The sequence below is a fragment of the Sphaerodactylus townsendi genome, linkage group LG09 (genome assembly GCF_021028975.2).
Source record: "Sphaerodactylus townsendi isolate TG3544 linkage group LG09, MPM_Stown_v2.3, whole genome shotgun sequence".
Taxonomy (NCBI): Eukaryota; Metazoa; Chordata; class Lepidosauria; order Squamata; family Sphaerodactylidae; genus Sphaerodactylus; species Sphaerodactylus townsendi.
The window spans coordinates 76,718,903-76,860,485 of record NC_059433.1 but is presented as its reverse complement, the minus strand read 5'-3'; the positions used below and the strand labels follow the sequence as shown (position 1 = coordinate 76,860,485).

The 141,583-nt window shown below is 52.6% G+C and overlaps 2 protein-coding genes across 5 annotated transcripts in view; both read left to right on the top strand.

The window, feature by feature from the left end:
- The first annotated feature begins 24,123 nt into the window (after window positions 1-24,123).
- On the top strand, window positions 24,124-96,713 carry DEPTOR (DEP domain containing MTOR interacting protein). Of its 2 annotated transcripts, none has more exons than XM_048508612.1 (10): window positions 24,124-24,376; window positions 24,995-25,093; window positions 43,293-43,471; window positions 45,259-45,382; window positions 59,171-59,349; window positions 72,390-72,575; window positions 74,035-74,169; window positions 80,629-80,699; window positions 82,363-82,467; window positions 94,580-96,713. In XM_048508612.1, the coding sequence occupies exons 2-10, from the start codon at window positions 25,005-25,007 to the stop codon at window positions 94,706-94,708; spliced, it is 1,197 nt and encodes a 398-aa protein (XP_048364569.1). In that variant the 5' UTR covers window positions 24,124-24,376; window positions 24,995-25,004; the 3' UTR covers window positions 94,709-96,713. The 2 variants fall into 2 exon arrangements, with proteins under 2 accessions (XP_048364569.1, XP_048364570.1); XM_048508613.1 differs by lacking the exon at window positions 24,124-24,376 and adding an exon at window positions 24,495-24,822.
- Window positions 96,714-123,772: 27,059 nt separating this feature from the next.
- The window catches only part of LOC125438892 (collagen alpha-1(XIV) chain-like), a 35,108-nt gene continuing 17,297 nt past the window's right edge, over window positions 123,773-141,583 (top strand). Inside the window, exons 1-3 of one of the 3 annotated variants that reach the window (XM_048507558.1) lie at window positions 124,181-124,255; window positions 125,371-125,422; window positions 135,905-136,031. In XM_048507558.1, the coding sequence (XP_048363515.1) occupies window positions 135,938-136,031 (94 nt within the window). In that variant the 5' untranslated portion in view covers window positions 124,181-124,255; window positions 125,371-125,422; window positions 135,905-135,937. Of the gene's footprint in view, window positions 123,994-124,174; window positions 124,256-125,370; window positions 125,423-135,904; window positions 136,032-141,583 lie in introns of those variants that run through there. The other 2 variants (XM_048507557.1, XM_048507559.1) reach the window with 2 other exon arrangements.

The window sequence follows — 141,583 nt, the reverse complement described above, 5'->3', positions numbered from 1 at the left end:
GGGGGGGTGGGGGGGGGGGGGGGTGGGGGGGGGGGGGGGTGGGGGGGGGGGGGGGTGGGGGGGGGGGGGGGTGGGGGGGGGGGGGGGTGGGGGGGGGGGGGGGTGGGGGGGGGGGGGGGTGGGGGGGGGGGGGGGTGGGGGGGGGGGGGGGTGGGGGGGGGGGGGGGTGGGGGGGGGGGGGGGTGGGGGGGGGGGGGGGTGGGGGGGGGGGGGGGTGGGGGGGGGGGGGGGTGGGGGGGGGGGGGGGTGGGGGGGGGGGGGGGTGGGGGGGGGGGGGGGTGGGGGGGGGGGGGGGTGGGGGGGGGGGGGGGTGGGGGGGGGGGGGGGTGGGGGGGGGGGGGGGTGGGGGGGGGGGGGGGTGGGGGGGGGGGGGGGTGGGGGGGGGGGGGGGTGGGGGGGGGGGGGGGTGGGGGGGGGGGGGGGTGGGGGGGGGGGGGGGTGGGGGGGGGGGGGGGTGGGGGGGGGGGGGGGTGGGGGGGGGGGGGGGTGGGGGGGGGGGGGGGTGGGGGGGGGGGGGGGTGGGGGGGGGGGGGGGTGGGGGGGGGGGGGGGTGGGGGGGGGGGGGGGTGGGGGGGGGGGGGGGTGGGGGGGGGGGGGGGTGGGGGGGGGGGGGGGTGGGGGGGGGGGGGGGTGGGGGGGGGGGGGGGTGGGGGGGGGGGGGGGTGGGGGGGGGGGGGGGTGGGGGGGGGGGGGGGTGGGGGGGGGGGGGGGTGGGGGGGGGGGGGGGTGGGGGGGGGGGGGGGTGGGGGGGGGGGGGGGTGGGGGGGGGGGGGGGTGGGGGGGGGGGGGGGTGGGGGGGGGGGGGGGTGGGGGGGGGGGGGGGTGGGGGGGGGGGGGGGTGGGGGGGGGGGGGGGTGGGGGGGGGGGGGGGTGGGGGGGGGGGGGGGTGGGGGGGGGGGGGGGTGGGGGGGGGGGGGGGTGGGGGGGGGGGGGGGTGGGGGGGGGGGGGGGTGGGGGGGGGGGGGGGTGGGGGGGGGGGGGGGTGGGGGGGGGGGGGGGTGGGGGGGGGGGGGGGTGGGGGGGGGGGGGGGTGGGGGGGGGGGGGGGTGGGGGGGGGGGGGGGTGGGGGGGGGGGGGGGTGGGGGGGGGGGGGGGTGGGGGGGGGGGGGGGTGGGGGGGGGGGGGGGTGGGGGGGGGGGGGGGTGGGGGGGGGGGGGGGTGGGGGGGGGGGGGGGTGGGGGGGGGGGGGGGTGGGGGGGGGGGGGGGTGGGGGGGGGGGGGGGTGGGGGGGGGGGGGGGTGGGGGGGGGGGGGGGTGGGGGGGGGGGGGGGTGGGGGGGGGGGGGGGTGGGGGGGGGGGGGGGTGGGGGGGGGGGGGGGTGGGGGGGGGGGGGGGTGGGGGGGGGGGGGGGTGGGGGGGGGGGGGGGTGGGGGGGGGGGGGGGTGGGGGGGGGGGGGGGTGGGGGGGGGGGGGGGTGGGGGGGGGGGGGGGTGGGGGGGGGGGGGGGTGGGGGGGGGGGGGGGTGGGGGGGGGGGGGGGTGGGGGGGGGGGGGGGTGGGGGGGGGGGGGGGTGGGGGGGGGGGGGGGTGGGGGGGGGGGGGGGTGGGGGGGGGGGGGGGTGGGGGGGGGGGGGGGTGGGGGGGGGGGGGGGTGGGGGGGGGGGGGGGTGGGGGGGGGGGGGGGTGGGGGGGGGGGGGGGTGGGGGGGGGGGGGGGTGGGGGGGGGGGGGGGTGGGGGGGGGGGGGGGTGGGGGGGGGGGGGGGTGGGGGGGGGGGGGGGTGGGGGGGGGGGGGGGTGGGGGGGGGGGGGGGTGGGGGGGGGGGGGGGTGGGGGGGGGGGGGGGTGGGGGGGGGGGGGGGTGGGGGGGGGGGGGGGTGGGGGGGGGGGGGGGTGGGGGGGGGGGGGGGTGGGGGGGGGGGGGGGTGGGGGGGGGGGGGGGTGGGGGGGGGGGGGGGTGGGGGGGGGGGGGGGTGGGGGGGGGGGGGGGTGGGGGGGGGGGGGGGTGGGGGGGGGGGGGGGTGGGGGGGGGGGGGGGTGGGGGGGGGGGGGGGTGGGGGGGGGGGGGGGTGGGGGGGGGGGGGGGTGGGGGGGGGGGGGGGTGGGGGGGGGGGGGGGTGGGGGGGGGGGGGGGTGGGGGGGGGGGGGGGTGGGGGGGGGGGGGGGTGGGGGGGGGGGGGGGTGGGGGGGGGGGGGGGTGGGGGGGGGGGGGGGTGGGGGGGGGGGGGGGTGGGGGGGGGGGGGGGTGGGGGGGGGGGGGGGTGGGGGGGGGGGGGGGTGGGGGGGGGGGGGGGTGGGGGGGGGGGGGGGTGGGGGGGGGGGGGGGTGGGGGGGGGGGGGGGTGGGGGGGGGGGGGGGTGGGGGGGGGGGGGGGTGGGGGGGGGGGGGGGTGGGGGGGGGGGGGGGTGGGGGGGGGGGGGGGTGGGGGGGGGGGGGGGTGGGGGGGGGGGGGGGTGGGGGGGGGGGGGGGTGGGGGGGGGGGGGGGTGGGGGGGGGGGGGGGTGGGGGGGGGGGGGGGTGGGGGGGGGGGGGGGTGGGGGGGGGGGGGGGTGGGGGGGGGGGGGGGTGGGGGGGGGGGGGGGTGGGGGGGGGGGGGGGTGGGGGGGGGGGGGGGTGGGGGGGGGGGGGGGTGGGGGGGGGGGGGGGTGGGGGGGGGGGGGGGTGGGGGGGGGGGGGGGTGGGGGGGGGGGGGGGTGGGGGGGGGGGGGGGTGGGGGGGGGGGGGGGTGGGGGGGGGGGGGGGTGGGGGGGGGGGGGGGTGGGGGGGGGGGGGGGTGGGGGGGGGGGGGGGTGGGGGGGGGGGGGGGTGGGGGGGGGGGGGGGTGGGGGGGGGGGGGGGTGGGGGGGGGGGGGGGTGGGGGGGGGGGGGGGTGGGGGGGGGGGGGGGTGGGGGGGGGGGGGGGTGGGGGGGGGGGGGGGTGGGGGGGGGGGGGGGTGGGGGGGGGGGGGGGTGGGGGGGGGGGGGGGTGGGGGGGGGGGGGGGTGGGGGGGGGGGGGGGTGGGGGGGGGGGGGGGTGGGGGGGGGGGGGGGTGGGGGGGGGGGGGGGTGGGGGGGGGGGGGGGTGGGGGGGGGGGGGGGTGGGGGGGGGGGGGGGTGGGGGGGGGGGGGGGTGGGGGGGGGGGGGGGTGGGGGGGGGGGGGGGTGGGGGGGGGGGGGGGTGGGGGGGGGGGGGGGTGGGGGGGGGGGGGGGTGGGGGGGGGGGGGGGTGGGGGGGGGGGGGGGTGGGGGGGGGGGGGGGTGGGGGGGGGGGGGGGTGGGGGGGGGGGGGGGTGGGGGGGGGGGGGGGTGGGGGGGGGGGGGGGTGGGGGGGGGGGGGGGTGGGGGGGGGGGGGGGTGGGGGGGGGGGGGGGTGGGGGGGGGGGGGGGTGGGGGGGGGGGGGGGTGGGGGGGGGGGGGGGTGGGGGGGGGGGGGGGTGGGGGGGGGGGGGGGTGGGGGGGGGGGGGGGTGGGGGGGGGGGGGGGTGGGGGGGGGGGGGGGTGGGGGGGGGGGGGGGTGGGGGGGGGGGGGGGTGGGGGGGGGGGGGGGTGGGGGGGGGGGGGGGTGGGGGGGGGGGGGGGTGGGGGGGGGGGGGGGTGGGGGGGGGGGGGGGTGGGGGGGGGGGGGGGTGGGGGGGGGGGGGGGTGGGGGGGGGGGGGGGTGGGGGGGGGGGGGGGTGGGGGGGGGGGGGGGTGGGGGGGGGGGGGGGTGGGGGGGGGGGGGGGTGGGGGGGGGGGGGGGTGGGGGGGGGGGGGGGTGGGGGGGGGGGGGGGTGGGGGGGGGGGGGGGTGGGGGGGGGGGGGGGTGGGGGGGGGGGGGGGTGGGGGGGGGGGGGGGTGGGGGGGGGGGGGGGTGGGGGGGGGGGGGGGTGGGGGGGGGGGGGGGTGGGGGGGGGGGGGGGTGGGGGGGGGGGGGGGTGGGGGGGGGGGGGGGTGGGGGGGGGGGGGGGTGGGGGGGGGGGGGGGTGGGGGGGGGGGGGGGTGGGGGGGGGGGGGGGTGGGGGGGGGGGGGGGTGGGGGGGGGGGGGGGTGGGGGGGGGGGGGGGTGGGGGGGGGGGGGGGTGGGGGGGGGGGGGGGTGGGGGGGGGGGGGGGTGGGGGGGGGGGGGGGTGGGGGGGGGGGGGGGTGGGGGGGGGGGGGGGTGGGGGGGGGGGGGGGTGGGGGGGGGGGGGGGTGGGGGGGGGGGGGGGTGGGGGGGGGGGGGGGTGGGGGGGGGGGGGGGTGGGGGGGGGGGGGGGTGGGGGGGGGGGGGGGTGGGGGGGGGGGGGGGTGGGGGGGGGGGGGGGTGGGGGGGGGGGGGGGTGGGGGGGGGGGGGGGTGGGGGGGGGGGGGGGTGGGGGGGGGGGGGGGTGGGGGGGGGGGGGGGTGGGGGGGGGGGGGGGTGGGGGGGGGGGGGGGTGGGGGGGGGGGGGGGTGGGGGGGGGGGGGGGTGGGGGGGGGGGGGGGTGGGGGGGGGGGGGGGTGGGGGGGGGGGGGGGTGGGGGGGGGGGGGGGTGGGGGGGGGGGGGGGTGGGGGGGGGGGGGGGTGGGGGGGGGGGGGGGTGGGGGGGGGGGGGGGTGGGGGGGGGGGGGGGTGGGGGGGGGGGGGGGTGGGGGGGGGGGGGGGTGGGGGGGGGGGGGGGTGGGGGGGGGGGGGGGTGGGGGGGGGGGGGGGTGGGGGGGGGGGGGGGTGGGGGGGGGGGGGGGTGGGGGGGGGGGGGGGTGGGGGGGGGGGGGGGTGGGGGGGGGGGGGGGTGGGGGGGGGGGGGGGTGGGGGGGGGGGGGGGTGGGGGGGGGGGGGGGTGGGGGGGGGGGGGGGTGGGGGGGGGGGGGGGTGGGGGGGGGGGGGGGTGGGGGGGGGGGGGGGTGGGGGGGGGGGGGGGTGGGGGGGGGGGGGGGTGGGGGGGGGGGGGGGTGGGGGGGGGGGGGGGTGGGGGGGGGGGGGGGTGGGGGGGGGGGGGGGTGGGGGGGGGGGGGGGTGGGGGGGGGGGGGGGTGGGGGGGGGGGGGGGTGGGGGGGGGGGGGGGTGGGGGGGGGGGGGGGTGGGGGGGGGGGGGGGTGGGGGGGGGGGGGGGTGGGGGGGGGGGGGGGTGGGGGGGGGGGGGGGTGGGGGGGGGGGGGGGTGGGGGGGGGGGGGGGTGGGGGGGGGGGGGGGTGGGGGGGGGGGGGGGTGGGGGGGGGGGGGGGTGGGGGGGGGGGGGGGTGGGGGGGGGGGGGGGTGGGGGGGGGGGGGGGTGGGGGGGGGGGGGGGTGGGGGGGGGGGGGGGTGGGGGGGGGGGGGGGTGGGGGGGGGGGGGGGTGGGGGGGGGGGGGGGTGGGGGGGGGGGGGGGTGGGGGGGGGGGGGGGTGGGGGGGGGGGGGGGTGGGGGGGGGGGGGGGTGGGGGGGGGGGGGGGTGGGGGGGGGGGGGGGTGGGGGGGGGGGGGGGTGGGGGGGGGGGGGGGTGGGGGGGGGGGGGGGTGGGGGGGGGGGGGGGTGGGGGGGGGGGGGGGTGGGGGGGGGGGGGGGTGGGGGGGGGGGGGGGTGGGGGGGGGGGGGGGTGGGGGGGGGGGGGGGTGGGGGGGGGGGGGGGTGGGGGGGGGGGGGGGTGGGGGGGGGGGGGGGTGGGGGGGGGGGGGGGTGGGGGGGGGGGGGGGTGGGGGGGGGGGGGGGTGGGGGGGGGGGGGGGTGGGGGGGGGGGGGGGTGGGGGGGGGGGGGGGTGGGGGGGGGGGGGGGTGGGGGGGGGGGGGGGTGGGGGGGGGGGGGGGTGGGGGGGGGGGGGGGTGGGGGGGGGGGGGGGTGGGGGGGGGGGGGGGTGGGGGGGGGGGGGGGTGGGGGGGGGGGGGGGTGGGGGGGGGGGGGGGTGGGGGGGGGGGGGGGTGGGGGGGGGGGGGGGTGGGGGGGGGGGGGGGTGGGGGGGGGGGGGGGTGGGGGGGGGGGGGGGTGGGGGGGGGGGGGGGTGGGGGGGGGGGGGGGTGGGGGGGGGGGGGGGTGGGGGGGGGGGGGGGTGGGGGGGGGGGGGGGTGGGGGGGGGGGGGGGTGGGGGGGGGGGGGGGTGGGGGGGGGGGGGGGTGGGGGGGGGGGGGGGTGGGGGGGGGGGGGGGTGGGGGGGGGGGGGGGTGGGGGGGGGGGGGGGTGGGGGGGGGGGGGGGTGGGGGGGGGGGGGGGTGGGGGGGGGGGGGGGTGGGGGGGGGGGGGGGTGGGGGGGGGGGGGGGTGGGGGGGGGGGGGGGTGGGGGGGGGGGGGGGTGGGGGGGGGGGGGGGTGGGGGGGGGGGGGGGTGGGGGGGGGGGGGGGTGGGGGGGGGGGGGGGTGGGGGGGGGGGGGGGTGGGGGGGGGGGGGGGTGGGGGGGGGGGGGGGTGGGGGGGGGGGGGGGTGGGGGGGGGGGGGGGTGGGGGGGGGGGGGGGTGGGGGGGGGGGGGGGTGGGGGGGGGGGGGGGTGGGGGGGGGGGGGGGTGGGGGGGGGGGGGGGTGGGGGGGGGGGGGGGTGGGGGGGGGGGGGGGTGGGGGGGGGGGGGGGTGGGGGGGGGGGGGGGTGGGGGGGGGGGGGGGTGGGGGGGGGGGGGGGTGGGGGGGGGGGGGGGTGGGGGGGGGGGGGGGTGGGGGGGGGGGGGGGTGGGGGGGGGGGGGGGTGGGGGGGGGGGGGGGTGGGGGGGGGGGGGGGTGGGGGGGGGGGGGGGTGGGGGGGGGGGGGGGTGGGGGGGGGGGGGGGTGGGGGGGGGGGGGGGTGGGGGGGGGGGGGGGTGGGGGGGGGGGGGGGTGGGGGGGGGGGGGGGTGGGGGGGGGGGGGGGTGGGGGGGGGGGGGGGTGGGGGGGGGGGGGGGTGGGGGGGGGGGGGGGTGGGGGGGGGGGGGGGTGGGGGGGGGGGGGGGTGGGGGGGGGGGGGGGTGGGGGGGGGGGGGGGTGGGGGGGGGGGGGGGTGGGGGGGGGGGGGGGTGGGGGGGGGGGGGGGTGGGGGGGGGGGGGGGTGGGGGGGGGGGGGGGTGGGGGGGGGGGGGGGTGGGGGGGGGGGGGGGTGGGGGGGGGGGGGGGTGGGGGGGGGGGGGGGTGGGGGGGGGGGGGGGTGGGGGGGGGGGGGGGTGGGGGGGGGGGGGGGTGGGGGGGGGGGGGGGTGGGGGGGGGGGGGGGTGGGGGGGGGGGGGGGTGGGGGGGGGGGGGGGTGGGGGGGGGGGGGGGTGGGGGGGGGGGGGGGTGGGGGGGGGGGGGGGTGGGGGGGGGGGGGGGTGGGGGGGGGGGGGGGTGGGGGGGGGGGGGGGTGGGGGGGGGGGGGGGTGGGGGGGGGGGGGGGTGGGGGGGGGGGGGGGTGGGGGGGGGGGGGGGTGGGGGGGGGGGGGGGTGGGGGGGGGGGGGGGTGGGGGGGGGGGGGGGTGGGGGGGGGGGGGGGTGGGGGGGGGGGGGGGTGGGGGGGGGGGGGGGTGGGGGGGGGGGGGGGTGGGGGGGGGGGGGGGTGGGGGGGGGGGGGGGTGGGGGGGGGGGGGGGTGGGGGGGGGGGGGGGTGGGGGGGGGGGGGGGTGGGGGGGGGGGGGGGTGGGGGGGGGGGGGGGTGGGGGGGGGGGGGGGTGGGGGGGGGGGGGGGTGGGGGGGGGGGGGGGTGGGGGGGGGGGGGGGTGGGGGGGGGGGGGGGTGGGGGGGGGGGGGGGTGGGGGGGGGGGGGGGTGGGGGGGGGGGGGGGTGGGGGGGGGGGGGGGTGGGGGGGGGGGGGGGTGGGGGGGGGGGGGGGTGGGGGGGGGGGGGGGTGGGGGGGGGGGGGGGTGGGGGGGGGGGGGGGTGGGGGGGGGGGGGGGTGGGGGGGGGGGGGGGTGGGGGGGGGGGGGGGTGGGGGGGGGGGGGGGTGGGGGGGGGGGGGGGTGGGGGGGGGGGGGGGTGGGGGGGGGGGGGGGTGGGGGGGGGGGGGGGTGGGGGGGGGGGGGGGTGGGGGGGGGGGGGGGTGGGGGGGGGGGGGGGTGGGGGGGGGGGGGGGTGGGGGGGGGGGGGGGTGGGGGGGGGGGGGGGTGGGGGGGGGGGGGGGTGGGGGGGGGGGGGGGTGGGGGGGGGGGGGGGTGGGGGGGGGGGGGGGTGGGGGGGGGGGGGGGTGGGGGGGGGGGGGGGTGGGGGGGGGGGGGGGTGGGGGGGGGGGGGGGTGGGGGGGGGGGGGGGTGGGGGGGGGGGGGGGTGGGGGGGGGGGGGGGTGGGGGGGGGGGGGGGTGGGGGGGGGGGGGGGTGGGGGGGGGGGGGGGTGGGGGGGGGGGGGGGTGGGGGGGGGGGGGGGTGGGGGGGGGGGGGGGTGGGGGGGGGGGGGGGTGGGGGGGGGGGGGGGTGGGGGGGGGGGGGGGTGGGGGGGGGGGGGGGTGGGGGGGGGGGGGGGTGGGGGGGGGGGGGGGTGGGGGGGGGGGGGGGTGGGGGGGGGGGGGGGTGGGGGGGGGGGGGGGTGGGGGGGGGGGGGGGTGGGGGGGGGGGGGGGTGGGGGGGGGGGGGGGTGGGGGGGGGGGGGGGTGGGGGGGGGGGGGGGTGGGGGGGGGGGGGGGTGGGGGGGGGGGGGGGTGGGGGGGGGGGGGGGTGGGGGGGGGGGGGGGTGGGGGGGGGGGGGGGTGGGGGGGGGGGGGGGTGGGGGGGGGGGGGGGTGGGGGGGGGGGGGGGTGGGGGGGGGGGGGGGTGGGGGGGGGGGGGGGTGGGGGGGGGGGGGGGTGGGGGGGGGGGGGGGTGGGGGGGGGGGGGGGTGGGGGGGGGGGGGGGTGGGGGGGGGGGGGGGTGGGGGGGGGGGGGGGTGGGGGGGGGGGGGGGTGGGGGGGGGGGGGGGTGGGGGGGGGGGGGGGTGGGGGGGGGGGGGGGTGGGGGGGGGGGGGGGTGGGGGGGGGGGGGGGTGGGGGGGGGGGGGGGTGGGGGGGGGGGGGGGTGGGGGGGGGGGGGGGTGGGGGGGGGGGGGGGTGGGGGGGGGGGGGGGTGGGGGGGGGGGGGGGTGGGGGGGGGGGGGGGTGGGGGGGGGGGGGGGTGGGGGGGGGGGGGGGTGGGGGGGGGGGGGGGTGGGGGGGGGGGGGGGTGGGGGGGGGGGGGGGTGGGGGGGGGGGGGGGTGGGGGGGGGGGGGGGTGGGGGGGGGGGGGGGTGGGGGGGGGGGGGGGTGGGGGGGGGGGGGGGTGGGGGGGGGGGGGGGTGGGGGGGGGGGGGGGTGGGGGGGGGGGGGGGTGGGGGGGGGGGGGGGTGGGGGGGGGGGGGGGTGGGGGGGGGGGGGGGTGGGGGGGGGGGGGGGTGGGGGGGGGGGGGGGTGGGGGGGGGGGGGGGTGGGGGGGGGGGGGGGTGGGGGGGGGGGGGGGTGGGGGGGGGGGGGGGTGGGGGGGGGGGGGGGTGGGGGGGGGGGGGGGTGGGGGGGGGGGGGGGTGGGGGGGGGGGGGGGTGGGGGGGGGGGGGGGTGGGGGGGGGGGGGGGTGGGGGGGGGGGGGGGTGGGGGGGGGGGGGGGTGGGGGGGGGGGGGGGTGGGGGGGGGGGGGGGTGGGGGGGGGGGGGGGTGGGGGGGGGGGGGGGTGGGGGGGGGGGGGGGTGGGGGGGGGGGGGGGTGGGGGGGGGGGGGGGTGGGGGGGGGGGGGGGTGGGGGGGGGGGGGGGTGGGGGGGGGGGGGGGTGGGGGGGGGGGGGGGTGGGGGGGGGGGGGGGTGGGGGGGGGGGGGGGTGGGGGGGGGGGGGGGTGGGGGGGGGGGGGGGTGGGGGGGGGGGGGGGTGGGGGGGGGGGGGGGTGGGGGGGGGGGGGGGTGGGGGGGGGGGGGGGTGGGGGGGGGGGGGGGTGGGGGGGGGGGGGGGTGGGGGGGGGGGGGGGTGGGGGGGGGGGGGGGTGGGGGGGGGGGGGGGTGGGGGGGGGGGGGGGTGGGGGGGGGGGGGGGTGGGGGGGGGGGGGGGTGGGGGGGGGGGGGGGTGGGGGGGGGGGGGGGTGGGGGGGGGGGGGGGTGGGGGGGGGGGGGGGTGGGGGGGGGGGGGGGTGGGGGGGGGGGGGGGTGGGGGGGGGGGGGGGTGGGGGGGGGGGGGGGTGGGGGGGGGGGGGGGTGGGGGGGGGGGGGGGTGGGGGGGGGGGGGGGTGGGGGGGGGGGGGGGTGGGGGGGGGGGGGGGTGGGGGGGGGGGGGGGTGGGGGGGGGGGGGGGTGGGGGGGGGGGGGGGTGGGGGGGGGGGGGGGTGGGGGGGGGGGGGGGTGGGGGGGGGGGGGGGTGGGGGGGGGGGGGGGTGGGGGGGGGGGGGGGTGGGGGGGGGGGGGGGTGGGGGGGGGGGGGGGTGGGGGGGGGGGGGGGTGGGGGGGGGGGGGGGTGGGGGGGGGGGGGGGTGGGGGGGGGGGGGGGTGGGGGGGGGGGGGGGTGGGGGGGGGGGGGGGTGGGGGGGGGGGGGGGTGGGGGGGGGGGGGGGTGGGGGGGGGGGGGGGTGGGGGGGGGGGGGGGTGGGGGGGGGGGGGGGTGGGGGGGGGGGGGGGTGGGGGGGGGGGGGGGTGGGGGGGGGGGGGGGTGGGGGGGGGGGGGGGTGGGGGGGGGGGGGGGTGGGGGGGGGGGGGGGTGGGGGGGGGGGGGGGTGGGGGGGGGGGGGGGTGGGGGGGGGGGGGGGTGGGGGGGGGGGGGGGTGGGGGGGGGGGGGGGTGGGGGGGGGGGGGGGTGGGGGGGGGGGGGGGTGGGGGGGGGGGGGGGTGGGGGGGGGGGGGGGTGGGGGGGGGGGGGGGTGGGGGGGGGGGGGGGTGGGGGGGGGGGGGGGTGGGGGGGGGGGGGGGTGGGGGGGGGGGGGGGTGGGGGGGGGGGGGGGTGGGGGGGGGGGGGGGTGGGGGGGGGGGGGGGTGGGGGGGGGGGGGGGTGGGGGGGGGGGGGGGTGGGGGGGGGGGGGGGTGGGGGGGGGGGGGGGTGGGGGGGGGGGGGGGTGGGGGGGGGGGGGGGTGGGGGGGGGGGGGGGTGGGGGGGGGGGGGGGTGGGGGGGGGGGGGGGTGGGGGGGGGGGGGGGTGGGGGGGGGGGGGGGTGGGGGGGGGGGGGGGTGGGGGGGGGGGGGGGTGGGGGGGGGGGGGGGTGGGGGGGGGGGGGGGTGGGGGGGGGGGGGGGTGGGGGGGGGGGGGGGTGGGGGGGGGGGGGGGTGGGGGGGGGGGGGGGTGGGGGGGGGGGGGGGTGGGGGGGGGGGGGGGTGGGGGGGGGGGGGGGTGGGGGGGGGGGGGGGTGGGGGGGGGGGGGGGTGGGGGGGGGGGGGGGTGGGGGGGGGGGGGGGTGGGGGGGGGGGGGGGTGGGGGGGGGGGGGGGTGGGGGGGGGGGGGGGTGGGGGGGGGGGGGGGTGGGGGGGGGGGGGGGTGGGGGGGGGGGGGGGTGGGGGGGGGGGGGGGTGGGGGGGGGGGGGGGTGGGGGGGGGGGGGGGTGGGGGGGGGGGGGGGTGGGGGGGGGGGGGGGTGGGGGGGGGGGGGGGTGGGGGGGGGGGGGGGTGGGGGGGGGGGGGGGTGGGGGGGGGGGGGGGTGGGGGGGGGGGGGGGTGGGGGGGGGGGGGGGTGGGGGGGGGGGGGGGTGGGGGGGGGGGGGGGTGGGGGGGGGGGGGGGTGGGGGGGGGGGGGGGTGGGGGGGGGGGGGGGTGGGGGGGGGGGGGGGTGGGGGGGGGGGGGGGTGGGGGGGGGGGGGGGTGGGGGGGGGGGGGGGTGGGGGGGGGGGGGGGTGGGGGGGGGGGGGGGTGGGGGGGGGGGGGGGTGGGGGGGGGGGGGGGTGGGGGGGGGGGGGGGTGGGGGGGGGGGGGGGTGGGGGGGGGGGGGGGTGGGGGGGGGGGGGGGTGGGGGGGGGGGGGGGTGGGGGGGGGGGGGGGTGGGGGGGGGGGGGGGTGGGGGGGGGGGGGGGTGGGGGGGGGGGGGGGTGGGGGGGGGGGGGGGTGGGGGGGGGGGGGGGTGGGGGGGGGGGGGGGTGGGGGGGGGGGGGGGTGGGGGGGGGGGGGGGTGGGGGGGGGGGGGGGTGGGGGGGGGGGGGGGTGGGGGGGGGGGGGGGTGGGGGGGGGGGGGGGTGGGGGGGGGGGGGGGTGGGGGGGGGGGGGGGTGGGGGGGGGGGGGGGTGGGGGGGGGGGGGGGTGGGGGGGGGGGGGGGTGGGGGGGGGGGGGGGTGGGGGGGGGGGGGGGTGGGGGGGGGGGGGGGTGGGGGGGGGGGGGGGTGGGGGGGGGGGGGGGTGGGGGGGGGGGGGGGTGGGGGGGGGGGGGGGTGGGGGGGGGGGGGGGTGGGGGGGGGGGGGGGTGGGGGGGGGGGGGGGTGGGGGGGGGGGGGGGTGGGGGGGGGGGGGGGTGGGGGGGGGGGGGGGTGGGGGGGGGGGGGGGTGGGGGGGGGGGGGGGTGGGGGGGGGGGGGGGTGGGGGGGGGGGGGGGTGGGGGGGGGGGGGGGTGGGGGGGGGGGGGGGTGGGGGGGGGGGGGGGTGGGGGGGGGGGGGGGTGGGGGGGGGGGGGGGTGGGGGGGGGGGGGGGTGGGGGGGGGGGGGGGTGGGGGGGGGGGGGGGTGGGGGGGGGGGGGGGTGGGGGGGGGGGGGGGTGGGGGGGGGGGGGGGTGGGGGGGGGGGGGGGTGGGGGGGGGGGGGGGTGGGGGGGGGGGGGGGTGGGGGGGGGGGGGGGTGGGGGGGGGGGGGGGTGGGGGGGGGGGGGGGTGGGGGGGGGGGGGGGTGGGGGGGGGGGGGGGTGGGGGGGGGGGGGGGTGGGGGGGGGGGGGGGTGGGGGGGGGGGGGGGTGGGGGGGGGGGGGGGTGGGGGGGGGGGGGGGTGGGGGGGGGGGGGGGTGGGGGGGGGGGGGGGTGGGGGGGGGGGGGGGTGGGGGGGGGGGGGGGTGGGGGGGGGGGGGGGTGGGGGGGGGGGGGGGTGGGGGGGGGGGGGGGTGGGGGGGGGGGGGGGTGGGGGGGGGGGGGGGTGGGGGGGGGGGGGGGTGGGGGGGGGGGGGGGTGGGGGGGGGGGGGGGTGGGGGGGGGGGGGGGTGGGGGGGGGGGGGGGTGGGGGGGGGGGGGGGTGGGGGGGGGGGGGGGTGGGGGGGGGGGGGGGTGGGGGGGGGGGGGGGTGGGGGGGGGGGGGGGTGGGGGGGGGGGGGGGTGGGGGGGGGGGGGGGTGGGGGGGGGGGGGGGTGGGGGGGGGGGGGGGTGGGGGGGGGGGGGGGTGGGGGGGGGGGGGGGTGGGGGGGGGGGGGGGTGGGGGGGGGGGGGGGTGGGGGGGGGGGGGGGTGGGGGGGGGGGGGGGTGGGGGGGGGGGGGGGTGGGGGGGGGGGGGGGTGGGGGGGGGGGGGGGTGGGGGGGGGGGGGGGTGGGGGGGGGGGGGGGTGGGGGGGGGGGGGGGTGGGGGGGGGGGGGGGTGGGGGGGGGGGGGGGTGGGGGGGGGGGGGGGTGGGGGGGGGGGGGGGTGGGGGGGGGGGGGGGTGGGGGGGGGGGGGGGTGGGGGGGGGGGGGGGTGGGGGGGGGGGGGGGTGGGGGGGGGGGGGGGTGGGGGGGGGGGGGGGTGGGGGGGGGGGGGGGTGGGGGGGGGGGGGGGTGGGGGGGGGGGGGGGTGGGGGGGGGGGGGGGTGGGGGGGGGGGGGGGTGGGGGGGGGGGGGGGTGGGGGGGGGGGGGGGTGGGGGGGGGGGGGGGTGGGGGGGGGGGGGGGTGGGGGGGGGGGGGGGTGGGGGGGGGGGGGGGTGGGGGGGGGGGGGGGTGGGGGGGGGGGGGGGTGGGGGGGGGGGGGGGTGGGGGGGGGGGGGGGTGGGGGGGGGGGGGGGTGGGGGGGGGGGGGGGTGGGGGGGGGGGGGGGTGGGGGGGGGGGGGGGTGGGGGGGGGGGGGGGTGGGGGGGGGGGGGGGTGGGGGGGGGGGGGGGTGGGGGGGGGGGGGGGTGGGGGGGGGGGGGGGTGGGGGGGGGGGGGGGTGGGGGGGGGGGGGGGTGGGGGGGGGGGGGGGTGGGGGGGGGGGGGGGTGGGGGGGGGGGGGGGTGGGGGGGGGGGGGGGTGGGGGGGGGGGGGGGTGGGGGGGGGGGGGGGTGGGGGGGGGGGGGGGTGGGGGGGGGGGGGGGTGGGGGGGGGGGGGGGTGGGGGGGGGGGGGGGTGGGGGGGGGGGGGGGTGGGGGGGGGGGGGGGTGGGGGGGGGGGGGGGTGGGGGGGGGGGGGGGTGGGGGGGGGGGGGGGTGGGGGGGGGGGGGGGTGGGGGGGGGGGGGGGTGGGGGGGGGGGGGGGTGGGGGGGGGGGGGGGTGGGGGGGGGGGGGGGTGGGGGGGGGGGGGGGTGGGGGGGGGGGGGGGTGGGGGGGGGGGGGGGTGGGGGGGGGGGGGGGTGGGGGGGGGGGGGGGTGGGGGGGGGGGGGGGTGGGGGGGGGGGGGGGTGGGGGGGGGGGGGGGTGGGGGGGGGGGGGGGTGGGGGGGGGGGGGGGTGGGGGGGGGGGGGGGTGGGGGGGGGGGGGGGTGGGGGGGGGGGGGGGTGGGGGGGGGGGGGGGTGGGGGGGGGGGGGGGTGGGGGGGGGGGGGGGTGGGGGGGGGGGGGGGTGGGGGGGGGGGGGGGTGGGGGGGGGGGGGGGTGGGGGGGGGGGGGGGTGGGGGGGGGGGGGGGTGGGGGGGGGGGGGGGTGGGGGGGGGGGGGGGTGGGGGGGGGGGGGGGTGGGGGGGGGGGGGGGTGGGGGGGGGGGGGGGTGGGGGGGGGGGGGGGTGGGGGGGGGGGGGGGTGGGGGGGGGGGGGGGTGGGGGGGGGGGGGGGTGGGGGGGGGGGGGGGTGGGGGGGGGGGGGGGTGGGGGGGGGGGGGGGTGGGGGGGGGGGGGGGTGGGGGGGGGGGGGGGTGGGGGGGGGGGGGGGTGGGGGGGGGGGGGGGTGGGGGGGGGGGGGGGTGGGGGGGGGGGGGGGTGGGGGGGGGGGGGGGTGGGGGGGGGGGGGGGTGGGGGGGGGGGGGGGTGGGGGGGGGGGGGGGTGGGGGGGGGGGGGGGTGGGGGGGGGGGGGGGTGGGGGGGGGGGGGGGTGGGGGGGGGGGGGGGTGGGGGGGGGGGGGGGTGGGGGGGGGGGGGGGTGGGGGGGGGGGGGGGTGGGGGGGGGGGGGGGTGGGGGGGGGGGGGGGTGGGGGGGGGGGGGGGTGGGGGGGGGGGGGGGTGGGGGGGGGGGGGGGTGGGGGGGGGGGGGGGTGGGGGGGGGGGGGGGTGGGGGGGGGGGGGGGTGGGGGGGGGGGGGGGTGGGGGGGGGGGGGGGTGGGGGGGGGGGGGGGTGGGGGGGGGGGGGGGTGGGGGGGGGGGGGGGTGGGGGGGGGGGGGGGTGGGGGGGGGGGGGGGTGGGGGGGGGGGGGGGTGGGGGGGGGGGGGGGTGGGGGGGGGGGGGGGTGGGGGGGGGGGGGGGTGGGGGGGGGGGGGGGTGGGGGGGGGGGGGGGTGGGGGGGGGGGGGGGTGGGGGGGGGGGGGGGTGGGGGGGGGGGGGGGTGGGGGGGGGGGGGGGTGGGGGGGGGGGGGGGTGGGGGGGGGGGGGGGTGGGGGGGGGGGGGGGTGGGGGGGGGGGGGGGTGGGGGGGGGGGGGGGTGGGGGGGGGGGGGGGTGGGGGGGGGGGGGGGTGGGGGGGGGGGGGGGTGGGGGGGGGGGGGGGTGGGGGGGGGGGGGGGTGGGGGGGGGGGGGGGTGGGGGGGGGGGGGGGTGGGGGGGGGGGGGGGTGGGGGGGGGGGGGGGTGGGGGGGGGGGGGGGTGGGGGGGGGGGGGGGTGGGGGGGGGGGGGGGTGGGGGGGGGGGGGGGTGGGGGGGGGGGGGGGTGGGGGGGGGGGGGGGTGGGGGGGGGGGGGGGTGGGGGGGGGGGGGGGTGGGGGGGGGGGGGGGTGGGGGGGGGGGGGGGTGGGGGGGGGGGGGGGTGGGGGGGGGGGGGGGTGGGGGGGGGGGGGGGTGGGGGGGGGGGGGGGTGGGGGGGGGGGGGGGTGGGGGGGGGGGGGGGTGGGGGGGGGGGGGGGTGGGGGGGGGGGGGGGTGGGGGGGGGGGGGGGTGGGGGGGGGGGGGGGTGGGGGGGGGGGGGGGTGGGGGGGGGGGGGGGTGGGGGGGGGGGGGGGTGGGGGGGGGGGGGGGTGGGGGGGGGGGGGGGTGGGGGGGGGGGGGGGTGGGGGGGGGGGGGGGTGGGGGGGGGGGGGGGTGGGGGGGGGGGGGGGTGGGGGGGGGGGGGGGTGGGGGGGGGGGGGGGTGGGGGGGGGGGGGGGTGGGGGGGGGGGGGGGTGGGGGGGGGGGGGGGTGGGGGGGGGGGGGGGTGGGGGGGGGGGGGGGTGGGGGGGGGGGGGGGTGGGGGGGGGGGGGGGTGGGGGGGGGGGGGGGTGGGGGGGGGGGGGGGTGGGGGGGGGGGGGGGTGGGGGGGGGGGGGGGTGGGGGGGGGGGGGGGTGGGGGGGGGGGGGGGTGGGGGGGGGGGGGGGTGGGGGGGGGGGGGGGTGGGGGGGGGGGGGGGTGGGGGGGGGGGGGGGTGGGGGGGGGGGGGGGTGGGGGGGGGGGGGGGTGGGGGGGGGGGGGGGTGGGGGGGGGGGGGGGTGGGGGGGGGGGGGGGTGGGGGGGGGGGGGGGTGGGGGGGGGGGGGGGTGGGGGGGGGGGGGGGTGGGGGGGGGGGGGGGTGGGGGGGGGGGGGGGTGGGGGGGGGGGGGGGTGGGGGGGGGGGGGGGTGGGGGGGGGGGGGGGTGGGGGGGGGGGGGGGTGGGGGGGGGGGGGGGTGGGGGGGGGGGGGGGTGGGGGGGGGGGGGGGTGGGGGGGGGGGGGGGTGGGGGGGGGGGGGGGTGGGGGGGGGGGGGGGTGGGGGGGGGGGGGGGTGGGGGGGGGGGGGGGTGGGGGGGGGGGGGGGTGGGGGGGGGGGGGGGTGGGGGGGGGGGGGGGTGGGGGGGGGGGGGGGTGGGGGGGGGGGGGGGTGGGGGGGGGGGGGGGTGGGGGGGGGGGGGGGTGGGGGGGGGGGGGGGTGGGGGGGGGGGGGGGTGGGGGGGGGGGGGGGTGGGGGGGGGGGGGGGTGGGGGGGGGGGGGGGTGGGGGGGGGGGGGGGTGGGGGGGGGGGGGGGTGGGGGGGGGGGGGGGTGGGGGGGGGGGGGGGTGGGGGGGGGGGGGGGTGGGGGGGGGGGGGGGTGGGGGGGGGGGGGGGTGGGGGGGGGGGGGGGTGGGGGGGGGGGGGGGTGGGGGGGGGGGGGGGTGGGGGGGGGGGGGGGTGGGGGGGGGGGGGGGTGGGGGGGGGGGGGGGTGGGGGGGGGGGGGGGTGGGGGGGGGGGGGGGTGGGGGGGGGGGGGGGTGGGGGGGGGGGGGGGTGGGGGGGGGGGGGGGTGGGGGGGGGGGGGGGTGGGGGGGGGGGGGGGTGGGGGGGGGGGGGGGTGGGGGGGGGGGGGGGTGGGGGGGGGGGGGGGTGGGGGGGGGGGGGGGTGGGGGGGGGGGGGGGTGGGGGGGGGGGGGGGTGGGGGGGGGGGGGGGTGGGGGGGGGGGGGGGTGGGGGGGGGGGGGGGTGGGGGGGGGGGGGGGTGGGGGGGGGGGGGGGTGGGGGGGGGGGGGGGTGGGGGGGGGGGGGGGTGGGGGGGGGGGGGGGTGGGGGGGGGGGGGGGTGGGGGGGGGGGGGGGTGGGGGGGGGGGGGGGTGGGGGGGGGGGGGGGTGGGGGGGGGGGGGGGTGGGGGGGGGGGGGGGTGGGGGGGGGGGGGGGTGGGGGGGGGGGGGGGTGGGGGGGGGGGGGGGTGGGGGGGGGGGGGGGTGGGGGGGGGGGGGGGTGGGGGGGGGGGGGGGTGGGGGGGGGGGGGGGTGGGGGGGGGGGGGGGTGGGGGGGGGGGGGGGTGGGGGGGGGGGGGGGTGGGGGGGGGGGGGGGTGGGGGGGGGGGGGGGTGGGGGGGGGGGGGGGTGGGGGGGGGGGGGGGTGGGGGGGGGGGGGGGTGGGGGGGGGGGGGGGTGGGGGGGGGGGGGGGTGGGGGGGGGGGGGGGTGGGGGGGGGGGGGGGTGGGGGGGGGGGGGGGTGGGGGGGGGGGGGGGTGGGGGGGGGGGGGGGTGGGGGGGGGGGGGGGTGGGGGGGGGGGGGGGTGGGGGGGGGGGGGGGTGGGGGGGGGGGGGGGTGGGGGGGGGGGGGGGTGGGGGGGGGGGGGGGTGGGGGGGGGGGGGGGTGGGGGGGGGGGGGGGTGGGGGGGGGGGGGGGTGGGGGGGGGGGGGGGTGGGGGGGGGGGGGGGTGGGGGGGGGGGGGGGTGGGGGGGGGGGGGGGTGGGGGGGGGGGGGGGTGGGGGGGGGGGGGGGTGGGGGGGGGGGGGGGTGGGGGGGGGGGGGGGTGGGGGGGGGGGGGGGTGGGGGGGGGGGGGGGTGGGGGGGGGGGGGGGTGGGGGGGGGGGGGGGTGGGGGGGGGGGGGGGTGGGGGGGGGGGGGGGTGGGGGGGGGGGGGGGTGGGGGGGGGGGGGGGTGGGGGGGGGGGGGGGTGGGGGGGGGGGGGGGTGGGGGGGGGGGGGGGTGGGGGGGGGGGGGGGTGGGGGGGGGGGGGGGTGGGGGGGGGGGGGGGTGGGGGGGGGGGGGGGTGGGGGGGGGGGGGGGTGGGGGGGGGGGGGGGTGGGGGGGGGGGGGGGTGGGGGGGGGGGGGGGTGGGGGGGGGGGGGGGTGGGGGGGGGGGGGGGTGGGGGGGGGGGGGGGTGGGGGGGGGGGGGGGTGGGGGGGGGGGGGGGTGGGGGGGGGGGGGGGTGGGGGGGGGGGGGGGTGGGGGGGGGGGGGGGTGGGGGGGGGGGGGGGTGGGGGGGGGGGGGGGTGGGGGGGGGGGGGGGTGGGGGGGGGGGGGGGTGGGGGGGGGGGGGGGTGGGGGGGGGGGGGGGTGGGGGGGGGGGGGGGTGGGGGGGGGGGGGGGTGGGGGGGGGGGGGGGTGGGGGGGGGGGGGGGTGGGGGGGGGGGGGGGTGGGGGGGGGGGGGGGTGGGGGGGGGGGGGGGTGGGGGGGGGGGGGGGTGGGGGGGGGGGGGGGTGGGGGGGGGGGGGGGTGGGGGGGGGGGGGGGTGGGGGGGGGGGGGGGTGGGGGGGGGGGGGGGTGGGGGGGGGGGGGGGTGGGGGGGGGGGGGGGTGGGGGGGGGGGGGGGTGGGGGGGGGGGGGGGTGGGGGGGGGGGGGGGTGGGGGGGGGGGGGGGTGGGGGGGGGGGGGGGTGGGGGGGGGGGGGGGTGGGGGGGGGGGGGGGTGGGGGGGGGGGGGGGTGGGGGGGGGGGGGGGTGGGGGGGGGGGGGGGTGGGGGGGGGGGGGGGTGGGGGGGGGGGGGGGTGGGGGGGGGGGGGGGTGGGGGGGGGGGGGGGTGGGGGGGGGGGGGGGTGGGGGGGGGGGGGGGTGGGGGGGGGGGGGGGTGGGGGGGGGGGGGGGTGGGGGGGGGGGGGGGTGGGGGGGGGGGGGGGTGGGGGGGGGGGGGGGTGGGGGGGGGGGGGGGTGGGGGGGGGGGGGGGTGGGGGGGGGGGGGGGTGGGGGGGGGGGGGGGTGGGGGGGGGGGGGGGTGGGGGGGGGGGGGGGTGGGGGGGGGGGGGGGTGGGGGGGGGGGGGGGTGGGGGGGGGGGGGGGTGGGGGGGGGGGGGGGTGGGGGGGGGGGGGGGTGGGGGGGGGGGGGGGTGGGGGGGGGGGGGGGTGGGGGGGGGGGGGGGTGGGGGGGGGGGGGGGTGGGGGGGGGGGGGGGTGGGGGGGGGGGGGGGTGGGGGGGGGGGGGGGTGGGGGGGGGGGGGGGTGGGGGGGGGGGGGGGTGGGGGGGGGGGGGGGTGGGGGGGGGGGGGGGTGGGGGGGGGGGGGGGTGGGGGGGGGGGGGGGTGGGGGGGGGGGGGGGTGGGGGGGGGGGGGGGTGGGGGGGGGGGGGGGTGGGGGGGGGGGGGGGTGGGGGGGGGGGGGGGTGGGGGGGGGGGGGGGTGGGGGGGGGGGGGGGTGGGGGGGGGGGGGGGTGGGGGGGGGGGGGGGTGGGGGGGGGGGGGGGTGGGGGGGGGGGGGGGTGGGGGGGGGGGGGGGTGGGGGGGGGGGGGGGTGGGGGGGGGGGGGGGTGGGGGGGGGGGGGGGTGGGGGGGGGGGGGGGTGGGGGGGGGGGGGGGTGGGGGGGGGGGGGGGTGGGGGGGGGGGGGGGTGGGGGGGGGGGGGGGTGGGGGGGGGGGGGGGTGGGGGGGGGGGGGGGTGGGGGGGGGGGGGGGTGGGGGGGGGGGGGGGTGGGGGGGGGGGGGGGTGGGGGGGGGGGGGGGTGGGGGGGGGGGGGGGTGGGGGGGGGGGGGGGTGGGGGGGGGGGGGGGTGGGGGGGGGGGGGGGTGGGGGGGGGGGGGGGTGGGGGGGGGGGGGGGTGGGGGGGGGGGGGGGTGGGGGGGGGGGGGGGTGGGGGGGGGGGGGGGTGGGGGGGGGGGGGGGTGGGGGGGGGGGGGGGTGGGGGGGGGGGGGGGTGGGGGGGGGGGGGGGTGGGGGGGGGGGGGGGTGGGGGGGGGGGGGGGTGGGGGGGGGGGGGGGTGGGGGGGGGGGGGGGTGGGGGGGGGGGGGGGTGGGGGGGGGGGGGGGTGGGGGGGGGGGGGGGTGGGGGGGGGGGGGGGTGGGGGGGGGGGGGGGTGGGGGGGGGGGGGGGTGGGGGGGGGGGGGGGTGGGGGGGGGGGGGGGTGGGGGGGGGGGGGGGTGGGGGGGGGGGGGGGTGGGGGGGGGGGGGGGTGGGGGGGGGGGGGGGTGGGGGGGGGGGGGGGTGGGGGGGGGGGGGGGTGGGGGGGGGGGGGGGTGGGGGGGGGGGGGGGTGGGGGGGGGGGGGGGTGGGGGGGGGGGGGGGTGGGGGGGGGGGGGGGTGGGGGGGGGGGGGGGTGGGGGGGGGGGGGGGTGGGGGGGGGGGGGGGTGGGGGGGGGGGGGGGTGGGGGGGGGGGGGGGTGGGGGGGGGGGGGGGTGGGGGGGGGGGGGGGTGGGGGGGGGGGGGGGTGGGGGGGGGGGGGGGTGGGGGGGGGGGGGGGTGGGGGGGGGGGGGGGTGGGGGGGGGGGGGGGTGGGGGGGGGGGGGGGTGGGGGGGGGGGGGGGTGGGGGGGGGGGGGGGTGGGGGGGGGGGGGGGTGGGGGGGGGGGGGGGTGGGGGGGGGGGGGGGTGGGGGGGGGGGGGGGTGGGGGGGGGGGGGGGTGGGGGGGGGGGGGGGTGGGGGGGGGGGGGGGTGGGGGGGGGGGGGGGTGGGGGAGACCAGGAATGGATTATCAAGACAGGCTTCTGCTGATTTCTTTTTTTTGTTTGGAAGTCTGATAAACAGTCTAAAGAAAATGACCAAACTACCATAACATCACTGGACAGCACACCTCTTGAAATCATTCCTGCTGGGAGGGACGACCACTTACAAGTCCAAGTAGCAATGTGGCAATTTCAAACAGACTAAAACCCCAGATAATGTCCCCTCCAGCAGCGAGAACATACCTCTCCTGTAGGAGAAAACACATCCATATAAAGACTATCTGTACAGGGCCGGTATATATTGGAGAAAAGGAGGTAAGAGAAAAACATTAAATGTCACTAGGACCAGAGGCAAGGAAGTGTGTGGTGGGGTGTGTATTTTGTCCACCTCACATAGGGGGGGGTGAGGCACATTTACATGAGTCTGAGTGGAGTTCATTTACAGTTGCATTTGCTGTTTCGTAAATGTTAGGAGCAAAAACTACAAGGCCACGGCCACACGGCCCAGAAAGCCCACAACAGCCAGTTGAAGACCACTTTTATAATCTATCTTGCCCATCTATTTATTCATTCCAAACCGCAATTTAAAAGATGATAAAATTTGCCTGCTACATGTGTAAACATAGTATGCAAGGGCCAACGTAGTGATCTGATGTAGCCCCACGGGTCAGTAATGACTTGGTGCTCGCACAGGGTGCTCACCTGTACCTTTGCATGTGTACAGCAAGAAGGGTTTATGGTTGCTTTGATTTTAAAATAGAACAAAATTTGAGTCCAGCAGTGGCTTAAAGATCAAGAGAAGTTTCCAGGGTGATAAACTTTTGTGATTCAAAGCTCACTTGGTCAGATGTTGTGACTTGGCTATCTGACCAACTGAGCTTGGAGTCATGAAAGTTTATACTCTGGAAAATTTTTGTTGGTCTTTAAGGCCCTACTAGACTCAGATATGTCGTGCTTCTACAGACTACCCTGTTTCCCTGAAAATAAGACATCCTCTGAAAATAAGATGTAGTCGAGGTTTTGCTGAAGTGCTAAATATAAAGCATCCCCCGAAAGTAAGACATAGCAAAGTTTTTGTTTGAAAGCATGCCCGTCGAACAGAACACCAGAGCATGCAGCTGTGGAGTGGAAAAATGAGACATCCCCTGAAAATAAGACATAGCGCATCTTTGGGAGCAAAAATTAATATAAGACGCTGTCCTATTTTCGGGGAAACACGGTGGCACCTGACAGCAGCTTTAAAGTATTTTAGCATGCTGTTGCCTTGATTTTATTTGTAAAGCACTTCTCGGTTTCAGGGAAAGCGGCATGAAATGCCTTGCGTAGAGCATTTTCCAGCGCCTCTCTCATTTGTTAAGCTTCAATCAGTACTTATTCTCTCTGACGAAAATGCCCTAAATTTCAAACACAATCAACACCAGGTGAGAGCTGTTGCACCCCCCCCCCACCATATCTCAATCAAAAAATATGTGCTAATGAAAGCTAATGTAACCCCTGTGTCAGAATGGGATGACCCAGAAAGGGGTGGAGTCTGAAAAGAAGCAGAATGCTGCAGAACTCATGAGGTTGGAGGAAGCAAGGCTACCTGGCTGGGACCTTGATTGATTTTCTTAAGCCCTTACCACCTTGTTTAAGGTAACTGCAATGTTAGTAGGGAACTGATGGGAAGGGAGTTTATTTATTTTGCTATATTTTTAAATGTTAGAATTTATTGTTTCAGGGTTTTATTATTAATGCAAATGGTGAGGATTTTCTAGAACCTTCATCATCTTGAGATCCGTTCACCAAGCCTTCGAAGTCTTCAAAACCAACCACCGAAAAGCAAGAAAATTGGACTTGGCAATATCAGTAGACTGTAAAATATAAGGACTTGAAATGCAAACCTGAACAGGACCTTGAATTGTAAATGTTAAATGTTGATGTTTAATGTTATTTGTAAAGAGAAGTAAACTGTTTTGTTTAAATTTGGTTCTTTGCAACTCCTTCCAAGTACTGCCCCACAGAACCCACAAGCTGAGGTTACACTAACACATTTATTTTCTTTATAACATACTAATTTTGAGTGAAATGGGGTGGGTGGGGAAGAGGCAGTAATAATAAATACAAGAATGCCTCTGACCCTTTTCCTTACCAGGGAATGACCTTAGCATATCCATAGTCATCTAAACTTAGGGGGAACAAAGTGTTATGTGGTGGCGAACCTTTGGTACTCCAGATGTTATGGACTACAATTCCCATCAGCCCCTGCCAGCATGGCCAATTGGCTATGCTGGCAGGGGCTGATAGGAATTGTAGTCCATAACATCTGGAGTGCCAAAGGTTCACCACCACAGGCCGACGTAAGATTTGGCTTTCAGGGAGGGTGGAGCCCCAGTAAATTTAGAAACTAAATTTGGTTTTGGTGGGTTTTCCGGGCTGTGTGGCCGTGGTCTGGTGGATTTTGTTCCTAATGCTTCACCTGCATCTGTGGCCAGCATCTTCAGAGGTGCATCACAGAGGGAAGTCTGTTTCGCACTGTGTCTAAGTGAGAAGGGAAAGTTTAGTGTGATATATTGTCCATGTCCCCAGGTGGGGAACCAATCATTAATTTTTTAAGTGGAACTTGCTATGCAGAGGTGTGGTTGAGTGCATTGTATTCATCGTGGTTGAGTGCATTGTATTAATAAGAAATGAACCTTATTGAACCTACGCAGTAGCATAGGAGGTTAAGAGCTCGTGTATCTAATCTGGAGGAACCGGGTTTGATTCCCAGCTCTGCCGCCTGAGCTGTGGAGGCTTGTCTGGGGAATTCAGATTAGCCTGTGCACTCCCACACACGCCAGCTGGGTGACCTTGGGATAGTCACAGCTTTTCGGAGCTCTCTCAGCCCCACCCACCTCGCAGAGTGTTTGTTGTGAGGGGGGAAGGGCAAGGAGATTGTAAGCCCCTTTGAGTCTCCTGCAGGAGAGAAAGGGGGGATATAAATCCAAACTCTTCTTCAAACTCTTTATCTAAGAATGACACCGTTTGGCTGTTTGTTGAAGAAGGAGAACAGCAGGAAGGTTTCAGGGTAGAAGAAGGGAAGACTCTGTGTGAGTGAGTGAGAGAGAGAGAGAGAGACAGAGAGAGAAACAGCTGGAATTTCCCCTACCCAAGAGAAGACAGCTGTATCCTGAATTGCAGAAGCCCCTCCCTCTTGCCTTCCCTCCAGCTCAGCTGCTTGCTTTTGGCTCTTCAGTCATTAAAAAAAAAGGTTGGAGAGGAGGGCGGGGGGGCTTTGGGGCAGCCTTGGACTGAACTAGATCCTGCTGCAAGGAATTCGCCTCCAAAGGCACGTTTCGCCCCAACACTGCCCTTCCAGCTCTGCCAGGCGGAGAAGGAGGCGGCTGCTGCTGCTGGCTTGGCAGCCTGTGTTGTTGCTCTGCGACCACGTGTGCCTCGCTCGGGCTGCCTGTCACACAACAACAAGGAAGCCCGCGGTGGGATCTGGGATCTCCAGGAGGGCTGGGGGTTCGGGCTGCACGCCATCCAGGTGAGTGGAAGCCAGCTGGGGGGAGGGGAGGAGAGACGGCAGGGGGGGCATCTCAGGCACAGATGCGAGTCCCTTTTGCCGAAGGAGCGGATTGAAAGGCATGGCCCTCGAGGCATTTTGTGCGCGGCTGTGCTGCGCCAAGAGCTGAACTGCCTCTGACTTGTGTCCGACAGTGCTGAACTGCTTGAAGGCGTTTTATGGGCTGCAGAGGAGTCTTGAGGGCAGCCTGGCGAGCAAACAGCGGGCAGGGGAAGAGGCACATAGAAATGCAGGCATGCTCACAAAAGGGAACCCAGTGGGGAAAACTTGGGGAGCTGCAAGAGAAAGCCACCGAGGGGCTGGCCCCTGGTGCATAGGATGCTAGCAAGAGCATAAGAAATCAAGGATCAATTGCATTTGACATTAAACCTGGGCATCGTCGACCTCCAGAGAGGACAAGATTCCAGGTGCCAGTGGGGAGGCGGGTGTCGAGAATGTGGAAGGGGCGTGGAAGGGTTATGGGGTGGGGGTTATTGCTAAGTTGCAACGGGGGTGGGGGTGGGTTTGCAATGCTGTGGCAGAGGGAGTCTGCCTGTCCCCTTAAAGGTTTGGCCTGTTGTGTTGTGTGCCCCTGGCCAGGTTGGCAGCAATGGAAGAAGGTAGCTTGGGCACCCTGCAGCAGAGGGCAGCTGAGCTGGAGCACATGGCCGAAGTCCTGCTGACCGGGGAGCAGCTACGGTAAGAGATCTTGGTCTTTTCCATTGCATTTCTCAAAGGAAAATTCTTTGCTCTTGTGCAATCAACGCCAAGCCCCTCTCTTTCTGTTCCGGCTGACCTAAATCAGGTGCTCCCCTTCCAAAGTTAACAGTGTGAGGTTAGGATCGCTCCTCCCACGGTGTCACCCATTTACACAAAAGTCAGGGGGCTTCTCTTAGCCGCCTTGCAATTAGTGCTGGCCGCTTGCCAAGAAGGAAAGGTCTCCCAGACTTTTAATAGCTGGGTATGTGAGAGGGACTTTTGGCAGGTGTCGCTGGCTGCATGAAAAAAGCTGCACCTGCCATCTCCCTCCCCTCCCCCCCTTCCATACCCCTGCTATGAAAGGCTCTGGATCCCTGCAAGGCTTTGAATCAAGTTACGCTCATTGCACCCTGACCTAAATGGCTCAGGCTGGCTGGATCTCAGGCACTACACAGGGCAGGCCCTGGTTTGTACTCGGATGGGAGGCTATCGAGGAAGTCCCGGGTTCCTACGCAGAGGCAGGCAATGGCGAAGCCCCTCAGAACGTCTCTTGCCCTGGGCTTGCCGCTTGACAGCACGTTGCACAAAAACACACACGCACAATGCAACAAGCAGGAGGTGTGTACTTTGTTAACATGAAAACCTCAACCCTGCAAGCCAAGATAAATCATGCAAAACTAGCATGTTTTCACAGGGTGGTGGATTGAGTTTGGTTTTCAAAGGGCTTGGGTGTTTTTCTCCCCCCAGGCTTGAGGGAACAGGTAGAGGTGCCAAGAAAACAGAGCAAAGGGATGGGGCATGAAGCTGATGCCCCACCTACACACGGGCACTGAAAACTGAGCCCAGCCCCTTCAGAAGATTTGACATGTTCCTTTAGCTGTATTTTACCAGCTTCCCTCTGCAGCCTTAGAACTAGCTATTCCTAGACAATGGCATTTGTTTATTGCATTTCATATTGGCTTCCTTTCCCCTTTCCAACCTTACTTATTCTCTCACAAGTACACAGAATAGGTTAAGTTGGGCTTTTGTGCACTTACTGCTTGTCGCTGTGTCCTTTGCAGTGGGGTTTTCCCACAGTTTTCTATTTAAAAGGGAGGTCTCCTGCTGCAAAATATCCTCAGCCTTGCTGATCCAATTCACCATTTGGCCCACCCTGCCGCTTCCTTTCCTTTCCATGCAACCTCCTTCTGGGGAGGTTTCCTGCTACCTTTTTTTTTGGGGGGGGGGTGCCATCTTTGGTCTATTGATAATTCAGTAAACCATGTCAATTTTATTGGTCTGTTGAATTATTGGCAGACCAGCAGCATGAAAATAAACAGAACAGCGTGGCCAGAAGAGCTCTTGGATGGGCAGGGGAAGACAAGGAGGAGCAAGAAAACCTGAAGATAGAGTAACACATAGCCATCTCCTTCACTTCCCCTGGAAAGGCAGGGGGAAAGTCACACTTTATCCACTTTCAGAAATTGTGGTGATTCTCTGATCTGTGGCGCGGTGAGTTGGGGAGTGGGGAAAACATGTGCACAAACAAGAATCTGACCTGAAGGGAATGTAGACTCGCTCTGTAGGGCAGACCACTAGTGCATAAATGGCTAATGAGTAACTGTGAGCCACTGACCCAAGTTCACTTAGCTGCACTTTGTAGCAGATTTGAACCCTGGACTAGTCTGATGCTGTTTTTCCTCTACTAGTAATTCTCAGACTGTGAGTTGGGACATGATTCTCTCACAGGAGTGTTGCAAGGACAGGAAGTGGGAAGTGGGAACTGAGTTGGGAGAGGAGGCTTGGCGCACGTCCTGGATTTGCCTTTGTATGATGGGTGAAATGACCACAAAATACAGCCTGTTGCCCAGTAATTCTATCCGTGCGTGCATACTAAAAATGCAAACCAAAATCTAAACTGTTCGGCATTGGCTGATGTGAGAGTCTCATGTTTTTCTTGGGCAGGAGGAAAGCAGTATTGGAGTTACTTCCAAAAAGAAGAATCAGGCTAGAAGTGGGCCCCACTTCAAGAGTAGGAGAACCATTCATGCCTTGCTGGTTTCTACCCTAGTTTTCTCCTCAGTGGGGACATGAAGGGCCTACAAAATTCTCCTCTTATCCATGTTATCTTCACAACAATTCATGAGGTAGGTTAGGCTGAAACTGTGGCCCTTTCCGCACACGCAAAATAATGCATTTTCAAACCACTTTTCACAACTGTTTGCAAGTGGATTTTGCTATTCCGCACAGCTTCAAAGAGCACTGAAAGCAGTTTGAAAGTGCATTATTCTGCATGTGCGGAATGAGCCTCAGCTGGGTCTTCCAGATCTTCATCTGACATGCAAGCCACAGGAACAAGCTGGCTGCCTTTTGTGTATCGTTAAAAACAATTGTGTGTTTTGTGTTAAAAAACAATTCACATGTGTTATCTCCAGTATAGTTCTTAGAAAAGCTGTGTAACAAGTGCCAGCGTTTTATTGCAGGTGGGGCTGGAGTTGAGTGCACTTTGCATAAGATTGTCTTGATCCAGTGCAAATATAAGCCTTCTGAAGGCTGCTGAAATGAATGCAAGCATATTTCATTGTTCATAGGATCGGGATGTAGGTGAATCTGACCAGAGTGAGATTTGATCTGAGAGCTGTTTCAAAACACTGGATCCCCTACGCTGCAGCACCCCGAGCTATTAAGATATTTCATATTTCAGCTTGTGGGAAGCATCTGAGGATAGCATCTGGGGATACATCTGGGGAGCAGCAGTGGCGTAGTGGTTAAGAGCAGGCCCACTCTAATCTGGAGAACCAGGTTTGATTCTCCACTCTGCCACTTGAGCTGTGGAGGCTTATCTGGGGAACTAGATCAGCCTGTGCACTCCAACACAAGCCAGCTGGGTCACCTTGGGCGAGTCACAGTTCTTCAGAGCTCTCTCAGCCCCACCAACATCACAGGGTGTTTGTTGTGGGGTTGGGAGGGAAAGGAGATTGTAAGCCCCTTTGAGTCTCCTTACAGGAGGGAAAAGGGGGGGATGTAAGTCCAAACACTTCTTCTTCAAAATTGCAAACACCTTAATGGATAAGCCCCAGTGTCTTTTAGGAGCTGACAGAGCCCTGACGTGTAAACTTTTGCCTTGAACAAGGCAGGAGAACATGGCAAAGCAATCATAGTTATGTCTAACATGTTGATAAGGATTGGGTTCTCAATCAGCTAAGTGCCACCCCTGTTACTTGCAGAGCAAGCAAATATTTATAGAGTGGGGAAAAACTTGCTTGGGAAAAGAGGTGGAAGGTAAATACCGGCCTGGCTCTGAGTGAAGCCTTGAAAATGAAGGCTGAGAGTGGGAGAGAGATCTTCCTCCATAGGACAGAACTTGTCTTATTTATTTCAATCTGCTTCCCCTGTTTCCTCTGAAGGTACCATTATGCAGTGTACTAGCTTTTCCCCTCAGCTGTGTGATATCTTTGGCAGACCTAGGCCTCATACTTAGCTGGAGGGGGGTTGTACTAAGTGGCCACTGGATTTGTGAATTATGTACTCTGTTAGTATCTGTTTGGAAACAAAGAGGCGTATGGGCCTTACGGAACTATCCATGCCTGCTTCACGTGTCAAAGGACAGCTCAGTACAAGTTTTCCATTTCTTGCTGGCCAGACTGTTAACCTGGGTTGAAAACCAGGATTTCCAACTTCCAGGGGTGGCCTGGAGATTCCTTTTAATTACAACTGATATCCACACTACACAGATTAGTTTCCCTGGATCTCCACTCTCAAATCTCCAAGAATTTCCCAAACTGGAGCTGGAAACTCTTGTTGAAAATATGCCTGAGTACTTATTTGTTGTGCATTTTGATCTAACTTTAATTTGGTACATTTTTTTTAATCCCACCCTTCCCTGGAGGGAACTTTTATCCTCACAACAAAAACAGCCTGTGATTAGGTTGGTCTGTGAGAGAGTAAGCAAGCTTCCGGGCAGAGTGGAGACTTGAATCTGGGGCTGCTCCAAGAATCGTCATGCCATATTGCAAATATCACCTCCCGCCCTCCAAAATAAATACTCTCCCTCAAATGAATTTGTTCGATTTTTTTTGAGTCTCCCCCTTTTTGTATTAGATTTGCTCAGCAGCATTACAGGAGCTAAAAAAGGAGCAGCAGTGGCATAGGAGGTTAAGAGTATTAATCTGGAGGAACCGGGTTTGATTCTCCACTTTGCTGCCTGAGCTGTGGAGGCTTATCTGGGGAATTCAGATTAGCCTGTGCACTCCCACACATGCCAGCTGGGTGACCTTGTGCTAGTCACAGCTTCTCAGAGCACTCTCAGCCCCACCTACCTCACAGGGTATTTGTTGTGAGGGGGGAGGGTGAGGAGATTGTAAGCCCCTTTGAGTCTCCTACAGGAGAGAAAGGGGGGATATAAATCCAAACTCCTCCTCCTCTTCTTCCTCCTCTTCTTCTTCTTCTGGGGTGGCGAAACGGGTCCCCGTGCAGTTGTGGACCACTTGCTGTTCATTTCAGCACTTGATTTCATGGGCTGCTTGACGGCACGTCTGCAAAAGAGGTGAAGAAGGCAAAGAGGGTGGAGCCATAATAAAGAGAGAGAGAGAGACAGGCTGCATTCCATATATACCATGCATAGTTAGCATGGGCAGATTTTTATATTAGACAAAACCTGTTGGCCTTGTTAAGCTTTGGCCATACATAGTCCAGGTCATGAGACAAGGATGAAAAAAAAATTAAAGTAAATTCAGAGTCCGGGGTCTAATATCTCTGAATTCATTCAGCCATGTTAACTTTTTTAAATGTTATTTTTTTATTTTAGCAAAAACACAGAATGTAAACATCACAGATACAATCCATAACAGAAGCACAAGCTTCCTATACAAAATTAAGAATGACTATTTCTTTACAACCAAGTATAATTAGTTTTTACCACTATATCGTAAAATACTACTTCACCTCTAAGTACAAACCATAAGAAAACAAAGGGGTGTCAAACTTGCGGCCCTCCAGATGTTCATGAACTACAATTCCCATCAGTCCCTCCCAACATGAGCATTGGCTATACTGGCAAGGGCTGATGGGAATTGTAGTTCATGAACATCTGGAGGGCTGTGAGTTTGACACCTGTGCAACCATTCTATTAGCCTAAACTTGTCTTGCATCGTTACATGACTACTATGTTACCTCTGCAACAGTAACATCTGCCTTGCCAAATAATATTGTATCGCACTTTTTATCCAATTATGTAATCACATAAACTTTTTAAATAATTTTTATTTTCTCAACATAAAAAACATATACCACTACACTCCCATATCTATCATTACATTAATACAAAATAAAAGCAGAGGTGGGATCCAGCAGGTTCTCACAGGTTCGCGAGAGTAGGTTACTAATTATTTGTGTGTGCCGAGAGAGGGTTACTCATTGGTGATTTTGCCACGTGATTTTTGCCTTAGTTACACCCCTCCTCTCAGCAGTAGCGCGCAGAACTTGAAGCAGTCTAGCAGGAGGTGCAATTCAAGCGTCGTGGCAGGCCCTACGTCTGCGTGCCATTCACGTTTCCGCTTAAGGGACCGAGACAGCAGCTGAGTCCTTGCCACAGCCCCCCTCGCCCCAGGAATGCCCCGCCCCTGGAGTGCCGGCCACGCCCCTGTCGTGCCCCGCCCCAGCCCCATTGGTGCTACGCCACAGTTTGAATCCCACCACCATGGGAACCTGTTACTAAAATTTTTGGATCCCACCTCTGTAAAAGTAAAAAAAATACAAAAAAGAACACAAGAAAAATTAAAACATGAATTTTATCATAATTAAACACAACCCATTATAACTAACCAAACACCATAAAACCATACAATGACTTCTTGCTATCTCATTGTTGAATTCTCATCCATTCTGGATTCATGCATATATTTAATTCATAAAAGGTTTCCTGTTTTCTGCAAATTTCTCTGTATAACTGGCTCTTTAAAAAAAATTGAGTGGTTAAGAGCAGTGGACTGTAATCTGGAGAACCAGGTTTCATTCTTCCCTCCTCCACTTGAGCAACAGACTCTTATCTGGAGAACCAGGTTTGTTTCCCCGTTCTTCCACATGAAGCCTCCTGGGTGACCTTAAGCTAGTCACTGTTTTCTCAGAACTCTCTCAGCCTCACCTACCTCATAAGGTGTCTGTTGTGGGGAGAGGAAGGGAAAGGAGTTTGTAAGCCACCATGAGCCTCCTTTCAGGAGAGAAAGGTGGGATATAAATCCAAACCCTTCTTCTTCTTAATTTTGCTATTTCTGAGTATTCTGTGATTTTCCATTCTGCCATATTAACTTGATAGGCAGTGGACTCCAATGCCACGTTGGGGCGCCAGTGAGGGTTAATGGCTGCCTTGCCTCTTAGCCTTAAGTGGCCCGTTTCTTCAAAGTAAATCCTATTGCTTTCACTAAGATTTACTTACTAAGATGGAGAGGTTTTTCAACAATGCTGTTGGTTCCTGTTTCCTTCCCCTTTTATTACCACAACATGACCAAGGAATTATGCAGGTGTAGAAGCCGTTAGAAAAAAACATTTCACAACTTATTACTGTTTGGTCACATGATATGGGAACTTGCTAACAGTAGCCGAGTATTAGGAGAACCTTAGACTTTTCTGATTCTCGTTGTTTATTTAACATACAACTTTCAGCTTCTCCAGGTTTTTAAAAAAAAACGTACATATATTCACATTCCTGCCATAACTTTTCAAAAAACAAAAACTCAAAGCAAACTAATATTTTGCTGAGTAGGTTCACGTACGTATTGCACAGGATTGAAATTAGGTTTTCCAGCTTTAAAAAAATGCCCTGTCCCTTTAAACCAGTGATGGTGAACCTATGGAACGGGTGCCAGAGGTGGCACTCAGAGCCCTCTCTGTGGGCACGCGTGCACAGAGTTCGTCATGTGCGGGGGGACGTGAAAATCGCCTCCCCACACACACATCTAGGCTGGCCTGGGCCGCTGGGCACGACATGTAGGTAACCCTGTTAAGTGCTGTTAAACCCCACTGATTTTCATGGGAAGAACGAAAGCACAATCCTTTACCTGGGAGCAAGCTCGGTTGCTGGCAATGGGGCTTGCTTCTAAACTCTCCTAGGGTCGTGATTCACCCATTCGAAGTGTTGCCCGATTGCTTCAAAGCAAAGCCGCCGATTACCACCAAGCTTACTCCCAAGTAATGCGTGCCTTGGAGCCAACCATTTTTTCTAAACTAAAACCTCAGTATTCAGGTTAAATTGCCATGTTGGCACTTTGCAATAAATAAGTGGGTTTTGGGTTGCAGTTTGGGCACTCAGTCTCGAAAAGGTTCACCATCACTGCTTTAACCTTTAAGCCTTAGTTGGATGTTGTTTATCAGGTGATGGTATGGAATTCCATCATGGTGTAGCGGTTTTGTTCTCCAACTCCTCTACATGAAGCCTGCTGGATGACCTGAGGCTAGTCACAATTCTCTCAGAACTCTGTCAGCCCCACCTACCTCACAAGGTGCCTGTTGTGGAAAGGAAGGAGTTTGTAAGCTGCTTATGGTTGAGAAAAGCAGGGTATACATCCAGTCTCTTCTTCTCTGCCATGGATCTTTGGTGTCATTGACAATTCTGTGTATGTTCTCACCAGCTACTAGGTTTTGCTGAGTGAGAACATGTGTGATCCAGATCTGTTCCTCTTTAAATTAATTACTCACTCCCTTCCTTGCAGGACTTGTTCTGTGATCTTATTGTTTTGGAAAAGCAGCATAAACATTAAGATTCCTTTTTTAAAAAAATGGAAAATCTGTAACTTAACAAAGAGGGATGTGAAAGAAGAGGACTGGAAGAAATATTAAACTTTCAAAAGACCAGCCACTCAAAGTAATTAATCATTTATGCAGATTTAACATTACAAAAACCATCTGCTTTCAGGATTCTGAAACAGTCCTGCAAATTTCAGCAGGGTTTAACTGTCATAAATCTCAGTCCTGAGATTTGCTTGGAAATAAACCTACCCAAAAGCTTGGAAACACTCTTAGCAGGTTGGCAAGAATAGCTGTTGTCACTGGAACCGCCTGAGAAATTCATGCGGTACATCAGTGGATTGCATCCTGTTTCTGTATGAAGAATACAGTAATGAGAAAGTGATAATTTATCATTGTCCTAAAGCAGTTTTCAGGTGTTCAAAGCAGGTCATGTTCACACATGCCGAATATCATGGTGGTAGAATTACCCTTTACGTAATTCCATCTTTGAATAGACCTCTGCATACAAATCTCCAGGCAAATAGAAAACTAGGAGAGCAGATAGAAAGTTTTTGGTGGTGGTGGAAACTGGAGTCAGGTTGCAGCCAACTTATGATGACCCCTGTAGGGTTTCCAGGGCAAGAAACAAGCAGAGGTGGATTGCCAGTGCCTGCCTCAACGTAACAGCCCTGCATTTCCTTTGTGGTCTCCCATCTAAGTACTAACCAGGGCCAGCTCTGCTTGGCTTCTGAGATCCAATGAGATCAGGCTAGACAGAGCCATCCAAGTGAGGATGCTCTAGACCAGTGATGGCGAACCTTTTCGAGACCGAGTGCCCAAATTGCAACCCAAAACCCATTTATTTATTGCCAAAGTGCCAAACACGGCAATTTAACCCTGAATACTGAGGTTTCAGTTTTTAAAAAGCGGTCGGCTCCTCGAGCAAGCAGCCGCCGGTTACTCAGGAGTAAGCTTGAGTTGATGAAGCTAAATCATTTTAGCAGCTTCAAATGGGTGAATCACGATCCTAGGAGGGTTGGTTGCTCAAGAAGCAATCCCTCTATTCCCAGCAACCGAGCTTACTCCCAGATAAAGGATCATGCCCAGGCCAGCCTAATGTGTGTGTGGGGGGTGATTTTCCACACCCCTCCCACATGATGAACTCTGTGCATGAGTGCCCACAGAGAAGGCTCTGAGTGCCACCTCTGGCACTCGTGTCATAGGTTCGCCACCACTGCTCCAGACTGTTCTTTGCTTATGTGGTGAATATTTTTTTAGCATAGGGCATCATTCCAAACTGTGACCCTCCACCTACAGTCCGAAGTGGTACATTCTAGTCCACCACCTTATTCTCCTGTATATGTGAACCACTTCATATGCTATGTTTATTACTCTTTACAAGTTACTCAAGGAAGGTCAGTATAATTTTTACCATATTTTGAAGCTTCAGGTAAGTGCACAGGTTCACAGGACAGGGTGGGTCTCTTCCAAGTGTCCATTGTTCATTTTTGGAAAATTTCCAAGGAGAGGGTAACTTCCTTCACAGTTAATCTAGATTTTCTAGGCAGTCTTTACTGACCTGGTCGCTTTTGAAATCTTAGTGTAGAGATGTATTAAAAATAAAAATATGCTGCTGTTTTATCTCAGGACCCGCTCATCTGTAACGCAAGATACTGAAAGTCTTTAAAGACCTAATAAATAAAATATTTATGGCTTCATCTTAGAGTGTTTATTGCAAGAAATAGTCATGTGCTCTCAGCTTTCCCTATGCTTGCCAAGAGAACAGAGAATAATTGACAAAGTTCTTCACTGAGGTTGACAAATAATTAACTAGCAAAATAAGGCTGTTAGAAGCTGGGTCATTCGCTTATAATTTTGGAATCCAGTCAGAATATGGGAGTTCAGTCATAGTAACTACACTCTGGTGTTTAAGTGGAGGAATTGTGCAAGTCAGATTATAAACCTATAGTATGTTGGCAAACCACATTCCACACAACATTTGCAATCAACCGTTGACATGCTTTCAGCCTTCATCTAGATTTGTATGTTGTAAATATGCTTCGCCTTAAAACAATATTTCTGTTTATTTGTTGTATTGTACTTTTACAGTACAATCTTAAACAGGTCTGCTTAGAATACTACTGAGGTCTGTTCGGTAGGGCTTACTCCCAGGACAATATGCCTAGGATTGCAATGTTACATAATAATAAAAAAAAAATGTGTAGAATTAGAGAGCTTTTTTAAAAAAAATCAGAAGCAGTGAATAGATGAGAATTTTGCTGGTCCCCTTCTTAATTTCACTAGTTTCTTGAAACTCCTTCTCTTCATACCTTTTTCATATTCCTGAGGACCATGCATGCTTTACCTCATGCCAGTATTCCTTGGCTGAGTAAGTCCCTATCTCCTCCTTTCCCCAGGCTTTCTCTTTCCTTTTTCTCTTGTTTCCTAATCCTAGAAAGCTGTCCAGTCTACCTCCACACAACACTGCGGTAATTGAAAAGTAATTCTTAAACAATGAATGGACTGTGTGGTCCCCCTACTCCAGTGATGGAGAACCTTTTCGAGACCGAGTGCCCAAATTGCAACCCAAAACCCACTTATTTATCGCAAAGTGCCAACCCTGCAATTTAACCTGAATGCTGAGGTTTTAGTTTAGAAAAAATGGTTGGCTCCAAGGCGCGCGTTACTCAGGAGTAAGCTTGGTGAAGCAACCGTGCAATGCTTCGAATGGGTGAATCACGACCCTAGGAGGGTTTACTCAGAAGCAAGCCCCATTGCAGCAACCAAGCTTACTCCCAGGTAAAGGATCGTGCGCAGGCCAGCCTATATGTGTGTGTGGGGGTGTGTGTGTGTGATTTTCTGCCCCCCCCCCCCAATGATGAACTCTGGGTGCGTGTGCCCATAGAGAGGGCTCAGAGTGCCACCTCTGGCAGCCGTGCCATAGGTTCGCCATCACTGCCCTACTCCTACCCTATAATCCGCTCCCATGTTAAGTCTTGTTTCCAGAGCCCCAGGAGCAACACAGGAGGTGACTACATGCTAGTTTACAGGAGAAGAGATGCAGCAGCACGTTGGCAGCTATGGAGTGAGCTAGAGTAGATGCAGAGTCTTTTCAGGAGCCAGACTAGAGTAACCCAGCTGCAAGAGGTTATTTGCACAAGGGAATGAGAGGCTGCAGCTAAGCCAGCTTGTGGCAGCAACGTTGTGGTTTAGCTTGCAGGTACTGTTTGTTGTCTGGATTCCTTGCCCTGTGTACAATAAACATCTGAACCTGATGAGATCTGTGTGGGGGCTATCCTTGGTTCCTGAGGGCCCGTCTACGACATATATGCATGCTACCTGATGGGAAAGAGACCTGGTGATGTGGGTGAGAGCAATTGCTGGGATAGCAACTGTTGTTGGGACAGTGACCACTGGTGGAAGTGGAACGGGGGCACCCAGATAGGAAGAGAAGAAACTGGGGAAACCATGAGAATGGGTGGGCAAATGGAGTCGTAGTGGGTAAGTGGAGAGAATGGTGCTGCTGCAAGCATAAATGGAAGATGAAGCCATTCTGCTGTGTAGAAAACTACAGTCCATCCTCAGACCAATGGAAAACTTGCTCAGCCTCACACCTAGAGTTTCCAACCCCCTGGCGGGGACTGGAGATCTGCCAGAATTTCAGCTGATCTCCAAATATCAGGTTCCCCTTGAGAAAATGGCTGCCTAGGAGGGCGGACTCTATGATATTACACTCCACTGAAGTCCCTCCCCTCTCTGATTCCTGCCTGCCCCAGTTTCCACTCTCCAAATCTCCAGTCATTTCCCAAGCAGGAGGGCAACCCTACTCACACCCCACCTTTTGATCTCCTGCCCATTGATTGTGCTCCAATTTTCAAGTCAACCATTGGAGAAGGAGGAGGAGGAGTTTGGATTTATATCCCCCTTTCTCTCCTGTAGGAAACTCAAAGGGGCTTACAATCTCCTTGCACTTCCCCCCTCACAACAAACACCCTGTGAGGTAGGTGGGGCTGAGAGAGCTCCGAGAAGCTGTGACTAGCCCAAGGTCACCCAGCTGGCGTGTGTGGGAGTGAACAGGCTAATCTGAATTCCCCAGATAAGCCTCCACAGCTCAGGCGGCAGAGCGGGGAATCAAACCCGGTTCCTCCAGATTACACGAGCTCTTAACCTCCTACGCCACTGCTTCTCCATTGAAGAGACTCCTAGGTTTCTAAGTAGTATGTCCAGTACCATTACATGCTGCTTATGTCGTTGTATAATTATAAAAGACAAAGAGCCTCAAGTGTAAATATTTTGCTCACTTAGCTGTGCTAACAGATTGCCTCCTTGGCTTTGAATCCCCAAGCAGACAGCATGCTTAAAGTTTGTCCAGGGCTGCCCCTCTCGTTGGCACCTTCCATTAGCACTACAGAAACGATCATGCCAAATAGTTTTGAGACCAACCATGATTACAGGAGCCAGCTGTGATGTAAATGTGGTTCGCAGCTCCCGTTTCAGAGTGTAGAATTTCCACCTGAATCCTACTGACTTAGAAGTATCCTCATCTCTTCTTTTCCTCCTGAGCGTTAGCCTCTGCTTTGTAGAGCATTTTCTTTCATACCGCAGTCAAATGACAATTATGTTTTCATGTGGCTGAGATGTAAATAGAAAGAGGAACGTAACTTTGGTACATGTCAACTGCTAGCTGCGGAGAGTTGGCAAATCTGTGGGAAACAGCCTGTCCTAGGCCAGGAGCGTCACATTGGCCAAAGTCTCCTCCTGGGCCTCTCAGGTCACATAATTTCAGTGACGTACTTTTGGTATTCTTGTACCTTGGGATGAGTTGTACGGTAGCTGTATGCCATATGCACAAGAACAGAGTAACGAGAGCTCTGTATTAATCTGAAGATACCCCTTCCCATTCTTGAGCCACCATGGTTGCAAATATGGCAGAGATTTTAGATGTTAAAAGCAAAGCGATCTGTGATAATCACTGCAAGTGATATCCATGGGAATACTGGCCACAAGTGAACAGGAGCCGTCCATATATGTTACCATATTCTGGAGATTATTTTTGTTTCAGCTGGATACAACATGAACCTTACTGTCACCACTGGCTGAAATGTATTGACATATAAGAAAAAGAGTTTGGATTTATATCTCTCCTTTCTCTCCTGTAGGAGACTCAAAGGGGCTTACAATCTCCTTGCCCTTCCCCCCTCACAACAAACACCCTGTGAGGTGGGTGGGGCTGAGAGAGCCCCGAGAACCTGTGACTAGCCCAAGGTCACCCAGCTGGCGTGTGTTGGAGTGTACAGGCTAATCTGAATTCCCCAGATAAGCTTCTACAACTCAAACATCAGAGCAAGGAATCAAACCCGGTTCCTCCAGATTAGAATGCACCTGCTCTTAACCACGACGCCACTGCTGCTCCAAAGTGTTACTTTGTTCACATATATGGACAGACAGACACACATATACTTTTCTCTTAGTATAAGTAAAGTTCTCTTGTTTATGATTTCTGAGGTAAAAAGGTTGGTCTTTACCAAGATAACAGTTCTTATTTAAAGTGGCACACAAGCTACATTATGCTCGTTATTCTGCTGACAGGATATATGTGTGTGTATACACATCCTGTAATATACAGGATTTATAAATATATAAATATACCTGTTGACCTTCAGATACAACAGGGACCATACCATTGCCACTGGCTGAAATTCTGGTACCTCCTGTAGTCTAGGATGCCTCCCTATAAGACCACGCAGATTTGATGTTGCAGATTGACACCGGAGATAGCATCTTTATTGAAGCTTTGGATGAAATGATTCAGTGACCATCTGATATTCACAAAGCACAGGCACTGTCAAAAAATTTGTTTTGAGTTGACTCATTGTTATAATTTCTAAGCGTTTTTTAAGTTGTATGATGAAACTTTAGTGTTTATTTTTTATATTTATGAAGTACTTTCCAAAGTGCTCTTGAATAATTATAATTTATTTCCATGCCTGTTTTCTTTCCTAACACTGTGAAACATATTCCAAAGAACCAAACAAATCTTTGCCTTTTGTATACAAAAATAATGGCAATGTTTACATGGTGTATGTGTATCCTGCTTAGCCTGACTGTGGGATAGTTGCCTATGCAAGCGCCAGTCATTACTGACACATGGCGTGATGAGACATCACAACATTTACTAGGAAGACTATGGTTGAATCCGCACTTGAAATTTGCATGCAGATCCAAACCTGTTCGTTGTGAAACCCGTGTCCTCTTCATCGGAGTTTCTCCCTCCCCACCGCAGCGAGCACACAGCAGACACACCCGGTTGCAGAACTCTTAGCAATCCCCACTACCAGGCAAGCTCGCTACCTGAAACTGACTCCATCGTGATCAAACTCAGGTTGTGAGCATGCCTTGATGGGGCGGGACCTTTTCCCACTGCAGCTTGTGAAACATACATTGTAGGGCATATCTACCAAAAAAAGTACCATGTTGAAAGTTTAACGACTTAACTGTGCAAACAGTTAATCAGGTTACCTGTGTAGAAGCCATTATCGCATTCCAAAGTGGGTTACACGTTTTAACTATTTGGCGTCCCCTTCTGCTGGGCCGATCGCATAAAGCCGGAAATGGGAAACCAAGGGGTCTGCTTTCGTGCAGTCGCCAGCCGGGATAAAGTCCTGTTGTAATTCCTGTGTCACACCTCCAGAGGCGGGAAACGAGTCAGGGTTTCAACCCTCATTCCTCCCCTTGGATCAGCTCTGAACCGTCTTAATGGGGTCTATGCCACTTGCAACCAGGTTCTGCCGGAATGCGGATTAATGGGGAGAATGAGCGCCAGAAACGGAATCTGCCACGCAAGCAATGGGGAGGTCGTCCCTCAAACCTGGTTAGTTTGAGTTCTGAAACCTGGCTAAGACAGTAGTGGGGATTCGACCTATGTTTACAGGGTCGTTTGCCATTGCCTTCCCCAGTCATCTACATTTTTCCTCCAGCGAACTAGCCACTCATTTTATTGACCTTAGAAGAGTGGAAGGCTGAGTCCACAAACTGGCTACCTGAAACTGACTTCCTTCGGGATCAAACTCAGGTTGTGAGCAGAGCTTGGGCTGCAGTACTGCCGCTTACCAATCTGCACCGTGGGGCATATCTACCACAATAAGTACCATGAGTATAATCTCTGACCAGTACCACTGAAAAATGTGGGGGGAGCTGGCAGGAGAGGATCCAGATCTTACATTCTCTTAAGGGTTGATAGCTCTCCAGGTGGTGATGTAATGTGCTTAGAAAGCAGGCAGCCTATGTAAAAAATACTCCCTGTTGGAGTCAATGGAGATCTCAACACAAATGTCCTCTTGTATTTTTCCCCTCTGCTCTTACTACCATGGGGGAGGTGAGAATTCCAATTAGTTCAGCCAACTGTAATACTCCGCTGGCATAAAATAAGACTTGGCAAGGGAGTCCACATTTCATGACGTACAGTGATGGGGGATTTTGGTGAAAGGGCACTATGTACAGAGGGAACATTTTGTAGGAACGACAGCCAAGGCCAATGACCAAGGGGCAGGGGGCAGATGCAGAGGTGGGATCCAGCAGGTTCTCATCAGTTCCCGAGAGTGGGTTACTAATTATTTGTGTGTGCCGAGAGGGGGTTACTAGTGGGTCGCTTTTCATCTCCGCCCTACTCGCCTCGAAGTGTATACTGCCTTTGAACGTGAAGGTTCCATATAGCAATTGTGACTAATAATGTAACTCCCTGAACTGGGTTAATCCCTTTCAGATACTGCAATTCATTGATTCTCAGCCTTTCGTACCTTTTATCTCACCAGTCTCTATCAAAGAACCTGTGTGTTTCACCATTGCTCTGTTCAGATTTGTGAGTTGGGGCATTTTCTATAATGTGATGATGATTTAGAAATGACCTGGAGCAAAAAAAATTTTTGCGGTTGTGGTGGGGTGGCTGCCCATTGGGGGGGCATCCAACTCAGGTTTTGCCCAGGGCTCAGGTTTGCCTCTGCCCCCTTTGCTGAAGGGGGGCTGGCGAGGGAACCTGTTACTAAAATTTTTGGATCCCACCACTGGGCAAATGGTTAACAATTGTCTCCTGAAAACCCCTACCATTGTTTGTTCATGTCACATAAGTTACAGAGCTACCATTATTCTCATTAAATTGATGTGGTACCTTTTCCTCGAACAATGGCTGACCTTATGTATATCCATCTTTCACTGGGAACTTTAAAACAGAATCCCCCTCTGCCAGTCTTCCCATTTAATTCCCAGTTAACCTCTAGACCAGTGGTTCTCAACCTTCCTAATGCCGCGACCCTTTAATACAGTTCCTCATGTTGTGGTGACCCCCAACCATAAAATTATTTGTGTCTCAGTTCCTAAGACCATCAGAAATATGTGTTTTCCGATGGTCTTAGGCGACCCCTGTGAAAGGGTTGTTCGACCCCCAAAGGGGTTGTGACCCACAGGTTGAGAACCGCTGCTCTAGAACCAGCTTAGAAACATGCAAGAAAGGGAAGAAAATCTTGGAATTCTGTCAGCTTTTTAACACAACAAAAACAAGAGACGCAAATCATGATGTTGCAAATTTGTAAGAGTTCCAGACGTTAAGTTCTCAGCCTGGAATATTAAGTTCTCACTGCGTTCTCAGCCTGAAATACTTACTTTCTGTACAGAGTCTAGATTATGTGTCGTACTCGTGTTTTTAACTCTGGATGTGGTTCCTGCAACTTTGGGCTGCAATATTGCCCAAATAATGTGATAATGAGAAGCTTGTTAAAGCAAAGCTTGTTAATGCTTCCATGGAGAAATGACTCCTGGCTTCCACCAATATTCAAATGCTTATTTAGTACACACACTCAAGCATGTTTATATGTTTTAACATACGGCACAAAAAGCTGCCGCTGGTCCTCCTCCTGTTCTTATCTTCTGTTGGGCCAACAACCAGTTCCTCCATCTGTCAGGCCAAAAGCTGACTTTGTATTCTTGGGGTTTTTCCGTTCTGCAAACATTTCCCCAGCATAGGTAAAAGCATGGGGTGCTTTGGGGGAGAGGGGTGCAGGAAAACAGGTACAAAAACCTCTTTCCGCACCACTAATCTTCCTATTTAAACCAGAGCCTCACTGACTGCATTCCGTTAGGGTTTTTTTTGGTCTGTAGTTTTCTGTATAACAGGGAAGAGCACTCATGAAAAACAAGGCTGTGTGCAAAATCTGAGGAGTGATTTGGACCAGATTTTTTTCCACCTTATTGTGCCACTTTTAGTGGGATTTTTTTTTAAAAAAAACATTGGATATTAAAAACATTGCCTTAGAAGTAGTAGAGCAGTGGTGGAGAACCTGGCTTGGTGCACAAGGAGTTCGCATTCAGAAACCCTCTCTGTGGGCAGCGGCACTGGGGATTAGAAAATGTGGTGTCGCCTCCCCACACACACATCTAGGCTGGCCTGGGCCGCTGGGCACGACATGTAGGCAACCCTGTTAAGTGCTGTTAAACCCCACTGATTTTCATGGGAAGAACGAAAGCACAATCCTTTACCTGGGAGTAAGCTCGGTTGCTGGCAATGGGGCTTGCTTCTAAACTCTCCTAGGGTCGTGATTCACCCATTCGAAGCGTTGCCCGATTGCTTCAAAGCAAAGCCGCCGATTACCACCAAGCTTACTCCCAAGTAATGCGTGCCTTGGAGCCAACCATTGTTTCTAAACTAAAACCTCAGTATTCAGGTTAAATTGCCATGTTGGCACTTTGCAATAAATAAGTGGGTTTTGGGTTGCAGTTTGGGCACTCGGTCTCGAAAAGGTTCACCATCACTGTATCCAAACATACGGCATCTGGCCCACTTGACAGGCCCAGGGAAACCAGAACTACCACTGCTCAGGACTGTACGACTAATCAGGACAGAGAAAATAAATATTTTTTTTTCACACCAGTGATTAAAATGTGGAATTCGCTGCCAGAGGATATAATGATGGCCACAGATGTGGACAGCTTTAAAAAGGGCTTAGACAGATTGTTTGGAGGATAAGTTTATCAGTGGCTACTAGCCATGGTGACTAACAGCCCAATCCAGATGGAGATGAGGGAGCACAGCAGTCAGCAGAAAGGGCATCCCTGTCAGCACTGCATCCAGTCCCACCTCCACACACTCTAAATGGAACCTCCATGTTCAGAGGCAGTAAACTTCGGATTACCAATGCCAGGAGGCAACCTTGAGGAAGTTCTTGGCTTCTATGCCCTGTTTTTGGGCCTCCAGAGGAAGTGGTTGGCCACTGTGTGACACAGGGTGCTGGACTAGATGGGCCACTGGTCTAATCCAGTAGGTTTCTTACGTTCTTACATTCTTATATGGTGTGGTGGTGGATTGTATGTTCCAATGTTTCCCCCACTAATGTCCTTGTAGATGGAAAGCCCATCTGTCAAGGAGAAGTGGTCAGCTAGCCTTCTTCCAAATATTTTGGGGAGAATATGTGAGACATTGCAGTCAATGTCATTCTACCCCCTACCCCAGGCTCCGACTGCATGAAGAAAAGGTAATTAAAGATCGAAGGCATCACCTCAAGACATATCCAAACTGCTTTGTTGCCAAAGAGCTGGTCGACTGGCTGATTGATCACAAGGAGGCCATGGAGAGGGAGACGGCCATTAAAGTTGTACAGAAATTACTGGACCGTAGCATCATCCACCATGGTGAGTGAAAAGAATTTGACTTTATTAGATGGTTTAGCATTAAATTTGTATTAACCCCAATTTTCTTTCAAGGAGCTGTCCAAAGTCATCTAACAAATTTAGCAGTAGAGTGGATATTTGGATTCAGGCCTAGCCAGTTCATACATTATGGAGTACATACCCTGTTTCCCCGAATATAAGACATCCCCTGAAAACAAGACGTAGTAGAGGTTTTGCTGATGTGCAAAATATAAGGCATCCCTCGAAAGTAAGATATAGCAAAGGTTTTGTTTGGAAGCATGCCCGACGAACAGAACACAGAAAAATAAGACATCTCCTGAAAATAAGACATAGCGCATCTTTGGGAGCAAAAATTAATATAAGACACTGTCTTATTTTCGGGGAAACACGGTAGTTCAGGGCTGGGCAGACCCTGTGTAGTAAAGAGACTTGTGTCAGTTCCTACATGTGAGTAGTCCAATTCTGTCAATAAGAGATAATATGTACCATCCAGACTGAAACAACTGCTTCAAAAGCAAATACCTCCCATTGGAGTGAAATAGTTTTTACTTGTAACAATGATAATTATTACATTGAGAGTCCTTATCTCTGTTCTGCTTAGCAGCCTTGAAGTTTTTTAACGAGGTCGGCACTTATCTAGATTCCGACTAGCTTTGCTTTATTGCTCGTGTTGTATATTTAACTGTACTGTTGTGCATTTATCATTGTTACTTACAAGTAAAAACTATTTCACTCCAGTGGGAGGTATTTGGTTTTGAAGCAGTCGTTTCAGCCTGGATGGTACATATTATCTCTTATTGACCTTGTGATCAATTGACCTTCCAATTATCTCCTATTGACCTTCCTTTTTGCTCACTATGGCTAGTCCAATTCTGGCATGTGTGGAGAACAGCCTTCAGCCTTCCCTCAAAAGGGCTATTTGGACCACTCCTCTGGACCATTTCAGATCCAGAAAAAGGCATAGAAGAATGTTGAAGGCCCTTCTGCATAGATGATGTGTTTTTCATCTGATTTGGACACCCGTGCTGGACTTCAAAAGAACCCACAACTCATGTCTGACAGTTATAAAGGGTGCATGTACTGTCCTCCATTACATTGGACTATGTTACTTGTGCAGTCTTGTAAAAAGAAATTCATAAGTAAGAAAGGATGAAGGAAGTAAATTTTATTTATTCTCTGCCATCCCCTGGAGAAACAGGCTTGAAGCAGCTAAATTGTCTTCTGGTGACCAGCCTCGTTTTATTATTGCTAATTAGTTGTTTTACGTTATGTTTTTAAGCTGTTTTTGTCACTGTTGTCCACCACCCTGAGCCCCTAGGGGGAGGGCGGTTTAGAAATTCAATTGGATGGATGGATGGATGGATGGATGGATGGATGGATGGATGGATGGATGGATGGATGGATGGATGGATGGATGGATGGATGGATGGATGGATGGATGGATGGATGGATGGATGGATGGATGGATGGATGGATGGATGGATGGATGGATGGATGGATGGATGGATAGATGGATAGATGGATAGATAGATAGATAGTTATTTATTTAAACTGGAAAGTACTGTTCCCTTTCTTCCTCTCTTTCAGGCCGTTGGTGCGGAGGTATCACATATGACTAGTAAACAGAATGTAATTTTAGGCCAAAACAACTTTTTGTAGATATAATTTGCAAATATTTTTGAGTTACTTTGCCTTTGTTTTCAAGTTTGAAACTGTGGGCTATGACTGGGTAATTGGCAGCAATTTGGTTACATTTCATTCCTATTTTCATGCATTTTACATTATAGTGTGTGATGAACACAAGGAATTCAAGGACCTCAAACTTTTCTACCGCTTCAGGAAAGACGATGGAACGTTCCCGCTCGACAATGAAGTGAAGGTGTTCATGAGGGGACAGAGGATCTATGAAAAGTATGTTGTGCTCAGTTGGGAGACAGAGTTCTTGTTGCTGGCTTGCATGTATGAATACCCAGAAAAATTACGCAGTCAAAAATGCTTATTTAACTGCATGACTTTTCATCCTGTAAATTCTGACAGGAAATGTTCAACTAACATGGAGGGAGTGGAAAAGATCAGACCAGAGCGTATAAATAAGGTTTGAAACAGATGTTTGCATGGAGGCATCAAATATACTTTCTGATTACACAAGTCCAAAAAAAGCCCCAAGGTGTTAAACTAGATTGTACATCCGCCACAAAATGCCCGCTCCTCCCCACCCACATACACACTGGTCCAAGCAACAGGGTTTGATTACAAACATGGGTGCTGCCGTCACATAGAAATAAATAAAAACATGTGAGTTGACATTTACGGGCAGCGGAAAGTACAAAAGGTGAACAGATGTTTTGTGGAGTGAGTCTTGCGGGAGACGCTGGGACAATGCCACCGATTCGGAGAAGCACACGTGACTCTCTAGGGTTCCAGTAACTGGGCGAAGTGTTGTGTTTTGATTGTCTGCAGATGATATTGTTTCCGTGTCAGTTTAAGGTTCACGCAGAAAGGAGGAATAGGAAAAGGACTGGAAAAAAGCAACTCTTCTGAACATAAGTACAGAAATCATGGCCCCTGCTTATATTAGTTTCAGAATGAAGCTGTGTTGATCTGCAGTAGAACAACTACATTTGAGACCAGCAACACCTTGGAGATCAACAACAATTTTTGGGTATAAGCTTTGGGAGCTCTGACCATAGGGTTTTCAAGGCAAGAGACATTCAGAGGTGGTTTGCCATTCCCTGCTTCTGTGTAGCAACTCTGTGATCTCTTGGTGGTCTCTCATCCAAACGGTGAACCCTGCTTAGCTTCCAAGGTCTAGCCTGGGCCATCCAGGGAAGAATTCATAGATTTGGTGGTGGAGTAAATTTCCCACATCAGTTTTAGAAATCATAATCAAGATTTTTTTTCTACTGATACTTTCTGGTACTTTCTGTGTGAGGTTTCATGGAAGAGGAAGCCGCCACTTGGGACATCTTTCCATTTTTAAAAACATTGGAGGAACCAGAGGCGTAGCTGGGCCAAACTGCGCCTGGTGCGCATTTTACATTTTACTTGTGAGCCCCAATGTCTCCTGGGAACTGTAGTTCCTCAGGCCGTTTTTACTGAGAACAAGGTCTCTTGCAGGCTGAAAAAGGAACTAAAGTAAGTGTGGGAAGGGGGTGGGGGCGCCATGGAGGGAAGGGGGAGGGGCCTGGGGCGATTTTGCACCCCCAGGCGTGCACCTGGTGCACAACGAACCCCCCCACCCCCTTGTGGCTTTGCCACTGGAAGGAACCGTGATGGATCGGATCAATGGTCCATGTAGTCCTGCATCACATTTCCTGTGGTTTCCATCCAAATGTCTGAAGAAGGCCTATAGGAAGGGCGTTCAGGCCTTTCCTGTGGTGAAGAACCGCCAGCATAAGACAAGACAGCCATGACCTGTCCCTAGCAACTGACTGAAGGAAAGTCCTGATTGGTTATAGCGACTAAGAATGAGTAGGGGTGGGGAGATGAAGGTGACAAGATGCGACTATTCCCCTGACGGAAGAAGAAGACCGGTATTTTGACAGTTGATCGATAGTTGTCACCTGTGGCAAATAAGCATTCCTTCCAGACAACCCACTGAGGGAAGCTCTGTTAAATGGGAAGATAGTTGGCTCTATTCTTTCAGGCTTTTGAGGTGCTCCGTGATTATCCAGTGAACAGGCTAGTGATTTTAGTTGTCCGTCTGAAGTTGTCAGAGGACAAAGGAGAAGGAGTCTGCTGTAATGATAGTGGTGTAGGTCCAAATACGTGTCACTTTTTCTATTTCTTGTCAAATTCTTTTACTTCTTTGTCAGGGCTTTGTGTGCAGTAGACAGTTAAACAAATACCCTTCACATTGAAATGACAGAGTGCAGGCAGCAAACCAGATTGCAAGCTGTGTTTTCAGCATGTTGTAATGCCATAGGAGAATGGTTTTTTTTAGAAACAGCAAGGGATTGCAGGCCTGTGTTCAAAGCTACATGTTCCAACTTGGAACTGGTGGCTATGTTCAGGGTGAGAAGTTCCAATATTAGATTCAGCCCCCCTTAAGTAATTGGGGAAATGTTGCTGGCCTCAGTGCTGAAGTTCAGAGCAGTACAACAGATGAAAGGTACAACAGAGAGGCAGCAGGTGTAGTGGATAACGCCCCTTCCACACGGGTCAATAAATGCAGGAAAATGACAGGGAAAAAACCATTGGGGGGAGGGGGACTTCGCATGGTTCCCGCCCCTGACACGAGTCTGCCCTGTGTTTTCCCTTCCAAAGTGGGTTTTACAAGAAACGCGCTATCCACAATTCTGTTTTACCGCAGGTTTGTTTCCCTGCTCCTCCATCTGCTGGGTAACCGTGGGCTAGTCACAGTTCTCTCAGAACTCTCTCAGCCCCACCTACCTCACAAGGTGTCTGTTGTAGGGAGAGGAAAGGATAGGCATTGTAAGCTGATTTGATACTCTTTATGGTAGAGAAAAGTGGGGTATAAAAACCAAATCTTCTTCTACTCAGAAAGAGTGGTTCAACAGAGGAATCAGCTACCTAGGGTGGTGATGAGTTCCTCCTCACTGGCAGCCTATAAGCAGCAGCTGGACAAACCCTTGTCAGGGATGCTTTTAGGCTGATCCCTTTTCAGCTGATCCTTCACTGAGCCGGGGATTGGACTAGATGGTCTGTATGGCCCCTTCTAACTCTATGTTTCTGTGAGGTTGGAGTGCCAAAATTGTGATCCCCAAACACGGATACTGTGGTGGAAGGGAAAATTGGTGCTTTTAACCATTATACTTCCCATCAGCCCCTGCTTTTGAGACTCAGAGGTTCAACTTAAGCCAGAAAGCTGCCCAGAACAGCAATAATATGAGACCTCATTATTGGAAAAATCCAATTACTTGCTCCCGTATTAGGTTGCTTATCCGTTTAATTCATGATCCTCAAAAATAGACCTCTGGAGCAACACATCTGCATGCGATGACAGCTAATGTATTCTTGATTTTTTTTGGCAGGAACAACATGTTCTGGATTTGAAATGTTAAACGGCTGCCTGATCTTAGCGGGGAAGGGAAAGCCACATGGATAGTACATCATAAAATTACAGAGTGTTATCTAAAACCAACAGAAGCTGTGATATATAGATCTCGTGGCTTATCTGATCAGGGATGCATCCACACAGTGAACACCTCCATACTGGGGTGGGGGAGCTGCAGACGGTTTAATATTGAGCGGTCTAAATATGCCCAAGCTTACCATGGCAATAGAAAGTCCAAGCAAAGCGCAGCTGTGGGATTTCCTGTCTGTGTACAAGCTCAGCGCTCAAATCAGCTCTGTTATTAAAACGGCTAGCCGACCACTCTTCACTATGAAGAGGATGACACAGGCGTTGTGTATTTGTGTGTACAGTAAGGGTTTGTTTTTACAAGAAGCTTTGCATGTGGAAAGAGAGAGTACAGATAAATTGCCTCTCCCCCATGGGATTGCTGGCCCACCCGCTCTTTCTCTTGCTATAACAGCGGTCCGCAATAGCTCTGTACTTCTCTCTCCAGAGGAATGAGTGATAATCATTTGTTTATATAGGGAAAATGCTGGGGGGAGGGGGGCACTTGGATACTACCTTCTTCCTTGAGTGGCTTCCCCCCTGCCTGCAGTTAGTTCCAATAGGAAAATAAGAAATATAGACATGGAATGTCTTTCCTGCATACATTTGAAGTTAACTACAACTGGGTGGCACCTCTTTTAACCAGAAACTGATGCTAGAGTGAGGGTTAAACCCTTGCTTAGAGCAGTTTAAATCAATTTGGGGGGGGGGGGGTTGGCTGCTTTTGAGATCAAGAAAACAATATTTGTTTTCTTGGAGTGACCATTTCCTTGGTAATGGAACAGAATTCTTCTTTAAACTATTGCTGCTTTAAACTCTGCTCTGATTGGCTCCAAACTAGTTTTGAGTTGCTGTTTAACTCTTTGCAGACAAAAGCAAACTAATCAAATTTTATTCAAATTGTCAATACGTCAAGAGTTCATCTCACCTTAGGTGGCACACATGGTGTACTACATGAGAGCCAGGTATAGTGGTTAAGCATGGTGGATTCTAATCTGAAGTACTGGGTTTGATTCCCCTCTCCTCCACATGAAGTGATGGACTCTAATCTGTTGAACCTGGTTTGTTCTCCCCACTCCTACACATGAAACCTGCTATGTGACCTTCAGTTAGTCACAGACCTCTCTTAGCCCCACCTACCTCACAAGATGTCTGTTGTAGGAAGAGGAAGGGAAGGAGTTTGTAAGCTGCTTTGAGACTCCTTACGGTTGAGAAAAGCAGAGTATAAATGCAAGCTCCTTTTCTATTTCTTTCTTTTCTACCACACCAACCCCATGAGGTAGGTTAGGCTGAAAATTTATGACTAGTCCAAGATCATCTGGCAAGTTCCATGGCCACGAGGAACTGGAACCTGAGTTTCCTAGTTCCTAGTCTGACACAATATATCCACCCCTATCACACTGACTCGTGTCAAGCCTACACAGAAAAGACTAGGTTGGGCCTCAAGACAACCCAGCTTCTTATTACAAAGAAGCCAGCTTCATTGTACAAAGAGGCTCTACCAATAGCTCTCCAACAGATGTTGATAAGTGTAGAATCTCCTTTAGAAAGATATGTTCACATGGGTAGCCCTGTTGGGCTCCAGTAGAAGAGCAAGATTTGTGTCCAGTAGTCAGAGGCGTATCTAAGGAAAATGTAGCCCGGTGCAAAATCTGAGTTTTCTGTGCCCCCCACCCCGTATGGACGGTTGCCCTCCCCCACCACGACCAAACAACTTTTTTATGAAGCCAGGGGGGAGGAGGAGGGGTGTGGGGGCGATTTTCCACCCACACCCCTGTGACTAAATGGCCACAGCCTGAGGACATTTGACCCCATATGTTTCTCTGGGCGGTACCCCCCCCCTGTCAGTAGTACCTTAAAGAATAACAAGATTTCCAGGGTACAAGTTTCATGTCAAGGGAGTTTTAACTCTTGAAAGCTTATACTCTGAAACTCATGTTGGTCTTTAAGGAGCTACTGGATTAAAAATGTCCTCCTTTAAGAAGAAGTACTCTTTGCAGCATCCAGCACTCATCACAATCCTGGCTTAATATTCCATCAGTTTTTTGGTTGTGTTTGATTATCCCTTTTCCGTTCTGTTCAACTTGCACATCCTCTGTAGACTACATTAAAGGAAACCCGCAGTCTCCAAGCTAATAAAAAAGCATTATCGAGAAGAATAAACATATATTTTTATTGGAAGGAATGGTGGGAATTTTTTTTTTTGCGTCCCCAGATGGATCTGAGGTTCAATTTCAGATCAATGATTTTCTCCTTGCTTCAGCACGGTTTCGAATCACACAAGCGGCATGTTTTTGAAATACAACTTCCTGGACTTGAGGAATAAGCCAGGGTTTTTTTTACTGTTTTTACTCAAATCCGCACATAGTCAGCAATTTTACATCAGTAGGGATTGTTCAGGCGCTTTCTTCAGTTTTAGTTTTCCTAGTATTGGAAAAGCTTATATGCAGACATCAATACTTGAATAAAATTATAGTCAAAACAGCCAGCATTGTTTCATTTCCCCTGCAAAACAAAGCCTTTCAAATTAGCCATAAATGTCTTGCTGTTTAAAAGTGATGTAGACCAAACACTCTGTAAACGTGCTACCTTTTTGCAGCCAAAAACAAAATTTCTGATGGATCTTTGTCAGTCAGCCCCTACTGTGTGTTTTGCTGAGAGCTGCAGTTATTCAAATGTGCATGAGGTAATCGGAATAATCGCCAAGTGTGCATAATAAGTTCTTGGTATCTGAAATGCCAAGCGAGAACTTGTTCTTAGGGCATTTTCACAAGTAATGCTGATAGCTCGATTGCATGTGAGTACGGAATTAGATCACAGATCTGCCAATATATTTCTGACATTAAAAAACCAGCTAGAGGGAGCGTAATTTAGATGGAGGAGATGGGGTCTTATCCTTTCCTCTGCTCCACTTTCTTGGCAAAAATCCCACCCACCCCCAGGTACTATTAGCCTTTCTATAGAAAAATATAAGCATGATATGGGTGACTTTCTGGGGATTCCTACTAAAGAAATGGTGAGGGCCAACGCTTAACACCCTTACTCCCAGTGGTGTAGCACCAAGGGGACAGGGGGGTTCCCTGATGCATTGGGTGTGTGCCATGGCAAGGGCGTGGCATGGCAAGGGCGCAGGACGCACACGTGGCAGGGGTGCAGTTCCCTTCCCGCCCTCCCCTTCCCTTGCATGCCACTCTGACCCTCCTTACTCCCCATATGTAGCTTCATCCAAATTGCCACCCCCAGCAACTTATTTTTTAACATTCATATATGTTGTGATTTCTGCTCATGGATTCTCCGTGTAACCTAGCTCTAAAAATGCGTCCCATGTGCCTACTGGAAAAGATCATTTCTGAATGCTATCCAAAGCTTTTTGTAGCCAATGGAGCTTTTATATACAAATTGCAAGTTGCAGGAAAGAAAAATAATGAAAAAGTCCCACCAAGTTAGAAGCAAAATTTGGCTGTCCCGTGTAATGCTGTTTTTCTGCATAAAGAGAGGATTTTTCTAACATGGAAGTATTCAAAACTACTATTTCCCGCAGTTCAGGAGATACTTGGCCTCTTAATTATACTGAATGTTTAAACTGAGCCTCTGCAGAGAATGTTGCATCATATAACTCTCCTGGTTTCAGTGGTATAACATTTTGAATCCTAATGCAATTCTTGGGTTACATCCAGCAGTAATTTTCCACTGATGCAAAGTACTTCCATCAATGGAATGCCTTCTCCTTCCAATGCAGCCCACGAAACTCCCCAAAAGCCACTCCCAGGAAACAAGGGACCTTCAGAAACAATATGAAGGTGATTTTTTACAGCTATACAGTCAGACACATAAATATTGAATTAAGAGGAAGTCCGGAGTAAGGACATTTCTGCGTCATTAGTGAGACAGTGTGGTGTAATGGTCAGAATGTAGGCCTTGGATCTGGGAGACCCATGTTTGATTTCCCGCTACCAGAGGTCTGCAACCTGCGGCTCTCCAGATGTTCCTGGACTACAAATCCCATCAATGGCAGGGGCTGATGGGAATTGTAGTCCATAAACATCTGGAGAGCTGCAGGTTGCAGACCCCTGATGCCATGGAAACTAGCTGGGTGATCAGTCACACATGCTCAATTTAACCTACCTCACAAAGTTGTTGTGAGGAGACAATGGAGTAGAAGAGAAAAATGTAGGCAACTTTGGGTCTCCCTTGGGGAGAAAATAAAGGTATAAATTAAGTTTGATAAATTATTCTATTGAAGTTTTGGGGTTTATTTTGATGGTAATTATCTCTGGTAAGAGATACCTTCGCATTACCAGCAGAGTGCACGGAGGCAAAGCACATCAGAGCTTACCCAGGCATGCATGTGTGGGCTGGCAAGAAAGAAAACTCGGAGTCAATTCGTAGTTTCTAACTAATAAGAGGAGTCTTTATTAGCGAACTCCATTCTGGATAGAAAAGTGAAGTGTTAGGTTCTCTATTCTAATCTATCTGGCTGGATGGTGGGATATGCTGTCTGCCTCTCTCTGCACACATGGTGCAAGATGGAAGGTGTGTAAGAAAGGTGAAGAAGCAGGAAGGAAGGAAGTTCCCTGAGAGTAGCAATCTACACATCAAAGGGATAGTGTCAGAGTGGTAGAGAACTGTGCCCAGAATCTTTTTTTTAACAGGTTTTAGTTTTTATTTGTGTATTCCACTGTTGTGCTGTAACAAATCACACCTGTGTACCAGAGCATACATCAACGACCAGATGTAAACCTGATGTACACCACTGCTATAATATTTAGCTGTTTGAAAGAGACATAAGCATACACTATGGCCACAAATAATTTTCTGGGATTTTGTCTGGGAACCTTCAGTTTGCCAGAAATATAGTTATCTATATCCAGAATCTTGACCTTCTCTGGCTATCTGACTCACGGAGAAGTCCTCCTCTGTCCCTGAGGCAGGATACAGCGTAAAGTTCTTAATTTCCAACACATTTGAGTGTTTAGAAGAGAAGATTTGCAATTTGAGTTTGATTTGTTTCTACCCTGCTTCTCTTGAAAATAAGACATCCCCCCGAGAATAAGACGTAGTAGAGTGGGCTTCGCTGAAGTGCTAAATATAAAGCATCCTCTAAAGTAAGATCGAAAGCAAAGTTTTTGCTTGGAAGCATGCCCGTCGAACAGAACACCAGAGCATGCAGCTGTGGAGCGGAAAAATAAGACATCCCCTAAAAATAAGACATAGCGCATCTTTGGGAGCAAAAATTAATATAAGACACTGTCTTATTTTCGGAGAAACACGGTAACCACCCTTTAAAAAAATGTTATCCTATGACAGTGATGGCGAACCTTTTCGAGACCGAGTGCCGAAACTGCAACCCAAGACCCACTTATTTATCGCAAAGTGCCAACACGGCAATTTAACCTGAATACTGAGGTTTCAGTTTAGAAAAAACTCCGAGGCGTGTGTTACTGAGGAGTAAACTTGGTGTTAGTCGGTGGCTTTGCTTTGAAGCAACTGTGCAATTCTTCCAACGGGTGAATCATGACCCTAGGAGGGTTTACTCAAAAGCCAGCCCCATTGCCAGCAACCGAGCTTACTCCCAGGTAAAGGATCACACTTTAGTTCTTCCCATGAAAATCAGTAGGGTTTAACAGCGCTTAACAGGGTTACCTACCCTTCTTCCCCAAAACTAGGTCTTAGGTTTAATGCTAATAATCGAGCCTGGCAGCCCAGGCCAGCCTAGATGTGTGTGTGGGGGGGGTGGGACTCTGTTTGTGCGTGCCCACAGAGAGGGCTCTGAGTGCCACCTCTGGCACCCGTGCCATAGGTTCGCCACCACTGTCCTATGAGCATTAGCACCGGACCAGTTTGTGCCGGGCAGCTTAAAGTGGATTTATTGTAATGATCATAAAAGTGGTCTGCAGAAAGTGTTCAAAGCCCCACTTCCTGCTCATATGTATCATCTTCATCTGTGCTAGGGGCATGTCATTATTAGGTATGATCTTTATTAGTGATTGTCTCTGTACACCCCTGCCGCAGAGGTAGACGCCATCAAAGGCAGCATCTTTTCTGCTGCAGCTGATCAATTATAGAATCTGACTCTCTGCGAATGTAATGATTCTCCTGTGTCTGATGAAGATTTTTCTGTTTACCAAGATATTTTTGGCTTGCTACTTGTTCTGTTGTTTGCGATGCCCTTTTTCTGCATCCTTTTCTGTAGGAGTTTTTTACACTCTTGGTGGTTCTCACCACTACCATTTTTAAGTATGCTAACTATTCGTTCCTTCTTCAGTCTTTTATTATGACTGTCAGCTCAGGATTGTTCTTTTATTGCATTTGACTTTATTGTAGGTGTTACTGCCTCTTTTGTTTGCTTTTTCAATTATGATGTTTGCAAACTGCTTTTCGGGTGTTTTCATAGAGCATGCTGCACGTAAATGAATTCGGCAAATAAAAAACGAGTGGCCGTGTTACAGGCTGAAACTGATTTCATAGTCACTCTAGTTTTGAAAGAGAATCTCCTAAGGGGACTCTCAGAACTATAGGTCTTCAGGAGGAGCCATGACATTTGCGGTGGTACAAAGGCAAGCCAAGTTTGTAGCGCAGGTGGGTCCACGTGTTTGTGCACCTCCAGTGTGGCTGAATTTAGATGAAGAGAGGCCCCAGGTTATTCCACTTATGAGGCACCCTCCCAATCCCCCACCCTCTTGACTAGAAAAACATGGAAGAGTGTTTTAAAGCTGAGAAATTTTATCCTGGTTACTGCCTCCACACGGTTCCCTGCTTCTTCCCAGGAGCTGAGGCAGGACCAGGAGGTAATACTCCATTTTGTTCCACATGAGCACAGGACCTCGTGCCTGGCGGCCTTCAGTACGGTTTCTCCCAGGCTGGCCCTGGCTCTCCTGTGCCAAGAGGGAGGTTCACCACCCTTCTCCTCCACCTCCCCCCAGGGCTGCTGCCCAGCCACGCAGCGCCTTTCTTGGGGCAGCCTGGAAGGGGCACCACAGGCGGGGAGGCTCCCTGTCCCCAGGCCAGGGGGAGTGGTTGAAGGAGGGGCATGAGCCTTTCAGGCGAGGGGAGAGCTGGGTTCGAGCCTCCCCCACCACGACCTTGTCTTATGGACCGGGGGGGGGAAGGAGGAGGGGTGTGTGAGTTGCTGACTGGTTACGGGGACACAGAGGGAGTGGGAAGAAGTGACAAGGCAGGAAAAGTATACCGAGTCTGCTCCCATGGTGTTTGCATGGCAGCAGGGTCATGCCGGGATTTTTTAAAAGAACTGCCAAACTGGCAATTTTTGAATATCCCAGGGTAAGGGAAATATCACGGGGGCAGCACCGGGGCAGGCCTGCGTTAGCATTGGGAGCCATGCGGAATTCATGGCTGCGCTGGGATATTTTTCTCGCTTACCCCGGGATATTTTGATTGTGCAGAAATGGCCTGAGTGTCAAAAATATTATACACCTTTGCCAGAGGCCCCCTAGATTTTGAGACCCTAGGCTTCAGCCTGCCTTGCCTATAGTTAAATCCAGCTCTGGCGTCCTGTGAAGGTATGGCATGCTCTGCATCCAGGTCCTGTTGCCCACTACTGCTGGAAGCAGTGGCAGGAGAAAAAATTAATTTAATTAAATTAAACAAATTAAATTTACAGGAGTTCCTGATCATTCCTACAGCCAGAGGTGGGATCCAGCAGGTTCTCACAGGTTCCCGAGAGTAGGTTACCAATTATTTGTGTGTGCCGAGAGGGGGTTACTAATGGGTGATTTTGCCACGTGATTTTTGCCTTAGTTACGCCCCTCCTCTCAGCAGTAGCGCGCAGAACTTGAAGCAGTCTAGCAGGAGGTGCACCGGCGTGCGTGGCAGCCTGCGCCTGTGTGCATTTGTTTCCCGCCCAAGGACCAGCGCAGCGGCTGCGTCCTTGCCACAGCCCCACCCAGGAATGCCCCACCCCCGGAATGCCCGCCCACGCCCCGTTGTGTCCCACCCAGCCCCACTGGCCCTACGCCACAGTTTGAATCCCACCACCATGGGAACCTGTTACTAAAATTTTTGGATCCCACCACTGCCTACAGCTATGCAGAAATGGCAAAGGGCTACTTCAGGAATTACCAGAAACTGTATTGTAAGAACTCTTTGTAAGTAAACAAGGCCTTATTTTTATTATCTTTCTGTGATGCTGCCCCTTCTCTCTCTCTGCCCTAGCAGTTGTCAGGCACTGTCTGGCAATCCTATGTTCTACTCTCCATGATATGAAAAATCAGGTTGCAAACTCCTGCCACTACCTCCACTTGACAGTGGTCCAGATTCCTTTCGTGTTTCTATCCCTTTCATTCATTAGCATCTCTTTTGCAGACATAGATCTCTCTCTGCCACTCCAGTCCAACAGGCAAGTTATTTATAGACTCATCAAGGAACAATTAACAAAGAATTCCCACTCAGCGTCTGCAGATCCGGGGCAACCAATTTTTCACACCACAGCTGGTTTGAAAGGACTTAGCTAATGTTTTGGAGCTTTTTAATCTCTAGTCTAGAGAGAAAAGAGCATAAGCGAAACGGTCCCGAACACAATGCTGTCCCTGCCAGTGCAGTAGTCGAACGCCAGATCTTTTCATCTTTACAATTTAAATTCAACAGGAGGATCAGAAGCCGTACCATTGATCGGGTGGTGGTCTTTGTTATCTTCCCTTTTTAAATCATTTCTGTTTGCCATTGTCTTTGTAGCGAGCTTCGTTTTGTCCTGAGCAATTCTAAAGTACCACCACCATTAGAGTAGAGTTTGGATTTATATCCCCCCTTTCTCTCCTGCAGGAGACTCAAAGGGGCTTACAATCTCCTTGCACTTCCCCCCTCACAACAAACACCTTGTGAGGTAGGTGGGGCTGAGAGAGCTCCGAGAAGCTGTGACTAGCCCAAGGTCACCCAGCTGGTGCGTGTGGGAGTGCACAGGCTAATCTGAATTCCCCAGATAAGCCTCTACAGCTCAGGTGGCAGAGCTGGGAATCAAACCCAGTTCCTTCAGATTATATACACGAGCTCTTAACCTCCTACGCCACCGCTGCTCCTAATTGAATTGAATCCTTTGATTTGAATCGAATTAATTGAATCGATCCTTTGATTTGGTGCAAAGTAACATAGATGGAGTTTTTGACCAGTCAGTGAACTACTGTTTGCCTAGCAGCTTATTAACCAGACCAACTAGGTGCAGGGGCTTACCGCCTAGGGGGACAAATGGGGTCAAATGTCCCCAGGGCTGCGGCCATTTAGTCATGTGGGGGCCCCCACACCCCTTCTCCTCCCCCCGGGTCCATAAGCTGACTTCAAGATCTGGTGCAAAAAAAGTTGTTTGGTTGTGGTGGGGGAGGGTGGCTGCCCATATGGGGGGTGGGGGCACTCAGATTTTGCATCAGGCTACATTTTCTCTAGATACACCTCTGACTAAGTGTAAAGTTATTTCTCACTGGTAAGACGCCCACATTTATACTTTAACTATGGCTTTAATCATCATATATCTATCAGAGGTGGGATCCAGCAGGTTCTCACAGGTTCCCGAGAGTAGGTTACTAATTATTTGTGTGTGCCGAGAGGGGGTTACTAATAGGTGATTTTGCCACGTGATTTTTGCCTTAGTTACGCCCCTCCTCTCAGCAGTAGCGCGCAGAACTTGAAGCCGTCTAGCAGGAGGTGCGTGGCGGCAGCCTCGGCGCTCGCGTGCGCACCGTTTCCTTACCAGTGACCGAAGCGCAGCGGCTGCGTCCTGCCACAGCCCCACTCAGGAATGCCCTGCCCCTCGGACAAATGCCCGGCCACACCCCGTCATGCCCCACTTGCAGCCCCATTGGCGCTACGCCACAGTTTTCTGAATCCCACCACGATGGAAACTTGTTTACTAAAATTTTTGGATCCTACCACTCGATCTAATTCCAAACCATACACAAAGGCCAATTACCCACTACCGGCTGTTCCCCACCCTCATCCCGTTCTGGCATGAGACGTCACACCAGAAGTGCCTCACTTTTCCCAAGGAAAGTGAGAAGCCTGCATCAGAGGGCAAGAGGAAGCGCCATTCGAGACAAGAAATCTTGCCCCAAGACACCGCTAAGAGGAAGCGCGTCAGATCAAGATTTTTTGCCCCAACATGTTTCCAGTCCCACCGTGCTCCAGGGCACTGGTGGGTAATTGGTCAGAGAATATCATCAATAGAGGAGATAAAACAAAATAAGAGAGCTAAAAACAATTCAGGGGACTTTCTCTACAAACGTGAAAGATGTCTGAGGGTTAAGTCTTCCTCCCCATTCTGGGAACCCAGCTGATTATTATTATTATTATTATTATTATTATTATTATTATTATTATTATTATTATTATTATTATTATTATTATTATTATTATTATTATTATTATTATTATTATTATTATTATTATTATTATTATTTAGTGTACCGCCCTATCCCTGAAGGGCTCAGTTAAGTAACATACTACTTTATGTTTCTCACACCAGTGTCCCCCAAAGTAAGAATTCAGGTTGCTTAGGCACCTGGCCCATCCCTGGCTGAAATTAGGAGGAATACAGAGTTAGAAGCTTAAGTTTTTGCAGCTCAACTTAACATCTGTGTGGGTTCCCTCCCTGCCCCCCTCTCTCACTGCAGACTGATGAATACTGAAAATGCTCTTTTACAAACCAGAGAAGAGGAAGGTGTAAAGTATGACCGTACTTTCGTGGCATCTCAGCTTATTGATTGGCTGATCCAGGAAGGAGAGACCACCACAAGGTCTGAAGCTGAACAACTCGGCCGCCGGCTGCTGGAGCATGGGATCATACAACACGGTGAGGACTTTGCTTTGCCGTGTACAGTTCTGCCGTGTATGGGAATGAACTTGTAACAAGGCCGCATATTTTAATTTAGACCGCTTAACTGTTCAGTTAAATGGAAACCGAGAGGGGAAAAAAGGACATGGATGCTGGTTAGGGTTGCCAGGTAGTGACTGGAGATGTTATACTGTTACAACTGATCTCCAGGGCACAAAGATAGCTCAGCAGGAGAAAATGGCTGCTTTGGAAGGTAGATGACATAATACCACGGGCATAGCTAGGGAAAATAAAGCCCAGGGCAGACTCCAAGTCTTCCGCCCCCCCCCCCATGGGCCCCCGCGCCACCCCCACACCCCACTTACCTTAACTGGCAGTGGGAATTGGTGGGGCGGGGCAAGGGGGAAGAGAGGAGGGGTATGGGACGATTTTCCACCCCCATGTGACCCTGACGATGTCCGCCCGGGGCGCCCGTCCTCACCTCGCCCTGTGGTAGCTATGCCACTGCATTATACTCTACTCCAGTGATGGCGAACCTTTTTGAAACCAAGTGCCCAAACTGCAACCCAAAACCCACTTATTTATTGCAAAGTGCCAACATGGCAATTCAACCTGAATACTGAGGTTTTAGTTTAGAAAAAACAGTTGGCTCTGAGGTGTGCGTTACTCAGGAGAAAGCTTGGTGGTAGTCGGTGGCTTTGCTTTGAAGCAACCTTGCATCTCTTCCAACGGGTGAATCATGACCTTAGGAGGGTTTACTCAGAAGCAAGCTCCATTGCCAGCAACCGAGCTTACTCCCAGGTAAAGGATTGCACTTTTGTTCTTTGCATGAAAATCAGTGGGGTTTAACAGAGCTTAACAGGGTTGCCTACACTGTTTACCCAAAACCTGGTCTTAGGTTTAATGCTGATAATCGAACTCAGTGGCCCAGGCCAGCCTAGATGTGGGGGGGCACTCTGTTTGCATGTGCCCACAGAAAGGGCTCTGAGTGCCACCTCTGGCACCCGTGCCATAGGTTCGCCACCACTGCTCTACTCAAATCCCTTCCCTCCCCAAACCTTCCCTTCTTTAGACTCCACCCCCAAAATCTCCAATTAATTCCCAACCCAGAGCTGACAACCCTAATGCCAGTGCTAGGAAGCAACATCAGGGAAAGGCCTCATCCTCTTGGCTGTATTTGTTGGCTTTCCAGGGCAGCTGGTTGGCCACTGTTTGAGGCAGTGTGCTGAATTAGATGTTGGCTCTCGTGGTTTCCTTTAATGTTGAGGTTCTCGCTTATTATTGCAGGAAATAGGGAAAAGATACAATCCCACAAAAACAAACACAGGTTGAAATATAGTTTCTAATTGGTAGGCTAGTGTGGTACGAGTGAAGTCTGGAATCCACAGCCCCCCAAAGTGTTTTAGAGGAAGAGAGAAAAGAAATGAAGAGTTTTTAATTGGTAGGACAGTGTGGTATGGGTGAAGTCTGGAATTCACAGCCCCCCTGCCCAAAGTGTTTAAGAGGAAGAGAGAAAAGAAATCAAGATGTCTGCAAGTTAATAGAGTGGATGAGATTTGCTCTGCTTTCAAAGCACAGGAAGGCTTCACGGCATGCTCTGTGTCCTCTCACAAGCATGGGAAAGTACTTCATGGGCCATTATAGAACCTTTCTGTCTTCTGCACTGGCCAGGTGCACAAGATGTTGAGCAATAAACCCATCCATTGTATTGAATAGAAAGCCCACATGCACTTCCCATGAAAGGTATTCAGCAACCCTGTTCATCCCCATTCATACTCAAATGAAAGTAATCTGAGTGTGGGACCATGGATGAGTGTGGGACCTGTTTGCTCACCAGGGCTGGAGCAAGGAGAGCCCTGGAATGTCTTTTGGAGTCCTTTCCCATACATTTGTTTCACAAAGGGATTCTGGAGTGTGCCTCTTGAACTCATTTGGGACAGTAAAATGACTTGGAATGGTCCTTTCAGAAATCACTTATTAGTTTCAAGGGGTACATGGTTTGGCGTACTTCAAGGGCCTGGGGAGGGCAGGAAGCAGCCTGCAGGGAGCCCTGGGGGGGGGGGGCCCTCCAATGGAGCTGGCTTGCTTCCAAGTCGGGTTGGCGGGGGACAGGAGGGGGTGATGTTGTGGGGGCCCTCCCTGCCATTGCTGCCAGGGACATTTGACTCACCCCACTCCCCGTCCACATTGCAGACATGCCACTGCTTAATGCACAGACTCTTGGAAAGCACCAAGAAGTATTTGGCCACTATGGTTATCAGAGGGATCCGGGCAGTGGTGGAATCCAAGAATTTTAGTAACAGGTTCCCTTGCCTGCCCACCCCACCCCCCTCAGCAAAGGGGCAGAGGCGTACCTAGGCAAACCTGAGCCCTGGGCAAAACCTGAGTTGGATGCCCCCCTCATGGGCAGCTACCCCACCACGACCCCAAATTTTTTTTTGCACCAGATCATTTCTAAATCATCATCACATTATAGAAAATGCCCCAACTCACAAATCTGAACACAGCAATGGTGAAACACACAGGTTCTTTGATAGAGACTGGTGAGATAAAAGGTATGAAAGGCTGAGAATCAATGAATTGCAGTACCTGAAAGGGATTAACCCAGTTCAGGGAGTGACATTATTAGTCGCAATTGCAATATGGAACCTTAACGTTCAAAGGCAGTATGCCTCTCAGGGAGGCGAGGGCGTGGAGATGGGAAAGCGGACCCAATTAGTAACCCACTCTTGGGAACTGGTGAGAACTGGATCCCACCTCTAGATCCGGGCAGGTAGCATCAGCATCTCTATGCACACACACAGTACTTTCAGAAATTTACTGAAGGCACTTTCAAAAATGCCTTTAAAAATAACGTGCTGATGTGCTTACAAAAGAGCCTCTCTCTAGCCATCACAGAAGGAAGGGTGGTGCCAGCACATCCCAGCCAAAGCTAGAGCATCTGTGCTTTTCATTATGTCCAAGACAAATCCCAAGATTGTGATTCACTTCCACAAAAGAAAATGCAGAAAGAGGAGGTAACTTTTCTCTGTTGGATGGCAGCTGTCTTTTGGGTAACAAATGTTCCAGTCCAGTCAAGCAAGATTACTCCTGGAAATGCAATAAGGAGAAACACACTGGATTAGTGTCAATTACAGATGTGTGCAAGTCCCTGCTTTCAGTTTAATGCTTGTGATGGAGGGCACTTGGTGACTTCTCACAAAGGAAGTCAATTCAATTGCAAATACAAAGGAATTGAACGCCACCCGGACACATGCAAATACACCTCACACCTCCTCTCACCTATGAAGTAGACAAAACGTATACCCTACCATACAATCACTCCATACTGTGCCACAGATAGAAACATTTCTTACTGTGACATGCCTCTGAAGATCCCAGCCATAGATGTAGGCAAGATGTTAGGGCCATACAGTCCAGAAAACCCTCAACAGCTAGTTCTCATAGGGGCTTAGAATTACCAAGGTTGGTATAATGCCTGATGACAGACTATAAAGTAAGAATTTTATTTGTAGTACTTTGCCAATAGGAGATTTGGTTTAAATGTTACAATGGCTCATTATGCATGGAACACTTACCCCATATATACTCGTGTATAAATCGACCCGCATATAAGTCGAGGCACCTAATTCTACCACAAAAAAACTGGGAAAACTTATTGACTCGTGTATAAGTCGAGGGTGGGAAATGCAGCAGGTACTGGTAAATTTCAAAAATAAAAATAGATACCAATAAAATTACATTAATTGAGGCATCAGTAAGTTAAATGTTTTTGAATATTTATTTCAAAGAAAAACAGTAAGCTAGCTCTGTGAGTGGAAAAGAGGGTAAACAAGAACAATATGGTCTCAACAATAATTTTAAAAGTACAAAAACCTTAGCTCAATCAGCAACCAAGCTAAAACACAAGAGTTAAAACCCTTCAAAACTGGATTCATCCTCCTCATCTCTATGTCCAAATGTAACCCAACTTAGATTTTAAGAGGGATATTATCAGAAATGGAAAATTTACTATTAGCTTCCATTGTAAACAATGGGGGATGGAGCACCCCTTTTGGGGGTCAATAACTTTGGATCCCCTGACCCAAACTTCACCAAACCTGGCTGGTATCATAAGGAGACTCTCCTGATGATACTAGCCAGGTTTGGTGAAGTTTGCATCAGAGGGTCCAAAGTTATGGACCCTCAAAAGGGTAGCCCCATCTACTATTAGATCCCATTGAAAACAATGGGGAATCGGGGCACCTCCTTTGGGGGTCCATAACTTTGGAACCCCTAAACCAAACTTTACCGAACTTGGCTGGTATCATCAGGAGTGTCTTCTGAGGGTACCCTGAAAATTTGGTGCTGCTAGCATAAAAACTGCGCCCCCTGCTGGCTGGCAAAGTAAAAACACACAAAAATTATAATGACCCACATATAAGTCGAGGGGAGCTTTTTCAGCATTAAAATGTGCTGAAAAATTCGACTTATATATGAGTACATACGGTACCTTAGGGCTCTTTGCTGCACAGTGGGACTGTAGTGTGGTCTCCTTGGGTTTCTCCGTCTACACACAAGGAACCATTCACTGCCCGCCCCACAGTTTGCTTTCTGAAGTCTCAACGGACCTCTGCTTTTCCTGGGTCTCTTAACTACACCCATCAACTCCCTCTTAAAGGCACAGATCTCATCACACCCAATATTTGCAAGATAAAGAGCTTTGTTAAAGCCCTTTAAAATGCAATTATATCAATATATTTGTGATTCTGTTATATTGTAACCTCTTAATAAAAATAATAAAAAATAAATAAAGAAGAGGAAGAAGAAGAGTTTGAATTTATATCCCCGCTTTCTCTCCTGTAGGAGACTCAAAGGACAATCTTCTTGCCCTTCCCCCCTCACAACAAACACCCTGTGAGGTGGGTGGGGCTGAGAGAGCTCCGAGAAGCTGTGACTAGCCCAAGGTCACACAGCTGGCGTTTGTGGGAGTGTACAGGTTAATCTGAATTCCCCAGATAAGCCTTCACAGCTCAGGCGGCAGAGCGGGAATCAAACCCGGTTCTTCCAGATTGGAATGCACCTGCTCTTAACCACTACACCACTGCTGCTCCTTGCTTGCCGCAGGGATACCAGAAAGTGAAAGTGGGGCTCGGAGAAATGCATCCTTACAAGAAATCTTGCTGCAACTGACATTAGCCAATGTAATCCTAAAATCACTTTCCTAGTGGTAAGCCCCAGTAAATGGATTGCAGTAGGATTCTGAGTAGACACGTTAAGGATTGCTGTCTTAGTTTGTCCTGTGGATTTCATTGCCATTTTGTTAAGAGTTAGAAAGCATATTGATTACAGACAGTGGAGATAGAATGATTATGAGTTTATCCTTAGCAAATGAACATAACCTCTGATTTAATTACTGTATGCATAGACTTAGTAAGACTAATGCAGCTAGACAATTAGAACACCGCCCCTCCACCCCCAACTCACACATGTACCGTTTCCAAATTGCCGGCTTAATTTGAAACAACAGCTGTCTGGTATTCATTGCGTTGCCTATTTACTGGGGTCTTTTTGAAAGTCCACTTTATTTGCAAGTAAATACCGTGTATCCGCTGGCGAGTTTATTCTGCTGTCGAAGGGCCAAATGGTTTCCTGTGTCTTGTATGTCAGCATTGTCAATATAGATTCAATTAACACTAATTGGCACTTGGGCCTGGGCTTGGCAAGATCTGAATGAAGCCTTTGGCTGGTGACCGAGTGGGAAATAAAACACCTTTTGTGCCCCGTAGTTGTCTTTATAAACTGCGCTAACCTTTTATAATAAAACTTGGCCACTGTTGTTGTGGAATAAGCACAAAAAATGACAAAGTAAAGCTTCCTGGTATACTTAGTTTTATTATAGAATTAGAAGGGACCAGTGGTGGGATCCAAAAATTTTAGTAACAGGTTCCCATGGTGGTGGGATTCAAACTGTGGCGTAGCGCCAATGGGGCGGGGCGGGGCACGACGGGGGCGTGGCCGGGCATTCCGGGGGCGCGGCATTCCTGGGCGGGGCTGTGGCAAGGACGCAGCCGCTGTGCCGGTCCTTGGGTGCGAAACGAATGCACGCAGGCGCAGGCTGCCACGCATTCCGGTGCACCTCCTGCTAGACTGCTTCAAGTTCTGCGCGCTACTGCTGAGAGGAGGGGCGGAACGAAGGCAAAAATCACATGGCAAAATCACTAGTTAGTAACCCCCTCTTGGCACACACAAATAATTAGCAAACTACTCTTGGGAACCTGAGAGAACCTGCTGGATCCTCTGGAAGGGACCAGAATATCATCTCTAGCCCCCAAGTCTGGATAATCAAGCAAAAACGATTGTCTCTAAACCAGTCCTCTGCGCTTTGAACTCTTCCCTGAGGACTTCCTCTTTTCCCTGGCCACGCTGCCTGCTTTCTGAAGACTTACAACATTCCTGCCTTCTCCATTTTATCCTCACAACAAACCTTTGAGGTAGGTGAGGATGAGAACATGTGACTGGCCCAAGGATGACCAAGCATGGCTTCCAGTCAGAATGGTGACCAGAACCTGGGATTCCCAGAGAGCCAGCATGGTGTAGTTGTTAAGAATGGTGGACTCTGATCTGGAGAACTGGGTTTGATTTCCCCACTCCTCCATATTATGCTTGCTGGGTGACCTTGGGCTATTCACAGTTCTCTCAGAACTCTCTCAGCCCCACCCACCTCACAAGAAGAAGAAGAAGAGTTGGATTTATATACCCCTTTCTCTCCTGAAGGAGACTCCAAGGGGCTTACAAACTCCTTTCCCTTCTCCCCCCCCTCACAATAAATGCCCTGTGAGGTGTGTGGGGCTGAGAAAGCTCCGAAGAACTGTGACTAGCCCAAGGTTCACCCAGCTGGCATGTGTTGGAGTGCACAAGCTAATCTAGTTCACCGGATAAACCTCCAAGCTCAAGCGGCAGAGTGGGGAATCAAACCATGTTCTCCAGATTAGAGTGCAGCTGCTCTTAACCACTATACCACACAAGGTGTCTGTTGTAGGGAGAGGAAGGGAAAAGGAGTTTGTGAACTGCTTTGAGACTCCTCACGATTGAGAGAAGCTGGATATAAATCCAAACTCCTCTTCATCATCCTAGTCTGACCAGTGACCACTGCCTCACACTGGATTTGATCTTGCTATTAAGCATGTATGTTTGCCCTGTGCCTGCCGGGCAAATCCTGCTATGATTGATTGATTTATCTATTTGTATTTAAAACACTTATTAGCCGCCTTTCTTTCTTATGGAGCTGAAGACTGCTCACAATATGAAATTACATAAAACAGATCAAACAAAAAAATACATAAAACCAAAACTGAAAATCACAACGTAGGTCTGCTTTAATCAAATGCAGCCCTAAATAAAACCATCTTCAGCTGCCTCCTAAAAGCTGAAAGGGGCGGGGGGGAGGTCCCGTTCCCTGAAGGAGCTTTGTACATACAAAACTAGCACAGGAAGGAAAAGGCTAGGCCTGAAGCCTTATGAAGAGAGTCCTCCATCCTACCGCCGCATGATACATTGCATGAATGTATGGAACTCTAAGAGTGGAACTAAATTTTATCCTGTGTGTGCTTTGAAAAAAGGTTTAGCTAGATTCCAGGCAGCTCTGTACGCCCACCAGAACTATGGTGCCAACTTTTCCCATTAGTTGCTGACTCTTGCGCTGTGTCAAATGCCATTAACGTGAAGGGTGTTCTCCAAAACCTCAGGGTATGTGGACCCTCTGCTACCAACGAACAGAATCCCCCACAGGCGCTGCTATGTTTGCCCTAAGATGGGTGCCAGAGACCTGAGTGAAATATTCTGTTCAATATCAAATTGAGGTCCTTGGATCTAAGTAGAGATTGCCCCAGGGCCTTTCTGGCTGGGAGCAGCACCTCCCTGAAAGGTTCATGGAAATGTAATCAAAGCCCTATTCAGACTCTGGTGCTGCCCATAAGAAAAGACCCAGAGGGACAGGACAAAAAGTCAGCCTTCCAACTTGGTCATATCTCCTCCACTCCCCCAACATAATTGAATCAAGAGCCTGAGAGTGCTATCAAGTCCTTTATGTTAAATCAGCCCAGACTGGTCCTCTGGGCCGTTCACCTAATCACCCCACCCCGGGTTGGCTTTTCCACATAGGACATGATTGGCCCTGCCCATAGGTAGAATTCTTTTCACCTTTCATTCCCTGAAATTCAAAAATCTGCCCATGAGAACCAAGACTCCCATTCTTCTACTGTGCTTGGTGCTGAGCAGTTGAGCACTCTTCCTGGACTCTTTGGGATTTTTCTTCTGGGGAATTTTGGCCACCCCAGACTGAACTTCTCCTGGCTGCCCGTCCCTTCCCTTTGGAACAGGTTCCCCTTTCTCCAGGATCAGGTATAGTATAACTTGTTTGCCCCTTTTCTGTTTTTCTACTAGCTTCTTTCCCCCTCAAAACTCCCTCCAATGGACAGAAGCCCACAGGCTTATGAAGGTTTATTGGTGTGCTTCCATACTCATTGTCTATTTTATTGCTTGCAATTGATTGACTGTTCAACATTTGCCATTTCCTTTGCAGATTTGATTTGGTGGGGCTGAGAGAGTTCCGAAAAACTGTGACTAGCCCAGTGGTGGGATCCAAAAATTTTAGTAACAGGTTCCCATGGTGGTGGGATTCAAACACTGGTGTAGCGTCAATGGGGCTGGGCGGGGCACGGCAGGGGCGTGGCCGGGCATTCCTGGGGCAAGGCATTCCTGGGCGGGGCTGTGGCAAGGACGCAGCCACTGCGCCAGTCCTTGGGCGGGAAACGAATGCACGCAGGCACAGGCTGCCACGCACACTGGTGCACCTCCTGCTAGACTGCTTCAAGTTCTGCGCACTACTGCTGAGAGGAGGGGTGTAACTAAGGCAAAAATCATGTGGCAAAATCACCAATTAGTAACCCCTTCTCGGCACACACAAATAATTAGTAACCTACTCTCGGGAACCTGTGAGAACCTGCTGGATCCCACCTCTGGACTAGCCCGAGGTCACCCAGCAGGAATGTAGGAGTGGGGAAACACATCTGGTTAACCAGATAAGCCTCCACCACTGAGGAGCAGCAGTAGCGTAGGAGGTTAAGAGCTCGTGTATCTAATCTGGAGGAACCGGGTTTGATTCCCAGCTCTGCCACCTGAGCTGTGGAGGCTTATCTGGGGAATTCGGATTAGCCTGTGCACTCCCACACACGCCAGCTGGGTGACCTTGGGCTAGTCACAGCTTTTCAGAGCTCTTTCAGCCCCACCCACCTCACAGGGTGTTTGTTGTGAGGGGGGAAGGGCAAGGAGATTGTAAGCCCCTTTGAGTCTCCAACAGGAGAGAAAGGGGGGATATAAATCCAAACTCTTCTTCTTCTTCAGGTGTGGTGGAGACCATTGTGTAGGTGACCCACTATGAATCGAATCCACTCCTGTCTGCATAATCCAGTTCTAGGTTTTGTTCCTCAAACCTGCTAAAGTACAGTGGAAGGTTGAAAAGTCAGCTGCTGCACTGGGAACATTTTAGATGTATAGCTAAAAAATACAAATGAGCATTGGAAATAACATCTACATTTTTAACATCATTGTCAAGATTCGGAATAGATGCCACTGCCTAAAGCATATCTGCAGATGCTGCATTGAATCAAAGGCCTTTTAGAGGAAGGGATGTGGCAGACAGCACTCTGCCTCAATTGTACATTTAATGTAAAAGCCAGAAAATGTTTTTTTTAAAAGTGTGGGCACAAGTGCCATTATTCTTCCAGGACTTTTGCGCGCTCCAAAAAAGGAATATCGTTTTAGAGAAATTGGCTCCTCTAGAAATTGGCTCCTCTAATAACATTCCTAGGAAATTCACTGTCATTATGGACAAAAGATAAAGATTCAGAAAACTCTGCCATTCTCCAAAGCGATGACCTTTTAATGGGGTTGATTTATTTTGAAATGTAGCTTTTTTTTCTGTTTTTTTTTTAAAATAACTTCTTGGAGGCTTTTCTGAAAGTGAGAAAGAATGGCAAATAAAAGTCATGTTTAGATGCTTGGTATGTGTGTCAGGCCAAATTTACTGAAAGAAAATGAAGACATAGAAGGTGGATATTCAGTGGTTTGGACTGACATGAGCCAGAAGCCTGATAGTCTTGCTTATAGGAATGTTGGCGAGGGAAGTAAGGTTGCCAATTCTGGGTTAGAAAATTCTGGAGATCTGGAAGTGAACCTGAAGAAAATGGTATTTGGAGAGGGGCCGAACCTCAGGCCCCTTCTGCACACGCAAAATAATGCGTTTTCAAACCACTTTCACAACTGTTTGCAAGTGGATTTTGCCATTCCGCACAGCTTCAAAGAGCATTGAAAGCAGTTTGAAAGTGCATTATTCTGCATGTGCAGAATGAGCCTCAGTGGGATATAATGCCATGGATTCCACCTTCCACAGCATCCGTTTTCCCCAGGGAAACTGATCTCTGTCTTGAGATTGTTTGAAACTCCAGGAGATCTCCAGACCCCACCTGGAGGTTGGCACCCATTCAAGATTAGATCAAAACCTTCCAATTGGTCTGATCTTTAAATTCCCCCCTCCCCTCAAAATCTGTAGCACTTCAATGATAGGAGCCCTGGGGACTGTGGGTTGATGTTTTCTCCTGCACTGTTTTCCTATTTTGGACCTAGCCCCAAGCCATAGCTGCTTTTATCCCCATGGGGAAAAATTACATGGACAAAGTTTGCCTTACCCAGTAGAGGTAGAAACAGGGAATAGCCACTTAAGTGGGAAAATGAAACCAGGAGGAAAAGATGTGAGTGAAATCGCCACTCCTTTCTCCACTAGTTTAAATTGCAATCCCCGCAGCTGAGCTTTGTAATAAATTTAAGAACAATTATAGAACACTTAACATGTTGCCCATGGGCAGAAAGCAAAAGGAAGTTCTCTGCACAGAGGGGGAAGTGAGGCAGCTAATGGGGAATTTAGGCTGGGGGCTGTCTGGGTACATGCTGAAACTTTGTCAAATGCACTCACGCACACACCCCTGTAGTTAAACTGCGTCTGTTGAAAGCAATGAGATCATCTGCACGCTCTGTAATGAAGTCAGATACCATCTATGGTGTAATTAGAAGCTTGGAACTAGGAAATGAATTGCTACAAAATGTAACATCCTCTGCGATTTCAATTTTAAAACTGTTCAGCTGTAACGAAGGCCTGGGGGCGAGTGGAAAACACACCTGGTGTGCAGAGCCAAGAAGCTGGCAAGGAAATGAACTGGGGAACTGGAAAAGATGGAAGCCATTCCGGCTCCTCTGATGCACATTAATAATGATAACTGGATGTGATGGGTTCCAGAGACAAATGGCAGAGGTTGTAGCTGTTGACCTGCTCATTATCTACTGGTGGTCCCTGCCCCAAAAGATATCCGGCTGGCCTCCACAAGGGCCAGGACATTTACAGTGGAACAGGCTCCTCAGGGAGATCAGGGCCCTTTGGGTTTTGAAGGGTTTCCACAGGGGCTGTAAAACAGAGCTGTTCCACTAGGCTTTTACATATGGCTAACTGAGTTAACTTCATAACTTCCTATTAGTGGCCTCCCTGGGACGTGTAAGGGGTTGGGTGTCACCATCTATTGTTTGTATTTTTAAAGCTTTATGCGGTTTTACGTGGTTACGTTTTTATGATTGTTGTTATATTGTTTTACTTTGCTTGCTCACCGCCCTGAGCCCTGTGGAGGAGGGCGGTTTATAAATCAAACAAACAAATAAATAAATAAGCAAGCACTTGGAATAAGGCAAATCTGGCAGCCACAATTCCCCCCCCCATTATCATAACCTCCCTGTAATCAGTTTTCCTCCACTTTTATCCCTGATAGTCTAAACAGGGGGTATTAAATATGCTGCCTGGGGGACCCCTCCAGGGTTGGTGGGCCTTGACCAGATATGGTGGCCCCTCTCCCTCCTCCCTCTCCCCCTGGCCCCTTGAGGGGGATTATCAGGCTTGTGAGCCAGCTGAACCCACCCTCCCAGTTTCCCCCCAGAAAAGCACAGAGGTTTGCCTCACCTGGCTCATGGTCCTGATAAGCCCTCTTTGCAGAGCACTTCGGGGACCGCTGCTTTAATGAATGGAAGTTTCTCCTTACCTGTTGCCCAAAGATGCTCAGTCCTGTATTTTGTTTTCTAAACTGGCAGTTTGTAGAACAATGACAGAATGAGTGTATTTTTATTTGTAGGGCCCTGCCCTCTCAGGGAACCATTGGCACCAGGCAGAATATGTTCTATAAAGCTGGCTGTTGAAAGCTGAGGGATAATTATTCTTGGCCACAATTAATTACTCAATCCGGCCAGGGGGTCTTTCTAGGAATTACCACAGCAGGGAGATCAGGCACACACCTGGCTAGAAAAAGGTGTTACTGCCTTGAGGGAGAAGGAATGGGGAATAACTGAAGGAGGAGCCCCAAAAATATCATCTCAAAGTCGGTCTTTAACACCTGTCATTCGGGATTTTGTCCTGGATGAACAAAATTACCTGGCAGGCCGTACTAAGACTGAACACGATAAGGGGGTTGGGTGAAGTTGGCACAAGGATGCCCATCTCAGAACAACTGAACAACCTGGAAGTGTGTGTCAGGACATGGAGTGGCCAAAGTCTATTAGGATTCCCTCTGCCAGGCCATGCATTTCAGCCCCACTGATTTTCAAGTGTTTATTCTTGATTTTGAGCTCATGAGGCAAAGAAGGGATCCTGTTGGGTACACTGCCCATTCTACCATCTAATAGTCTTTCTGCCTGAACAAACCAAGATGGCCGGTTAGACCCTTCCCCAAATAAAGCATGTGCTCTACCCACTGGACCATAGCTCCTCCCCACTTCTCCACCCTTGACTCAATCCTGCTTCCCTTACTCTTTCTCTCTCTCACACACACAAATGAGAATTTGGGAATAAATGACTGTAAACAAGTTCCATTTCTGTAAACAAGTCCCATTTTGTCACCCCCCAGCCCAAAGTTTACTAGTTCCATTCTGATTTTGCTAACCTGCCATAAGAGATGTATTCGTTTTTCTCTTTCCTTCCTTCTCAGTGTCCAACAAAAATCATTTCATAGACAGCAACCTGCTCTTCCAGTTTCGCATGAACTTCCGTCGGAGGAGAAGGTTGATGGAACTGCTTTCCGAGAAGTCCCGCTTGATGCCGGAGAGTCACGACAGTCCCTTCTGCCTGCGCAAACAGAATCACGACAACAAAAAACACACCAGTTTCCTTTCTGGTATGTGTTTGTTTAGAGCTAAAGAATCCCTCACTTTCAGGAGCAGGAAAAGTGTCAATAGTGATTGTCAGAGTGAACTGATGATGTCCCTATACACTCAGCCAAGACTCAGGCCCCGTTGACGCATGCAGTAGAACGAGATGACAGAGCTATAAGGAAATGGAATTGCCTGTACCAATTCAGGCGAGAGAAGGGGATGCTAGTTTTGAATGTTCTCTGTATTAAAACTCCCTGAAAATCCGGCACAGTGGGCATTAAGCTGACATTAAATTTCTATTTGCAGAGGGATTTTTATGTATCGACATTGGGATGCCCCACCTGCCATCTGAAGCAGTTGAGCCTGTTTTCATCACCTGGCGTTGCTTCATGTGTAGACTAGACCTCAGTCATAGATTAGCGCTGCTCAGTTCCAAAAAGACTGCTCAGTTCCAAAAAGACTGCTCCGTTCCAAAAAGTCATGGAATACCGCTGCTCAGTTCCACACCGTGTTTTTATATATAATAGATCTGGAAAGAATTTTAATTAGAGAATTTTGGTCTTGGGTTTGGTTCCTGTTCTTTTTTAAAATATCAAAAATTACGTATATGATTGGCATTACGTATGCGATTGGCATTACATATAGAAGAAGAAGAGAAGAAGAGTTTGGATTTATATCCCCCCTTTCTCTCCTGCAGGAGACTCAAAGGGGCTTACAATCTCCTTGCCCTTCCCCCCTCACAACAAACACCCTGTGAGGTAGGTGGGGCTGAGAGAGCTCCAAGAAGCTGTGACTAGCCCAAGGTCACCATGCTGCCGTGTGTGGGAGTGTACAGGCTAATCTGAATTCCCCAGATAAGCCTCCACAGCTCAAGCGGCAGAGCTGGGAATCAAACCCGGTTCCTCCAGATTAGATACACGAGCTCTTAACCTCCTACGCCACTGCTGCTCATATGTTCTGGGCACCGCAATTCAAGAAGGATATTGACATGTTCCTGCATGGCAGTGTGTTGGACTTGATGGCCCTTGAGGTCTCTTCCAACTCCATGATTGTTCGCAAGCAGCAGGATATCTCTCTTCTGAAATTGAGTCCCATGGGTATTTTCATAAGCAAAGGCCCCAATTTCTCTGCCCTAATCAAGCTGATAACGTTTGGCATTATGCCTTCCCATCCTGACTCCCTTCTTGGCAACATCTCTCTCACCTCTGACCAGGTTCAAGCATTTCCATTCTTGCTCATATTTGAAGAAGGCAGCTTTGGCTCTCAAAAACTTTTACCCTGGAAGTCTTTAAGATGCTCCTGGACTCAATTTCTGCTGTTGTCCTTCTCTTGTAGGCTAGCAGTCAATTTGTCTGTTAAGGGTAGATGGTGATGTTCTGGTAATGATCTCGTGAATGGAGGTAGGTTTTTCAGGGAAATGTGAACGTTAAGAGGCAAGAATAATTTCCTTCTTCCTCCGTATCTTTTTTTTCTCTTGGGAAGTGAGCCCCAGCAAGGAGATAAAAATCATCTCTGCAGTCCGGCGGAGCAGCATGAGCAGTTGCGGGAGCAGCGGATATTTCAGCAGCAGCCCGACTCTCAGCAGCAGTCCTCCAGTCCTGTGCAATCCCAAATCCGGTAAGGGTTGCAACATAGGCAGCTGTCTTTTATGCCAAGAACAGTGAAAACAGATCACTGGCTCATTCCGCACATGCAGAAAAATGCACTTTCAAACTGCTTTCAGTGCTCTTTGAAGCTGTGCGGAATGGCAAAATCCACTTACCTGACAGTTGGCGAAGTGGCAGCATTGGCCTAGTGTGCGGAGGAGCCACTAGTTTCTATGTCTGTCTGCTGCGCCTAGAGAACTTTGGAGGAGGCTGGTGGAGTTTGTGGTGCTAGGACAGTGATAACATTAATCTATACCACTAATTCAAAGTTGCTCTCTATGATCAGCAGTCTCCCATGATGTTACTGTTACTGGCCTGTTGGCACTTTCACTTATGTTGAATAATGTACTATTAATGCACTTTGTAGGTGGGTTTTCCTGTTTCATGCAGTAAAAGCCAGTTGCAAACTAGACCGGAGTCTTTTCCACATTCTCATTTTTCCTCCTGTTTCACTGGGAGGGGGGTTGTGTTCTGCATGTGTTTTGCTCCCTCTAGTGGTCGATTAGATGTCATGCCGGTTTATGTCCAACATAAAACCCTGCCGTTTAAATCTGCAGGGAAATAAGCTGGACATAGATTGGCATAATACCAAATTGACCATAGCAGCGACCGTAACACATGCAAAACAGAAAAAGACCTCAAAGAAACAGGAACTTACAAGCAAGGAAAATGAAAATGAGGGAAAGCGCTGGAACTGCAATATTTAGCACGTGTAAAAGCACCCTAAATCACATTAGAATGGAGACAAAATGGTTCTGGTGGGTTTTCCGAGCTGTGAGGCCGTGGTCTGGTGGATCTTGTTCCTAACATTTTGCCTGGATCTGTGGCTGACATGTTCAGAGGTGTATCACAGAGAGAAGTCTGTTACACCTCTGCGATACACCTCTGAAGATGCCAGCCACAGATGCAGGCGAAAACGTTAGGAACAAAATCCACCAGACCACGGCCACACAGCCCAGAAAACCCACCAGAACCTGTTGAATCCAGCCGTGAAAGCCTTCGACAATACATTGGAGACAAAATGTTTGCCTCTCAGGTTAAAAAAAGAGAAGCTCCATGCATGTCCAGACTAACTTGCTAGGACAAAAGGCTAAGTTAGGATCTGGTTAGATGGTACGTCAAACTTGAGTTTGGTTGTGAGAAACCCCAACGCAACTTGCTGCTAACATATGGCATCTTTAAAATAGGGGGATGCTCACGAAGGTAGGAGGAGGCTCACTATCTCTGTCCAGGAGATACATAGAACTGACAGCACAACAAATATCTCAACCCTACATTACTTTTCTGCTACTGAAAGTGCATGGGGTAGAAGGGAGTGAAAGATGATGCCCATCCTGCCTCTGCGCATGCACAGGAGCTGGTTTACACCCTCCCACACACAGCAGTATCTCAAAGCATCAGGTCTCGTGTTTAACACATTGTCTAATCAGACCTTTAGAGCACTTCTCTCTGATATGCTTGGTTGGAGACGTAGAGCATTTGAGCAGAGGAGCCTTCAAACTTTCACTTCTTCCACGCTGTCTGGAATGGTGTGCTTCAGCCACAAACACATCATAGGAGGACAGAGGTGGGATCCAGCAGGTTCTCACCAGTTCCCGAGAGTAGGTTACTAATTATTTGTGTGTGCCGAGAGGGGGTTACTAATTGGGTCTGCTTTTCCATTAGAAATTCCATTAGGTCCAAATATCATAAAGTCCTGTTGTTTCCTATGTGGCTGGCTAGCGAAGGTAGAAAACGGGATAATTCTCCCTGTTGGGCTATTTTAAAAACATGTTTTAGAAATATGGTAAAGTTCCTTGTTTAAGGAAAGTATCCTTCTTTTGATTTCTAGAAACAAAATTAAGTATTTGAAAGTATTAAGTATTTGACAGGCAGTCAGTTAGAGGAGAAGTAGTTGTTTCTGTTGGCAGTAGACGATAGGACTTGCTATAATGAGTTTAAATTATGGACAGAAAGATACCAGCTGGAAATTAGGAACTTTTTTTTCAGTAAGAGTTTTTTACAGTAACAGAGAAATTATTAATGCCCCGCCCCTGGAATGCCAGACCACGCCCCCGTCGTGCCCTGCCCAGCCCCATTGGCGCTACGCCACTGTTTGAATCCCACCACCGTGGGAACCTGTTACTAAAATTTTTGGATCCTACCACTGTATGTGCGGCGTTATTTTTCCCTGCCGGTTCAGACTAGCTGTGTCAACTTGCAAATGTTTTCCTTGTATGCTCAAATCCAGCCTGCTAACCAAGGACTACTATTTCAGTGTGCTTGTAAGGCATCTTGAGGCATTACGGTTGCCAGTTCTGAGTTGGGAAATACCCAGAGATTTGGTGGGGGGAGCCTGGGGAGGATTTGGGAAGGGAGGGACCCCAACAAGGTGCAAAACCATAGAATCTACCCTCCAAAACAGCTGTCTTCCCCAGCAAAATTGATCTCTGTTGTCTGGAGATCAGGTGTAATAGTGGGAGATCTCCAGGTAGCCAGCAGGAGGTTGGCACCCCTAGGAATGGTTCTTCTGGCTGCTTGTTGAACAGTTGTGGAGGATTGCGCTGTCTAGCACTGGTAAAACTGAAAAACCAAAGAGAGGTACAGTACAAAATGTGAATACAGAAAAAAACCGAATAAAGCACCTCCAGGCGATATATCAGAGGACACGCCATCCGCATGTGGCTGTTCGCTGAATCTTAACGAGCCGTCTGCATCGTGCCTGTTTTGCTGAATCTTCTTCCGTTTCATGCCATAACAGCACTGTCTCTGCGAGACTATATGAATGTAATAAAGCTTGTAAATTGTGGACTGTAAAATATTATAGCATCCTTCTATATATACATTGTGAACTACTTACAAAAGCTGCATACCAACGCGTAGCCACCATAATAATCAAGGCAGGTGTACAACAAGTACTGTCACAAATATTACACCCATGCGTACTCCAACTCACTAGGTGAGTATCATTTAAACATTATCTTACTATCACAAATATACAAAAAATGTTTAGAAAGTACACCGTCAGCCATACCTGGAGTACGCATGGGTGTAATATTTGTGACAGTACCGACGTGTAGCAGCAATGGGGATATCCAGGGCGACTTGTCCCGGGTGACCCGATTGCCGTCACGTGGCGTGGGCGTGTCAGGGGCGGGGTGTTTTGAGGGTGGAGGGGGGGCGGGAGGAGGCACGTGGGCAGCTCATGCCCCAGGCGCAGTTCTCCCTCCCTTTGTCACTGGCTGCATGTCTCATATCAAGACCTCAGTGTTGGAAAAGATAATCCCTGTGAGTTAAATATATTACAAGCTGCTAATTACATACAGCTGTGGTCTTCACTGTGTTACTGAGAAGCAGCAGTTAATATAACGGTTCAAGGTGAATGCCTTATGTCAGTGGTGGCGAACCTATGGCACGGGTGCCAGAGGTGGCACTCAGAGCCTTCTCTGTGGGCACGCACAAACAGAGTCCCCCCACACACACATCTAGGCTGGCCTGGGCTGCTGGCCTCGATTATTAGCATTAAACGTAAGACTTAGTTTTGGGAAAGCAGGGTAGGTAACCCTGTTAAGCGCTGTTAAACCCCGGTGATTTTCATGCAAAGAACTAAAGTGCGATCCTTTACCTGGGAGTAAGCTCGGTTGCTGGCAATGAAGCTGGCTTTTGAGTAAACCCTCCTAGGGTCATGATTCACCCGTTGGAAGAATTGCACAGTTGCTTCAAAGCAAAGCCACCGACTACTACCAAGTTTACTCCTGAGTAACGCACGCCTCGGGAGTTTTTTCTAATCTAAAACCTGAGTATTCAGGTTAAATTGCCATGCTGGCACTTTGCGATAAATAAGCGGGTCTTGGGTTGCCATTTGGGCACTCGGTCTCGAAAAGGTTCGCCATCACTGCCTTATGTGAAAGAGGAATCAAACTTACTACACAAACATAAGGGGAACAAAGCTGGATAGATGGGATTGTGCCTAAAGGTATTAAGGCAGCGCACTGGTGACCTGTTCAAAAGCAGTCATGGGCAGAGAGCGCCGTGTTTAGCCTTAACTGTAATCCTGTCCCCTCCAAGAACTTCACACTGCCCGGATTCAACAATGCATCCTGCTGACCTATCTACTCACACCTTTTGCGAGTAGCCACCATCATGTTGGTGCGACAGCGGCAACTCAGGTTTCCATATCTATCAACTGGGAGAATTGGCATCTAATTAGGGAAAAATTCCAGCTTGTAGCTGGTTTAACTGGTTTGTCGATCGCTGTAATGTTCTGCGTTACTCAGATGAAACACAATACTGTGACGGCAAGGGAGCATATGATTTATTACGGCGGTTAATTAAACAGGCGGCACATGAAAGGGGAAAGCGGCGAAGTGATAAAGCTGTGAGTGCAGGGAATTAGGAATATTTCCAGTCGTCGCTCTCTATGGTATATGACAACAAGTCCCTCTTTAGCAAGATGAAAGCAGCCCATATTGGATCTTGTTTTCTTTCTAAATAATCCTGTGTCTCCAGAAAGAGGAAGGATAACCAACTCCTACTGCTCTTCCTGAGACAAAAAAACTAGGACGATCAAGAAACATATTACCCCCAGTCCCTCTTCATTCATTCCAAAGGGGATTTAAATATCAAAGAACAATTTTGTCGCTTCCTTCCTCACATCTTCTGTTCTGCATTAATGCACTCTGGCTTCAGCAACCAGACATCAGAATTAACCTTTGAACGTGAAACCAGGTTCCCTTCCTCGTGAAGGGCACTTGTACAGTTTTACCTTCTTGGGTTCAGTTAATGGCTCACGAAGGGCGCGCAGTCCATAAAGATGCCCGCTTTTGCCTGCACAAAAGACAGGTAACAAGATTTTAACGTAACTGAAGGAAAGCTTCAGAGAAAGGAAGGGGGAGGGAATTGCGAGGAGAAGGAAAGAGAAGCACAAAAGGAAAATACAAGCATCAGAGTGCTGATTTGCCAGCATAATACGTAGTTCAGCCCCCAGTGGGACCTACATCTAGCTAAACATGTGTAGGGCTAGACTAAATGAGTAGAAAAATCCTGCATTTTTATAAAGCTTACTTTCGACACTGAAATATGAGCTGTCAAGAGACATGGACCTCCAATTCTTTTAATCCTCGATTGCTTGGCCATTGTGCTTAACTGAAATCATGGTTTAAACCCATACGGTGTCTTTTTTCACTAACACCCTGCCCAAACAGGTCGGCTGGATTTTTATCAAATGACGTCTACATAGCTTATTTGCATGTCTGTGAACTGGCAGGTGTTCCCCGGACTTTGTAGAAGTCTCAGTTCATCTTATTACTTTGGTTTTTATGCTGGTAAGGCCACCGCATGGGCCACGAAAGTTCTGTGTCCCTCAAAAGTCAATGCACACTTTACAGAGTATGTAAGTTGGGCATAGAATCCCCATCTTGTGTTTTCTATAAGGGTCATGCGCAGTGGTGGGATCCAAAAATTTTAGCAACAGGTTCTCATGGTGGTGGGATTCAAACTGTGGCGGTGGCAATGGGGATGGGAGCACACGGCCAGTGGCGGGGCATTTCCAGGGAGTGAGGCTTTCCTGGGCGGGGCTGTGTCAAAGGAGCGCTTGGCAGCTGCGCTAGATCGCTGCGGCGAGGAAGCGAGATGCCCGCACGCAGGCATAGGCTGCCACGCATGCCAGTGCACCTCCTGCTAGACTGCTTCAAGTTCTGCGCGCTACTGCTGAGAGGAGGGGCGTAACTAAGGCAAAAATCACGTGGCAAAATCACCAGTTAGTAACCCCCTCTCGGCACGCACAAATAATTAGTAACCTACTCTCGGGAACCTGTGAGAACCTGCTGGATCCCACCTCTGGTCATGCGTCAGTCGCAGGCTTTCATTTCCTACTTGCACAATCCCTGGTTCAGATCATACCATTTCCCAGACCTGAAGCAGTCTATTTGTGGCGGGGGGAGGGGAGTGTACACATGAATTTCCCCAATTGACCAAACAATGCATCCCTGAGACCTCTGCAGGTCAGAACCGTGGTGCAATGGAGAAAGGACAGGACTGGATTCCCTTCAGTGTATGTACCACAGCTGTGATTGGAATCAAGCACTATGCAAGCAGGAAACTGAGGAAAACGCACAATTCTTGTATGACTGTTACATGGGTGGGGACCCGGGTTCATTTTTACTTTTCCTCTTGGTGCTCAGGGCACGTAACTTTTATAGCTGGGTGTCTCCCTTCCCACAAAGATGGAGGAGACAAATATGAATCTTGCTCCTGCATCATGTTTGTTCTTTAGGAGATCAAGCCCCTGAAGTCCTCTGAGGACTTGTTTGCCTTTCCTCTTTCCTTCCCTCACGTATGAAGCACGGAGGGAAAACTACCTGGTTTGATAAAAACCACAGTTTGCTACGAAAGCTCCACTCATTGATTCAGTCCCAGCCTCCATAAAGAGCATTTCCATGTTTCTTCACAGTGTTAAAGAGACCAGTGACTGCTGAGGAACTTCTGATGCCCAGTGCGCGATACTCCAGGAAAACCTTCACAGTATGTCTCTGCTTTGCATTCTTCTCTTCTGTTGGGCCATTTTGTTCTTGTGTGACATTTGGTTCAGCGGTTAACACACACAGGGATGTTTCTAACCAGTGGGCAACAGGGCAGCTGCCCCAGACTTCACACTCCTTGGGGCGGGCATACATCTGTGGCCATATCCCAGTGGTGGGATCCAAAAATTTTAGTAACACGTTGCCATGGGGGTGGGATTCAAACTGTGGCGTAGCACCAATGGGGCTGGGTAGGGACGCACGATAGAGGCGTGGACCCAGCAGGCATTCTGGGGAAGCAGGGCACGCATTCCTGGGGGGGGGGCTGTGGCAAAGGACCGCCCAGCCGCTCTGCGCCGATCCCTTGGGCAGGGGAAGCTTGAATGCTGCGCAGGCACAGGCTGCCACGCATGCCGGTGCACCCCTCCCCTGCTAGACTGCTTCAAAGTTCTCTTGGCCTTTTTTACTGCTGAGAGGAGGGGCGTAACTAAGGCAAAAATCACATGGCAAAATCACCAGTTAGTAACCCCCTCTCGGCACACACAAATAATTAGTAACCTACTCTCAGGAACCTGTGAGAACCTGCTGGATCCCACCTCTGGCTTGGGGGTAGCAGCCACTTGAGACCACTACATCTCAGTCTGAGGCGGGTAGATTCTAGCTGCCACCCCCCCCCCCCCACACACAGGGTGAAGAAAAGAAAAAGAAACAATTAACCAGCTGCCTCTAGAAAGTTCACAAGAAGGATCCTTCCTACTGTGGTCCCCATTAATTGATATAAAGAGGCATGCTTCCTCCGGTACCGGAAAGAGTTGATATCTATCATGACAAGTAGCTGTTGATAGACCATGAATTTGTCCACTTCCCTTTTAAAGCCTTCCAAGTAGGAGGCCATCACCACTTCCTGTGGCCATGAGTTCCACAATCTTGCTATATGCTATGTGAAGAAGTATGTCCTTTTAATAATAGTTACATAGTTAATATAATATTAATAGGCATAATTCCTGCTTTTCAACTATGAAGTCCTCAGACCTGCTTCCAATGCTTTAAAATGCATAATTAATTGTTTCTTTCATTTCCCCCCATTTCCTGATCTATTTATTTATATATTATATACATTCTAAATATTATTTTTGTTACATCCTTGTTCCATTGATAGCACAGGATGTGCTGTATGTATGATGAAGCTCCTATATCAGAGTCACTTGGGTTACCAACCAGTTTGAGCCTCTTTGAGCAGCAGTGGTGTGGTGGTTAAGAGCAGGTGCACTCTAATCTGGAGAACCCGGTTTGATTCCTTGCTCTGCCACTTGAGCTGTGGAGGCTTATCTGGGGAACTAGATTAGCCTGTGCACTCCAACACACGCCAGCTGGGTGACCTTGGGCTTGTCACAGTCCTTCAGAGGTCTCTCAGCCCCACCCACCTCACAGGGTGTTTGTCGTGAGGGTGAGAAGGGAAAGGAGATTGTAAGCCCCTTTGAGTCTCCTTACAAGAGAAAAAGGAGGGGTATAAATCCAAACTCTTCTTCTTCTCTTCTTTGGTGGGAATCAGTTGAAACTGTGGGTTTTTGGAGAACCAAGTTACGTTTGATTGCTCTGATTTCTTTTGTTTTGCTCTTCAACCTGGAGACAAGAGAGTTAAAGCACGATTCTCTCTCTCTTTCAAGATCATAGGTGATGCTGTTGGGTGGGGGTTTGTTGTGCGAGGGAGCAAGCCCTGCCATGTTCAAGCTGTGGATCCCAGTGGCCCAGCAGCTGCTGCAGGAATGAAGGTAGGTCTGTCTGACACTGCAAGTAAAAACAGTCGGGCCATCATTCTTTCAGGGCTGTTTCCGATGCAACAGGAATTGTACACAGGAAGCACTTCCAAGTAGGCAGCAATCCCAACCCTGTGAATATTATAGCAGGCGATAGTTGTAAAAACTATTGCAGATAATTAAGCAGACCCTATCATCCTGTAGTTCTGTTTGCTTTCACATGGAGATTTTCCTCTGTGCTTCCCACTTAAAGAACTACTTGGGGGCTTTCACGCGCCACTGTCATACAGTCACCCACCTTTTCCTTACCTTCACTGGATTCTCATCTTAACTTGCTTTATTATTATTATTATTATTATTATTATTATTATTATTATTATTATTATTATTATTATTATTATTATTATTATTATTATTATTAATTCGATTTGATAAACCGCCCTACCCCCAAAGGGATCAGGGCGGTGTACAACAGCAACATAACAAGACAATAAAACAAATCGAATAGCCCCAATTAAAACAATACCAAACCTTAAAACTATTAAAACTATAGCAGCAATAACCTACAAAAATGAATAATAAAAAAAGCCGTCTGGGATCAAACCCCAGTGGACAAACCCTGGGCGGGAGGGGGTAGGCAGATGGTCAGATATATAGCCAGTGCGTGGGCAGCAAAAGAGGGGCTTAGTAGATCTTTCCTGGAAGATTTTACTTCAAGCAGGTTTAGAGAAAGTGTGGATGGGAAGAAGTAAATTTCCTAACCTCCTCGTTCACATCTAGCAACACTTAATTTCTCCTTGCACCTGCCATCTCCCCAGCAAGCTTGCTGCCTTTAAAAAAATTGGCCTTGGGCATATCGCTAGAGCAGCATTACACTATAGCCACTATTGGCTGTAGGCATATCGCTAGAGCAGCATTATTCTGCTGCCACTTTGGCCCCTTCCGCACATGCAGAATAATGCACTTTCAATCCACTTTGCAGCTGTGTGGAATAGCAAAATCTACTTGCAAACAATTATGAAAGTGGATTGAAAGTGCATTATTCTGCATGTGCGGAAGGGACCTGAAACACACATTTTTGAAGCTAGCTAAAAGGACTTCAGAAACGGGTGCAGGAAAGAACGGAGAATCCCTCCTTCCCGCTTGGAGAATCCTATTGCTATAGAATCGCAGTGCGGAATTGCTCCAGCATGGCAACCTCCTGTGCCTGTGTAGGGTTTGTGTGCCCCTTCCTTCCAGAAGTCCTTCCATGTCAGAATTCAAATCTGCCCTAGGTGGGACATGAGTTTGGCCCTCATCCTTCCTCTGCCGACGTGAATCGCCTTTAGAAGTATGTGCGTAGCTTCTTCAAACTCAGCATAGTTGTAAAAGCTGACGAGTGAAGAGGCCTGTGTCCTCTTCTAAGAAATACTCTCCGCCAGAGTTGCTTGGAACACTCGAGCAAAGAAACCGGACCAAGAAATCTTGGCGAGGATGAAAAGGGCAAGAATCTGAAGAGAAGCCAAGGTTCAGCTTCATGCCTTTGAGCAGAGCCTTCGGCGCCAAGGCCGGCCCCTTTTCTTTCCTTCTTTCTGGACTTCTGCCAGAGGCCGTATTTGTTTAGAAAGACCCAAGATCCTGATTCGCATGTTATACTTCCCTTCCTGGCACCGTGAGGAGCAAATTCCTCCGAGTAGGACTTCTGCCCTGCAGCTCAGCATGTGCCCTTGATAGCCTCTTCCTATAAAATGCTGGTTAGATTACATACTGCAAAACCAGCAAAGTTGCTTATATTTTTTAAGGCTGGGACAGGAAGAGAGAATTATCTGAAACGAATCAATCTCATTGGGTTCAGAGCAAAGCCTGAAGCTGTCCTTTATGGCAATGATGGCGAACCTTTTCAAGATCGAGTGCCCAAATTGCTACCCAAAACCCACTTATTTATCACGAAGTGCCAACACGGCAATTTAACCAGAATACTGAGGTTTTCGTTGGCTTCGAGGCGTGCGTTACTTAGGAGTAAGCTTGGTGGTAAGCTTGGAGGTCAGTGGCTTTGCTTTGAAGCAATCGAGAAACGTTTCCAACGGGTGAATCATGACCCTAGGAGGGTTTACTCAGAAGCAAGCCCCATTGCCAGCAACCAAGCTTACTCCCAGGTAAAGGATCACGCTTTAGTTCTTCACATGAAAATCAGTGGAGTTTAACAGCACTTAACAGGGTTACCTACACTGCTTCCCCAGTGTCTTAGTTTTAATGCTAATAATCAAGCCCAGCGGCCCAGGCCAGCCTAGATGTGAGTGGGGGGGCACTCTGTGTGTGCCCACAGAGAGGGTTCTGAGTTCCACCTCTGGCACCCGTGCCATAGGTTCGCCACCACTGCTTTATGGAAAAGCGGAGGGGGGAGGGAGGGGAAATGGTTGGGACTGAAAGTCCATTTGGACCACCACCATTTTGATTCCTATTCCTTCCTTCAGTTCCTTATGTGGGTACTGGCTGTAACAGGGGCCCCAACCTGGAGCCCATCAACAGCTTTCCTGTTGTCTGCCAAATGCTTTCAGAAAGTGGGCAGAGCCAGGTGAGGTTTTTGCCATACAGGGCTTGATTGACTGTGAACATTGAAAGGTGTCCTGTTAAATGGAGCTTCTGCCTGAAATTTTGAAGAGTCACTGTTAGAGCCAGTGTGGCGTAGTGGTTAAGAGTGGTGGACTCTAATCTGGAGGACTGGGAGTTGATTCCTCACTCCTCCACATGAGCAGTAGATTTTGATCTGAAAAACTGGGTTCGTTTCCCTGCTCCTGCACGTGAAGCCTGCCGGGTGACCTTGGGCTAGGCACAGTTCTCTCAGAACTCTCACATGGTGACTTTTGTGTCTCACCACCACCCTCACATGGTGTCTTTTGTGGGAAGAGAAAGAGAAGGCGTTTCTAAGCCTCTTTGAGACGCCGTAAAAGAAAAGCAGTGTAAAAATCCAAACTCTTTTCTTATCGTTCTTCCCTGAAATTTGTGGTTCATTCTGCCTCCTCCACTTCCTGCAGCCACCATGTTGTGATTGTGCTCACGGCTGTGTGTCAGACTTCCAAAGATGCCCGCGGGCTCAAAAACGTGGGGACTTCCTACTCTGTAGTTAGTGGTGAGGTCAGTGCGTACTCTGCCGTCGCTAAGGGGCCCTGCCGTCTATCCTTGCTTTGTATCTTCTGCGGTGGAATCTCAGCACTGGAAAGGGATGCTGCAGCACCAGGAAAGTGCGGCACTGGTGATGTGTGTGCCATATGCATTACTCCAGCCTGGCCCCTCCTTATTCCCTTCTTAGGAAATTACCATTTACGCTTGAGAAATTCCTGGAAATTTGTGGGGGGGGGGCAGATTCCTGGAGAAGGCAGAATTTGGGGAGCTCAGCTGGGATGCAGTTCCTAGAATTCAGCCCCCAAAGTTGCCATTTCCTCCAGGGGAAAGTAGGTAGTATGAAGGTTAGTCATAATTCTGAGAGAACCCGCCTGCACCTGGTGATAGGCAACCCTGCTTTCTTAGAACTAGTAATGGATTTCACTTCCAGAATGGTGGAAATAATAGTAGAAGAAGGAGAAGGAGAAGAAGAGGAGGAGGAGGAGGAGTTTGGATTTATATCCCCCCTTTCTCTCCTGCAGGAGACTCAAAGGGGCTTACAATCTCCTTGCCCTTTCCCCCTCACAACAAACACCCTGTGAGGTAGGTGGGGCTGAGAGAGCTCCGAGAAACTGTGACTAGCCCAAGGTCACCCAGCTGGCGTGTGTGGGAGTGCACAGCCTAATCTGAATTCCCCAGATAAGCCTCCACAGCTCAGGCGGCAGAGCGGGGAATCAAACCCGGTTCCTCCAGATTAGATACACGAGCTCTTAACCTCCTACGCCACTGGTATTTGCTGTCTCCAGTAGGCTCCGCCATGGGCTAGCACTATTTTTGGCAGCTTTTGATAAAATTATAGGCTCAGACAGGCCCTTTGGGCCGTGCTCCTGCCAGGTACCGGACAGCTTTTTGGCAGTCAGTTTGGTGAGAACGAACAACCTTTCTTTGTCGCTTCAGCCACCTTGCAGGGCTGGGCTCGGTATCCCATGACTGAAGGTGAAGTGAGGTAAATATTGACACAGCGATAACACCGATTGCAGCATGCTCTGGCACTCTCCCTGTTCAAGATATGAAAGGGCACAGAAATGGACAAGATGAGGCCTGTTGTCTGTTTCCGGGGTGGGGGGGGGGGAGAACTATGAAGCTGTCTGCTCACTTTCCTTTTTTTGGCAAAATCTTGACACATGGCCAAATACGATCAGGGCATTATGTACACCATGAAAAACAGGGCTGGCTTTTAACTCGGAAAAGCAGTTAGAGCTAGGGACTGCCATCTCGTCTTTCCTGTTGTCTGGACTCCGAACAGACCTTTCCCTAAAATCTGAGGTGATTTTTCTTATAATTGATTACAATCTGACAGCCTGCAAGGATCATAAGAGCAAGGAGACTTGGAAATCCCTACTCAGAATATCCCATTCGAGTGGGGTTGTCAGCCTCCAGGCGATGGCTGGAGATCTCCTGGGGTTACGAGGAGGAGGAGAGGAGGAAGAGGAGGAGAGGAGGAGGAGGAGGAGGAGGAGGAGGAGGAGTTTGGATTTATATCCCCCCTTTCTCTCCTGCAGGAGACTCAAAGGGGCTTACAATCTCCTTGCCCTTTCCCCCTCACAACAAACACCCTGTGAGGTAGGTGGGGCTGAGAGAGCTCCGAGAAGTTGTGACTAGCCCAAGGTCGCCCAGCTGGCATGTGTGGGAGTGCACAGGCTAATCTGAATTCCCCAGATAAGCCTCTACAGCTCAGGCGGCAGAGCTGGGAATCAAACCCGGCTCCTCCAGATTAGATACACAAGCTCTTAACCTCCTACGCCACTGCTACAAGTGATCTAGGCAACAGAGATCAGTTCACCAGGAGAAAATGGCTGCTTTGGAAGGGGACCCTCTATTCTACCCCCACTGAAGTCCCTCCTGTTCCCCAACCCCACCCCCCTCAAACTCCATCCCTAAAACCTCCAGGTGTTTTCCAACCCAGAACTGGCAACCCTACCTTTGAGGACTCTTAATGCTCTCAAGGGCTTGAGAAAGCCAATTTGTCCTCCCCTGGCCCCCCTTTTTCCTTCAGCAGAAAGCCAAATTATATTCTGTATATGCACTTCTGCATATATTGCTCCCAGTGGTTCTTTTTCTTTTAAATAGCCAGCGTAGTGGGCTGTGATTCGAATTGTGATGTGGGGTTTGTGCCTCTTTTCAATTCCATTTCCCCAAATTGCAAGCCGTTGTTGTTATAGACAAAGGGTCTTCATAACCTCATGGGCACTAGCCAGTTAGTGCTGTAACGAGCCTGCTGTGGCTGCAAACTTTTTTGTTTCAGAGATCGATTCTGGAGATCGAAAACAAAACAAAAGCAGATTTGGATTTGATACGACTAGGGAGTTGCCAAAAGTACTCAATAAATATTACCCTTGTCTTCGTTCATGAGCTCCCAAAGCCTTGTGAGGCTCACGGTTGGCATATTGTTGACTTGTTAGCAAGAAATCCTAAAACGTTATTCATACTGCAGCACAGAATCTACTACTAATCACAGCAAAAATCCCTCTCTTCCTCTCCTCCTTTTATGTCTGTACACCTCTGGAAATGCACTTGAGGCATAGCCGTACTTTTTTGCTTTTGTTTTACGGGAGAGAGGATAAAACTGACAACTAGCAGAAGGCTGCTTAACGTGCATCTAGAGCTGAAATGCAGAGCGGACGAGGGTGTGGAGGTCCTGTTTGCCTGGGGAGCGGCAACAGCTGCGCCCATTCACACGAGCGCCACCGGCCTTGATGTGAGTTGCCAGCGTAAAACAGAGCTCCGCTTGTGCATTCCTTCAGCCTGTAAATTCCAACCTGGGCTGCAACCCAATTACGACAACGGCAGTGCCCAGCCAGACAGCACAGCTGTGACCTTTTCCCCTTTGGGGAACATTTGCTGGCGACTGGAATAAGACATCCGTTCTCGCATAAATAATCGGGATGGGAATGCTGACGTTTCAGAAATAGGCTTTTAAAAATCTAGACATTAATGAAGTTGGGAATGCTTCCCCCCACCATTAAATCTGCCAGTGGCCATTTTTTAAAATTAATAATACTGCTGTGCTGTTAATTGCTAGCGAGCACCATTTCTTCAGGGGCAGCCTTTCATTTGATAAACATTATACCTGTTGAATTTCTGTACAGTATGTTGATATTCTCAGCTGTCATACAAAACAGGAAACTGCACTTTGAGCTGTTATTTCAGTGCTCAGACCTCTGGGATCAATTGAAGGGCCATTTAATAAAAACCTACAGAGTCCAAACAGGGAGGAGCAGCCATTGAGCCCTTCTGTGATCTCTGAGGGCGATATCACCAGTGCTGAACAAGCCTTTTAGACTAAACGTATTACTTAGAAGTATTACTAACATGCAGTGGCGTACCTAGGCAAACTGGAGCCCTGTGCAAAACTTAAGTTTGATGCCCCCCCATGGGCAGCCACCCTCCCCTACCATGACCAAACAATGATTTTTTATACCAAGTCGTTTCAAAGTCACCATCACATTACAGAACATGCCCCAAACTCACAAATCTGAACACAGCAATAGGCCAAGCCACACAGCAGAAATATTTTTTAAAAACAATTTCAAAATGCTTTCGAAATGTTTTATTACTGCTATGAAAACATTTTATGGTGTGGTATCCAGTCCCCCCAATTGGGGGAAGCAGCCTCACTTTCAATTATTTAAACTGGGGACCCCAGATTCTCCCTTTAAAGTGGATTTAAAAGGAGAATCTGAGCTCCCTAGTTTAAGCAAGTGATGCTGGAATCCCCAAACAGCATAATTTTCAATGGTGTTTAAACTAGGGAGCCCAGATTCTCCTTTTAAATCCACCTTAAAGGAAGAATCTTGGGTCCCCAGTTTAAACAACATTGAAAGTGATGCTATTTTGGGGTGGATTCTCCCCCACCCTGAAACAGCATCATTTTCAATGTTTAAACAGGGGACCTCAGTTTCTCCCTTTAAATCCATGCTGAAGGGGGTGGATTTAATAATAATAATAACCTTTATTAGGCATTGAGAGAATAAAAGAAAGAAAGAAAACAAGCATTGGCAGGAAGGGGGTGGATTTAAAAGGAGAATCTGGGGAAATCTAGAGGTTGCCTGCTGTCAGGGGTGCAACTATTAAGATAGCAGCATCAAAATTTCAGAGTATCTTCTAGAGTCCCTATTGATGATACCACCCAGGTTTGGTGAAGTTTGGTTCCGGGAGTCCAAAGTTATGGACCCTCAAAGGTGTAGCCCCTACCTCCTATTAGCTCCCATTGGAAACAATGGGGGATGGGGCACTCCCTTTGGGAGTCCATAACTTTGGACTCCCTAAACCAAACCTCACCAAACCTGGGTGATATCATCAGGAGAGTGTCCCAAAAAATCCCTGAAATTTTGGTGCTGCTAGCCTAAAATCTGCGCTTCCTGCAGACCAAAAACAGAAATAACACTGAAAATACAAAAAAATCCCACAAACAAACCTGCATTTTTGGTGCCCACCTCAAGGGGGCGCCCTGGGCAACTGCCCACTTTGCCCAATGGGAGGAACCCCTCTGCTAACATGCAGTAGTAAGAACCATTTAAAAACCTTTATTGAATGTGTGTTGTGACTAGCGGGACCCTATGGGCACTAGCCAGTGAGTGCTGTGTGGAAGACAAACACACACGCAAACACATCAAGCGGCCTTCTTCTGAATCGGACCACTGGGCCATTGAGACCCATATTGTCTACTCAGATGAACAATGGCACTCTGAGGTCTCAGAGAGAGGTCTCTCATCACCTACTGCCTGATCCTTTTAACTGGAGATGCTACCACTGAGCCACAGCCCTAAAGGTGTCTCTCGTGGGAATACAGCCTTAAAGTAGTCAGGATCATGACTGTGTGCTCAGTAAGAGCATGGCTGACATTCTACTCAAGTGACATGTTTGACTCCCAGCCCTAAGCTCATTAACTAGAAGTATCAGTGAACATTAATAAAGTTTCAAGGAATGGTTTAAGCCTTGTTGAACTCTGACAGGCTCTGTCATGACATCTCTCAGTCACATAGAAGTTATTAACCAACAAAAAATGCTAAAATGGAATATGAAACCTACATGGAAATAGTTTCATCTGACCAGAAAACACAGACGTGTGAGGCCCTATTGAGGTACCATATAAACTCGTGTATAAGCCGACTCGCGTATAAGCCAAGGCACCTAATTTTACTAGCAAAACCTGGGGAAACGTATTGACTCACGTATAAGCCGAAGGTGGGAAGCTGAGAGGCAGAGGGAGCTCCTTATTTGGGCAGTGACTCTCCCAATGTCAATGCCCAAATAGGAGCTCCCTCCACCTCCCCGCTGGGTTTGAGGAAGTCCAGGCAACCAGGAGGTGGAGGGAGCTCCTTATTTGGGCAATGACATCAGGGGGAGTCACTGCCCAAATAAGGAGCTCCCTCCACCTCCCCACAGACTGGGCTTCCTCAAATCCAGCCAGGAGGTGGAGTGAGCTCCTTATTTGGGCAATGACATCTGGGGAGGTGGAGGGAGCAACAAGGGACTTGTGCAGCCACAGGGAGGTCGTCCCGGCCACGCCCCCAGCCTCGGCAGAGGCCTGAAGAGCCGGCTGGTAAGCAGGACTTGTGTATAAGCCGAGGGGGCATTTTTCAGCCTTAAAACAGGGCTGAAAAACTCTGCTTATACGCGAGTATATACGATAACTTTCCTAATGAGAGCCAGCGTGATGTTGTGGTTAAGAGCAGGTGCACTCTAATCTGGAGAACTGGGTTTGATTCCCCGCTCTGCCACTTGAGCTGTGGAGGCTTTTCTGGTGAACCAAGATTAGCTTGTGCACTCCAACACATGCCAGCTGAGTGACCTTGGGCTAGTCACAGTTCTTCTGAGCTCTCTCAGCCCCACCTACCTCACAGGGTGTTTGTTATGAGGGATGAAGGGCAAGGAGATTGTAAGCCCCTTTGAGTCTCCTGCAGGAGAGAAAGGAGGGATAGAAATCCAAACCCTTCTTCTTTTTCTTCTAAAAATGGGGAATATTATGTCAGCGAGCATTGTACGTGTAAGCAGAGGCTTTTCTGGTTTTGCTATCAATCATAAGATCATAAGAGAAGCACTGCTGGAACAGAGCCATGGTCCATCTATTCCGGCCTTCTGTTTCACATAGTGGCTGACCAGAGGCCCCAGGAAGGCTTACAAGCACTCGCATTCATAAGACTGCTGCCTTTCAACTTTTAGTTGTCGCAGCTAATAGCTGTGAATGCATGAAGAATTAGTCTAATCCTCTGTTAATGCCATCTAAAACGATGGCCCATCGCTACTTCCTGAGACAGAGAATTCCACACATTAGTCACTCAACAAATGAAGAAGTACTTCCTTTTGTCTGTCATCAATTTAGTTGGATGTTCCATTCTACTTTTATGAGAGGGAAGAAGGGTTCTCTCTCTCTCTCTCTCTTTCTCGTTTGCTCATTCTTCACCTCATGTGTCATTTAGAAAGTTTCTACCATGACCGCTGCTGAAGAGATAGTGTCCATTCAGTTTAAACTGTGGCTTATCTCTTTGGCTGTGTAATACTTGTACAACAAGGAGGAATACGAGCTTGGATTTATACCCCCTTTCTCTTCCGTAAGGAGATTCAAAGGGGCTTCCAAACTCCTTTCCCTTCCTCTCCCCACAACAGACACCTTATGAGGTAGGTGGGGCTGAGAGAGTTCTGAGAGAACTGTGACTGTCCCAAGGTCACCCAGCAGGCTTTGTTTGTAGGAGTGGAGAAACAAATCCAGTTCACCAGATCAGCTCATGTGGAGGAATGGGGAATCAAACCTGGTTCTCCAGATTAGAGTCCACCTGCTCTTAACCACTACGCCACACTGGCTCTCAGAAACCCAGAAAGGCACTCTATTAGTGCCTGCCTGTTTCTCCTTTATGCATACATCTTGCATTTGTGGGATCCAAATTGTTGGCTAACTGTCAGCTGTACTAGCTTGCTTAAGTTCAACAGTCGGGACTTCAGTGCAGTATTTTAGTACTAAATGCTGCCTTCATACATACAAACAAGCGATCCCCCCCCCCTTCTCTCTCTCTCTCTTCTCTAAGCAGTTGCCTCTTGGTGGCGGTTTTATCTGAACAAGGCTAGCATCACCAGACATCAGAAGTAATTACTCCAGGAATTCTTGTTATTCCGTAAACAACGTTGTTTTGCTTGCCTGTGCAAATTGAACTCCAGTGCCTAGTAAACATTTTCTTTGAAATCTCCAATACGACACCAGGCAGGCTTTCAAATTGTAAAGATTGAAAGAGAACATGTAATTCTCTGGGGGTGTAATGTTCATGCAAGAGCTGGATCGTTGCTTACCCCCCAAACCGCCCCCTCTTTATCCAATTACACGTCAGCTAGAGACATTTACAGAGTTCTGCGCACAATGAACAGCGAGATTATAAGCAGAAGAGAGATACCCTTCTAAGTCAATTGACTAAAATGGATTTGCGGTACATTCCTAATCAGGATCGTACTTCAGACATTGCTGTGCTGAAAATAATTCTTCCTTGAGTTTGGATGCTCAATAACAAACTGTGTAGTGGCAGGACAAGATTGACAAATTGAAACCCGGAGCTGCTGCATGTTCCTTTAGAAGTTACAAGGCTTTGGGATTGCTCTCCAAGCAACAGCAAATCCCACTGCACAAACAACATCTAAGAAAGCTGTTCCTTCAGAGATTTGTTATGCTCAGTTTTTTGTTAGGGAATTGTGACTTTGTTGTTGTTGTTGTTGTTTTTCCCCTGCTGTACAATATAACTTTAAATGTCCTCTGATTCGTCAGTACTGACGTCGATAGTTTTTGTTAGGCTTTGCTCAAAAGCTCCATAAAATTAAGAAGTGCTTTGGGACTGTTCCACTTGAACGTTGCAGCCTTTCCTTCTCCTTGCCAAGAGCTGCCAAGACCTGAGCCTTTTTTTGAAGAAATTTTTTTTACTATCATCATAAAACCTGCCTTGAGTTTAGCACACAGTGCTTGTTAAATTCAAAGAATCCTCATTGGAGCAGTTCTTTTTATTTGTTTTTAAGAGACGTTGCTCAAACGCTAGCAGATAGCTCTAAAGGTGCAAACAAACTAGGGATTTTACCATTGAAATGGCACCTTGTTGGCACAGTTTTGTCCTGGGACAGAGCTGGGGACTCAGATGGTGGTGCCTGAGCTCACAGCGGGATGTTATGCCCTCCCAAGTCTGTGGCTGATTTTGCACATTAAAAGCGCCCTGTTGGCACGGGGAATGCCCCGGCGCATTGGGGAGTTCCCCACAGCACCTGGCGCTGCAGCGTGTCTGGCATGCTGTTGCCCCCGGCGGCGCCCCGCAGCAGTGGCTTTGCTACAGGACTTTATTGATTGATTGATTGATTGATTGATTGATTGATTGATTGATTGATTGATTATTCCACTTATATACCGCCCTCCCCCGAACCGCAAAGGTTGGGGACCTATTGGAATGCTCCAGTGGCTTCTGCTGCCGAGAAACATCCTTGGCAGCAGGACGAGGCCATTTTTCCCTCCTGGCCACTCTGGCCTGCCCCTCCAATGAATGGGCACCTCCCCCCCGCCCCGCCCCCCGCAGTGGTATTAAAAACACAGAGGGAGAAACCTTGCAAAAACATGAGAAACCTTGCAGACAAGCGGCGTGTGAAGGCACTGTGAACGGGAGGGTGGCGATTCCCTTGAACGTGCAAGGAGTTTAGATGGGGGGGGGGGGGTTGGAGTACTGTGATTCCCTTGCACATGCAGGGATTTTAGATGGGGGTGGGGGAGGCCGCCAATTCCCAGCGCCTGTTTTGTGCAGAGTCAACTAAATTTGTGAAAGTGAGTGGGGGGAGTACGGGTGGGAGGATTCATAGAAGACATTGCCGAAGACCTTGCGGTGCAGGTGGAGTAGAGTCGGGGAGCAGTGCGAAGTCAACAGTAGGGTAAAGAGCGCCTCGGCAGCTGCGCTCCCGGATATAGTCCGGGGGATTTTGAAAGTGGAAAAACAGCGTGTGATTCTTTTCTGCTTTCTCTCCTCCTCAGGTCTGCCAGTTTGTGGTTTCAGTGAACGGGCTCAACGTCCTCCACGCAGACTACAGGACGGTGAGCAATCTCATCCTGACCGGTCCTCGAACCATCGTCATGGAAGTGATGGAGGAAATAGCGCCCTGAGAAAGATGCTTCCACTTCTGTTCTTGCTCTGCACTCGGACGCTACACAAACAAGCAGTGGAGCTATACACGGGGATAAGTTTGTGCCTTTCCTAAGTAAACTGTTTTTCTTCTAGACTCCTTTCTCCTTTTTCAACAGCGATAGCTGTTTTGGGTGAATACGCTAAAGACACGAGCAAATCAAAAAGGTCTGATGCCCAAACTGATTTGCTCTGTCCATGCTGCATAATTGATTCTGCTAACCCCATGGAGAGGCCAGAAGTTCTTCAGAGTACTGAAGCCCAACCGCTTGGTTGTTTTGTTTTTGAGTTCTTATTTGATCTTTCTCCAGTTTCTGAGACCTCATGGGGTATTGACTTGCATTTTTTCAGCTTATCTGCAGTCCATAAGAATTAGAGATGTCCCTTCAAAACTGGTGAACTCTTCACAGAACTATCCTTAGGACTTGGGGAGGTGTGGACAACCGAGATGTCAGATTGCAAGCTGGAAATCATAGGATCATAGAGTTGGAAGAGATCCCCAAGGGCCATCCAGTCCAACCCCCTACAATGCAGGAATACACAATCAAAGCACGCCTGACAAATGGCCATCGAGCCTCTCTTTAAAAACCTCCAAAGAAGGAGACTCCACCATCATCATGCTTTGGAAATGGACTGAGGTCCTGTGATCTTTTGGAGTCTCATAAGTCTCAATGTTTGTAAGGCTGGACAACTCAGACAAAGCTAACTTGAACAGAAAAACTTTATTGAATTGTGTCGCCCTAGCTACAGGGTGCTGGAACTGAGGATCTCACCTCAGTTCCAGCATTTAAGGCTGATTCAAACCATTGTGCTGCAGTCCCTTCTCCTGCCCTGGGTTTCCATTCGAGGCAGTTTCCTGCTTCGCCGGCCACCCATGGGAACTGGTGCATGTTGGGACTTGTAGTCCTGACAATGTAGATTCCTTGAAACTTCCCAGAGTCCTCTACAAAAAGTAGTAACCACCCCCAGACCAAACCTTTGCTTTCGGGACAGTTTAGGAAGCTTCTGGCCTTAGCATAGTGCAGAGATTTTGAACCGGAGAGAGAGCAAGCTTCATACTTATTGTCAACTCCACAGAAGGTTATCTGTTTTGCTACAACCTCGGCAGCATTTTTAGAGGACCTTTTCATAAATAAAGAAGAAAGTTACTGTGCCATGCTGTGAGATATTTTAACTGTTTCAGAGATTCGAAAATATACCTTTTGCAGATATCTGGGGAAATAATCAGTTGCTATGGCAGTCTAAAGCAGTATTTCATGCCGTTGTAAGCAAATGTGGCCGGCTGATCCAAAGGCATTTGTTTATTACTGCAAGTCCGTCTTCTTATCCATTACAATCAATCCTCCGAGGGGTTTATGGTATCTTTGGTAGCCCTTCTGTATATTGCACAAGGTGAAATTGATGGCGTTGCTTTTTAGGTCTCTGTTGCAGACCGCCTTTGCATTTCTCAGTTGACTGCCATGTGGAATAGGTAGAGTGCCTCTGCTTGACGGATTGAACTGATTGGATGTTTGCTGTTGCTTCCCCTTTGGGATAGAGCTAGGGAGGACTTAACTGTTGGGAGTAGCTTGTGGTCGAGTCCTTCATAGGACTGTACCATTTCAGTGTTATGAGAGGGGATCGCTCAATGCGTATTAGCTTTTAACAATAACAGCTTTCATATTTTGGTGGAATTCCACCTGAATCACTGTTTTGATGTTAAAATACCTGGGAGTCAGAACTAGAAAGCTGGGCGATAGATTGCCCTTCACCTCAATTTGAATGCATTTTGAAATATCAGTTGTTGTTTGTGAATTCACTGTTCCCATTTTTGCATATAGTGAACAGGTATTGGAGGGTTTTTTTATTGGTCCAAAACCCTACCAGAAATATGTATTGTCAAAGGTTTTCATGGCCAGAATCAACTGGTTGCTGTGGATTTTCCAGGCTGAGTGGCTGTGGTCTGGTAGTTTTTGCTGCTAACGTTTTGCCCCCATCTATGGCTGGCATCTTCAGAGGCATGTAGTGATACATTGGCATGCTTCTGAAGTTGCCAGCCATAGATGCAGGCAAGCATCAGGAACAAAAACTACCAGACTATGGTCAGGGACCTTAGTGGGGTACAATGTCATAAGTCGTAACATCCAAAACATCCATTTTCTTCAGAGGAACTGAGCCAGTGTGGTGTAGTGGTTAAGAGCAGGTACACTCTAATCTGGAGAACCAGGTTTGATTCCCCACTCTGCCACTTGAGCTGTGGAGGCTTACCTGGGGAACCAGATTAGCTTGTGTACTCCAGCACATGGCAGCTGGGTGACCTTGGGCTAGTCACAGTTCTTTGGAACTCTCTCAGCCTCACCCACCTCACAGGGTGTTTGTTGTGGGGGGGGGAAGAAGATTGTAAGCCCCTTTAAATCTCCTTACAGGAGAGAAAGGGGGGATATGAATCCAAATCCTCCTCCTCCTTCTTCTATAGTCTGAAGATGAAGTGTGATTCCAGGGGATCGCCAGGTCCCTCCTGGAAGCAAGCATCCCTAAATTCTAAATTCAGATTTGCAGACCATGAAGTTCTGAGATTGAGATTTTAAAATCCCCCTAGCTTTGGGGAAGACATCCCCTGCAATGTGATATATTTCAATATTTTTAGAAACAAAAATTCAAACTTTCTGCCATCTGTGCTCAACCCTTGATTTGGGATTGAAATTTATGCTATGAAAAATTCAGGTTTGGATTGTATCATGTAGAGCTATAGGTAAATATGGCACAGTTTGAATGCCGCAGAATATTTGCCTAAATGTTGTTAAGCTACTTGTCACTTCCTTGTTAGGTGTGCCATAAATCTGTTGAATGTATATGCGTTGATGTGTTTTCCACTACACTGTGTAATCAGAAGTAATTCTGGAACTGTTCGATTTATACATGTTGATAATTTTTGAAATAAACTTTTAAAAAAAACAGTGGAGGTCTACGTGGTATGGAGAACAATTACCATTTGAAATAATAAAGAATGCATGAAAAGCAACAGATATACACATATGCCCTCTGCACAATTGGCCCTGTAAAGGCATTCACCCTTCAACAATTCAATAATGACTTTTAGAAGAATACATCTTTTCTTATTGATATATGATATTTTGAGAGAATCAAAATTAACATTCATGTCTTCCTTGCTCCTGTAAAAATTACAAAAGATCCTTGCTGTATTTTCACATTAGTACACTTTATGTCAAGCTTAAAAGCAGGGGTGTACCACCCAGGGAGACATATGGGGTCAAATGTAAAATTTAGTCACTGGGGGGGGGTAATCACCCCCCACATGCCTCCCCCGCCCCCCGGGTCCATATACTGACTTCAAGACCTGCTGCAAAAAAAGTTGTGGTGGGGGAGGGCAGCCGCCCATATGGGGGTGGGGGCGGAAAACTCAGATTTTGCACTGGGCTACATTTTCCCTAGATACACCTCTGTTTAAAAGCAGTTCTTAGAGCCAGCTTCTGAGATTTGAAGTCTATGCAAGGTGACGTTTTTACAAAATGTTCAGGACTTGCTATGATCCCCAACAATTCCCATTAAAGGACACAGCAAGGTGGTTCCATTTGAGTAACGCTCTCTCGTCATATATTTAATTCTTTTTACCCAACTTGAAATGCCCTTTGAGGCATAATACAATGGCTTTCTTCTTTTCCAAGACAACCTAACATTTAGCCTTACATTCTGTTTGGATCTTGTCTTTTTAAAAAATACAATATCTTCTCTTGGCTTCATTAATATTCTGCTGCTGCTTCTTTCTGTTGCCTAGGCAGAAATTTTAAAAATAAGAAAAAACCCAAAACTGGGCCACAATTTAGCTTTGCAGTGCAATACAGAGACCTCTTGAGACTGTCAAAGGAGGGAAGAGAAAAAAAATGTACACATAGTTAAAGAACAAAATCACTATTCTGCCAGCTCACTGGGTAACTTTGGACCAATTATATGTTCTCAAGACATTTATGCACATGTGATCTCCTTCACTTTCAGAGTACATTCCCTTGAGTCTAATTCTTGGTTACACATACATTTTCCCCATTCCCCATCAGCAGTCACCTCACCCCCAAATCAGAGAATCCCCACAGTTTTGAAAGGCTCTTCAAAGTGTGACTTTTTCCTCCCTTTGCAGGGAAAGTGAAGGAAATCACCATGTTTTCCTTGGGTTTACTCACTTCTCCCTGCCTTTCCCCACCCATGCCACAGAAGTTCTTCCCACTCTTCAGGCCACCATTTCAAGATGATCAGAAGGGCCTCTTTTTAATTTTTCACAGTGAAGAAGAAGGAGGAGGAGGAGGAGGAAGAGGAGGAGGAGGAGGAGGAGTTTGGATTTATATCCCCCCTTTCTGTCCTGCAGGAGACTCAAAGGGGCTTACAATCTCCTTGCCCTTCCCCCCTCACAACAAACCCTGTGAGGTAGGTGGGGCTGAGAGAGCTCCAAGAAGCTGTGACTCGCTCAAGGTCACCCAGCTGGCGGGTGTGGGAGTGCACAGGCTAATCTGAATTCCCCAGATAAGCCTCCACAGCTCAGGCGGCAGAGCTGGGAATCAAACCCGGTTCCTCCAGATTAGATACATGAGCTCTTAACCTCCTACGCCACTGCTGCTCCAAGGTCTATCGCTAGAGTAGTGAACCCAGAGTAGTGCTCCAAGGTCTATCGCTAGAGTAGTGAACCCAATTGGCCATGCTGGTAGGGGCTGATGGGAATTGTAGTTCCTGAACATCTGGAGAGCCGCAGGTTCCCTACCCCTGAGCTAGCCACTATACTCCTACCGGTATTGATGCAGCCCAGAATTGCATTAGCTTTCTTGGCTGCCGTATCATGCTGCTGAGACTCCCAGATCCCTTTCACGTGTACTTGTCAAGCCAGGTGCCACCCATCCTATATCTGTGCATTTAATTTTTTTCTGCCTAGGTGGAGTATCTCTGTTGAAGTTCATTTTGTTACCTTTGACCCATCTCTCTAACCTGTCCAGGTCATTTTGAATCCTGATTCTGTCCTCTGGGGTATTAGCTCCTCCTCCTAATTTAGTGTCATCTGCAAATTTGATTAGCATGCCCTCAATTTCATCCAAGTCATTGATAAAAAATATTGAATAGCACTGGGTCCAAGACAGAACCCTGTGGCACCAGTCACTTCTCTCCAGGATGAAGATGAGCCATTGATGAGCACTCTTTGGGTTCAGTCAGTCAACCAACTGCAAATCCATCTAGCATTGTCCAGTCCACATTTTACTAGCTTACTTGCAAGAATGTCATGGGGCACCTTATCAAAGGCCTTACTAAATCTAGGGATACTACATCAACAGCATTCCCTTCGTCTACCAAGCGTGTCACTCTATCAAAAAAAGAGAGAGATGAGATTAGTCTGGCATGATTTGGTTTTGAGAAACCTATGTTGACTTTTAGTGATCACACTGTTCCCTTCTTAAGTGTTTACACACTGACAGTTCTGATTACATGCTAGGGAGCTTGTGCTCCTCTTGACCCTGAGTATCATCCAAGGCCAGGACCTACAGAGGTACAATCTAAAATAAACATCACTGGTTAATGCCGATGGCCTCAGTCTATTACGAGCTGTTCTGAAACTTGATAACTTCAGTTGCTTTCACACAGGGCAAGCTGTTTCCTGAACAGAGTTGACAACTAATGGGGGGTGGGGGGGAACCAACCAGCGAGAACAGCTCCTGTGCATTTTAAAACTTTACTTATATTTTTATCCCTTTCTGCCTTATCAGGACCACCAAATAAATCAGGACCACCAAGATGGTCAACAATTTAAACATGTATAACAGGTATGATGAAAATACTTCATGAAATGAAGAGCTAAAAGACGTATAAAAGCTAGAGCTAAAAATGCATATAAAAAACAAAACCAAGACAGTAAATTAAAACATAATCAGGACGGAGGGATCATCGAGGGAATGCAGGAGAATCAATCAATTATAAGTCTTAATCCACTGGCAGAAGACAGCAGCCCTTTCTGCACAACAAAAATAAAACGTTTTGAGGCAGGAAATCAGATGATTCCTCCATGGAGTTCTGCATAATCCCCCCCCCCCACACACACACAATGTTTTATTTTCAGCCTGAAAATGTTTTAAATAAATCATCTTGTTTAATGATACTTTTTAAAAAACAGTTTCATTTTAGTGATTCTTTTGTGGAAATGTTTTCACTTGCTGTGCGGATCTCTTTAAAACATTTCCTCTTTAAAATATTTCCTGCAGTCCCCGGATGTCCTCCTTGGCGCCATTTTCTGAGCTCGCTCTGTCAGCTTGCCTGCTTATTTTCAACATGGGGAGGGGTGAATCTTCAAAGCCTTGTGTGCACAACCTATGAAAATCACAGCACGAGGCTTGGAAGCAACATAGCATTGAATCCACAAAGGTTCTGGTTTTTTTAAAAGAAGTGAACGATTACAAAATGGCGGCCAGGACTCATTTCGAGTGTGGACAACTGGAATGACAGAAAACATTTCACAAATGTTTTGAAAACGTTTAGGGGACCTGTGCCAAAATGGCCAGTGATAGAGGGGACAGTACCCAAGCAAAGTGTGTTCTATAATGTTGGCACCACAACCACAAAAGCCCTGTCTTGGCTTGCCACCCTTCCAGTCCTAGGCAGCAGAGGCATCCAAAGCATGTCTTCAGAAGATGATGCAGCATTTGAGTAGATTCATATGGAAGCAGGCAGTCCTTAAGCCAGGGGCATAATGCCCATTGGGCAAGGTGGGCATCTTCCCAAGGCAACACCTTGTGGGGGGCACCAAAAATGCAGGATTCGGTTTTGGGTACTTTTAGTGGTTTTCCGTTTTTGGCCTGCAGGGGATGCAGTTTTTAGGCTAGTGGCACCAAAATTTCAGCATATCACCAGGAGACTGTCCTTATGCTACCCCCTAAGTTTGGTGCAGTTTGGTTCAAGGAGTCCAAAGTTATGGACTCCCAAAGGGGGTGCCCCCATCCCCCATTGTTTCCAATGGGAGCTAATAGGAGATGGGGGCTACACCTTTGAGGGTCCATAACTTCGACCTCCCTGAACCAAACTGCACCAAACCTGGGGAGTATCATTAGGGCAGTCTCCTGATGAGACCCTGCCTTCAGAAATGTGCCCCCCCAGTCTGCAACCCCCATTGACAGCAATGCAGAAAACTCAATGCAGAACAAAGATTCTTGGGCAAATTTCTGGGATGTTCCTGCAGGGGGCGCATTTTTGGATGTATCGGCACCAAGATTTCAGGGTATCATCTGGAGGCTGTCCTGATGCCCCCCCCCAAGCTTGGTGCAGTTTGGTTTGGGGGGGGGCAAAGTTATGGACCCTCAAAAGGGAAGCCCTTTTAGGGTCCATAACTTTGGCCCCCCTGAACCAAACTGCACCAAACCTGGTGGCGAACCTATGGCACTGCCTTATAGTGAATCAGGGCTTCAGTCCCTCCAACAAGTCAATATTGTCTAAGACTAGCAGTGGCTCTCCAAAGTCTTGGGTAAATGTCTTTCACATCTCTTATTGCCTCATCCTTTGAACTGGAGATGCCAGGTATTGAAACTGGGACCTTCTGCATGCCAAGCAAATCCTGTACCATAGAGCCACAGTCCATCCCCATGATAGGTGGGCATTTCAATAAGTGATAAATAAGCTCCCTTCCTCTCTAAGTGCATTGAAAATAAAAGCCACCATTCTTCCCAAGTGTGATTCCACACTATCTCCTTGATGGCCACACTGTAAAAAAGAATGCGGGGAGAAAACTCTAATGGACTAGGATGCACAATTGGTTAAATAATTAGCCTCTTTCAGTTTGCACTCCACATTAAAAGCCTTCACGACAGACATATTCCACAATGAAAAGTATTCCTAGTATCGCTTGTAAATATCCAGAACGAAGAAAGGAGTCTGCTGGAGATAATGGTCTGGGGATGAAAAGTGCATTGATGTGGTCTAGACAGGGACTTTTATTAGCCTGGCCCTAGAATATGAAAACAGTTGTTCAGTGCAGCTGCCCTTGAGCACAAGAGAGTGAGGATAGAAATCTTTTAAATAAATAGGAAAAAAGAGATATGTCTAGATTCAACAGTTTTCCAGAATACAAAAACACTGTTGTAAAGAAGAAGAGTTTGGATTTATATCCCGCTGTTTCAACCATAAGGAGTCTCAAAGTGGCTTACAAATTCCTTCTGGTGGGGTGCAGGGGAGAGCAGGGCGGGGGAGTCTGCCGTCCCTGGCCTTGGAGAGCTGCTTTATAAGCGCTAGGCTGGGGGCGGGGCTTGGGGAGGTGTGGCCATGCCCTGGGGCGGGTGAGGGTGTGGCCCAACCCCCACCCACCCCTAAAAAATCTATACCTACATCCCTGTGTGGATCCCACGCCACATAAGGTTGTCCAGGTTACAGTGGTGGCGAACCTTTGGCACTCCAGATGTTATGGACTACAATTCCCATTAGCCCCTGCCAGCATGGCCAATTGGGAGGGGCTGATGGGAATTGTAGTCCATAACATCTGGAGTGCCAAAGGTTCATCACCATGGGGTTAAAACAAGCACCTTTAATGCTGACCAGAAACAAAAACAGGGCAGCTAACATAAGCATTCCAGAACCAATGTCATATGCTGGCAGATCAGGTTTTAGGCAGAAGATGGGCTGCCATTTTCTCAACCTTCTCTAGTTACCTGGTTGTCTTCAAAGGGGAGCCCCCTCCCCCCCCACTCCCCGCACAGCACATGGTACTTCTGGAGCCAAAGGCCATATGCATAGCCTCGCCCTGTGCTCTTTTTTTCATGAGCAGAGGATCAAGAGGATATTCTCCAGGCCTCTTCAGAGATTGTTATCTTAACCTTGGCATTCTTATTCAGCTCTGTAAACGGGAGCTTGCATATTTCTTGGTGCATCTGCAACTTAAAAGACAGGTCCAAGGACTGGATACATATCGACAGAGAGTTTCTTGACTTTCCTATAAGTGGTACCAAACAAAGAAATGTAACCTTGCCTTGGACTTTAAAGCGGACCCAGCCAAAACAGGGTTTAAAGAGTGATAGTCCATCTGATTCAAATGGCCATCAGGTTGGCTAGTGTAAGTGGCATCTGTGAACGCTTGGAAAACAGGCGCTTAAGCCTGTTCTTTGGGGAACTGTGGTTCAAATGTCCATTGAGGAAATCATTGAGGTCCATTGAACAAGCTCTTCAAGCCTGACTCCCACTGTGATAAAAACACTCTGCCCATGTGCAGCATTTTCAAGGAGGTGTGTGCGAACAAATGGGGTTTTTTAAAAACACATTTGCAAAAAGTTTTCAGGGGCTTGTGCAAGAAGGGCATTTGTTTTTTATCTTGTCTTTCTTCAAGGAGTTCAGCCAGCACAGCTGACTTTCCTCACCGTCTTTTCATTCTCACAACAATTGTGTGGGAAAAGCTGGGATTTAGTGATAATTCAAACTTGGAATTCCTGGCCAGGCTGATTGCTCAAATTGCTGGCAATGTTGCTGTTTTGACCACTGCAGTCCTATTTTTAGATGTTCTAGTCATGTCCAGCCATTAAGCGCAGTTTCGTCAACAGTGAATTAGGCCTTGAAATAATCAGCTTCTGAGAATGCACCAACAGTAGCTTTGGGAACCGATGAATGCTATCTACCCAGGTGTAAAACAGGCTCATTATATTGCAGAATCGGCCATTTATAGATAAAGTCCATGAATTTATCTAACCACCTTTTAAAGACAAAAGCCAGGGACCATTGACACATCCCACAGGAATAGATTTTCATGTCTCCTGAAGGCAGAGATTGCTATCAATGCAGATGTCATGAAAACATTATGCTGGCAGATACTCCCCAGAAGACAGCAGGAGTTAGATGGCTGCCTCTTGCATTCTCATGGAAAAGAATCCTTGATCAAAGCAGTGGCATCCACTCTTTCGTACTATAATAACCATGTTTTTGGCAACCATCTGTTAGATTATTACACTTTTATCATTTGTGGTTTCTGATGTCATCAGGGGAACTACCTGATATTTCCCTGCTTTCCCTGCTCAATAAAAAGCAAAACAGCAGCTTCTCGAGCAAAAAAAAACCCTTTAATTTTGAAAACTTGTGGCATATTACTCAGTACAAATGTGCAACAATTGGCAATTACATCATCCAGAATGTCTATGGGACACATTGAAACCAGAGGTAAGGCATTGCTGCCCTCTGGTGTTCTAAAACAGCTGTCTGAGCATTTTGTTGAACTCAGAGGCACCCAAAATTTATTTATTTTGTTCAGCCTTTCTTTTTCAAGCACATGAGCTTAATTTTGGAGGGATCTCAGTGGGTATTCTTCGGATTTTAAAAATCTAGATTTTACTGTAATAAAAAAACCCTGAAATTAATAGTGCCACGCAATCCACGTGCCACGTGCAATCCACATTTCTGCTCGTTACTCTGCTTGACAGGATTATATATTCTAAACTAGCGTGGCCCGGCCACGCGTTGCTGTGGCTTATTGTGGTGAAATGGAAAAGGAACAGTAGCAGCAAATCAATTGCAGAGGCCAGCAGTACATGCTCATGCAAACACGCACTTGGCCTGATGCTGTCGCGATGTCGGTGATGTGTGTGCCGGTATTCCTTGGGGGGGGGGATGGAAGAGGCACTCACTCCCACACGTAATCTAGGCTTTATTGGTCATGATCCTTTACACCTGGGAGTAAGTTTGGTTGGTGTAATGGGTGTAAGCTTCTGAGGAAGCCAGCTGAGGGAGTCGCGACGCAGCCATTCAAAGAATATGTCATGGTGGCTGTACTTTGAGCTTACTCCTGAGTAATGCGTGCCTGGTTTTCTTAACTGTAACTGGTATTCAGGGGAATCTAGGGTGCCTGGCCCCTCCCTCCCGTCCCTTAACTTGTAAGCCCCTCACTCTCTTCCCCCCCTCCCTTCTCTTCCCTTGCATGCCACCCCTCCCCCTCCTCCCCTTCCCTTTCCCTCCGCTAGGGTGGGTGGATCATATCAAGATGCTGGGCCCCCTGCCTCCCCTCCTTTGCATGCCACCCCTCACTGTCTCCCCTCTCTCACTTCTCTTCCCTTTCATGCCACCCCTCCCCCTCCCTCCCTTCCCTTTCCCTCCGCTAGGGTGGGTGGGTCCTATCAAGATGTTGGGCCCCCTGCCTCCCCACCTTGCATGCCACCCCTCACTGTCTCCCCTCTCTCACTTCTCTTCCCTTGCATGCCTCCCCCACCATCCCTTTCCTCTCCCTCCCTCTCTTCCCTTGCATGCCACCCAGTGAATTGCGAGGATCCAAAAATTTTAGTAACAGATTCCCCATGGTGATGGGATTCAAACTGTGGCAGCTAAGCGCCAATGGGGCTAGGCGAGGCACGACGGCAGGCGTGGCTGGATATTCCAGGAGGCGGGGCATTCCTAGGCAGGGAGCTGTGGCAAGGACACAGCTGCTGTGCCGGTCCTTGGGTGGAAAGCGAGATGCATGCGAGGCGCTTGAGCTGCCACGCACACTGGTGCACCTCCTGCTAGACTGCTTCAAGTTCTGCGCGCTACTGCTGAGAGGAGGGGCATAACTAAGGCAAAAATCACGTGGCAAAATCACCAATTAGTAACCCCCTCTCGGCACACACAAATAATTAGTAACCTACTCTCGGGAACCTGTGAGAACCTGCTGGATCCCATCTCTGATGCCACCCCTCCCTCTCCAGTGGCAGAGGTGGGCAGGAGGTTAAGAGCTCGTGTATCTAATCTGCAGGAACTGGGTTTTGATTCTCCGTTCTGCCGCCTGAGCTGTGGAGGCTTATCTGAAATTCAAGGTGTAGCCTGTACACTCCCACACATGCCAGCTGGGTGACCTTGGAGAAGCTGAGTCACAGCTACTCGGAGCTCTCTCAGCCCCACCTACCTCACGCAGGGGTGTTTGTTGTGTGAGGGGAAGAGACGAGAGATTGTAAGCCCCTTTGAGTCTCCTGCAGGAGAGAAAGGGGGATATAAATCCAAACTCCTCTTCCTCCTCTTCCTCTTCCTCTTCTTCTTCTTCTTCTTCTCCTCCCTTCCTTCCCTCTCCCTCATGTGTATGTGTGTGTATGTGTTTCACTTCCACTCGAGTGACTGCCTATGTACTGTTTTCACTGCTCATATCTGGCCGTCTGAGTGAACATTCTAAGCAGCACGAACATTCTAAAAGTGACAGTTATACACAGGCAGCTGCATGTCCTTCACCAGGGAGCGCCAGGAAAAAGGTGTTTTACCTGGTCCAGGTGTGAAATTTCAGGTATGTGAACATATAAAAACACTCTCGCCTGACTGACTATAGTGGCTGGGAATTTTCAGAGGAATTGGCCCAGCAGCTTCTGAGGTACCCTGTCATCAACACATACACGGAAAGCTTTTTATATATATAGATATACCTGTTGCCCTTCAAATGACAGCTTATTGTTTGGAAATGGGCAACTGAAGTTTTTCATGGCAGGAGATAAATAACCCTTTGTATGCATCTGCAAACCAGAGCTTGTGAATGTACATGGATCACAGCATAACTGTTACCACAGGTGAACAAGGAGGTTGGGAGGGGCAGACGATTTTCTAGAGCTAGCCCTATCCACACTCACACTGACTGCAGCAAAAGTCAGTTTATGTAGTAGTTTAAGGGCTTCACTAGGATGGACGAGACCCAGGTTTGAATCCCCACTCAGGCACGAAGTTCTGTGAGGCCCAAAAACTACAAGTTATGGTTTGTAACACTTGGGTGGGGAATCTCCTTTACCAGACAGTTTAGACATCAGGAATGTGGAGTGGGACTTGTTATTGAATGTGTGGGGCCCTATTGGATTGAGACTACAGTTCACAGGCACAGGAGGCCCTGGGAAGATTGCAGCTCTTGCCACTGTGGCATGCAGTTGCCCATAGGCCTGGCAGGGGGGAAATACCCAACCCTTTAATGGTGTTGGAATTTTCAGCCTTGTTTGCATGCAGAAGCAGCACAAGCAGCAGGGAATTCTGGGAAGCTACACGAACATTTTAAAGGTGACAGTTAAAAAATCATTGGCAGTTCTGTTGTTCCCTGAGTGGCTGAGAGAAAAGAGGTTTCTCTGTGTACTGCTAACCAATGCTATGTAAAAGTGTTTCTGACTAAGATACTGTATAAGGTTTCCATCACAACCAAATTGTAACAGACCATGAGCCGTGAATGTAACGATATACATGTGATACTTTGTTGATATGTATATACTGTTTATTTTTCTCACTCAGTTAAAGTTCTCCTTATGTTTATGAACTTCTGAGGTAAAACAGCTGGTCTTTTGAGAGATAACTATTCTTATTTAACGTGCCATGCAATCCACATTTCTGCTCGTTACTCTGCTTGACAGGATTATATATTCTAAATATACCTGTTGCCCTTCAAATGGCAGCTTATTGTTTGGAAATGGGCAACTGAAGTTTTTCATGGCAGGAGATAAATAATATTATCTTGTAAATACCATCTCAGCAAGCCTCAGTTAAAGGGAAAATACTTTTGTTTTTCTCCATGACAGTTGGCAACCCTATTAGAGGGTAAAGCGGTTGGAGGGCCCTTATAGGAGGGAAGTCTTCTAATGGTTAAAGACAGTGGTGGGATCCAAAAATTTTAGTAACAGGTTCCCATGGTGGTGGGATTCAAACTGTGGCGTAGCGCCAATGGGGCTGGGCAGGGCATGACAGGGGGCGTGGCTGGGCATTCTGGGGCGGGGCATTCCTGGGCGGGGCTGTGGCAAGGATGCAGCCGCTGCACCGGTCCTTGGGCGGGAAACGAATGCACACAGGCACAGGCTGCCACGCACGCCGGTGCACCTCCTGCTAGACTGCTTCAAGTTCTGCGCGCTACTGCTGAGGAGCGGAGGACGGGCGTAACTAAGGCAAAAATCACTTGGCAAAATCACCAATTAGTAACCCCCTCTCGGCACACACAAATAATTAGTAACCTACTCTCGGGAACCTGTGAGAACCTGCTGGATCCCACCTCTGGTTAAAGATATCATATCTCCTTCAGAGGCACACAGTAGCAAGAGCTGAAATTTGTTCTTGTTACTCACTGAACAAACTGATGCTTCTCTTACAACTTTGTTTTGCACCACATGTTTCTTACAGTTACAGTTAGTATTTGTTTAAAAAGATGTTATCTGGTTTTTATCCATGAAGGAAGGCTTAGTAGGCATCTTAGGAGGCAACTGCCTCATCTTTGGATTCCTGTGAGAAACAACCTCCCTAAAGGAGAAAATTACAGCTGTCAGACGTGGTGAGATAATCTTGTGTCACTAAAGTGCTATCAAGTCATGTTTGACTTATGGTGACCCCACAAGATTTTCGAGGCAAGTGATTAAGCAAAGGTAGTTTGATATTGCCTTCCTCTGCAAAGTCTTTCTTGATGGTTTCCCATCCAAGTACTGACCCTACTTAGCTTTTGAGATCTGACAAGAACGGCTATGCCAAACCCTTCCATATCCTGAGATAGTTTGTTATTATTCTTTAGTAAAAGGCAAAAAATTTATATGATCCAAAGAGAAACCAGGTAAGATATGATGTCCGCGGGCAGCTCTCCAATGCAATCCCAATGAGAAAAGGAGGTAGGCAAGGCTGTATTCTGACCCAACCCTTTTTAATATCTACATTAATTATCTCAAACAAACTCATCAAGATTTAAATGGTCATTTGCCCAATCTTAGGAGTAGGAAAACACCAATCCTCCTTTATGCAGATGACACGGTCCTCCTCTCTTGCTCTGTCTAGGCCAAGCGAAGGCATCTCCTAAAGATGTTCTCAGAGTATTGCTTGTTAAATCATTTGGAAATTAACTGTGGGAAATCAAAAGTGATGGTTTTTGAAAATAAATTCTCACCCCAGAGGTGGATGATTAATGGGCATACTCTTGAACAGGTCAGGAAATTTTCATACTTAGGCATAACTTTTCACCATTCCCTGTCCTGGTCCTTTTGTAGTAACGTAGCTAGGCAAAAAGCAAATATTAGGTTGTTCAGTTCTATCTCACCATTGGGGGTCATGATTTACCTCCTGCTATGAAGGTTTTCAATGCAAACATGGTCCACATAGGCATCATCGGGTCTTGTAGTGGTAGGATTCACCGAAGTTCCATCTCCCTCATCTGGGTTGGATGGGTTGCCTCCTTTCACATTTTGGGGCTCCTTTTCCCCTTCTTCAGTCAGTTGTGAATAGGTGCCCCATTCTTCAACGGGGTTGCTAGCCCTGGCTTTCACCCAGATCACATACTCCCCACAGGATGGACACTGGGGTAGTTCTGGCAAACTGTCATATCTTTGGACTGTTCAATGACAAGACTCCGTATTCAGATGATTTTTTAAAATTATGGAACTGCATCAGGGGAAAGCATCTAGATTTCTATTGCCAGAACTACAGTTTAAGACTCCATTATACTCCCCCGTCATGCCCCGCCATGTCACACACACACCCTGAACACAAGTTCCCAAGGGGGGAGGGGGGGTTAAGCTTCCTCCAGTCTCATGGTCCACAGACAGCATGGTCTTTACTTAGGTCAAAACAACCCCCACTCCCCAGGGCTGTGCAAGGGAACAGCTAGCAGGTGTCTGACAAGCAAATTAGGTTTTGCCTGGAACATGATGAAACTAAAGCAAATGCATAAAGGAGGGAGGGAGGAGGGAAAAGGGATCCTAAGTGCCACCTGGGAGATATGGCAGGATCGAACGAGAACTGGGCAGATCATGACACACACACCCTTTTGCATAATGGTTTTCTTAGCCAAACACTTCACTTCTTAGCCAAACACTTTAGGAGTTTTAATTACAATACTTCAGGAGTTTTAATTACAATAATCTAAGGCACAGTTGACTCCCGAAGGAATGATCCTGAGGTGAGAAGTGATACTTGGGTTAAAAATTACAGCAAGGGATTTTCATTGAGGTCTTCAAGGGCCCTCACAATACATGTAATACATAAACATAATACATAATACATAGCTAATGTGTATGTACCCAAAAGTACTGAGGCCTTAGCACGTGAGGGGGAAATGTGGTATAAAGCTATAAAGGAATAAATAGGCTCCTGTGGTAAATTTTTCAGAATCTCACTCCAGTGTAATCCTTGAATGACTGTATTTGATGTACAATGTCACCAAACGGGATATGAATGCTGATTTTTTTCCCTCCACACATCCTTCATCATATTGTTACCTAATAAATGACATTATTACTCAGACAACAGTTCTGCACAGCGCAGCAATCTGTCCAGTAACACGGAAAAATCCTCATGATGATAAAATCCACAAAAAGAAGATAACATCTATTTTAAAAATGAAAGAGATGAAATAAAATGAGTCAGTAAGCACATCAGTCAGTAAGGATTTGGCAGACTGCACAAAAACAAGACAAACTGTGAAATTCTCAAAACAGCAACACAGACCATTTTAAGATACACATAAAATGTTTAAGAGACAAAATGGTGCTTGAACACTCTGTCAAAAAATTACAAGTAGAAGGAAAAGAGTTAATCATCCTCAAAGAAATCCCAACCATGTTGCTGCACAAAAGGAAAAAATATATGCAAATCTAGTGGAAGTATTACGACTAAACAACATCACTTATTATTTATTTGTTTGTTTGTTTGTTTATTAGTTTTTCTATACCGCCCAACTCCCGGTGAACAATAAGGCTGAAAACACAACACACAATATAAAATGATAAAATATAAACCATATAAAACATTTAAACAAATTAAAACAATAGCAGCAACACACAGAATTTGTTGGCGGCGCCTGATCCCACGCTCAGGAGGGGACTTGGCAGAAGGCTGAGAATGGTACAGATGTAATCAAAGGGGGGCATCACGGGGGACGGCAGCAGATACGTGGCCATTTTCCCCATACGCCTGGTGGAACAACTCAGTTTTACAGGCCCTGCGGAATTCCCCAAGATCCTGCAGGGCCCTAACAGTGGGAGGAAGAGTGTTCCACCAGGCAAGGGTCATGGCCATAAAAGCCCTGGCCCGGGTAGAGGCTAGCCGCATCATTGAAGGGCGAGGGACTACCAGTAAATTCGCCTCTGTGGAATGCAGAGGCCTATTTGAGACATATGGGGCCAGACGGTCCCGAAGGTATGAAAGCCCCAGGCCATTAAGGGCCTTAAAGGTCAACACCAACACCTTGAAGATGACCCGGAATTCAACCAGGAGCCAGTGCAAGTGGCGCAGTACGGAGGAAATGTGATCTCTAAGGCTCATTCCGCACATGCAAAATAATGCACTTTCAAACTGCTTTCAGTGCTCTTTGAAGCTGTGCAGAATGGCAAAATTCACTTGCAAACAATTGTGAAAGTGGTTTGAAAATGCATTATTTTGCGTGTGTGGAAGGGGCCCAATAGAGCCACCTGTAAGAAGGCGAGCCACTGCATGCTGGACCAGCTTCAGTTTCCGGGTCAGCCGCAAGGGAAGGCCCATGTAGAGCGAGTTATAATAGTCTAACTTGGAGGTGACAATTGCATGGATCGTCGTGGCAGGTCAGCCTAGGAGAGGTAGGGAGCCAACCGCCGGACCTGACGAAGGTGGAAAAAAGCAACCCAGGTAACATGGGCCACCTGGTTCTCCATAGAGAGAGATGAGTCCAGGTGGACACCCAGGCTGCGAGCCGAAGGGGTCGGTACCAGAGGGACAGCTTCTAACACTGATGGCTCCACTTATTGGTGGAATTTTCCAGAGGAACTAAACTTTCAATTCAACACAAAAAATTATAATATCATCAATACTGCCAAAGCACAAGATTTTCTTACACATTACTAAGACACTTTAAAAACCTCATCAGATTAATCTTACAGCAATCTACAAAATACATCAAATAAAATATGAATTTTCAAATTAGATCGTGAAATGTAATATTATGATAACAGGGGTAAATGCATGAATACTAAAATTAATAAAACTTTAAAATGGAAGAAAATGAATGGAAATTATACAGTTTAAAGTTTACAGTTTATAATTATAGTTACCGCATATATTATAATTATAGTTACAATTAAATAATTATAGTCATAGTTATACAGTATGTAATATGGTTATAGTGCATAATATAGTGCATAATATAGTTCAGATGGCGAACCTTTTCGAGACCGAGTGCCCAAATTGCAACCCAAAACCCACTTATTTATCACAAAGTGCCAACACGGCAATTTAACCTGAATACTGAAGTTTCAGTTTAGAAAAAAACAGTTTGCTCCAAGGCGCACGTTACTCAGGAGTAAGCTTAGTGAAGCAACCATGCAACGCTTCAAATGATTAAATCACGATCCTAGGAGGGTTTACTCAGAAGCAAGCCCCATTGCCAGCAACTGAGCTTACTCCCAGGTAAAGGATCATGCCCAGACCAGCCTAGATGTGTGTGTGCAGGGGGTGATTTTCCACCCTCCTCCCACATGATGAAGTCTGTGTTCAAGTGCCCACAGAGAGGGCTCTGAGCGCCACCTCTGGCACCCGTGCCATAGGTTCACCATCACTGATATAGTTAATAGAATCTGATAGAGCAAACCTAATGTAAAGTATTATAATGACAATTACACTGACTGTATTATTATTGTTATAATGATTGTTATATTGTATTACTTGTATCAATAAAAAATTATCAATATATCAATAAAAATTAAATGACAAAAAAAGTGTTCACAAAGATGGTAGTATGGAAAGAGCAACTGAGGCAGAAAGAAAATCCTAAAAAGTGTTGGTTTCCAGAAAACATATTGCCATTTAAATAAATCCATTTTTTTAACACTGTGCTTTGATGTGACAAAATAATTGCAATTCTGGTTTGGCAACTGTACAGAAGAAATAATATAACACAAAGCATCTTCATACCTCAATTACCTGTAAGTGATGTTTATCCAAAGTTGCCTTGAAAGAAAGAGAAACAAATAAACAAATAATGAAAGAAAAGTCCATTGTCTTGATGACTCAGACCAGAATGTAAAAAGCACATGACAGAATTCTTTGATCAAAGCAGAACATGTTTGCATCGGGTTCATGTATGAATGACAGGCTATCTGGTAACCCTATATATGCCACTTTAACATCCCTGGAGGGTAAAAAATATATATATAATTGCTTGCAAGTTTTCCATTCTCCAGGTGGGACCTGGCGTTTTCATGAATTACTGCTGATCTTTGGACTATAAAGATCAGTTCCGCTGGAGAAAATGAGAGTTTTACAGGGTCAACTCTAAAGCATCACATCTCTGCTGAGCTTTCACCCCCCGGCACTGTTTGGAAATTTCCAGGGAACCTTCAGGCTGGAGTTGGCAACTCTACATGTGGGAAAGGTCGACACATTTCAGAAACCCATGGAGTGTATCTCTATGTGAATTACACATAGAATTTTTCCACACGAGTCCCTGAAAACGTTTGAAAAACGTTTTCAATCCCCGGCAGAGGCGGAGCTACAAGGGGACCGGGGGTGCGTGTTGCACTGGACGCGCGCCTGGAGGGGGCACAAAATTCAGGTTTGTGTTTTTTGTATTTTTTAGTGTTTTTCCCCCATTTTTGGCCTGCAGGGGGCACAGTTTCCCCGCCCCTTGTTTTTCACACTCACCACCTCAAAATGCTTCCTGGCCACCATTTTGTGATTTATCTGTGTTTTTTTAAAATATATCCATGGATTCGATACTTTGATGCTTCAAATCCTTGTGCTGCAATTCTCCATAGGTTGTGCACTCGAAGCTTCAAAAATGTAACCTCCAATTAAAACAAAACTGACGAAAATAAACATGTGAGACAATGGAGCTAGCTCAGAATAGTGCCAAGGAGGAAGTCCAGGGACTGTAGAGAGGCATGGGAAACGTCTTAGAGATCGCACAAGTCAAAACATTCTCAAAATGTTTTTAGCAAAAGAATCACAAACATCAAGAATGCTTTTTAAACGTTTTCAAGCTGGAAATAAAATATTTGGGAGTAAAAAAACAGTTGTGAGGAAACGTTTTATTTTCTGCCCGGAAATGTTTTAAAGTGTCTGTGTGGAAAGGACTACTGCTTTCTTATTATAGAAAAGTATACTCCAATAGCCCTCCCAGCCTGCCTCAGCTACAAATAAGAATAATACCCTCCTTCTCTCTCTCATGTTTCACCATTTACCTCAGCTTACTTCTGAGAAGATTTCGTTTATTTTTATTTTTTGAATTTTTGTTTTTTAAAGCGGCTTTTCAGAGATTTAATGTAGCATGTAATAAAAACAGAAGAAAAAATTATAATTAAACATTACGCCATTAGAGAAGATCACTCTTCAGACGGTATGTCTGACTGCACATAGCAGGCTAATATGCTACAGGCAACATTCCTGATACGCATAACTGCCACTTTGTCTGCAAGGAGCAACACATGGCTATTCAACTGCAGAACTGGAAAACACGTACCAGAATCCTATGTATTGGTCTTTCAGATAAAATAATGTTCATGTGTATGTAGTGTATCCATCCCATAAGCAAACTTGTCACCTGAAAAATGCTAAGAGAAACACAGTTGTGGCCAACCTTTGGCACTCCAGATGTTATGGACTACAATTCCCATGAGCCCCTGCCAGAACGACCAATTAGCCATGCTGGCAGGGGCTGATGCGAATTGTAGTCCATAACATCTGGAGTGCCAAAGGTTCGCCACCACGGGAAGCCTTAGCATATATGCCACAAAATCAAGATATGGCATGAAAACAAGAGATATCAAAAAAGGCCAGTCAGATTCTCTGCACCTCTGAGGCCCCTTCCACACAGCAAATGTATGACGGGTTACAGTTCTGGTAAAGGAAACCGCTTTCCTGTTTTCCCGTTCAAAAGAGTCCCATGCAGGCAGAGATTGGAGACCACGGAAGCAATCCGGGTTGTTGTCGCACCTTCGCACAGAGATGCTTCTTTTTCTTTTTTGTCCTGCAACACCTGCGTAGCTATGCAGGAAGGCTGAAATGAACCTCCACAGACATACTGATGTCTCACGATACCCCTGGCTGCACCTGGGTAGCTACAGAGCAAAATTAAAAATTTAAAATGGAAAAGGGAGAAATACAATGGGGCAGACTTGTTTGGGAGGCAGGAAGTCTTCCCCCAAAAACGGTTAAATACTGTCCTGCACCCATGTTTCTTGGCCCGTGAAAATGGGCCTGAATGAATCCTCACAAACTTCATGGGCTAGAACATTCCAAAGCTCCAAGGAATCCCAGAGAAGACCCTGCTACGCATGGAGACTTATCTGGCCCTCCTGCAAGACAGAACACGAAGCAGGGTCTCTCTGAATCTCTGAGAGTATCTTATCTTATACATATTTCTTATCTCACCCTTCCTCCAAGGAGAGCATTCCCCACTTTACCAACACACAAATCCTGTGAGGAGGAGGAGGAGGAAGAAGAAGAAGAAGAAGAAGAAGAAGAAGAAGAAGAAGAAGAAGAAGAAGAAGAAGAAGAAGAAGAAGAAGAAGAAGAAGAAGAGGAGGAGGAGGAGTAGTAGTTTGGATTTATATCCCCTCTTTCTCTCCTGCAGGAGACTCAAAGGGACTTACAATCTCCTTGCCCTTCCCCCCTCACAACAAATACCCTGTGAGGTAGGTGGGGCTGAGAGAGCTCTGAGAAGCTGTGACTAGCCCAAGGTCACCCAGCTGGCGTGTGTGGGAGTGTACAGGCTAATCTGAATTCCCCAGATAAGCCTCCACAGCTCAGGCGGCAGAGCTGGGAATCAAACCCGGTTCCTGCAGATTAGATACACGAGCTCTTAACCTCCTACGCCGCTGCTGCTCCTGAGGCAACATTCCTGTGTGAGGTAGATTAGTGCAGCCCAAAGTCACCCTAATATGCTTGCTAGTCATAGTCTGGCACACCAACCACTACACACCACACAACAGCTGCCTCCATCACTGGAAGATTGGATGAGAGTCAATAGGGAATGTATGAGATAGGCAGGATCAAAACTGTTTGTTTATTTATTTACTTTATCTCCCGCCTTTCACTGCAATGGGGACACAAAGCAGCATACATCATTTATTTTACTTACTTTATTTATAATCCGCACCTCATCCCAATGAGGACACAAAGCAGCGTATATCATTTATCCTCACAACAACTCTGTGAGGTAGGATAGAATGAGAGAACATGACTTAAGGTTTTCTTTATAGGCCAAAACCTGCGCCTTGGCCCCAAAAACATTTAGAAAGTCAGTACAGTTGCTTTGATAGTGAAGTAACATGCTCCTGTCTGCTAACAAAAAAAAAATTGAAGCTGTTTTCCTTTAGGCAGGGCTGGTTCTGGGTTGGGAGACTCCAGGCACACAATGCCAGGAGGACCCCTTTCCTCTTACCACAACCAGTCCCCCCCCCCCCCCGCCTCATTCTTGCCATCCAGCCTACCCACATCCCCACCTGCCTGGATTTCCTTCCTCCCCCAGCGCATCTGTGAACATTCCTACTGACCATATGCCCTTTTCCCAATGGTGCTGGGTGGTGCGTGTGTAGAAAATATTAGACTGTAAGGCGAAATTGCCCGGGTTTAAGTGTCAGTGTCTAAAATGAACTGAGACAATACTCAAATGAAAGCTGTCACGGACATACTGGTGATATAATCATGTTTTGAACGAGTGTATTACCGGGGAAAACACGGGGTATGTGACATGTCTCTGATGTTCTGCCCTGCTACATGCTCTGCTGAATGATACCTGGGTCCACTGATAACTAGTTGAAGACAGACCCTTTGCTCTATAGGAGCCCTGCAATTGGCCCGGGTGGTAGTCAATCCTGACTCCAGATCAATCTCCAGCAGACAATTGGGTGGCGGCAAAATGTAACCAGTTAGGTATTTGCAAAGTTAACTGCTTGCTTGGAAAACTGTATAAAAATTGCTCTGTGAAACCTGTTCTTGGGACATTGTTTTGGCTGATTACAGCACATTGTCCCACTATTGTTATTGAACCAATCCACGTGTCTCTGTATTAGGGACTATTGGAATTTTTCCAGCACGTGCATATAGGAATACAACAGGAGGGCGGCCATTTCTTCTCAGGTAGAATGTGATTGGAGGGTTCTGCAGTGATGGGCCCTACCAGAAACCCTGGGCCCTGGCAGCTACCCCTTTGCAGGATATGCTGACACCAGCCCCGTTACTAGGGCAGGATATAAACAAAATAGCAACTGAAAAGCCCTTTGTGGACTGGGAAATGTTCTAATCCTGATGATGTCAACAGCTTGGAAAGATGCAGACCACACGGTGGCAGTCGTGTGCTTTCCTGCCTGCCTCATTTCAAAAGCTTGAGAACATAAGGAGTAAAAATTTCATCTCCTACCAGCCACACACAACCCTACTGTAACTGCCGCTCCTTGAAGCGTTGTCAAACAGGCCAACAACAACTTTGCTATGTACTTCATGCCAAGCAGCAGTCAAGCATGAATCTGGATGATTACTCTTTACTGTTTATAAATGCCTCAGGGATTTGTGGCTGGACCTGTTCCCTTCCCCCTCCCTTCTTTTTCCTTTAGTTGTTGCAAAGAATAATTCCAAGCATTTGAAATGAATTCACACTGTGATGTATTCAACAAACAAAGTACATGGTCCAGCATGTAAAGGTGTTTTGTACATCTGAGAGAGAGGCCCCTTCCACAAGTGCAGAATAATGCACTTTCAATCCACTTTCACAATTGTTTGCAAGTGGATTTTGCTATTCCGCACAGCTGCAAAGTGCATTGAAAGGGATTGAAAATGCATTATTCTGCATGTGCGGAAGGTGCCTGACAGAGAAGCCTGAACAAAAAACAAACAAACGGGTATATCTTCTTTGCATTAGGCAGAGGAGTGCTACAGCATGGGGCAGGGAATGTTCTAAATATTTTTTTAAAAGTTTTAAGCCTTAAGCTTTCAGAGCCTAAATCAAGTTTTTAAGAATTGTTTTCCTGTCAGGTTAATTACACATGATAACTGTTAACACACTTCAGTTTTGTTTGCACAACTGCAGCGATGAATGATTTTCTTTTTCTTCTTGAAAGAGCATCTCCTCTTGGGACCTCCCAAGTCAACGAACTGAGAACTTTTCGGGGTCTGAAATCCTCACGCCACCTCATATGTTGGATCATGATCCCAGCACGGTTTCTGGTGCATTCGTTGTTCCTGTTTGCTAGGGAATCAATGTTTAATCCCTTCAGGAATCAATGTTTAATCCCTTCAGGATAACAACTTCAGAGGGGCATCACAACAAAAATAAATGGGACTCTTGTGGCACCTTAAAAATTAACATTTTAAAATTCCATCATCAAGTTCCATGGACTACTTCACTGGAAGCATGAGGTTAGCCCTCACTTGGCAGATATATTTATGAGGTTATGAAGGGGAAAAAAGGTTGTGAACATCACCGTCAAAGGGCCATGGACTACTATGGGGTGAGATATAATTGCATATAATTCAAATGTAATCAAGTGCGCAATAGCAGTAAACGGCACTACTGCAAATTCTCTAGTTTTGCTAGAGTTTTTGAATTAGAACTCTTTTTTACACTGGATTTTTTTTAAAAGGGGACAATATTTTTGGAAGAATAGTTTAATTTTTTGCAGGTTAATTCAAATTATCTTTATTTTAAATATTTATATACATTTTTGTCTAGACATGTGAAGTGTGCATTACTATACCAACATAGTTAGTACATGGGGCTCTGACCCCTTTTAAACATCCTTTCTCAAAATCCGTGTGTGTGTGTGTGTGTGTGTGTGTGTGTGTGTGTGTGTGAATCCCTTGGTTCAGCCTCGTAACACCACTTCTCACCTCCAGGGGTGTACCACCCAAAGGAACATATGGGTGCATATGCCCCCGGGCTGTGCCTGGGGGGCAGAAAATCATGTGGGGGCGGAAAATCACCCCCACATCCCTCCAGCAGAGAGGAGCCCCCGCCCAGTGCTCCCCCCTCCACCACCTGCTGTAGCAGCCCCCTCCGGGCTCTCCCGGTCCACCGCAACCTTCCCGGCTTCAGCTTCGGTGGAGGAAGCTCCGCGCACCCGCAGCTGGCCTCCTCTGGCCTGGCCTGGCCGTCCCACCCCAGAGACCACTTGGGATGGTTCGGAAAGGTGGCAGAAGCAGCCCTAGGAGGGGGGTCGATACGCCACTGCCCACCTCTCATACATCCTTACCTGCAGTTTTGGTTTAACTGCTAAATCGGCATCTCCAGCTGTAACCCAACCTATATACTTATAACTATTTTTGCTTTGCTTCATTCATCTTTGGTTACTCTCATCTTTCTTCAACCCTCCTCTCCCTCTACTGTCTTTCCTACTATCAAATTGTAGATGATTAAACTCTCTGGCATCCGGTATCTCACTATGTCAGTACTTTTTGCCAAGAATCCTCAAAAAAAAAAATTTATACACGCATACAGAAGCAGGCTACCAGGCAACAGGATATATACACAAGCACTTTCCATCTGATTTTTCCTTCTGGAAATGGAATAGTGTGTCGTGATGTGTGTGTATTAGCGAGGATCAGCAATAGATATCTCACTTACAGTGACCAGAGGAAAAATGGAGCAGTTGTGGAGAATGACGAATTTCAGCAGTAATAGATTTTCCCTCTTCTACAAAGTTGTCGCAAAAGAAGCTTATTTGGGTACTGCCAAACCTCACTGTTATGTTGATTTTGGAAAGGGACCTCTAGGAGTGTTTTTCATATACCCACTAAGAACTAGAGTGGCATGGCAGTTAGAATGCCAATCTAGGATCTGGAAGTGGGGGTGAGGCTTATTTTAATGTGATTTTTATTGCTGTTTTAATTGTATTTTATTCATGGTGTTTTTGTCGCAGTTTTTTTTTTAGCCTTTGTTTGCCCTCCTAGAGACATTAATGTGAAGCGGGATATAAATATCATAAACAAATAAACGAAGACACAGGTTCGAATCCCCACTCTGCCATGGAAAATTACTGGGTGTCCTTGGGTCAGGTACACAGTCTCAACCTAACCTGCCTCACAAGGTGATTGTGAGAATAAAATAGAGGAAATGGGAATGATATAAACCACTTCGAGTCCCTGTTGGGGAGAAAAATGGGGGTATAAAGTAAAAAAATAAAATAATATTAAAATATAACAATTCCGCCCTAATAAAATCACTTTCCTAATCTACAGATCTCTGCATTCTCACTTAAGAGTTTGGGGATGGTAAAAAAATAAAACAAAACTGAACAAGCTGGCGTTTGCTATTGATATTTCTCAGTTGCGCAAGATAGTTAATTTGTGAATGTATTTTCTCATTCAGGATAACTTAGTAACCCTGCTTAGCGGATCTTTTTCAGATAATGGAGCACCATCCGTAAAAGGGGCCAAAGAACATGTTCAGACCTTTCCAGGAGGAAGGGGAGAAAAGGATAGCTCATTCAAACTCATCCAACCTTTACATCATGCAGGAACCAGGAATATTCTCTCCACCCGACCCTGACATGCTACAACAAACTAAAGCAGCTACTCCTCCGGAAATATGTGGAAATAAGAGATAAATTCTGACCTTTGTAGAAAAGAGTGCCTTTCCCTCAAACCTGAATTGTCAGCTCATAGAAATTAAAAAGACAGAAAAGGAGTGGTTTTTCCAGCAACTTTAATTCCTTCAAGTTGCCTCTTTTAGAACCACTCGTGCACATGGGTGAATTCTTCAGTGTGAAGATGCTCTGGGAAGCTCTGATTGGCCACAGTTTTCTGTTGTTTTCACTGTACAGTTTTATCTGTATTGAAATAGTCGCCAGAAATGGCTCAGGGGTTAAAAAAAAAGTATCATCATTTCTGTTGTTGTCATTTACTGGCCCTGCTAGAAGAGGAATTGGAAATAGGGTTGAACTCAAGACGCTGCCTTATCTACTCAGTCAGATCATTGGTCTATCAAGGTCAGTATTGCTATTCACCCTAGCAGCAACTCCTCAATGTAGAGATCTTGCAGATGCTGTACCACTGGTAGGGACTGGAGTCCTTCTGGAATTGCAAACAGTGTCCAGACAGCAGGGATCGGTTCTCTGGACAAAATGGTAGTCTTAGAGAGCAGATTCTTTGGCATCCCATCTGCGCCCCTTGCCCCCCTGTTTTAAAACTCTGGCCGGGCCCTTCCACACATTTTCAATCCACTTATAATGCGTTTTCAAACCACTTTCACAACTGTTTGCAAGTGGATTTTGCCATTCTGCACAGCTTCAAAGAGCACTGAAAGTAGTTTGAAAGTGCATTATTCTGCATGTGCAGAATGAGCCTCAGTCTTTTCCCAGACTCTGCCCTCAAATATCTACAGATTCCCCAACCTGCAGCCCCTCCCATTCCAATGCACAGACTACCTAACCTAACCATTGCATAAAGATCTAGATAGTGCATTTATCTAATGACATAATAGTCTCTTACCAGTGTAACACTCTGAGGGCATATTTCAAAATAAAGCAATGATGACGAACCGATTCAATGCCATAAGATGTTACAGTGACTCCCTCAAGAGAACCAGGATTTCCCCAGGAGTCGATTTTTAAAATCAGGATTTAGCTTGTTGTGGGGAAATAAGAAATAAATGCTGATCTTTGTAGAAAAGAGTGCCTTTCCCTCAATCCTGAATTGCCAAAGCCAGCGCATACAAATTGAAAAGACAGAAAAGGAGTGGTTTTCCAGCAATTTTAATTCCTTGAAGTTGTTAAACAAAAATGAAATACAGCAGAAGAGGAGTTTGGATTTATATCCCGCTTTTCTCTCCTACAAGGAGACTCAAGGTGGCTTACAAACTCCTTTCCCTTCCTCTCTCCACAACAGACACTTGTGAGATAGGTGCGGCTGAGCGAGTTCAGGGAGAACTGTGACTAGACCAGGGGTAGGGAACCTGCGGCTCTCCAGATGTTCAGGAACTACAATTCCCATCAACCTCTGTCAGCATGGCCAATTGGCCATGCTGGTAGGAAAACTGATAGGGTGGACTCCCTGAGCTATCTAAACACAAATTCTGAATATAGGTCACCCAGCAGGAAAGTAGGAGTGGGGAAACAAATCTAGTTAATCAGATAAGAGTCTGCTGCTCATGTGGAGGACTGGGGAATCAAACCTGGTTCTCCAGATTAGACTCTTAACCCCTACATCACGCAGCCCTCCCTTGCAGTACTAAAATGGCACTTTAACTTATTAGATCCTCACCTTGAACAAATAAGCTAACTTTCCCTGACGAAGAATCCTGTGTAACCAGAGAGCTTGCATCCTTTCAACGTCAACAATGAATCCAATGAGTGGCTAGAGCAGGTGAGGAAAAATCACTTGTTTTTTTCATACTGTTCATGTTGGAAACCTTTATTTGGTGTTATTCTTTGCTTCCTCCAAAGGATCTTGGGGACCGCAGTCTGACCTGGACCTTTCCTGAAACCCCTCCCTGATCAACAGTTCCTACAGAATACAGTAAACTCTACAGGGCATGGTGTTATTCTCCGGGACTGCCCCAGGAACTGGAGTTTATGAGCGGGACTCCCCCACTTCCAACCAAGATGCATTGGGAGATTTATTTCCCACAATAATAGGGGGGGGGGGCTGATGAAGAATCCTGTGTAACCAGAGAGCTTGCATCCTTTCAACGTCAACAATGAATCCAATGAGTGGCTAGAGCAGGTGAGGAAAAATCACTTGTTTTTTTATACTGTTCATGTTGGAAACTTTTATTTGGTGTTTTTCTTTGCTTCCTCCAAAGGATCTTGGGGACGGCAGTCTGACCTGGACCTGAAACCCCTCCCTGATCAACAGTTTCCACAGAATACAGTAAACTCTACAGGGCATGGTGTTATTCTCCGGGACTGCCCCAGGAACTGGAGTTTATGAGCGGGACTCCCCCACTTCCAACCAAGCTGCATTGGGAGATTTATTTCCCACAAAAATAGGGGGGGGGGGCGGGAGGGACCGGTATCCTTAACTAAAGGACTCCCTTTCTCCTTTTGTGCACCTGGCATTGTATAAATCCCAAATCAGGAGCGGACTAGACAAGGTGAGGGATGCGGGGGCTTAGAGGAAGGGGAGGGGGAAGCTGAGTGTATGTTGGTGCTCGTTCCTACTTCTAGGGCTGGGTGTGTCCCCCCCACCCCCTTTTCCACTTTTAATTGGCTGCCTCCTTTCTCTCCCATAGCTGCTGCTGCTCCTCTGGTCCAGAGCTGCGAAGGGGAGAGAAACTCCAGGGGTGGAAGGAAACTTTTGAAAAAGAAGTGCGCGTTCCTTTCTCCTTTTTTTAAAGTAACGCGCCGTGCGGGTTTTCTGCCAAAGCGCTTTTGCTCCCACCGGCGTGCCAAGGGGCTCAGATCTACTCATGACTGCAAAGGTTGGTGTTAATCCCCCCCCTCTCTTTTTCTCTCTCCCTCCGCCTTTGAAAAAAAATCAAGGTGTTTGGAAGAGCCATGACTTTCCTGGGAGGGTTGCAACTTGCAAGAGACCTTGGAGGGTGGGGTGGGAGGAGAATTGAAAAAAAAAGGGGGGGGGTCCTTCTGGATCTGGTGACTTGGAAGTTGGAGACTGCAGGCTTGCTCTTGGCTTTTTGCTCCCTTGGGGAACAAAGAAACATCCAGGGGGGTTTTAATGATCAGGTAGGAATAATTTTTCCAAGGCGAGGGGAAGCTGCAGATCTAAAGGTGGGAAGAGGCAGCGCCTGCGTCTGCAAAAGTTTTTGAGGTGCATCTGCTGCACCTTTGGGTGTTGCAGGCTTTGCGCGGTGCAGTTGCCTGAACTAGATCAGCAAATACTTTTTGAATAGGGTGCTAATTGAGTCGGAGCAATAAAAGCTCGCTTGTGGCACCTCCCAGCCTCTTTGGGCTCTGTTATCTCATTACCGCCTGTTTGTCAAATCCCGCCAGGTTCTTGGGTCTGGATTTAAACCGGACTGCTGCACACAGAACCAGAATTTGATCTCTGCCTATGGGATCGGTGCAGTAAAAAAAGAACGTCACTGAACATGTGCAGAGCGTTTCCTGAGAAGTAGCGCTGCAGACTGGGGGTTGGGAAATTTCTGGGGATTTGTGGGCGGAACCTAGGGACGGACCTCAGTGGGGTATGATCCCTTAGGCTTAGAGGCCACCCTCCAAAGCAGCCATTTGCTCTAGGGGGCGTGGTCGTCTGGGAGAGTTCCAGGTAGGATTGCCAACCGGTGGCTGGAGATCTCCTGGGATTTGATCTGATCTCTGAGCGACAGACATCAGTTCAGCTGGCATTTTGCCACATTAAAGGCTCTCCCCTTTTGAAACCCCGCCCTCCTCGGGCTCTACCCCCAAAATCTCCATGTATTTCCTAACCTGCAGCTGGTAACCCTATCTCCAGGCTGCAACTGGAGGTTGGCAACCACAGCTTCTCACAGCTCCATGAGCATGTGCTGAGAGTTTCCCCTATTTGCTTCCCCCAATATTGCCTTTCCTCAGCATTCAGCCAGAATCCAGAACTTTAGGGCTCTGTACTTCTTTGAATCTTAAGCTCTGAGCCCTGGCACTTATATTGAGAACCAAGCGCTCCAATTCATTTAATTTCTTCAGATAAAGGTGGTGTCATATCACAGCTAATACTGAGGGGCCAGGAGAATTCAAGAACAGTTTTTTTCTCTCTCTCTGCGTTTTTACAAATAATCGCAAAGTGGAAGTGTCACAAGGGCGTGGAAGGGCATCTTTGAGCCTTCCTGTGCTATTTGTGGGCATACAGGAATGTTTATCTATAGGTCTGGAAGCAGGAGGGATCCATTCTGCAATCAAATGTACGTTCCAATTGATGTGAGTTTGTGGCAGTCATGAAGAATGCAAAAAAAATTTCTTTGAATTGTGAAGTATTGTTCTAAGTAACCCTCTAGCCTGGAATCTTTTATGTGTATATTGCTGACGATGCATTAAAAAGTGGAAGAAAGTCACTGTCAAATCACATGTATGTTCCTTGTATTGTGGCTTTCAATTCATATTATTACGCAAGCCGAAAAGACTCAAACAGATCCAACCTTTGCTAGTGGAAATTGGCCATCTTTCCCTTGATGCTGGTTAGAGAAATGTGCTCAGAGGTTTTGGTTTGTCGTCTTTGTTATCTTCCTGCCTTAACCAAACTGGGTGGCAGTGCCCTTTCTCCTCTTTCCTTCTGCTTAGAAATGCTCGTCCCCAGATGCAGCGTGGAGGCGTTTATGAATAGACAAGATAAAGGGGGTCCAGGGTCATGCTTTATTTACTCTGTTTAAAAGGCCGTGGAGCTCACATCGGCCTGGAAGATTTAACCACTAATTCTCGACATTTGTAGATAAGCTAGATCCAAGTCCAGTAGCACCCTCAGAGACTGACATGATTTTGAGGTTCTGGTAGGTCTCTGAGATGCTACTGGACTGAAATCTAGACGTTCTACAGCAGTGATGGCAAATCTTTTCGAGCGAGTGCCCAAACTGCAACCCAAAACCCATGTATTTACTGAAAAATGCCAACACAGCAATTTTACCTGAATACTGAGGTTTTAGTTTAGGAAAAACGGTTGGCTCTAAGGCATATGTTGCTCAGGAGTAAGCTTGGTGGTAGTCGGTGGTGTAGGAGGTTAAGAGCTCGTGTATCTAATCTGGAGGGACTGGGTTTGATTCCCAGCTCTGCCGCCTGAGCTGTGGAGGCTTATCTGGGGAATTCAGATTAGCCTGTACACTCCCACACACGTCAGCTGGGTGACCTTGGGCTAGTCACAGCTTCTCGGAGCTCTCTCTTAGCCCCACCCACCTCACAGGGTGTTTGTTGTGAGGGGGGAAGGGCAAGGAGATTGTAAGCCCCTTTGAGTCTCCTGCAGGAGAGAAAGGGGGGATATAAATCCAAACTCCTCCTCCTCCTCCTCCTCCTCCTCTTCTTCTTCTTCTTCTTCTTCTTTTTCGCTTTGAAGAAACCGTTCAACACTTCGAACGGGTGAATCATGACCCTAGGAGGGTTTACTCAGAAGCAAGCCCCCCACATGACAAACTCTGTGCATGCGAGCCCACAGAGAGGGCTCTGAGTGCCACCTCTGGCATCTGTGCCATAGGTTCGCCACCACTGCTCTACAGCAAACCAACATGGCTGCCTTCTGAAACTGGACATCTGTAGCTATCCTGCAGCCATTTTTGCTGTGGCTAGACCTCCACTGGGGTTACCAGTTCTGGGTTTGGGAAGTTCTTGGAGATCAGGGCTGGTAGAGTTTTCTGAAGGAAAGGGCCTCATTGGGGATGTGATGCCAAGAGTGCCCATTCAGAAGTCGCCATTTTCTTCAGAGGAATTGATCTCTGTCATCAGGAGATTGGGAACCATAGGCTCCTGCAGAGTTGGGCTGCAAGATAGGATGGTCAATCCCAGATTGTGAGGCTCTGCTAGATTTGGGGGTGGAGCCAGGGGAGGGCGGGGTTAGAAAAGGGAGGGACCTCGGTGTTGTGTAATGGCCAAGATGCCACTTTCCAAAGCAGCATTCTCTCCAAGGGGACTGATCTCTGTAGCGTGGAGATCATTTGTAGTCCAGGCCCTGCTTAAAGGCTAGCAACTGTGCAAGATGGCAACCCTTGAGCGCAGGCAACTGGCAACGGTTGTCCATGTGTTGTTTGTATCCAGGCTACGCTACAGCAATTATTTTTTTTGGGGGGGCTGCTTTTGAAGATTGTTTTCAAGCTTTAGTAAGCCTAGAACACAGTCGCAAAAATTGTTTGATGGTATTACTGGTAGAGAGACCATGTTTCACCAGTTGGGCGATCGTAGTGATTCTGGGACCCTGTACAAAAGTCAAGGATGGGACCCAAAATCACAGGGGGTCAGCCCCTTGACACTATTTTGTAGGCATATAAGCAGAGAGGGCAGCGGCAGCTGGCAACTAGGGTTCCTTGGCAGTCAGGGCTTCGGGCAGCTCGCCCCCGCCCCCGGTCAGACTGCTGATGTCATCAGTTTTAAAAGGTCTAGACTAGCAGCCAATTTAGTTCTAGGCTTAGTTCAGTGGTCCAACCTTTAACGCCCTAAATCACTGTTTCCCAACCTTTAGATTGGAACCCAAAATGGGTTGTGAGGTCTCTGAAAGTGTGTTGCAGGCCGGCTCTGTCTAATGGCCACCCTGTCCTTTCTATTGCTCTTTTTTGTATTTTGAAAACTAAAACCCAACCTTGGGAACAGTATCTTCCATGCATTAGTTGGCATTTCTTCTTCTTCACTGTATACACATGTTGATCAAGTGAAATGAGTCCTGATAGTTACTAGAGAGTGTTTCTTAGATTCCTAGAGGGGATTGGAGGGAATAATGGAAAAGGAGGGGGTAGTCAAAGGCGGGAACGTTATCTCCATATGCAACGGCCGTGTAGGTCAGAATGCTGCTTGCTTTGGGTTTATAGCAAGCTGCAGCTGTGCTCTTTGTGCAATATTTGTTGGTTTCTCAAAAACATCTGGTTAGCCACTGTAGAAAAAGGAATGCTGAACTAGATAGGTGCTGAGGTCACAATTTGCCGAGGGTGCCAAAAAACCTTGGGCCAGCCCTCACTGGGTCACCACACCAAGTACATTTGGAATTGTGGGTCACCATACTGATAAGCTTGGAAACTGCTGCTTTAACCCCTTCTCACTCCTCTCTGCCCTCCCCCACTGACACCACAACAGTTTCTTTCTCTCTTCAGGATACCATTTCAGAAGGATCAGATGAATGTTTTGTTGGTTTGTTTTTTAAGTTTCCCACTGAAGGTCTTTCACTGAAGCAATAGACCAGTGAAATTAACAAGGAATTGACAAGGAATCGATTAACATTAGACCAGAGATGGCAGCAGGGAAAAAGCCCGCAGGCAACCTCCCCAAACGGTGGATCTGTTCATCTAGGGCATAGGTGTCACTCTCAGGCCCTCCAGATGTTCATGGACTACCATTCCCAGCAGCCCCTGCTAGCATGGCCAATTGGCCCTCTGGCATGGGCTGATGGGAATCGTAGTCCATGAACACCTGAAGGGCCTTAGTTTGACACCTGTGCTCTAACTCATAGGTGTCAAACTTGCAGCCCTCCATATGTTATGGACTGCATGATGCTGGCAGGGGATGATGGGAACTGTAGTCCATAACATCTGGAGGGCCGCGAGTTTGACACCTGTGATCTAGGGACACTTTGCAGAGGGAATATCCCTGCGTAAACAAACAAAAAAAAAAACCTTCTGGAAAAAAATTACTGCGGAGCAAACACCTGTGAGTAAATAGTGCAGGCACAAGTGGCTTGTGGTAATTTTTATTCTAGTCTTTTTGTATATTTATTTTAGCGTTAAAGAAGCTGTCACCTCCTAAAGATTGAAAGGGAGGAGATCAGGCACACCTCCCTGGGGAGATTTGTTCCATAATTGTCACCATCTGCAAGTCGCCATCTGCAAATTTTAAATTGTTCAAATTTTATTAATTTAAAATTGTTATAGATTGTTTTATATTTGTGTTATATGATGCTGACGTACACCGCCCTGAGCCCTTCGGGGGAGGGCGGTTTAAAAATGAAATAAACAAACAAACAAACAAACAAACAAATAAATAATTGTGGGGCTGCCACTAAAAAGACCTTCTTTTGTTCCTACCAAAACAAGCTTCTTTGATAGGTGTGACAATCAGCAGGGTCTCTCCAAGGGATCTTAATTGCCCTGTGCAGAATCCACCCTAGTTAGGTCCTAAGTATCCATAAGATCCCATCCTTGGATGGAAATAAGTCAAACTAGAATCCCCGTTGGGTAGGATCCAACCCTTATCTTACCATAATTTATTATTTATTCATTAATTTATTCAAATATTTATATCCTTTCATTTTGGCTCGTCTGAAGTCTTTCGCCAATCTAAGGAGGCTTAAGTGGCGCTTATTGGAGGATGAATTATTGAAGTTGGAGGAAGGCTGCTTCGATGGTTGTTGGATCTAGCCCACAGGAATTTATTTCTGGTCAGGATCAGGTTGTAATCGTGTTTCCTGAAGTAGGTGCTTTGCAGGTGCATTTTAAAATAGAGCTTCCCCCCTCTCTTAAGACTGGCATTGCTACAGTTTCTTTAATGTAAACCTGCCACACAGGAATTTGGCAGGTAAAGTTTTTTCCTGGCATGGCCGTAAGTGGTGGAAAAAGGTTTACCTGTTAAGCTCCGTGCCAGGAAAAAATCACCTACTAAATTTTTATATGTCAGACTTGTTAAAGGGATCAGAGCAACCAAACAGGAGCTTCTGGTTTGGGAATGAAGTATTTACAAGTCATGAAAAGCAATGGAATTTTGGGATGCATGGCTGTAACATGTCTTGGTGGTCTCTGGATTATGCCTTTTTAAAAATGTAGTAGAGTAGCAGTTTAGCTCCGTTGAAATCAGCGGGTTTAGAAAAGATGTAATTCTGTTCGGGACTGCACTATAATTCATGAAGGCCCAGGACCACTACTGTGGCTATTAGCTACCGGTATGTCCCCCTAAACAGGAGATGAGTTGTTGCAATTCAAGAAGGATATTGACAAGCTGTAATGGGTCCAGAGGAGGGCAACCAAAATGGTAAAAGGTCTGGAATCCATGCACTACGAGGAGAGACTTAGGGAGCTGGGGATTTTCAGTTTGATGAAGAGAAGGTTAGGAAGTGATATAATAGCCATGTTTTGATATTTGAAGGGATGTCATGTTGGTGAGGGAGCAAGCTTGTTTTCTGCTGCTCCAAAGACACTAGGAAGTAACGGGTTCAAGGTGAAGGAAAAGAGATTGCACCTAAACCTGACAGTAAGGGTTGTTCGACATGTACTACCTTGGAGTATAGTGGAGTCTCCTTCTTTGGAGGTTTTTAAACAGAGACTGGATGGCCATCTGTCAGGAGTGCTTTGATTGTGTGTTCCTGCATTGCAGGAGGTTGGACTTGATGGCTCTTGTGGTCTCTTCCAACTTTATGATTTCAATGATGCTATGTTAGTCCAAAAGTCAGATCTGTAAATCTCCAAACACCATCCCTTATTAGGGTTAACCCAGTGACCCATAGCAGTGTTCAAGCTTTCAAGTTCCCCAGTATTCATCTGGTCAGACGTAAACAAAAATTAAAAGGCAGACATCTCAGGTCATCATGATCCTGAGACCCTTTCATGACTAAAAGATATGGTGAGAAGATTCCTGGCAGGCAAAGAAGAATGTTAGAGTTGCTGCTGGACAGGGAGCCATAAAAAGCAAAGAGAGCGATTAAAGCCACTCAAACAGGCATAGCTTAAGGAATAATCCCCCGCCCACTAAAAATCACTCCAAGGAGACTCAAGTCTCTTTTTAGAAGGAAGAGGAACCCTGTGTTCAGAGGTGATATGGCAGTGATGGCAAACCTTTTCGAGACCGAGTGCCCAAATTGCAACCCAACTCCCACTTATTTATTGCAAAGTGCCAACCAGCCTGGCAGATTTAGCACCTGAATCACAGGGGTTTTAGTCCTGTGTGCAAGCCCGCTGCGCATCTGCCCTGTACTGCTCCACGAGTGCACTCCCACCCCACCACTCTGCCTCCCACCCCACCCCCAGCCCTTGGGACAGAGGCCAGCCTGCCCATCCTAGCCTCCCACCAGCAAGTCCCGCACGCACTGCTCTGTGCCTCTGTAGCATCTCCACCTCCTCTGCCTCTGCCGCCCCATCGGGCAGCAGCCATCCGGAGCACAGGCACCAGGCCCGCCAGCCAAGTCCTCTCTGCTCTCCGTGGGGCATCGTGCCTAGCAGCCCAAGCCAGCCTAGATGTGTGTGTGTGTGTGGGGGGGTGATTTTCTGCCCCACCGCATGATGAACCCTGTGCACGCGTGCCCACAGAGAGGGCTCTGAGTGCCACCTCTGGCACTCGTGCCATAGGTTCGCCATCACTGTGATATGGTATACCTCTGAGTATCAAATGTCAGAGACAGCTAAGGTTTAAGATTTCCTGGGGATTTTTGGCTAGCTATGGTGGGAGCAGTGAAGACATTCTTGTGTCCTAAGGCAGTGATTCTAGACTTCAACTTTACATTAAGCTGTTTCACTGGTCGAAACATTCAAGGGATGTCTGGCCAAGAATGCAAATGACATCACTGTGCTTCCTTGATGCTATTTATGTTTATGCTGATAACCAGTGGTGGGATTCAAATAATTTAACAACTGGTTGTTTACAAGCACCATTTTAACAACCGGCGGTTCTGCCGAAGTGACGCAAACCTGCTGAATCCCACCACTGCTGATAAGGCTCCACAATGAAATATGACCAGACAAAGTCTCATCCCACTTACTGTTTTAGCTTCTTATTGTGCCTGCTGGGCTAAGCCAGACTAGCCTCTCAGTACTGCCTCGTCAGGGCTGGTTCAGAGCAGAGATTCTACCAAGCGATTGGCCTCGGCAGTGAACCCATACTGACCACCCTGCTGGGTGTGATACGTGTGTGTTCAATTGATTGGAAGCTGAATTTTGCTCTTTTCCAGTGCAGTAAGGAGAAGCATAATTCTGTTTGTGATTTGATGGTGACTGCAGAACCATGGATGGCAGTTCTTCCAGATTAATAAAACTGGAGGATTTTTTTAAAAGCATTATCCAAAATGTACGTTGTGTGCCAGAGAAGATTTGGTGCTCCCTAAATTCTGCTCCCAGACATCTGTTCTATTTTCTCCCGCACAGCCTGCTCCCAGGGAGCATATCCAGACAGGCAAATATTTCTCACATGTAGACACTGTGCGGAGAGGACAACTGCTGGGCAGATGTGCAGGCAACAGAATTGTTCTTCCTTCCCTCCTGTTTGCTCCAGCCAAGCTTCTTATTGTGGCATGTAGCTGGCATCCAATACTGTTTGGCTGCCAAGAGTACATAGCAGCAGCAGCTGGTACAGCAGAATGTACCTCACCTGTTGTAGAGCAAGAGGAACTACTTGCCACTGTGTGGATTCTGGTGATTTTGAAAGCCCAACAGGAAGAGCACTCCAGAGCCGAGATGTCCAGTGAGAAGGGAGAGTGTGAATTAGTCTGGGGCTGTATATATGTTTTATTATTTATTTAATTTGGCTATTATACGCCCAATCCCCGAAAGGAGCTCTTGAGTTTGTGTACTTAAATGCGAAAGAACTCTGTCCCCATGTCACATGGTGGGAAACCATGAACGATATATACCCCACTAAACATTCCCTTCACACTGGACACAGTGTGTAACACCTCTGTGATACACCTCTGAAGATGCCAGCCACAGATGCAGGCAAAATGTTAGGAACAAGATCTACCAGACCATGGCCACACAGCCCGGAAAAACCACAACAACCAGTTGATTCCGGTTGTGAAAGCCTTTGACAATACGTTTGTTATTCTCTTCCACCACTGCATCCATAGTTTGGAGTGGGGGCTTCTGCGTCAAGATCCTGATGAGGTAGCCTTGGGAAATGCTGGGGTTTGCTATGGTCGATTCCCCACCTCAAAAATGAAAGTAGATACAAACCGGTTTGGTAAGATTTGGGACCTTTTGAACACGGTTTCATGGTCCCCACTGCAGCTTCTGCCCCCTTGTTCCCAGAAACGCAGCAGGCATACAGGAGTCCCCACTGTCGGCGGATCAAACGCGCGATCCGCTCAGGGGCTATCTTGATTGGCTGCTGCGTTGTGCCGGGGCGGGAATTTTTTAAACTTTCAAACTGACGGATCCACATCTGCGCAGACATGCGCAGAACGATTCTACGTAGAGATGAAGAAACGGGCGATTAAAACAACGCCTTGTTTCTGCGCACCTCCATGTATCCACGTGGATACGATGTGTAGAACTGCTTTGTATTGCCTTCTACTCAGTCAATCAGTCAAAACCGCCCCCATGTTGCTTCGTATCCACGTGCATCTCCTGTCCACGAAAAAAAAAGGCCTGCGCACGCATCACGCACAGCCCACTGCGTCCTGATTGGATGGGAGGCTCCACGTCACTCACAAGGGCAGGTAGTTCGACTCTGGATTCGCCCCCTCAACTTCCCCACTGCTCCAGATTGCCCATGCGTTTTTTGAAAAGGTCTACTTTCTTCCAGGTTCTAAAATAACACGTGCTGGGGGGGGGGCCCAGAAACGGGGTGAATGCGTGTTCGGTGCTGGTGAAGTGGGGAGTTCTGCAGGAAACCTGGATATTTGGAGTGACAAGCACGCATCTAATCGTGAGTGGGGAATCGACCAGTCATTTCGCAGATAATTAGTGCTTTTGTTCTACATAATTTTCTTTTTTGATTAACAAAAAGACTGGCTGTAGTGGGTTTTCTGGGCTTTGTGGCTGTGGTCTGGTAGGTTTTGCTCCTAGCGTTTCGCCCGCATCTTATTATGACATGCCTCTGAAGATGCCAGCCATAGATGCAGGCAAAACGTTAGGTGTGGAAACTACCAGACCATAGCCACAAAGCCCAGAAAACCCACTACAGCCAGTTGGTTCCGGTCGTGAAAGCCTTCTTCAATACATAAACAAAGAGTTTGTTAATAAAAAGAGTTTAAAGAGTTACATTGAAGAAAGAATTCCATGATGTAGGTTGGACTGCAAAATCTGTGAGGGTTCTTGTGATTTTAAAGGTTGCATAGAATCCAAGACAAAATTTTGGCAGTTAAAAAAATATAAAGCTGCCCCCACTGCATTAGGATTTTTTTAAAAAATCTAGCGTGACAGAAGTTTTTTGAGTTCTGCTTCCTGAGGTAAAAAGTCTCACTCCTGTGAAGAAACACAATTCCACCACCAACTGTGAAGTAATTGGTAGTCAAGAATATTATCCAGAAAGACCTAACTGTAGACACTGAATGCTCATTGTAAATATCTCCACTTCCTGTTAAGACAGTACAGTGTAGTTTGAATGTCAGGCAAGGATCTGGAAAACTTGTGTTCAAATCCCCACTCAACCATGAAGTCAGCTGCAACTTGATGGTGTTTTCTACCACCAGGGTATGCATGTTCTCCAGACAGAACTTTATATGTACAACCCCACAATTCTTTCTCCTCAACGAAAGAAAGGAAAAGTGAGGTTAGTATCTATGAAGTTGGACTGCTGAGCATATGGCTCTGCAAGAAATACTAGATTCAGGACAGAAAAAAGAAAATACTTCTTTGCTTGACGAGTAATGCAGCTGTGGAATTTAGTGCCAGTGTATGTAGTAATTAACATGAGCATACGTAACCCTGAGACCACTGGCAGGAAATCATAGAATCATAGAGTTGGAAGAGACCTCGAGGGCCATTAAGTCCAAACCCCTGCAATGCAGGAACACACAATCAAAGCACGCCTGACCAGTGGCCAGAAGCCACCAAGAGGGACAGAAGTGCATAGCGCTTACTCCCTGGGTGCACCCGATTCTGTGAGTCGCGTGGGGGGGCAGAAAAATCCCCCTGGCCCCCCCACGGCACCCTGCCCCCCTTCCGCGGCGCCCCCCTCCCCCCATGGCACACCCCCACGGTGCACCTCCCACTTACTTTTAGGAATGGAACATCCCAGAGAAGAAGCCTGCCTGCGTTGCCTGGGCCTGGTGGGAACTATATTTCCCAGGGGCTCCTGGGAAATGTAAGTTCCCACTGGAGGCTGGGCAGCAGAAACAGAGTTTCTTCCGGCCTGCTCCTTTCCTAAAAGAGGTGGTGGTGAGAATCAAAGAGATGCAGCCCGGGGCTGCAGAGGCCGTCAGGAGAGCCAGAGTGTGCACTGGGCGCACTCTGGCCTAGCTACGCCTCTGCGCCTGACAGATGGCCATCCAGCCTCTGTTTAAAAACCTCCGAAGAAGGAGAGTCCACCACACTCCGAGGTAGTGCATTCCACTATCAAACAGCCCTTACTATTTCGCACAGTAAAATCCAGATGCAAAGTGGATTGAAAGTGCGTTATTTTGCATGTGCCCAAGAGCTTGTAGAATCCTGGAGGAGGGAGAGAGAGTGTTTCCCCCTCCCTTCCTTCCTTTCTCTCTGAGCATAGAGAATTTCTGTAAACGTCTCATCTGGAATTTATTGCAAGCCCCCACCTTGTATGTGGAAGGACAGTGCAGATGGAGCTGGGATTCAAGGTAATCTCAGGAATACCTGTACTGTCTCATTGGTTCTGCTTAGTGAGTCCCCATTGTTACAGGTGAACCAGTAAATGGACTTGCTAACTAGGTACACAGTCAAAGGTAATTAAAAGAAATGTGACTGCTTGACCCCATGTGAAAAAGTGACCACCCAAATGCTCTTAAAATTGACATTGTGTTTTTGCAGTTGTCTTGAATGTTAACCAAGAGGATGTTTTCAAACCTTGCTGCTCTGACTGAAATAGTATCCCCTCTGCTGAAAAAAAAATGTGTATTTACAGACCTGTTGATACTGTGAGTTTCCAGTGGCAAGGATGAAGATCCATCGTCCGTTCAAGACACTGAGCTGGTTCTCCTTTGTGTTCATGGCGGCCATGGTTCAATTAATAAACCACGTGCAGGCACAAGGTAATATTTCCCCCCCTCTAAGAAAAATATATGTTTCACTCACGCTCTCTGATGTGCAGAAGTGGCCTCTGGCTTTCTAATTTTCAGCTGACCCCTTCTCGTTGAAAAATTTATCCCACCTTTTTTTCCAGGCGAACCGTAACTCCTCCAATTTCGTGCAGGTTTCATGGTATATGTCTGTTTTGTATAGCTTGTACCTATATTTTTGAAGTGTCTGTGGCCCTTTGCTCCATCAAACAAGTATACACTGTGTTGCCTTTAACATATGTCCTCAAGATGGCTCATGTTGCTTTTCTCGCCCCTGTTTTCAATAACTGACCATCTCTCTTTGCCTTCATAACAGCTGGCTTAACTTTTAGCAGATATAACACCAGGCTGTGTGCTTTCTGGCTGATAGTTACCGAAGTGTGAAATGGTGTGGAAAGAAAGAACAGGTCTAACGTTTGCTGGTTTCTTTTCAGCACTTCTCCTTGCTTGGGAAAATGGTTAGGGGAATGTGCTGTCTAGTTTCATGTATTACCTGAAGCAGGGGTGTTTGGGCTCATTTTGTTACAAGAGCTGGATATGATGTAAATGTGATTTAATCAGGCCGGGCTCTTGCGGGGAGGGGGGTTGGTGGATGCCTGGGTTGGCCCCAGAATGTCACTGGGGGGGGGGGGGGGGCCTGGACTCATGAGCCCGCAGTGGGGTGAGGTGTTTGCCTTGAGAGGGCTTATTAGGCCCCTGACCCTGCTCCAAATTTGGCCAATTTTCTGGCCCCTGGGCTGTGTGTTTGACACCCCTGACCTGAAGCTTTCTAATTCAGTTCAGTGTCTCTTGTGAAAAGAAAATATGGATGATATCAGCTGTTACTGTTCCTCTGCCTTGCATTCGTGTATGGAAGTGTTGCCATTAGTTTATTGTAGACCCTTGTTGGTTGTAACTATGGGGAAGTCATGGAGTTTGTATAAATATTAAAATGATTTCTGTTATATTGCTAGCTATCAGTGTCCACTATAATTACCTCCTGCCAAAGATGAAATATCACAGTTGGTGCCTGTAATTGATATGAGAGTTGCCACTGAATATTTTGTTCCTGAGTAAATGCTCACATTTGTCATTCAGATCGAGAATAGTGATTGTTGTTATTGACTAATGATGGGGAGAGGAGGTTGGATATTCCAACACAATTCAACACCATAGGTGTCTGCCACAGTTACTTCTGTCTCCTGTTCTCCACTGCCCTATATGGCACCACTTTTTTGCCACTGTTCCCATATCTGACCAAATTTGTTATCTGCCTTTCACTGGAATGGGTATTCTGAAGCAACCATGGGGCTATCAGTATGTGCTGTATATAAATGGCACTGCAGTTCTGTTTGTACACATATGGCACACATTTTGACATCTGGATATGTGACAGTTACAGTCCCCTTAGAGAATAGTAGGGGTAGCACCTGTTACTTGGGTCAAAAGGAGCGAGGAGTCTTTGCTGAAAGAATGCAAGACCAAATCACCAAGCTTTTGTTGGAATCTGGTTTGAATATTTTATTGGAAACTGGTTTGAATCTAAAGCATGTAGCAGACCCATCTCTGCTGGCTTAGATCTTAACTGAAATTGTATGCCCAACCATCTTTACAATGCAAAGGCTACTCCTTTTCATACATGCATGTAGCAGTTGGACCTGTTAAAATACCCTTAACTATAATTATAATAATTCTTTTCTAATGTATGTAATCTGTTAGTGCAATTCACTGCAAAGTGGCCACTGCTTATGTGCTTTACAACTTTACAGCTCATCCCCATACATCTTTACATGGAAGTGATTTCTCCTTAATTCAATGGGGCTTATTCCCAAGGAAGTATGGGCAGGCTTGCAAATATAGGCCTATCCCTGTCCACTGGCTTTCATTCTGAGAAAAGACAAGGAATAATAAGAAAGTGACTTGATGAGAAGCTAAGGGAAGGTAGTCTGGAGCATAGGTGTCAAACTTGCGGCCCTCCAGATGTTATGGACGACAGCTCCCATCATCCCCTGCCAGCATGATGCTGGCGGGGGGATGATGGGAACTGTAGTCCATAACATCTGGAGGGCCTGCAAGACTGGCACCTGTAATCTGGAGGATCCTAGTATAGTTGGCTGCAGTTGTTCTTCACAGCTTCAGTGCTTAGCATCTCCAGCTAAAGGGGTCAGGTGGTGGGTGATGCCAAAGACCTCAGGCTGGGGCCCTGGCAAATGGCTACCCAATCCTGAGTGGATAACACTGCACCTTGATGAGGATTACAGTTTGGTCCAAGTCTGGCATGTGACCAAGGGTTTGGAGCCACAGCTGTTACGTTAAATGCAGCAAGGTCCATTTTTGTAAAGGCAAATGTTAACCTTAGGTCCACGCCTTGCATGTTTCAGACCATCTTTCTGTCTCTCTGGCGCAAAGTGTTGTTTCTGGAGGTCTAACGGTCCAATGAAAATTAGCCAAGTGTTAATGTTCCCTGTATACGGGAAAGCCTTGAGATAATGTCTCTCAGAAGAGTTGCTTAGTCCAAGAAGGGGACATATGAGGTCAAATGTCAGACTGCGCCCCATTTAGTCATGTGGGGGCCCCCAACGCCCCTCCTCCTTCCCCCGGGGTCCATACACTGACTTCAAGATCTGGTGCAAAAAAAGTTGTTTGGTCGTGGTGGGGGAGGGTGGCTGCCCACATCCGGGGGGGGGACACACACTCAGATTTTGTATCGGGCTACATTTTCCGCAGATATGCCACTGGTGTGTCTATCCAACTTCTGGACGAATGCATTGATGCTGCTGCTCGCACATTCCTGTGAAACATTCCTGTGAAACTACTAAACAAGTTTGAGTGACTGGTTGTTTTTTTTAATGTCTGCTAACTTGACTGAATTTGGACTGATTTTTGTTTCTTTTTGCAAGAAGTAAGATTTTATTCCACAGGCTATAAAGGTGTCCCACAGAAATAAAGATTCCCTCTCCAGGTTGGTGACTCTGAAGTGATTCCCATCAGTATCTTCTTGTTTGTCCAAGAGTTAGATTAAAAAAAAAAACCACTTTCTCTAGTTGTATGTATTTTCATGTGCGTAATCAGTCTTTGCATAATTATATCTAAATGCAATATCTGCCTATGTGACCCCATCTGTAATTAGTGATCAACATGGAAATTGGTTGGCTTTGTTCTCCTCCCCCTGCCCTATTCGAACACACGTGACTATTTAGTGAAAATCATCTAGTTATGTAAAGACTCTTCCGCACAATTTCTCTAATCTGTTGTGTTTTAGCTTTCTGGTTATATACACAGAACAGCTGTGTATTTTCCCCCTGTCTGTGTTGAATGATGGAATGGTTTAGGGGTTGTGGAAATGTGCCTTATTTGGTGACGGTTACTTACTAGTGATCTGAGTTCTCTGTTTCTTTGGAAGGCAAGGGCCATGGGACAGGGACAGGTCCAATTACTAATGGCTACCAGTTAAAGAATTTGTGGTATCAAATGCTGGCCTCTTGGCCCGAGACCTTGGAGAGTTGTTCCCCACTATTTATTATTTATTTATTTATTTTTTTCGATTTATTATACCGCCCCATCCCCGTAGGGCTCTGGGCGGTGTACAATACAATGCACATATACAGATAAAAATGCACGTATACAAGTAAAATAACTAAAACCATTAAAAGCAGCAGTAAAATAAAAACTAGTAGAAAGATTAAAACTAACACGCAATGGCGTCCGACAGATCCATTTCCAAACCCTCTTTCAGGGGGAGATCAGCAAACCCCAGATGGCAAAGGCACTGATGTAAAGGCCATGGGGGGGGGCACCATCAACGGCTGGATCCTCCAAAGGCCTGGCGGAACAACTCCGTCTTACAGGCCCTGCGGAATTCAGTAAGGTCCCGCAGGGCCCGGACAGCTGGTGGGAGAGTGTTCCACCAGGCTGGGGCCAGAGCTGTAAAAGCCCTGGCCCGTGTGGAGGCCAGCCACTAGAGTAAGCTATGCATAGGGTTATCACGCTGCAGCCGGCAAACCCTGGGGAGAAATGTGGGGTAGACCTGGGACATCACTGTCACACCAGCACCTGACATTTTCTTCCACTGAAGAAAAGAAGTCACATCATTAGCTGCTCTGGAATTTCCAAAAACTCCATGTTTTATCATACAGTTTTTGTAAAGTCGGGGGTGTTCACAAACTAAGTGCACTGGTGCAAAGCTGGCACCTACTCCATTCTCCTGTTTTCTCCTACCTGTGCCCCAGGCAGAGGCGCAGTGGATGGAAATAGTGCCCGGGGCAATGACACCTGATTTTGCGCCCCCTCCCCCACGCCGACTTGGCTCGTCTGAGTTGTCACGAGGAAGGAGGGGTGTGGGGGCGATTTTGTGCCCCCATGTGACAGGATGGCATGCACCAGGAGTCACGTGATCCCACATGTCCCTGTGGGCGCTCCTCCCCTGGCCCCAGGCACTAGGTAAAGCAGCAGTATACCAGGAAGTCTCCTGCTATAGCAAGAGGTCTGGGATCGCTAGCTACGTGGGCCTAGATGGACTACTGTTGTGGGCTGCTTCATATGCTTCTCAGACAGAAAGGCCCCTTCCGCACACGCAAAATAATGCATTTTCAAATCACTTCCACAACTGTTTGCAAGTGGATTTTGCTATTCCACACAGCTTCAAAGAGAACTGAAAGCAGTTTGAAAGTGCATTATTCTGCATGTGCGGAATGAGCTAAAGAGAATCCTACTCATGTAAAAAAAATCTAGATGAACAATACCATTCTAATCAGAGTTAGACCTTTCGTTCAGTGGACTTGGAAAGGTCATAACTCTGCCTAGGATGATTCTGGAAATTAATTAATAATCTCAAGTAAACCTGTATAAATTTTAAAATTTAGTTTACATGCTACTTAATTCTAGAGCTATGCTTCCTAACAAATATTTTGGAAGTTCTATTCCTCCCCACTGAATTGCTTTTCCTTGACTTTTTTTGAAACAAGAGGAGACATTTTGTATTTTTTCTTATTTGCCAAAACTAATTGTATATCGCTTGCATTGCTGGGCGGTGAGTGGGTGGGTAAAATTCAATAAAAATGATATTTGATGTTTTTATAAATCTGTGGGTTCCATTAATATTGCCAGATTTATGCTGCCCGGCTTTGTGTTGTCCCTGACTTGTATGAAAATCTTGAAAATGAATTTCAGATTACCTCTTGTAGTTCCCATCACTATTTTTTTTTTCAAAAAAGTGAAAGAAACCCTTAGGGTATTCCAGTAAAAATCTAATAGGTTGGTTGCTTTGGGGTTAGGTTAGGAGTTTGGGGGCACTGCCTGGGAGAGAGAGGACATCAGGAATGTGAATTCTGTGGTATAACATAGAATCTATGGCTGATTCCATGTGGGCCAAAAACAGCAGTGTGAAAACGGTGTGAAAATGGTGTAAAAGGGTTTAAAATGGTGTAAAAGGGTTTATACCAGGGGTCGGCAACCTTTATTACCCAAAGAGCCATTTGGACCCATTTTCCATGGCCCCAACGATCTACTGAGCCAGAGAGGCGACTCTACCCGGAGCCGCCTCCGGT

Coding starts and splice junctions, on each gene's coding strand:
- DEPTOR (XM_048508612.1), top strand. CDS start 25,005: ATGGAAGAAGGTAGCTTGGGCACCCTGCAGCAGAGGGCAGCTGAGCTG. Junction 25,094..43,292: donor CTGACCGGGGAGCAGCTACG/GTAAGAGATCTT, acceptor CCCCTACCCCAG/GCTCCGACTGCATGAAGAAA. Junction 45,383..59,170: donor GGACAGAGGATCTATGAAAA/GTATGTTGTGCT, acceptor CTCTCACTGCAG/ACTGATGAATACTGAAAATG.